The 144,179-nt window shown below is 37.2% G+C and overlaps 3 protein-coding genes across 12 annotated transcripts in view; 1 reads left to right on the top strand and 2 right to left on the bottom strand.

Annotated features, from left to right (window-relative positions):
- LOC129245266 (uncharacterized) overlaps nucleotides 1-9,318 on the bottom strand; it is a 20,657-nt gene extending 11,339 nt beyond the window's left edge. The window contains exons 1-4 of the mRNA XM_054883340.1: nucleotides 9,097-9,318; nucleotides 7,175-8,952; nucleotides 994-1,260; nucleotides 856-929 (exon numbers count right to left, since the gene is read on the bottom strand). Coding sequence (XP_054739315.1) covers nucleotides 856-929; nucleotides 994-1,260; nucleotides 7,175-8,881 — 2,048 coding nt within the window. The 5' untranslated portion in view covers nucleotides 8,882-8,952; nucleotides 9,097-9,318. The remainder of the gene's footprint in view (nucleotides 1-855; nucleotides 930-993; nucleotides 1,261-7,174; nucleotides 8,953-9,096) is intronic.
- A 29,953-nt stretch (nucleotides 9,319-39,271) lies between these two features.
- Nucleotides 39,272-63,341, bottom strand: LOC129243932 (zinc finger protein 835). 6 transcript variants are annotated; one of them, XM_054881409.1, is made up of 13 exons: nucleotides 62,499-63,341; nucleotides 56,932-57,065; nucleotides 56,728-56,810; nucleotides 56,418-56,645; nucleotides 52,322-52,482; nucleotides 52,146-52,248; nucleotides 51,756-52,080; nucleotides 51,515-51,679; nucleotides 51,332-51,458; nucleotides 49,013-49,179; nucleotides 48,778-48,920; nucleotides 48,012-48,699; nucleotides 39,272-40,317 (listed from the first exon to the last, which is right to left on the bottom strand). In XM_054881409.1, exons 1-12 carry the CDS (start codon nucleotides 62,622-62,624, stop codon nucleotides 48,257-48,259), a joined length of 2,205 nt encoding a protein of 734 aa, XP_054737384.1. In that variant the 5' UTR covers nucleotides 62,625-63,341; the 3' UTR covers nucleotides 39,272-40,317; nucleotides 48,012-48,256. The 6 variants fall into 6 exon arrangements, with proteins under 6 accessions (XP_054737384.1, XP_054737382.1, XP_054737383.1 ...); XM_054881407.1 differs by having other exon boundaries at nucleotides 48,012-48,920; nucleotides 62,499-62,842; nucleotides 63,118-63,340; XM_054881408.1 differs by having other exon boundaries at nucleotides 39,272-40,343; nucleotides 48,012-48,920; nucleotides 62,499-63,340.
- A 4,437-nt stretch (nucleotides 63,342-67,778) lies between these two features.
- LOC129245307 (ikaros family zinc finger protein) lies at nucleotides 67,779-125,265 on the top strand. 5 transcript variants are annotated; one of them, XM_054883392.1, is made up of 7 exons: nucleotides 87,235-87,593; nucleotides 113,540-114,211; nucleotides 114,279-114,497; nucleotides 114,575-114,875; nucleotides 114,954-115,217; nucleotides 115,350-115,496; nucleotides 123,163-125,265. In XM_054883392.1, exons 2-7 carry the CDS (start codon nucleotides 113,544-113,546, stop codon nucleotides 123,562-123,564), a joined length of 2,001 nt encoding a protein of 666 aa, XP_054739367.1. In that variant the 5' UTR covers nucleotides 87,235-87,593; nucleotides 113,540-113,543; the 3' UTR covers nucleotides 123,565-125,265. The 5 variants fall into 5 exon arrangements, with proteins under 5 accessions (XP_054739365.1, XP_054739364.1, XP_054739363.1 ...); XM_054883390.1 differs by lacking the exon at nucleotides 87,235-87,593 and adding an exon at nucleotides 67,779-67,852 and having other exon boundaries at nucleotides 114,575-115,217; XM_054883389.1 differs by lacking the exon at nucleotides 87,235-87,593 and adding an exon at nucleotides 67,825-67,920 and having other exon boundaries at nucleotides 114,575-115,217.
- The last annotated feature ends 18,914 nt before the right edge of the window (nucleotides 125,266-144,179 follow it).

The following is a 144,179-nucleotide window of genomic DNA, read 5'->3' as shown; positions in this document are numbered from 1 at the left end:
TCGTTTGGTATTTCGAAAACCCTTTGGCCCAAGTACAAAAAATGCAGGGCACAGGTAGTTCGGAGGACTCCTCGCCAATCGATTCCCAGACTCATAGCTGTGTTTACCGATCATTGAACAATCGGCACTCAAGCAGAAAAGCTGGGTTTACCCTTTAATCCCCATTGCTGAAGCTGTGGAGACCTTTCAGAAAAGGAGACTGTTGAGCACTTTCTCTGTAAATGTCCGGGCTTGGCAGCCAGGCGGTTAAGGACACTGGGTGCTCCGTTCTTCGACAGCCTGTGGCAGTGCGCTAACCTTAATCCTATCAATCTTCCCATTACATCACCAGCTCTGGCTGGTTGTAGATATCTGCCCGTTGGAGGTCTCATAATGGTATCAAAACGGCGCTTTAGTGCTACTTGGGGAATGCTAGACAAGTACTTTAACCATCTCACCTACCTACCTACCAAGCGTAGAAGGATTTGACTTCTTTTAATATTCCTATTTAGCGAAGGCTAACTGGAGTAAGAAGAAACTGGCGCTCTTTGTTTATTTTTATCCAAATTAAGGAGTATTAAATTTATGATCGACCAGAAGGACAATAGCTTTTGTCACATATATGTTTGTTGTTGCTTTTGTATATAAATAAATAAATATAAGTAGAACAACTAAGCATACGCCTGTGCATATAAATATTCGCGTTCTAAAAAAATTCTAACTCCTGAGTGAATGCATTTAATAGCCCCAGTTTGAAAGTAAATCATTTATAACACACAATTTCCGCCACAATTGGTTACGCTACTTGAATTAGTGAACTGAAGTACATATTTAGATACAAATGTATGCAGAAGAAAACTTAAGAACTTAACTTACCCGCAGGTGCAAATTTCGCAAATACACATTTCCGTATGCTTTGAACCAAACGATCCCTTTTGATCGACTCCACGCTGTTAAAATAAATGGTTAAGTGTTTGATATAGTTACTATAGTAGTTTTCTATGTAAGTCTTACGATTCTTGAGTCATTTGAAGTCAGCCTCTCTTTCCTAACCTCATCAACTTCGTCGTAAACATTTGTGACAACATCCTTCCTTTTTGATGTGTTAGTACGTTCATTGGTTATATTTTCACTGTCTTCTGTTATTTCCACATTCTTTTCGATTTCTACATATTCGTCTATAAATATTGTCTTTTTAGGCGCTTCAACTATTCGCTCAATAACATCAGTGTGGGTTTTTTCGTCTAGTACCCGCCAGTCATTCAGGCTAGCATCAAATATCTGAAAGAAGAAATCGAGAAAGGCTTAAGATTAGTATTTGGAGTAAATAAAGCAGAGTTAAAGAAGTTTAAGAAATTGGTAATAATAACCCGGATCCATTAATGCCTTTTTTATTGCTATAAGAAAAAATATTTTTTTATCGTTTTCCAAAGAACACTGGACCTCTAGATGCCCTCCCATTATATTAAACACTGCTTTCAACGGCTGACATGACATTTTATAAAAATCTGAGGTTACGAAAGAAAAATATCTGCCGTTCGGAGTCGGCTTGAAACTGTAGGTCCCTCCATTTGTGGAACAACATCAAGACGCACGCCACAAATAGGAGGAGATCGGCCAAACACCTAACGGAAATGTACGCGCCATTTAGTTAGTTATTTATTTTATTAGTTAAAAAGCTTTCCAAATGTTATCGATTTTTCAAACACAAATTCGTTCTATTGCTAAAGACGTATATTTTATAAACTACAGAGTGAAATTTGGTACGAATTCAATTTGAAATAAAGAAAAAAAAGGAAAAAAGGTCAATGGGTACAGATGAAATAAGATCAATATTAGGGACATTTTATAATTACTAGGATGTTCAATAAGTTATGCGGTTCGATAAGAGAGAGCGTTGCTCTTAGCCTATTTTTTTTTAGTTATGTTATTCAAATGAACGGTTGTGAAGTTTCATTTCAACCTGTCAATTCATTCTTTGTACAGGTTAATTTAGGTCAAGTTGGTAGTCGGTCTCTACGACCAACTCACTTAGACCTTGTAATACCACTGTGCGTCACCGAAACCTAATTTATTTTTCATTGTGGAACCATTTTATGGCCCTTCTGAAACGCGGATTGGTCCCATCCCCACGCCAGACGGTTCCGTAAGAGAATTGAAAAAATATTTACCTAGAAAACCTGCTCTGCTAAGGCTGGACAATTGCAAAGGAAGTGCTCAACTGTTACTTCCTTTTCCTCATCTCTACAACTTCTACAATATTCATGGAAGAAAACTCCTTATCTCAAACAATGTCTGCCAAATAGCCCATGACCGGTTATATGAATAAGCCACGACCTTCGAGATATCCTCTCTTGAAAGGCTAAGTCTTTTGTCTTTTTCTTATTTATTTGCAGCCAAGTAGCCTAGCTGTTACGCATGTATCTTCATTTCTCCATGCCCTATTGGCCTCTTGGATAACGTCATTCTTAATTATTAATTTGCTCGTGGCCACAGGCAAACGGAAAATTAGGTTTTTCGCAATTAGCCTAAAACAAATTGAGATGGACTAAAATTAATCTTGAATTCCTATACTCTTTAGGCCGTTGTACCACTAGTTACCCAAAGGGTGGTTCCTTTTTGGGTCATGCCGTAATTGAGTTTCTGTGGAAGCGCGGCTTCTTCCTCAAATAGTTCATAAGGCCTGTCTGATGTACAATTGGCTAAGATAGATCTGGCGGAGGGAGTAAACCCTGTTAAAAAATCTTCCTAATCCAAGGTGTCATGCGACCCGTGCCTGTTGGGTGGTTTGCAGTCAGGGCGTTTTTCCGACTGAACTTTATTCATGAAGCCTTAAAATGGTTAGAGATAAACAGAATATCATCATAAGATATCTGCATTCTATCAGACAGCCAAGCTGCCTTATGAGCCCTGGATGCATTCCAAATAACATTAAGGAGTGTCTTACATTGTCGCCAATCTCTTAATGAGATGGCTAAACAATATCGTATTATCTTATGCTGGTTTCCTTGCCACAGAGATATACCAGAGAACTGTAGGGCTGACCAACTTGCAAGAGAAGGTACCTGTATGCCAAAAATAAGCCATTTTATAGGGGTAGCTCTCGCAACTTGCCACTTGTTATTAAAGACGCATTAATCAGTTCTGTAAATCAAAGATGGATTAGTGCCAATACCTGTGAAATTGCTAGGCGAACATGGCCAAGGCTAAATCTACGTCTCTCCAAGAATATTATAAAATTGAGTAGACTTCAAATTGGGATCTTAGTAGGGGCCCTCACAGGACATTGTCTTATAGGAAATCATGCAAGGAGATTAGGCGTTTACACGCAAGATTTCTGTCGTAGCTGCAGAAATGAGGAGGAGTTGGAAACAATTCAACACCTTTTTTGCACAGGCTCAGCTCTAGCCAGAAGCAGGAACCGATATTTAAGATCCTACTTCTTAACGAATATAGATAATCTAAGATGGTCTAAGTCGCATCACTGTCTCTATGCGCCATGCGGTTGCCGAACCTAACCAACCTAACCTAACATGAGTTTAGGCCTTTCGCTTCGGCCTTATACAAGGTGGCGCAAAATTAATAATCGTTTTGTTTTTAAATACATACCTTATTTCAAAGAAAATGATTTTGTGTAATGGAAATCTTTATCTTGGCCTTTACCCGCTCCATTGCTTGTCTGTTTGTGTACTGCAGCTGTTTAGTTTACAAGTGTCAAATATTACTAACGTACGACGCCATTTCCAAATATTACTAATCTTCCGATAGAGGGACTAATTTTGCGCCACCTTGTATTAACGAATAGTATAAATTTAAGTAAAAGTATGTATGCACATACAAACTTACATACAAACATCTTTAATACTTCTCAAAATGCTCAAAAATTTTATCATTGCCGCTTCTGCATTCCAAAACAATTTTGTGACTCAAATGTATGACAACATAACGTACATATATATGTGTGTGCGTTTACTTGCCTGACATATGTATGTATGCATGTGTGTATGTATGTGCATGTGCCCTCCTGAATACATACATACATATGTTTAAGTATGCACGAGTATGTTACGAAAACATGTGAATATGCTTAAATACCGGTGGCTTCGGCCCCTCAAAGTGAGAGATAAGGCCCAAAACGGCATTCCTTATATAACATGGAATCAGTGCTGCCGAGACGGCTAGAAAAAATGTGCGATAGTATGTATCACTTAATTTGTTTATGCTAATCAAAATATGAATTTTGAAGAAAATTGTCAAAATTAAAAACAAAAAATAGTCCGATTGAATAAATATTTGTTTTTAGTATTGGGTGACGATTTCACATAGATTTTGCATAAATTTCGTAGGGGCAAGAATCATTACTCGTATACTTGCTCAAACTACTATTAATTCCTACCCCTACGATTTCTTCTAATACACACCGAGCTACAAAATTATAAACATAGAACTATGTTTCTACTAAATATTTTAAATGTTCATCAAAGCTTTCAACTTTCTATGCAGAATTTTTCTATAACAAAGTGAATTTTAGTATAACAAAGTGAACGTTTTAAGTGACTACAAAATACCGCTGATTTTTAGTAATTTTTTTTCGCAGATATGTAACTTGTTTTCTTCTACTTATATACAATATATTCAAAGTGTATGCTGTAATTTCGGTATACGAAAGATCAAGCTAAACTCGTTTTGTATACATTTTGAAAGCATTATATTCTCAACAGTTTCTAACGCAAGGTTTATTCATCTACTAATTAATTTTTAATTAATTTAAATTCGCAAATATTGGCTCTGCAGCCGCAAAGCTATGAGGGAAGCATAGTAAATTAAAAACGTATGCAATCTGCTCAAATGCATTTCTGTTAGACTTAGTTGACCCTAACCTGCTTCAAAATTTCGATGGATTAATGAATTGAATGTTTGCTTCAAATTTTCAAATCAAAATCAAATTATACGAATTTTCACTTTTTGTGCCTCTTTAAAATACATCAAAACTTATGCTACACCTAAAATTTAAACATCTAGCGAAATGAGCGAAAAATAAAGTACCATATCTTTTGCAAATTGGCAAAAATTCGCAAAAAACGTCTCACTTTTGAAGTACTCGTATACGGAGCAAAGCGGCAGCACTGCATGGAATGTGAAAATGTTTATACAATAACAATATTATATATATGTAAGTAAGTGCGCGTATTTGTATTTAGCTCTCTATTATTTAGCTTTTACTTGCTTCTTTATGAGAGCATAACCAAGTTGACGCTCACCTGCTCTGTGTACAGGTATGAAACAATTCTCTTGAAACAAGTAGTAGTAAGAATTTATTTTTCTCTGAGCCAAAAAGCTGCCTATTGATACATGCATACATAAGTACATTAGGGTGTCTTTTATTTTTTATGCACTCGTATATGCCTCCATTTGTGAGAATAAATTATGATTTACACCATGATTTGCGGTAGGAAGAATTAGGCCTAACGAAGCCAAATGTGTATGGTTATAATAATATTATTAAGGGATTATATTTTGCTGCCGTTGTGGCCTAGAGTATTTTTCCGTGACATATAGTTAGTTTGTTCAAAGCCATTCTTCCCAAGACATATTCATTTTTTTGTTTTGCATTTGCGTGTTTGTTACTGATTCAAAGCTACTAATTTGCCTTAGAAGCATGCTTATATTGAGCGAGTTTCTTAAAACTGTATGACAACAACAAACCGCATATGATTTTTTTTAAATTAATTTGTGTGTCATGCCTTGCCTTCTCCTTTATTTTGATGTTTTATTTGTTAACAGGGATCGATGGTACCTCACTAGATATTACTAGAAAGTGGATATTACTTGAAGAAGTAGATCAAGCTTAGTTGCATTTTTTAAAAAGAATTTTGAACTTGATTTTGAACTTCTTTTAGAAACTGGCTTTCTAATTTATCCTTTGAATTAATTACATATATATATATATATATATATATTTGAAAATATATATATATATAAAATTAAAAAAAAAAATATATATATATAATTCGCGCGTACACCCTTTTTTAGGTGTTTGATCGAGCTCTTCCTCCTATGTGTTGTGTGCGTCTTGATGTTATTCCACAAATGGAGGCACCTACAACTTCAAGACGACTCCAAACGGTAAATATTTTTTATGCTTTTTTATGACAGAAATACACTCGGCGGTTTGCTATAGCCTGACGAGGGGTGACCGCTATTCGAAAAAACTTTTTCTTCGTGTTGGTGTTTCCCCGAGACTCGAACCTACGTTCTCCCTGAATTCCGAATGGTAGTCACGCACCAATCCATTCGGCTACGGCGGCCGCCGTTACTTACAACTTCACCTAAAACATATTCATATGACCTTATTTGATTATGATGCTAATACTCGTAGATTGCCACATGAATTCTCAGAAATTATCCTACAAAGACAAATATTTTGAGCAAAAGCAGTTCACGACTTAGACAGAGAATTAAACTTAAATCTGACTTACGACATTTCAGATTGAAGGCTATGAAATACTAACATAGATGCAACTGTGTGCACGACGCACAAACAGAGATTGTGTGAAAGAGCGTTGAAAAGTACTTGCACATACAAGGACCTTGATCATCATATTGGTAAAAGCTATTTCAACGATGCGGTTCAAAATTATAAAATATCGTGGGTTTTGAAGACCAAATGCGGTCTTATTTACCTCGGAGGCCCCAAAAATTTAAACGGCTGTATTTGTAACTCAAACGAATTAGAATACATAGCACACTTCTTAGGTAGGTGCCCTATTTTGAAACAATCAGACAACATGTAGACCAAGAGGAAGTTAAAATACATTGAATGGAGTTGGTTCAGGCGGTTGGAATAATCTAGTTGAGTTTATCACTAGTGCTTTGAAACAAAAAAGATCGTGAACTGCATTGTAAACGAATATAATTCAGCTTTGCGCATTTTATTTGAAACAAATTTGGCTTTCAATGCCAATTGAATTGGCACCCACTTGGGTCGATGTCGATATTCGTTATAAATAGTTTTTAAGATATTTGTGTATATTACCATAATAAAGAAAATAATCTATCTAAAAAAATCTAGTAATAGATAGCCATACAATTTTTCCAAAAATCCAAATGTTTCTTATAAAAATCCAAAGGGTACCCTAATGAATGCGCAAATTGTATATACGGGCATACATATTTATACATAAGTAATAATTACCTTTGTTACTTCGGTCGTTGTTGTTATGTTCGCCACATCAGTATTGTCTTTTTCGATTTCGCGAACAATGTCGTTTGGCACGAAAGCTTTTGCGTCCACAAACGATTTCTCTTCAACAACTTTCCACTCCCCACTTGTGGTGTCATACACTTTGGTTGTGTATGTGGTCGTCGTTGTATTGATGACATCATCAACTATTTCAGGGTAGTGTGTATCATGAGCACTGTCCACCGTCTTCTCTTCGATGATTTTCCACTTGTTCGCACGCTGATCGAATATTTTTTTCTTATACGTAATTTTGTATGTCCCATCCGATTCACGACTAACGTAGCGCTCAATAGTTGGATGCTTTTTGTTCGTGGCGCTAATGCCGGTTTTTTCGTTCAACTCTGTCCATCTTTTAGTTTTCACATCGTACACCTCTTTCTTTGACGTGGACTTACTTTTCTTGAGCGAGCTTTGTTCGATTGTTTGCTCAGAGATATTTTGCTCAATTTCCGAAGACGTTTTCGTTGACTTTTTGGACGCTAATTGTTTGCTATTCACGACGTCACTCTTTATTTTCTTATCTATGCTACTCTGTGACGTATTAGCTTGTGTTGAGTAGCTCTGAATTGCAGCGGAGGTGGTGGAATAAGTGTCGTCATTGATTGCTTTCTGTGTGTCTTTTGCGTATACCGTTGAAGTTTTGTTTGGCGGCGCTATTGCTGGTGTTGTTGTACCACCATTAATAACATGACCATCAGTCGTCGAGTACGACGTATAGCTACTGCTGTTCACATCATTTGCTGAAAACTTGTTTGACGATGATGTCATTTCAACATTAGTTGATGTGACTTTGCCCGACTTTGCTGTTTTCGAGGTAGACAACGACGACTTTGAGTTTTCAGTGGACATGTTGGAAAACGTAATTCCTCCATCAATGACCTTACTGCTGCTGCTCATGGACTGCATTTGTGCAAAGTTGGAGCTGCTGATGCTGGTGATTGCACCGGTTTGTGACTGGGAGGATGAGGAATATGCTGTGTTGAAACTGCCAATGTTGGTGCTACTACCGCCTCCAACTACCTCAATGACATCGATCGGCACTGAGAAAACCGGCTCCTTTTTATCACTTTCAAGCAGATCGATGGATGATATAACTTTGGAATTCGAAAAATCGCCTGAGATCTCTTCATAGTATTCTGATTTCTGTTGAAATGAGGATGATGAGGATGATGCATTCGTCGATTTTAAGGTGTCCGTCATTATGGAAACAATTGGCGCAGTATCACCGCCGCCTGCGTTGCTGACTAACTCAAATAGCTGTTCCTGCTGCCCACCTTGCTGCAGTTGCTGTTGCTGCTCTGACCTCGATTCAATGTGGCTGCTGCTGCTGCTGCTGCTGCTCTTGAACAACTGTGTTTGCGATTGCGTACCTGCGTACGTTGTTGACAGCGTCGATTTGCCGCTTGTCGCCGATTCATGGTTTTTTACCTGCTGTGAAGTTTTCGTCCACGCAGGCAACTGTATCGACTGCGATGTTGTAGGAGTCGCCTCCAACACCGTCTTACTGTTTGACGCTGTCTCTGCGCCGGTGTCAGCCGTACGCACCACAGTGGTCGAGGAGGTAGAGGTGAAACTGCTGCTGCTGGCAGCATTTTTACTGTCTCTGCTGCTATGACCACTCACTTGCTGTTGCTTCTTTTTGCTGCCTTTCGAGACCATTTTATCAAGGTTTTAATTGGGAATTTATAACAAAATTAACTGAATGATTTATTAGAATGCAGTCGATATTTCTGAAAAAAAAAATTCGATTCAAGGATTTTCGCGCAAAACAATTCACCGAGCACGCCAATTTTGTTAGGATAAAACTTTTTTTTAATAAATAAAAAATAGCACAAAACACTAGTAAAAAACTTGTATTCCAAGCAAATTCATACCAAAACACACAAGCACAGAATCTGAAACTAACGCTATAAAAATATTCAATGTTTTTTTAGCTCTTCGTTTTTTGTATTTGCTCTATTCTTCTCTTTTTTTATATGGCTATTTTTTAATTGTTGGTTTGCTGGTTAATGCCTTGTTGAATGTGGTAGTGTGTCAGTCGTTTCGTTTTTCGTTTAGAAATCACAATTTTCCGAAGATCGCGTCCAACGCGTAGCAATGCTCAAAGCGAACTGATCATTCAATTTGTGGCTGGAACAACTTTCGACCTCGTCAACTCAACCAGCGCAAAGCGTCGGGTTTAGAAAGCATAGTGGGCTTCAAAATTGCATTCCCCTCCCCTACATGTGCTGCGTTACGAGCAACACTATGTCTAAAAGCACGATCGTTATGTCCCCTCACGTACATACGTACGTATGTAGGTAGAAAACAACAAGTGTAGGCAGCAGCTCAACTTGATTACACACCTAATACACACATGTGCATACAAACATATGTACATAAGAATATACCTATAAATGTATGAACGTTTGCATCTCTGCTGTGCGTCGAATTGCCAGAGCTTTGCCTACACACCTCAGTCTATTGTCGAATATCTTAAAACGCGTTTTATACTGCCGTCGCTGCTTTTTGCTCACTGTTCTCTGTTATGGTAATTTATATTACTTGACAATAAGTAACCAAAATCTTTAATTTTTAGCAAATAACATTTGCATCACCTACACTAAAAGTGTCCAATCTCAAGTTAACCCCAATAAATCATCCATGCAAATGATAAAAAATTTAATAATGCAAGAAATATTTTGGCAATCAGGCGCAGTGATGCCGTTTTTTGTAGGACTTTTCCCCCCTCTTGGTAGATGATTCGGTGGATTCGGCAATGTCAAAACGTAAAATTACTTTAATATTTTTATAACATATTGAATAATAAATATTTTCTTCGATTAATGTACTGCTTTTAATATATCTAAGTAGTAATACCTATCAAAATTAGGAATTAGGTTTTACACTAAATCACAAAAAAAGAATGTAAAACGGGAAAGCTTTCACAACTGATTATATTTTCAAAGTCCTACCAGCGGAAGGTCCAGTAGTTTGATTGTGTTCCCAACCCCATAGCGATATAATAAATTTTATTGACACTTACAAGGCTTGCTTAATTATAGGTCACACCGATTCAATATCCTAAAGAAATATTTTCTGAAAAATAATTTTGAAAGTTAAACATCTACAATAGAAGTGAATACAATTTGGTATAAGGGCGCTTTTAGTCTCATTTAACCATTTCACCGCCACTCTTCCGATGTCAATAACATCTATAATCTTTATTATCCCGCCATCGAATGGTCGCCATAGACAAGCGCGAGCTTCACCAGTCGGAGATGAACTTTGGTCTAAGTCTCTAATGCATGCGCCGCACTTTTATTATTACCTATTTAATGGGATTGATATTTTTGGAGAAATTACGTTTGGCGACTTTTTTTTGTAAATTATTAATTTTTTTAATGAAAATGGAGAAGTAAATTAAGCGGAAAAACATGTACATATGTACATATATATCTGCATGTTGAAACGATTTTATAAATGAGGCCAAGATCGGACCATTAACCGGCCCTCGGGGAATTTGAAAGAATCAACAGATTGGTAGACGGAACAGGGGTCATGACAGAGGTTTGTTTACGAAAAATTTAGAAACAAAATCGCTAATGTCCGACTAACGGTCTGAAAGGAATCAACTGATTTGCTGACCTAAGAAGGGATGTGACGATTTGTTTATGACAAAGCTGAGAGTGTGTTCGTGATGTAAAAAAAAATCTACACAACTCTTGTTCCGGTTATTTCGTTGCCGTTTGAACAACGACTGATTAGACAAGAATAATTGAAACTCGATTGCGCCCATCAGAAAGTGCCTCACGTCACATTGGAGGACCAAGACGGCAGGCAAGAGTAGTGAGGTCTAACGTCTTACTATCCTCGGGTGAGGCATTTAAGTACACTGCATATGTAAGAAGCGCTAACTCCGCTAACTAGCGCTTTTGTGCTCTTAGAGTCTGCTCTGCCTTGATAACAATCTCAGAAGATGCGGTGCTCATTATAGCTGGTCAATGTGCACTCGACCTGATAGCGCAGAAGATGTATGGAGTACGAACAATGAAATAAATCAAGCCTAAAGCTATCAGTTAGCACAAGGAAAAGCCAGGCAGGCACAATGGGACAATGCAAATAAAGACAGGTGAACCCACCGTCTCATCCCCAAAGTTGAAGCTTGGCTCCAGAGATAGCACGGGGAGATGGAGTCTCCCCCAAATCTTAAGCGGCCGCGACTGTTTTAAGGCTTACTTTTACCGCTTTGGATACGAAGAGACTCCATATTGTGAGCAGTGTACACCAGCAGTTGAGAAAGACGCGGAACATGTGCTTTTCGTTTATCTCGGCCTCAGAAGTCGGAAGACTAAACTCGAATATAGTCTCGGCTGCAGCGTCACGCACGAGAATCTAGTGCCACTGATGTTGATGAGCCAGGATACATGGAACAAAGTACCGCACATGGCTGCCGAAATAATGCAGCTCCGGCGGTACAGCGAGCAGACCAGGCGGCTGCGCGAACGCCAAGTATGTACATAAACCAGGAAGCCTACACAGAGGTGAAAATGTAGGTAAACTGACTATACCATTCTTAGAAACTGCCTTCTCTGTGGTATGGACAAAGACATAGTGGGACAGATCCGACAAGAATGGCTCTCTCCTTAAATGATTTTACAATGGGTGGTAACAGATAGATGCAACTTCTCACGTATTGCATCACGACAGTAATTGACGTTGAGTGTAATGCTCCAACCGCCTCCCAACGAAATACTTGACCGTAGTACCAGGGGATCGGTACTTTGACGGTAGGAGGTTTAGTTTGCATTAAAGTCCCACACCGACGGGGTCAGACTTTCAATGCTTACTCCTCGTAAAAAAACAACAACAAAAAGTACACAGCGATCAGGCGCGATTGCTGTGAAACTAAATACATAATTTTTTTCAGTATTCATTGAAATTTCATCATGGAAAGACTTACGTCTCCACAACGTTAACAAATCGTACAATTGGATTACGAAAATTGGCGCTCTGCGAAAAGTTTTCATTGCAGGCTCAGGCCAACTTAGCAATTTTCAGCGATGAGACCCATTTTTGACTTAACGGCTACGTCTATAAGCAAAATTGCCGTATTTGGACTGAAAAGCAACCCGAAGCCATTCAAGAACAGCCATTACATCGATTGCAAACAACTGTTTGGTGCGGCTTATGAGCTGGAGGAATCATCGGTCCATATTTTCTCAAAGACGAGGCTGGCGCCAAAGTAACCGTGAATGGCGAACGCTATCGCGCCATGATAAATGTTTTTTTGATGGTGTGATCTCCACATTTGGCTCCAACAAGACGGCGTTACTTGCCATACAACCAGTGAAATAACAGATTTACTGCGTCGTCGTTTCGGTGAGCGATTTATCTCTCGTCTCAGACCAGTGGATTGGCCGCTTGGCTACCAAGATCGTGTGATGTCTGAACTTAAGACTTTTATTTGTGTGGGTATGTAAAGTCTGAATGCTTTGTGGTTAAATCTAAATCTGTTACTAAAGTTATTCACGAGATACCGGCTGAAGTCCTCCAGCGAGTCATTCTAAATTGGTGTTTACGGCCGAATTGCGGCGCATTGGCGGCCAACATTTGAAAGGGATTATTTTTGAAAAATAAATGTCATGTATGGTTCTACACAAAAATAATACAAATTGCCCAATCAACTTGAATTTTCGTTATTTTATTTCAATTTAAAATCCGTTGCCTCTAAATTGATCACCCTTTATTTTCATAAATATTGTGTAAGAGATATCTTCAGTTCAAACTTTCTAGATATAAAATGCAATCCACCAGCAAACTTTGAGATTAGATGGAAGATGGTTTGTACGCTACAGCATATCGCTTATGATTTGGTTGGCCAGCTGCTGAACGAACTTTGAACGAAAGAAAAGATCAGTCGTACTGATCTTCAAAATTAGGGTTAAAGCGATTTAGAAACGTCAAATGAGACTTGCAAAATAATGCCTGACTGTGGGGCAACGCAATTATGGCTAAACTTGACGAATTTATTTCTTTCTACCCTCAGAACAGTATTTCATACAAATGTGGAAATTTAGTATATAAACGATTCAGATTCGTATTAAAAAGCAATCACACATTCGCTAAGCCAGCCAGGTAAAAAACATTAGCCAGAGTAGTCGATATAATAAATTATTTTATGCATATGGCACGGAAATGGAGTATACTCGTATGTCTGCGATGTGTCGCGCACCAACCTACAGAATTTTCAAAACCGGCTAAAACACGTATTTTCATTCGTTTTTGCAAATAGGAATATATGTGTGTGTGTATGTATGTATGTATGTACTTTCATATGTAAGCACCAGTCGTATTGAAGTTAAGCAAACATTCGAGTCAGTCATACGTACATACATACATACAGACATATGTATGTGTGTATGTATTGGTATGCACTGCGTTTTGCTTTACTTTCATTGAACCTACGTGGGTGTCCATGACGACATTTTTCTGTTTTACAAGCTTTTGTGCAACAACTTTGAAATTGCATACCTATTTTTGTTGTAATTTAATTTTTATATCCTTGATTTTATTCCTTCAATAAGGCATATCAGCTTTTTTATTGTCCATGAAGTTTCAATACTTTTTGAGAAAAAATATATGTATATGTACAATATATCGACGATGTTACGTACAAACACATACACATATTCGTATTTTTATGGATGTATGATATTTTTATATTTACGAACTGTGCCCTAAACAGCTTTTTCGCTTAAATAATTCGTTGCACTTGAATGCACAAACATTTTTTTAATAATTTTAATTTATATACTGGACGCGAACACTTAGACGCTTGTCCATTGCTGCCCGGCGAAGTGTCTCCCTTAAGGTGGAGCTCCTTGATATATACTTTATCATAGGCCACCTTATAACTCAGCCAAAAGGTCTGCACTAGGACTGAGAAAAGACTCGACAATTCTCACCAAGGCGTTTTGGTCACAGTCAGTTACAGGGCATAAACGGAAGGTCGGACTACATTATTCCACAAGTAAACTTTGGGACTCTTGCGAAAGCCTTGTAATAGAACAGAGTGGCTGGCAGAAGGGTTTAAAGGGCTGAATTAGTGCAAGAATTTACTCTCCTCGACACTCACGCAAACATCTCTATCGATAGTCAAGCTGCTACTAAAGCAATAATGGCTGTAATGCCTAGCCCTGAATGCATCCAACACTTTAGATCCAAAATGAGCGAACTTTGCGAGAATAGACGGATTACAAATTACTGGGTACCAGGGCACAAGGGAACAGAAGGAAATGAGAGAGTGGACGAGCTTGCTTATGATGAGTACGTCGAACATATATCCCCCACACTTTTTTTTATTCTTTTTGTGGAGGAGGGGAAGCATCAAAAGTCTATGGCCAGAGCCGTGGTGTGAGACTTTAACCCAACCAAACCCCCCTCATGTCCTACGGTATGTCCTCCTGGAACTAATGTGAGTATATTATTACTCAATCGTCTATTATTGTCATTCTGTTCTGTACATTGTGTTAAGGAGCTCTTTCTAGGGGCCTACGTGCATATTCCGCGTATTAAAGGTTCTTCATGATATTTGCGGCCACTACACGTGTAATTTTCCAGTTTTCTTCGTTTTCGCACATATGTGGGATAAGATTTGTCTCACTTATGTTTTCACCAAACGCTCCCTCAAGCATATTTCACTAATTAATGAACCGCGGGAATTGAAACAAGATATGCCTCGACGTTTCTTGTTCTTCGGGGCACTGCGGGCAGTGCGGGTCGTCCTCAAGATGGAACCTGTGTAGATATGCTCTGAAGCAACCGTGTCCAGTCAGCAACTGTGTGATACAAAAGTGTTTTTGCTCAATCCACCTCGCAATGTTCGGAATCAGTTCAAAGGTCCACCTACCTTTCTCGGATTGCTCCCATCGTATCTGCTATTCTTCAATTGTTCGCAGCTTTTCTTCTTTTATGCCACGTTCGACGGTTTCTGCCCAATGGAGTTATGTAACCTGTACATCTCAACCGCGAGATAGGCACCATTCCCGTTATCACATGGATTGCGTCATCTGAGACAGTGCGATAGGCACTGGCTACTCGCAGGGCGCCAAGTCTGTATGTGGCTCGTATGTGTTGGAGGTACGATGGCTTCGTATTTGCCCAGATTGGTGCTGCGTACAGAATCACTGAGCTTGTGACTGTTAACAGGAGTCTCCGTATACTTGCGTGAGGGCTGCCAATATTACGCATTAGTCTAGTAAACGCTTAATTTATTCTTACGGCTTTTTCACTCTGAGTTTTGAAGACAGAACCAGTCTATATGGGAAGCCTCGACCTCTCACAGGATTGCCAAAATAATGCCACGAACTTGGAACATGAAAGCAACCTACTTTATTCCACAACGCCCAAGGAAGGAATGTAAAATATTGACTGACGGGACATTGTTTTAGTCTGTGTCATACCGCTAAAATGGCATTGGTCCAGAACGACGCGTGCAACTTGTGCGAAGAAGAAACGGGTGCGTTCACCTTTGTCACTGCCCTGCTCAGCAGAACTCATTACAACTGTCTAGGGTCGGTGTACTTTTCATATCTAAAGGATATAGCAGTCAAAAGTATAAACTGTTTATTGAAACTCTCAACGCATGTATGTATCACGAACTAAGTTTAGCACGACTCCAACAATACTGGAAACACTACGGACCTTTGAGGTCTTTTTGGAGATCTATTCAGATCAGCCAGATATACCTAACCTAACCTTGCTGTTTACAAATAATTTTGGGCAGATGGTTACCTGGAAAGGGTCTTATAAAGTCCATTCGGCTGGTTCAATTTGGTACCAATTTTCCTAGCATAACTCGCTTTATCTCGTAAGGGGCTCTTCTAATATCAGTTTCTACCTAGCTCAGAAGAATCAAATAATTTTGTTATACTAAGAGCAGCCAAAACTTCTGAAGCGCTCACATTACAGTAACCAACAATAGGATTTCATCCTTGCTTTCTGTCAAATCGTTATTTACGTCATTCTCGTGCGTGCCTTGCCTTTACACCAATTTTGTGTATCATCAATTGAACAATAAAATTAAAATTCCTATATCCCCTCCATTCATTTCTTTAAGGCATACCATAAGTGCAATGGATGGATGCTCATACATTTCAGTTTCTATATAGTCATTTTACTTAGACCAGGAAAACCTACAATCGACCACATATTCACAATGCGTCTTGGAAAATACCCATGAAAGGAGAAACGGCGCACACCATATTTTTGTCGATTTTAAAGCAGCATTCGAGAGCTCGAAAAGGTGTCGCCAAGAGTTTGCCCCCGCAAAACGAATACAGCTATGCAAAATGACGTTGCTCAATACCAGAGTTAGGAAGGACCTCTCCGAGCCGCTTGATACCAAACGAGGTTTCAGACAGGGTGACTCGCTGTGGAATTACTTCTTTAACCTGATATTGGAAAGGATCATACGAGCCGCAGAACTTAATCGCTCAGGAACAATTTTTTATAAGAGCGTACAATTGCTGGCGTATGCCGATGATATTGACAACATCCGCCTCAACTGCTGCGCTATTGGTTCTGCCTTTTCCAAACTGGATAAAGAGGCAAAGCGAATGGGTTTGGTGGTGAACGAGGACAAAACGAAGTACCTCCTGTCTTCAAACAAACAGTCAGCGTACTCGCGTATCGGCACGCACGTCACTGTTGACAGTTATAATTTCGAGGTTGTAAGAAACTTTGTTTATCTATGAACCTACATCAACATCGATAACATTGTCAACCTGGAAATCCAACGAAGAATCTCTCTTGCGAACAAGTGCTACTTTGGTCTAAGTAGGCAACTGAGTAGTAAAGTCCTCTCTCGACGAACAAAAACTAACATTCTAAAGGCTCTCATCATGCGCGCTCTAACGTATGACGCAGAAGCTTGGACGATGACGATCCAATGAGGGGTTCTTTGGAGTATTTGAAAAAAAGATTCTGCGGAAGATTGTTGGATCTTTGCCCGTTGGTGACGGCGAGTATCGCAGGCGATGGAACAATGAGCTGTATGAGCTTTACGACGACACAGACATAGTGCAGCGAATAAAGAGACAGCTGCGTCGTTGGTTGGGTCATATCGTTCGAATGGATACAAACGCTCCGGCTCTGAAAGTAATCCATGCGGTACCAGCTGGTGGTAGCAGAGGAAGAAGAATCCCTCCTCTACGTTGATTGATGTAAGATTAGGTGGAGAAGGACATGGATTCACTTAGCGTGTCCAACTGGCGCCGGTTGGCACGAGAAAGAAACGACTAGTACGCTTTGTTAAACTTAAGAAGTTATCGCGTCAATCAAGAAGACGAAGTAGATACTCTACGCATTAAAAACTTTGCTGCTACACTCCCATTCTCTACAGGCAAGTTCTTCGGAAGCCGCGTAATTGAATAAATAAAACATAAAGCCATTTATAAATATAAAATTTTATTTAATCACCTATAAATAACAAAATACGCGGTATAAATCGTAAATATAAACTTTTTACCTAACGGAACGAGTTTCATTTGCAAATCAATTGCTGCGAGGTGTTCAAACCAAGTTGAAACCTCAACCTGGCTGAAAAAGACTCGTTATGATTCATGCCACGTCTGCCGATGCCATGATGCATTCGCATTGCCATATAAAGCTCAACAAACCGATACTCTAAACAAGATTTCCTTTCGAGCTCGAATATCGAAAGCTTGTGAGCAGACACTGTTGTGACATGTATTGGTCGCATGCTTGTATGTACGCATATGCAAATATAGCCAGTACATGTGTTTTTGTATTTAAAAAACACCAAACAAATGTACGTACATACATCTACATGTATGTACATATATACATACATACCCTGCAGTGAACAGCTGAACTGGGGATATAAATTTCTGGTTGAGAACTATTGCGGTTTCATTGCGAACCATTTCGCTACTCTTGCCACGACGAGTAGCGACATTTGCTTTCCGAGTGTGACAATGTCAATGCCGAAAAGTAGACACAAGTCAATTGCCTTTTCTCCATATTTGGCGTCGTGTGATAATACGGCTTCGAGAGCAGTAAATTATCAATTCGAATTGAATTCAATTGTCAATGAATTAACCTGCAGCTTAATAAATTTGGATTTCACAATGATGAGTTAATCTTCAAATGAAAACAAAAATGGTTTTTCAGCTGGTTTTTCTTTTAAGAAGCGACATCTACATATGTTTTTAACTCACCACATCTGCTATGAAATGTAAACCAAAAGTTACCGAAGCATCAAAGCAAAATTGCTAATAAAAAGCGCGCAACCATTTGTTTCATTTCACCGCACATTTACTGCACGAACTGCACTAGAATCGAATGCCTCATTCATAGCTGCAAATCTGGAAAACTTGAATGATTCACATTATTGAAAATACATGAAAAAATCAGCTGATTTCTGCACTCAGTTAAGTCACAGATTTTGTGCGGTTATTTTGAATTTTAATAATTTAATTTAATTGAACTTCGAATGGCTCCCACATATACCGAATTCGCCAGATTTGGCTCCCAGCGACAGCTAGTACTACATTTCACAGAAAATGCTCACCAGGAGAGAGAGAAAGAGAAATTTCGCTCGAATGAAGAGGTTATCGCTGGAACTGAGGCCTATTTTGAGGCGAAAGAAAAATCTTCTACAAAAGTGGTACTGAAATGTAAGAGCGGCGCTGGAATAATAGCGTTGTTCTTAATGGAAATTACTTTGATGAATAAAGCTAATTTTTAAGATAAAGAAAGGTGTTTTCTTTGTTAGGCCCGGGACTTTTCAATGTCAATGATGTTGTATGCACTTGAAAATTCATTGAAATTGAAATTTCAATTGGTAGAGTCAATGAGCACCAAGAGAATTTGGAGAAGCTCCTAAAATACTCAGGCTAAAAATGCCCATTGTATTTAGAGCTCTGGAAAGAGCGTAGATAGTCAAGGAGGGGAGAAGAAAAGTTTCAGAGAAAGAGATAAGAAAGAATAGAGACAGAGACAGAGGTAGTTAGTCCTATGAGAACTTATCAGATTCTTTGGTAAATCTGTAAATATCCTCCAGTTTTAGAGAACGAATATTACTCCTTCTCACGACATCGGAACCCTAAACTCGTAGCCTTGCTCAAGCAAAGGCAGGACAAATGAAAATGCTTGGAGAAGGCAGAAAAAATGCTCCTATCTGCCTTCTCCAAGCAAGACAGTCACATCGGGTCCTCAATGATTCCAATGGTGGACATGTGCTGACTCCATCAACCGAACATCTTTCCTTCCAAGTTTTTGTAGAAAGTTTGACAGTTTTCTGTTCGGACTTGTCACAAAACACTTTGCAGTTCTGCAGCGTTCCAGACCGGACCATCGCTCTTTATGTAAATTTCATACATAATCGTTTGGAAATTCATACTCATCATTTCAAGTTTTTATATTGTAAAATTTCATTCAAACACAATTTATCAATGGAAAGATTTTTCAAATTAGCTTTTCTCAACTTTAAATAAAACCGACACGTTTTTATACTCTAAAGATATTTCTTCAACAGCAAGATTGTATACTTTTTTTGTATTTTTTGCAATTTGTATTCGAACTTCTTGAAACTGGTGTTCAACTGCGCTAGAAAAAAGTATACATTTTCAATATTCCCACTTTTTGTTCGACAAATATTTAAAAATAATTTTTCCCGTTTAGCTATTCTTTTATTAAAAATTACCACAACGAAAAATTTCCCTCTTTTTCGCAAAACTGTTCAATGGTGGGGTCATTCGCACTCGAAAGAGACATTGTGATAAATTAACCAGAAGCATACCAGTTCACCGCTGATAAATTTCCCTACAGGGCATTTCAGCAGTTTATTATATTGCATGAGTAATGAAATATTTTTAAGGAATTACTGCTGCTCATTTTTGTATGTTTATAGGTAAGTACAAATATATTAATTTTTGTTGTATACTTGTATGCAGTTTATTGGCATTTTTTTATTAATTTATAACCATTTTGTTAGGTCTGTTTCGCGATCAACAAACTTCGATTCAATAAAAAAATGCGATTTCTTATCTACGAGAAACAACTTTCGATAGCAGGCAAACATATTTAGCTTTCCGAAATAAGTGTGTGTATGTATGTATGCGTATGTGTACGTGCATATGTATACATATGTGAATGTATAAATTGTTAGATACACACGAACTCGTATCCTCTTATCTCAGGCTTTGGAACATAACGACTTTAAATAATAAATGATAATGAATCCTTTCACAACGGAAACGATTTATCAATTAACACTAGAACTACCAATAGTTGTTTATTATACATATTTCTACCAAACCGGTCATTTTAACCGGTGCCATGTTTAGTTGGCGCTTTTGGTTGTTTGGCCCAGCTCCTCTTCCTATTTGTGGCGTACGTCTTGCTATTGTTTCACAAATGGAGGGGCCTACAGTGTCAAACCCACCCCGAACGGCAGATATTTTTTTTATGAGGAGCTTTTTCAAAGCATAAATACGAGGTGTGTTCAAAAAGTATCGTGAATTTTGTGTTTTTTTTTCAAAAATTATTTATTTATTCATTAATATCTATTTTTCCCCCTTCAAAGTAATCCCCATGAGGTATTATGCACTTGTGCCAAAGTTTTTTCCAAACTTCGAAGCACTTCAAAAACTCATTTTTTTATCTTGTTCAGCTCCTCCTTGAATGCCGTCTTTATCTTGTCAATCGTCCTTTCATGGGCCACTTCAGTTTCGGGAACAAGAAAAAGTCACAGGGGACCAGATCTGGGGAATACGGTGGCTGTGGCATCATTAGTGTGTTGTTTTTGGCCGAAAAGTCGGGCACAAGTAATGATCTGTCAGGAGGGGCGTTATCGTGATGCAAGAGCCAATTTTTGTTCTTCCACAAAACCGGGCGTTTCTGACGGATTGCTTCGCTCAATTTACGCATAACTTGCAGGTAATATTCCTTATTGGCCGTTTTACTCTGTGGCAAGAACTCATGATGCACAACGCCCCTGCGATCGAAGAAAACGGTAAGCAAAACTTTTACATTCGACCGAACTTGGCGCACTTTTTTCGGTCTTGGTTCGTACGGCAGCTTCCATTGAGATGATTGAGCTTTGGTTTCCACGTCATAACCATAAACCCACGATTCGTCACCAGTTACGACTCTCTGGAGCAAATTTGGGTCGCCGCGGACAGAGTCCAACATCTCATTAGCAATGTTCATGCGATGCTGCTTTTGGTCAAAATGGAGCAGTTTTGATACGAATTTTGCGGCGACCCGTCTCATGTCCTAATCATTGAAAAAAATCTAATGGCATGAGCCAATCGATATGTCTAGGTCCTCAACGGTGATTCAACGATTGGCTAATACCATTTTCTTCACTTCATCAATTTTATCATCTGTTGTTGAAGTTCACGTCTTCTCGGCCCTCTGAGAACATTTTGTACCACCGATAAACGTTGCTTTGGTCCAAAGTAGCTTCTCCGTGTGACACAGTCAATATTCGGAATGCATCCGCGCACTTAATTTCGTTTTTCACACAAAATTTGATACAGGTTTTTTGATCCATCTTTTTGAATAGGTAAAAATCGAAAAACTAAAGTAGTCCGTTTTTCTAATACATTTACCTAGTTTCTTTTTTTTATACCAAGAATTTGCTTGTATTAATTCAAATAATTTTGGGGCAACCAACTCTCTCAAAGGAAAGTCCTTTCTCAGATACAGGAATACATTTATAATATTATAAATTTACTTTGTAGATCAGATGTCAACCAAAATTTTCTTCCAAACTTCCCTTCTCTTGTTTGGTATGCAACTGCATCTCGATCGTTCAACTTTCGTGATGCTTTATCCCAGTGCTTAGTAATTGTGGCTATTTTCAATGTCTGAACCCCAAACATTTGATAATAAAGCAAATTTATCTGTTTGCAGTCTTACACTCCTTCGTTTCTTTTATCGAAGTGGATAAATTGTAAAATGTCCGTAAACTCTTTTCTGTGTGCATTTCGAATATACCATCTGCTCAAATATGAACGAGACGTTATCAATAAAACGGTCCGCGGATGACATATGGTAAAAATAATTTTTTTGTTTTTTGGTAGGACTGTTATAAGCTTACATGGCAAATTTCAGCGTGATATGTCAATATGTGAATTTCCATCGTTAAATTCGAAGAAAACACTCGAGCTTGACTTGTTTACAGTAGCGCAGAAAACAAACTATGTGACATATCACGCTGAAATTTGCCATGTAAGCTTATAACAGTCCTACCAAAAAACAAAAAATTTATTTTTGCCATATGTCATTCGCGGACCGTCTCGTTCATATTTGAGCAGAAGTTATATAAAAAAATCGCCAATAAGAAAATAAAAATGCATTACAAAAGGCGAAATTCTTAAAATTTGGGAAGAAACTATAATAACATTTTCCGGGAATTTTGATTCACCGTCGACGTACTGGTGGTTTGAAGTAGTTCCAGGAAAGTTTTCTTATTGAAGCCATTAAAAATAGTGACCGATAATTTTGGCCTGTCAGTATATACTCGTATATAAGTAGGTATGTCCCATCCGTAAATCATAAAAATGGAGGTGGGAAGTCAAAATATATTTTTTTCCTTGTTCATACCTCTCGGAAGCATAGGGCCTCGACAAGATTCTTCCGTCGTACACAGTTCAGTGCTGTTGTTTTTGCACCGGCCCATGAGATGTCGGCATCTGCTGGTTTGCGCAACATCGACCTTCTCAAAGTGTTTTTTGGTCGACCGCGACCTCTGTTCCCTTGCGGATTCCAGTCCAGTGCCTTTCTCGCGTGTGACCTATCCATCGCCCCTTTCTGCGTTTGATTTGCCTAAGGATGGGTTCCTCATTTGTTAATCACCACAGTGCGTCGTTACTGATGGTGTTTGGCCAGAATATTTAGCAGATGATGCGGAGGCATTTGTTGACGAAAGGTTGTAGCCTCTGTGTGATGATGTTAGAGACGAGCCATGTTTCGCTTCCGTACAACAATACGGACTTCACGCATGAACCAAATATTCGTTTAATTTAGTGCGCATGGAGATTTGCGAACTCCCCCATACCGTATCCATTTGTCCGAATGCCGCCCTTTTCGACAATTTCCACCGGGCATCTGTCAACCAATACCTGCCCTGCGTTATTGTGATTAACTCTCATAGCCTTGGTCTTGGCGATGTTGACTCCCCGTCCGAAAGTGCGTGCCAGCGCGACTAGTCTGTCCGTCTTCGCTTGCCTGTCAAAAAGTTTGTGAGAGAGGAGGCAAATGTCAACGGTGAAGTCCAGGTCCTCAAGATGTCTGGTGAAACTCCATACGATGCCTTTTTTGTGCAGCGTCAGTTGGCTCATGGCGAAGAGAAGGTGCGACAGAGGACAACCTTGCCTTACGTTGGCAGTGAATGGATCGCTGATATCGCCATTGTGAAGCACTGCCAGTTTGGAGTTCCCGTAGAGGGCTTTGATGAGGCGGATTATCTTGGCGAGAACTCCCTTTCTACTCAGTGCCAGCCATATTGCGTCAAAATATAGTAATCTAGAATATTATTAAATACTTGAAATTTGAAAAAGGAAAAATATTATCATAAAATATTAAATGAAATTTAAAGAGAAAATCTTGTTCGATACAACCGGTGATTTTGAGCGGCCGGTAGATCTAGTGTTAAAGAAACGTGTAGACGAAGACAGGGTTAATCAATTTTTAGTCTGTACCAGCCTCACAATAGCTTCTATATCTGTATATATGTATATTCTATAAGTAAATATCTATTAATCGATATTATTATTTTTTTTAGTTGTTTTGAAAAAATGGTGAGCAGTCTTCATATCAGCGTTATCGGAATAAATAATGTTAGGCCGGATTCGTCCAGCACTAGTAATTAGTAGCGAATAATTTTCAATTGAAAATTGTGGAGAAAGCTTTCTTATACTTCTTATAATTTAAGCACATTAAAAGTAGAATTATATACGAAAAGATAAAAGGCAGAGAACTGCTTCAGAAAATAGTATAAAATGTTGTTAATTTCGTATAAGCTAACCCAACTTAGCAAAGAAAAATTCGCAAAGCTCCCCTGCGTAAAACGTGCTGATAAATTTATGGCATAAATACCAAATTTCAAGTAGGCTAGAAGACGAATCGTGCAAATGCACGCGTAAAATTTTAAAACAAAATTTTGAGAGAATTGTAGCATAACCGAATAAATTGACGATTTTCACGGTGTGTGGTAGGGGTAAAAGTCTGATAGCTAATCTTTCATTAAATCTCTACAATTAAACAGCACCTCTTTGAACGCGGCTATGGAATGTAGGAGAACCCTGAAGGAACAAATAGCGTAAGGCACCATGAACGTTTTATGAGACTAGGAGACGTTGTAGTTTCAAGTGATAAAAGTATTCTTATACTGAAAAATTATATGAAATATTGACCCTTGCCCGGACCAATAAAATAATTTAGAAATATACAAATTTTGAATTTCCGAAAATTGCTAAAAATACAATATATAATATACAAGTAAAAATTTACTAATAAAAATTACTAGCATCGCCGTGGCCGAAAATTCCATCAGATTTAATTTGAGGTTTGCTCTTTGGCCCCATGGTCTTTTGATTCCTCTACTCATCGTAGTACCTCATTCAGACCCAGTTCTCTGATTACACTTAAGATGAAGCTGGGTTGGGCTAATCGTATGAGCATTTCTTCTGGCTGCAGTTGGACGAGATACCCCAGTTTCTTTATTAAACTTAAGATGTAGCTGGATTGGACTGAGCGAATGAACCTTTCTTCTGGAAGCAGTTGGTCGAGATATCCCAGTTCCTTTATTAAACTTAAGATTTAGCTGGATTGGACTGAGCGTATGAACCTTTCTTCTGGATGCAGTTGGTCGAGATATCCCAGTACCCTTATTAAACTTAAGATGTAGCTGGATTGGACTGAGCGTATGAACCTTTCTTCTGGCTGCAGTTGGTCCAGATTTTATTTTTTTTAGATGAGGTTAAAATCGAAAATGTCAGAAACATCATCGTCACACCAGTGGTATGTGGGGCATGGTCCCACAAACCCTATAACATTCCTCCCCTCTCGGCTGATTCCACTCTGGGACTGCTAAAAGCAATTTCATCAAGGTGGAGCCGTGTTTATGCCTTTTAGACACACCAGGTAACTGCGTTCAGGTTCCTCTCTTAATTGCGTATTGGGGTTATACGCTATCGCTAGCATCCATTGGCTTGTCACCAATGAGGCTTCGGAAAATTGCAATATCGTTACTCGATATCGACTTGTCGTCTGTTTGGGTTCATCTTGAGGATTTACTTCACGCGTTCGAGATATTTCAACATTCTCCGCGTTATAGTGCTGCATTCAAGCAGAAGGTGTATTGGAGTCTCCGCGTATATATCATAGAAACAACAAAAATCGGTGGACCATATCCCACAATCCTGTGTAGGTGACCGAGTAATCTGCAATGACCTGCGAGAATGCCCGTGAGCATTCTCAGTTTGTCCTTGGGGAGGGTTATGAGTTTTTTAAACCTCTTTTGGTTATACCGCCCTCCCCGATAAAAATTTCGCCTGCGGTAGCTCCATAGTTTGATTACAGTTAATCTTCCTTAGCCTTAGCTCTTCACTCCTAAGCTTCTCCTTGATGGTGTACGAGTATTATACCATAGCAAGGAAGGGCTCGAGTCCTATTAATAACGAGGCAGCAGGCTCTCTTGTCAGTGCATCCGCTACTTCGTTCCTAGTTATACTCCTGTATCCAGGGACCCAAATTAGCTGGATGTGATTGTGCGTTCCTAAAAGATTCAGTTTCTCGATACACTTACGGACTAATGAGGACTTAATCTCACAGGATAATAGAGCCTTGAGTGCCACCAGACGGTTGCTCAGAATGGCAATTCGCTCATTTCGGAAATTCCTGTCTAAGATGATCGAAAATTCGACCAATAACTATTCTCACTTTAAGCGGTAGACTTAGACAATTGAACTATATACATAAGTACAATGTAACCATACGAAGGCTTCAGTTTATATGGGAGGAGCCACTCCGCCTTCCTCAATACCCGTCACTATTCACCATGGTCAGACCTTTAACCGGCTCTCAGCGAATTGAAAAGAATCTGCTGTTGGGCGGACGCCACAAAGGTCACGACAACGGTTTTCTTACAAAAACAAAAAAAATGAGATTGTGTTGCTGATATACGAAACTAGTCAATGCTATCCTCTCTCGAGTTGCTTCGTTGCCGTCGAAACAACGACTGATTGCTCGAGTGTGTGAATACGTGATGAAATGAAGGAGACCCCAGTGATGTGGCAGCCGAAATTACTCTTACCATTTTGTTTCTCATCATATCTGATGGTCAAATCTGGTAATCTATATGTCAGATGCCATCGGGGTTAAAATTTCTGCTTTAAAGAAACCGGGGTATATTTAATTGAAATTGAGCGAACGAGTTGAACTATTTTAGTGTAATGTATTTATGATATATAATGATTTCGGAGGTGTTTAAAATAATAAGTGACTTATTTTTTTATTAAATTGTTTAATGCACAAATAAATCCCATATATAGAAATATATGTATAATACATAGCTACCAACGAGCAAGTAGTTATGAATCATTTGCATACGCTTCATGTTTACGGTCCGATCAGCGTGAAATGCAGGGCTAAGGTGCTTTAAAAGCATTTCATCGAAAATTTGTGAAAAATCGTTCACGCTTAAGTAAACTCGCAATGCAGAAAAATGAGTTATACAATTTTTTCATGGCATATACTCGTACAATAAATCCTTATATACCGCATAGTGAGTTATAGATGTACAGTTGCGAGCAAGAAAATAGCACTACACAAAATGTATTAGACTTTTCCAAAAAAATTTTCATCTGTGATGTGATTAGAAGGTTTTACTATTATTTTTATATTTTGAAATATTATTGTACTTTATGCTTTAACTGAACAAATATTGTATTTAAATTAATTTTAAACGAAAAATAAAACTGTTTATAACAAAAAATAAAAATATTAAAATAGTAGTGGTCATATAAGTAAAGCATTCTGAACAAGTTTATAAAAAAAAATTTCAGAAAAACTGCGTTGATAAAATTTTCAGATACAATAGTTGAATTTTCCGAATTTTTAGTTGAATTTCCAAATTTTTTATTAGTGCAGCGCAACGGTGGCGCATCGAGCCTTCCCTTGCACACATCGCTGCTTCGGCTTTCTCAGCCACGCATCTTTAACAATTTACCAAATTTGTTGACTATTACTTGGTTTAGTATCGTGTACAGCTCTTTTTAAGTGCGCTCACAGATTTCCTATAGGACTGAGGTAGAGGGACAGAGCTGATAATTCCATAACCTCAATTTTATTTGCGCGAAACCAATCCTTCGCCTTCCGATTCGTGTGTTTAGGATCAGTATCCTGCTGATATACCCAATTTATTGGCATTTCCTCTCTGCAATAAGACAACATGCATTATTTCCACAATAATATTGGTATCCATTATGCCATCAATTTTTTGTATGTTTCTCATATTATTGTTTTAGTGGCCACACCACACAACGCTGTAGAAGACAGTCGCTGTAAGTGCGAAGGCATTTTGAACCCCCCACAAAAAATTAGAAGCATCCCCATACCATTGTTTTTGAGCCCCATGTTTAATGGTTTTAAGAGTGTTTTGTGGCTGATTTCCGGCGCCAGGAGGATGTCTAACATATTCTCGTGAACACGTGCCACCATACAAAACTATTTTGGAAACGTCAGTACTTAAAATATTACGCCACATGTCAGCTGTTCAGTTCGAATGTTTTCTTGCAAATTTCAAACATTTTGCCTTTTGTTTTGGTATCAGGAGTTGCTTTTTTTGTGAGTTGCGAGCCACTTATCCAGCTTTCCGTAGACTTCTAGGTACAGTCGTGTGAGAAACATTTAAGTTCATCTATTTTTTAATTTGTAAGGTTGACTTCATGGAATTCTTTTTGGATCCCTTTGCAATTCTACGATCTTCTTGCAGAAAAGTTGTTCGGTTTCCTCCTCTTCTTTCCGGCTTTTCCACAAATCTGATTGCATTTGAAATCATTTTTGCTGAACATGAAAGAATATTTTGTATTTCTGTGTAAGATCATCAGCTTTGATTTTCAGAATCAGCTTCCTTTGTTCTGTGATGCAGTGCTTCACTCACCAAATTAAAAAAAATGTATTATAAAAGCGCACGTAAAATGTATTAACATTCCTTCTATAACCTTAAAAACGAAGTACCTCCTGTCATCAAACAAAAAGTTGGCGTACTAACGTAACTAGGAACCTGCCGAACACCGATAACAATGTCAGCCAAGAATCTCTCTTGCCAACAGATGCTACTTTGGACTAAGTAGGCAATTGAATAGTAAAGTCCTCCCTCGATGAACAAAACTCACACTTTATACGGCATCATGCCCGTCCTATCGTATGGCGCAAAAAGCTTTGTCGATGACAATATCCGATGCGGCGTCCTTGGTAGTGTTTGAGAGAAAAATTCCGCGAAAGGTTTTTGGACCTTTAAACATTGGCAACGGCGAGTATCGCAGACGATGGCACGATGAGCTGTATGAGCTTTACGACGACATAGACATAGCGCAGCGAATAAAGATCCAGCGGCTACGTTGGCTGGGTCATGTCGTCCGAATGGATACAAACGCTCCGGCTTTGAAAGTATTCGATGCGGTACCAGCTGGTGGTAGCAGAGGAAGAGGAAGGCCTCCTCTGCGTTGGAAATATCAGGTGGAGAAGGACTTGGCTTCACTTGGTGTGTCCAACTGGCGCCGGTTAGCAAGAGAAAGAAACAACTGACGCGCTTTGTTAGACTCGGCCAAAAGCACTTAAGGCGACAGATACCTGTAAAATTTCGAAACAAATTTTTTTTTTCATTAAATGTTAATATAATCCTTTAATAATATGTCAAAAAATTTTTAGAACGTAAATTTAAGCATTTCTTATATTATAGATAGTCAACCGTGAAGACTCTATTCTTTGCGTTCGAACGCTGGGAGAGGGATAGTTACGTTGTATTCAAACTTAAGACCCGTTTTTCTCAAAACTATATTTTTCGAATTGGCGTGCACGATAACTTGAAAAGTTATTGACCGATCTCCCTGAAATTTTGCACACATCTTTTTTATGATATTACTTTCTATGTAAGTTTACAAGTTTTCAAAAATTTTTCGCAAAAATAATTTTTTCGAAGCAAAAATAGTAGGAAAATTCGCCCTAAAATTCTTTTTTTTTAAGCATTTTATTCCGCGAACTTTTTTTCCATTTTTTTAATTCATATAGAAATTATGACATTAATAAACAAAAAAATGTTTGGTGTTTTGTATTCAGGTCAGTGACGCCGATGCTACAATGCCCGCCAATTGAGAAGCCCCGCTGCGACCTTCCTGGAAGAATTGAGTGTACATCCGCCATTTTAAATGATAAAAAAAAAATTATATTATTTTAATGTATAAATAATCTGTATGCCAATTTTAAATAATTTTAATGAAAATCAGGGAAAATATGGCCGTTTACCGGTATCTGTCCTCTTAAACGAATATCGCGCCAATGAAGAACAAGAGCCTTACAACACTGAAGACACTACTATTTCAATGTTGCGCTTAACAACGTAACAACGCCAATAAAGAACAGTTATTTACGTAGTTGCCACATTTATTTATTAGTGTTTACGCAGATATTTGGTAAATTTTCTTTTTTATGATTTATAGGGGAAAAAAATAAATGTCTTCAAAATAATTTTTTAAGGGCACTGCTATTTTCATATTCACAGCTGTATGTGCCTATATACCATATACTCGTACATATTTTTGTTTTTGTAGGTGAGGATGGTTCAAAATGCCTTCGCACTTATAGCGACTATCTTCTACTGCGTTGTGTGGTGCGGTCACTAAAACCATTCCTCTTCCTCTTTTGGGGAGAATGATGTACATACTATGTATGTGCAAGCATATGAATTAATTTTTTCGATATTTTCAGCGTATTTTGATTAAATTTGTTATAATTACCACTTGCATCAATTTAATATTTATGTGCATACCTACTTTATATTTTAAGTAAAAACATGCAAAACCAGTGCTATGAAAAATCTATAAAAATTAGTCAGCGCCTCCTCGAATCATCTCCGTACAGACCTGGGTGCAGAGTAATCAAATTCTTTGGAATTGTGGACTTTGCTTACTTTTTGCCTTATATAAGTAAATATTTTCATTTCATTACTTAGAAAAATAACCGCATATGGCTGGCATGCACACCTACAGCATACGCACGTTGACACATACGACGACGACGACGACGACGACGACATTCAAGTGTTGTCGAAATAAACAAATGTTACCTTGAAATCATATATGCGCGTATGTGTGCGTGTGTGTCTACATATTTAAATGCTGACTTCGTTTACTTTGCCACATTTGTATGTGTAATACAATACCCAAATTCTCACTGATATAATTAAGAAGCCAGCAACTGGCCTCAGCCACTTAAGTTTAATTTTCTACATTTTTATATAAACAAGCTTTTGTGTGCGAAACCGCCTCAGCGCCATGCAATAAAGGTGACGTCGTAAGCCGCATACCGAATTTCATTGATGTAGAACTCAGTACGGGCGCAAATACTCGTATATGTGCATATCTGTTTAGACACAAATACATACACATATATGTATCAAGCAATTTACTCAATTATATTTGATTAGACGAGAAGCAGTTTTCAAAATCTTAAAATAGATTTATGTTTATACATTTGTGTCAAACAAGCTAATGGATTTAGGCCAAGCTTCTGCTTTAATTTTAATTATGCGTCTTGATTTTGCTCATCATACAAAATTTGATATGCGTCTGGAGTTTGGCCGTTGCCTGCTGGCAGCGACTTTTTGCGCCATCTTTAAGGTTACAATAACCAGAACTTCTGATCAGGCTCGTAAATTACTTTTTTACTGCCGCACTCCGAGTCGCTTAACGAGTCACTTAAATCGTCGCTTAGGGAAGATTTGAAAAAATTTACTCTCGAAAGTCAATTAATAATTCGTTATCGCCTCTTAATTATACTTAACTTTAAGTGCGGAAAAGTCTCCATGTGAGGAATTCCAAGATCCGGGGGGAGATTTTCAACCAGTAAAGAAAAAGAAAGTAGTCCTATTTTTATTTTTAGTTTCAAATATGAAAAATATAAAAATTTTTCATTTATCTCTTCACACTGATTCACACACGATGACATAGTGCAGAGTGCTCTTGAAATGCAACTTCATAATATTCTCCGACAGGCATAGATGAAATAAGTTCATCCACAGAAATTGAAGAAGCAAGTACAGCAATGGATTTGGGGCAGCTTAACTGCGTTTACCGCTTACGTACATTGAATCTGCTTTGATCTGACCATAAGATATAATATTTCTCAATTGCTGTAGCAGGCCGATTTTCGCTCTTTTTTTGTGTTGACGCCTACCTATAACGCCAACTTCCTGGAACCTTCTGCATACCATTTCAATTTTATGCTGCTGCTCAAGGTATCTCCTGATATCCTCTTCAGTTTCGAACCGACCCTTAAGACACATGCGGTGTTGCTCCCACGACAAGTCGGTTCTACGTTGCCGGAATGACCTGGATTTATATCCGGCCAAGGACTGTCACTCCACCAGCATTCCCCGTATGTAAATATGGGGAATGTTTATGCTGCTACAACAACAACAACACGTGCGGTGGTGCTCCCACGACAATCGGTTCTACGTTGCCGGAACGACCCGGATTTATATCCTGCAACATTCCCCGTACATGTATGCGAAAGGTTTACGATTCTACAACAACAATAACACATACTGTGGATTAATTCTTTTAGTCTGAGATGTCGTCCTGCTTTTATTCGTCTTTGTACTGAGGACCTTTAACGATCTTTTCCGTTTTTCTTTTTTAATAAATTTACCATTGTTGGGTGGGTACCACTACCCTTTGCATTCTCTCGTTGGGGCTCATCTTCTTCCGCCAAAGTAAATATTTCTTTTAAATTCCCGAAACTCTAGCATCAGGAAACTTTGTTAATCTGCTGTGGGTGCCGGGACATAAGGGCACGAAGGGAATGCATTTTAAACTTAATTGCCGTATGAAAAAAATGGTGTAGCAGAAAATGATTATTGTATACTCTGTAGAGAGCCTAGAGCAGTTTTATTAAGGATTTATTAATAGCCTAAAACTGCATATGTCAGATGGAAAGGTTTACTGGTTGGTATCCTTCACAGCCTTCACATGCTTGGCCTATGTTGGGTATTTCGGAGTCAATTCTGGATAGGTAGGAGTTTAGTCTACTACAGTTTCCAGCATGTAATTTTGCCAAAGTTACGCGGGTCTTTCGGGTTAGCTGAAGCTCTTCATCTTCAAAGGTGGTGGTTGGACTCCGATGACGGCATTCAGAGGTCGGGAGTTTAGGAAGGCGGTAAGTTTCTCCCGATTGATGTCATTTAGGATCTGTTAAAATACTCCCCGGTCCAATAGTTGTAGGTTCGTTTTGTCCTGGACCTCGTCAGAATAGTTCAAGACGTGCCCAGGAGGCGGCTCAGGATCTAGCAGGTGAAACCTTCGGTAGCAGCCTAGCAGAAACTGTTTGCTAAGCATTTTATTGTGCTCCTTGACTGGAAGCATTAGTGCCTCAATATGTAGGCGTTGTAAGAGGGGCATTAGGAGGCATCCCGTCGTTGTTCTGATTGCATTAATTTGGCATGTCTGAAGCTTAGTCCACTGCCAATCACTAGTTACAGGCGACCAGACAGGTGCAACATTGCTCAGAACCGGCCGGCCAATTGCTTTATATGTCGATAGCAAAATTTCTTTGTCTTTGCCCCACCAAGTGCTGCCGGCTAGCGATTTAAGAACATTCTTGCGATTTTGGATTTTAGTAGCAATTGTGGTTGTGTGCGCAGAAAAGGAGAGCAAACTGTCGTAGGTTACACTTGGGACGGATAACAGTCGGAATTGGTGTGTCATCGACTTTGACCTTAACCTGTAGTTTGACCTCCTTTGTCCAGGTGGTAAAGAGGGTGGCCGTGGATTTAGTGGGAGAATTGAGAGTTGGAGACTCCTCGCTGTGAAAAAGCGTGAAAGACTGGTAAGGTAATCGTTTACTTTGGAGCACAGGCCATCGACGCCATTATCGAACAATCGTTAGCATAGGAGACCAGGGAGACTCTCTCTGGACAGTCGGTTCTACGTAACCGAAACGACCCGGATTTATATCCGACCAAGGACTGTCACTTCAGCAACGTTCCCCGTATATGTATGTAAAATGTTTATGCTGTTCAAACAGCAACAACAACTCCTTCTGGTGGCTGGGCGATATGTAGAAGTTGAAAAGCAGAGTATTTTCTTACGGAAAATGTACTGCTTTTACTTACTACTCAAAGCAACCAAAAGTCAAATCTGTTCCACGTACAAATACAGTATTTTTTCTAACAAAGCTTCACTAAAGGGGTTAATAAATCAATATTTTTAGGTGACATTTCGAGTTTTATGTGAATATCAAAACTTTCTTGACATCCTTTTCTTTAGCTTACTTCCAATGCCCCTCCTTCTGTTTTCAGTAATCGATATATTTCGGAGATGAGGGATTAACCAAGGTTTTTTAGTCCAATGGTAAGGCTGTACTAGCAAGGTAGTAAAGGGTTTTCCAATAACAGGTGTTATTTTGAATAGCCCGCTATTTCGGCAGATGTCACTTTTGAAGTCACCTTGTCGGACCGCAATACAGAAATTGGTGAAAAAATTCGAGCTGTTGGGACAAGTTAGTGATGTGAAGAATAAAATCCGTGCGCGTCGCTCAAGAACAGCCGAAAATATTTTTGTTATAGCCGAAAGTGTTGAAGAAAAGCCGGATTTGTACATTCCTCGTCGTTCTTTGGAATTAGGCATTCCATAAACGTCATTACAACGTATTTTGCATAAAGATTATGGTCTTAAGGCTTATAAAGCCCAGTTAATACAAGAACTCAAGCCTGCCGATCATCAACAACGTCGTGTCTTTGCTGATTGGGTCGTTGAAATGCATGAAAATGATCCGCACTTCCATCGAAAAATCATCTTGAGTGATGACCACCTCGGTGGCTTCGTCAACAAGCAAAATTGTTAGTTATTGTTGAAAAGCCTCAACGTGTGGCTGTTTGGTGCGATTTAGGGTCCGGCGGTGTCATTGGACCTTACTTTTTCGAAAATGACGCTGGAGCAACAGTTACGGTAAATGGATTGCGCTATAGAGAGATGATTAACGATTTTTTATGGCTGGAATTGGATGGTATTGATATGGACAACGTTTATTTTCAACAGGACGGCGCTACGGGTCACACAAGCAACGAAACCATTGATTTTTTACGGGAGGAACACCTCTTATTGGAAAACCCTTTACTTGGCGTATAGGCACGCCATTGATGCGCGTTTATATCGCGAGCCGCTTGATGCAAGAAAGACGCCCGCTGTAGTCGCCACCATCCTGTGGACTAACGCTATATTCTGCCTTGCGACTGGATTCTGTTATGTGGATTGTTCTTAGCTTCGGTGCTCACCCTCGACCTTACCGGCTTGGGAGGCATTATCGATAGCTACGCTACCGCCGGCATCGCTCTCGGGATCATTGCACTTACTGAGCCTCTCTCATAACGACGAGATGACAACCCTCTGGCCCTACGCTCCAACCAGAGTTAAAGGAAGTTATATATACAGTGAATCACAGCTTATTTGATGCAGGTAATACTTTTTTAGAAAAAAGAAAATGACTCGATGTTTATTAAATTTAATAACAAAAAAGTATACAACTTGTAATGAGATATGTATGTACTGTTTACCACTGCAGAAAGAACAATAACAAAAACAAAGCTTGCTGAAAAAAATATAGAAACAAATAGTTTTCTCATCAAAATATGCTCACACAGCTTAAATGATGCAGTTTATTTTATATTTTCTCTGAGCATGCAATAACGGTGAAATGTATTTTTTTCTGTTTAGCTTAGCGTCTTAAGTCATTCTCAAAAATTTTTTATAAAGAAAAGTTGAAAAAATGTAAATTTCTTAAAATGGGAAAACGGACCTCACTTGAAAAAAGGGAATACGTTATTCGTCATAAAGAGGGCAAACGCCAACGAAAATTTGCAGAAATTGTTGCTATTAGTTCCTCAACTGTCCAGCACATTACAGAAAGGTTTCGCTACGAAAACAGGATGGAAGATAAGAGCAGATCTGCGACAAATAAAATATTTAATGATTTATGTGCTCCAAAATTAACGAACGAAGTCGAAAAATAATTAGGCAAGATCTGTAACCCCGAAACTGTTCGTAGAGTTCTGCGCGAAGAAAATTTTCATGGAAGGACTGCCCGAAATAAGCCGTTGAATAATGCTCGTAATAGAAAACAAAGAATAGAGTTTTGCAGACAACATTTGACCAAAGACATTTCGTTGTGGAAGCCCGTTGTTTTTGCGGATGAAGGCAAATTTAACCTTTTCAGGTCTGATAGGAAGTCCTGCGTTTGGAGAAAACCAAACACCGCGCTTCAACCATGTAATTTGCGCTCTACAGTTAAACATGACGGGGGCAGTGTGATGGTATGGGGTTGCATGTCCTATTCAGGCGTCGAAAATTTAACATTTATCGAAGGGAACATAATAAAGAGATGTATCTGGATCTGCTAAAAGATAATTTAGTACAAAGTGCGGATAAAATGGGCATTAGGGATTCGTTTAGGTTCTACCAAGGCAACGATACCAAGCATACGTCTGGTATTGTTAAAACTTGGCTTATCTGGAACTGCCCACATGTAGTACAGACACCTGCAGAGAGTTCAGATCTCAACGTTATTGAGGATTTGTCGTCAGTGCTGGAAAATAAAATAAGAAACCATAATATTTCTAGTGCTTCTGATCTGAAACGGGCACTACAGGACGAAGGGGATAGAATTAGTTCCGATTCTACGGCAAAACTTGAGAATCTAAGAATTCCCGATTAAAAGCTGTTCTGAATCAAAGGCCCCTATTATGAGTTGCATTCGATCTTCGATATTCGTTGGTTGTCGAAGATCGAAAATCGAATGTCAATTTGGTATTATGAGCGGTGCAGCCCTGTCGAAATTTTCGTTGAATACCGAATTTAGAGTCGAATGCAATTTTGCTTTCGATTGTGTTGCGTATTGTGGGAAAACTTGTTAAAATGTAAGTTGTTTGCGATTATTTATGGTTTTATAGTAACCAAATAATAAATATATACTAATTTTGTTAATTTTATGCAGGTCGAAAGTCGTGAGTACCAAACAGCAATTAGAAAGGCTAGTTTCATTAATGGAAGAGAATCCACAATTCGCAAAAGGGATTTGCACCAAAGTTCAAGCTGCAAAAAAATTGGAGGAATTCACAACGGAGCTGAATTGCTTGGGACCTGGTGGTAAATGGCAGCAAAATGGATTAAGGTTAATAATGGTTTTTTTTTTGTGATGTTTATAGAAATACATTTTTATTTTCCCTTGGCAGGTATGGGCTGAAATACGTAGAGGAACTGAAATACATATTTTTTTCGAATGACGAATAATTGAATAAAGAAAATTTATAACAAAAATAAAACAGAAACTGTGGCGTAAAGGTTTCTATTTAATACTTTCTAGATTTTTCTATAATATTCTAAAAATTTCATTTCTTATGCTGTATTTGCAATAAAAATGTGCTTTTCTTTGTTGCAGATCAGCCTCTATACTACTAAATTGTATCCAGCTTTGGCAAATATGATTTTCTAGGACATCTATTATTTCCGATAGCACAACAGACACAGTGGGTTGAGCAAGTCCTAGCATACCTTCATTACCAATACTCAATTGATACGATCCCTGAGCATAAAATCGCAGAACTGTGGCTAGCTTTAAAATATTTGGAATGGATTTGGCTCGGGTGCACTGCTGCAACTAGTTTTCTGTACTGGACAGTAGGTTCATAAACGCCTCTTTAGGTGATCTAAAGTTCTTTAAAAATCTGTAAGGAAATTTCTGTAATATTAAGTACTCCAACACTTTTTGAAAGTTCTAAATGTACTCAGTGGAAGCCATTTCTAGGGGGTTGGATGCGGCCCTCAACTGTTTTCTACTTCTAGCTAGTTCCGCTAATCTTTCATCGTCCGATAAATCGTCGAACCACAACTCCGTTGTACTCATTTTCACAAAAAATACTTTTTTTAACTTTTAAAAATGTTATTAGCAAAGAATTTCAGTACAATCGGTTTTTCTTTTATTTTGATTTGCTGTATCAGCTGAGAAAAAATTATCTATTGTAAATACGTCGAGCGATCGAAATTCACAATAGTCCTATTCTTCAACGAATCAGCACCATAATACCAAATGAAAATACGTTCGATCAGCACTTTCGACTCCAGTCGAAGATCGAATGTTGCTCATAATAGGGGCCAAAATGCATCCACACACATAAGGGTTAGCCGTAATCATGAAATCGAAATATTAATGTGTTTATGTTTTTTTAACACTTTTAATTTAGTGCATCATTTAAGCTTTGACCTCAAAACTGTAACTGAATTATCAGGCCAGTCCATAAGTTGGTGCCTTTTTTAAGATGTTTAAAGTTTTTATTAATCAATAATATATTTTCCTTCATTATTTACAATGTCTTCCCAACGTTTAGGCAAATTTTTATTTCCCTGCTCAAAAAATTGTTTGTCCTTGGAGCCAAAATAAGCTTCGATATCCCTTTTTATAGCTTCTTTTGAGGAGTAGTTCTTGTTACTCATATGGGATTGAAGTCCACGGAAAAGGTGATAATCACAAGGTGCAATATCCGGAGAGTATGGTGGATGCGGCATTAGCTCCCATCCGAGCTTGTTCAGCTTGCCTAATGTTTGCTTTGTGTTGTCGTGGTGAAACAAAACTTTGCGTCTACTCACTAAAGACGGCCGATTTTTGTTAAGTGCCTCATTCAGGTTTGATAGCTGATGGGAATAATAATCAGCAGTTATCGTCTGGTTTGGTTCTAGAAGTTCATAATAAACAATACCGGCCATATCCCACCAAATAGACAGGAGAATCTTCTTGGGGTGAAGGCCATCTCTAGGGGTCGGTTCTGGTGTTTCACCTCTATCTAACCACTGGCGTTTGCGAACAGGATTATTGTAAACGACCAATTTTTCATCACCAGCAACGATACGGTTAAAAAAACTTTCATTTTCAAGCCGTTGCAGCAGCTGAGAACACACATTCACTCTCTGCTGAAGGTTGGTGACGGAAAGTCTATGCGGAGCCCATTTCCCCAGCTTTGAAACCTTTCCCATCTGAACCAGGTACCAGTGAACTGTTCCATGCGATGAATTTAACCTCTGAGCTATCATATCGACTGTCAAATTTGGTTCAGCTTCCCCGAGATCGAGCAAGGCATCGGAGTTAAAGACTTCAGGACGACCAGCGCGCGGGGCATCCTCCACGCCGCAGTTACCACTTCGGAATTTTGAAAACCACTTTTGCGCAGTCCTGACATTCGCGGTATCCTCTCCATGAACAGTGTTTATTTCTGCAGCAGCAGTTGTTGCATTTTTACCACTTTTATAAAAAAAATACAAATATGCCTCTTATACGCGTTCGAAGATTCCATTTTATTTTTTAACAGTACGTACTTCTATCCACGATTAAAATCACTTGATGAATGCACAATATATCAAAGAAAATATAAATAGTTCCGTTATATCCCGCGAATAATTTTTTGTATGCAAAAATCGTACAAAAGTGAAATTATGGGTAAAATGCGCACGAAATTATGGACTGACCAGATATTTTAATTTGCCATATCTTTCTTATGAGAACACATTTCTTGTTATTTTTTATTAAATAAAACATATTATTTAACAATAAAAAAATATACGATTTTTTTCTGTAATGGAAATTCCATAAAACATATTTGATATTTTAATAATTTGTTTTTTGGCTGCATCAAAAAAGCTGTGAGTCACTGAATATACATTTATTGTCCTCCAATTCACAATTTTATGAGTCTTCAAAGAAAAATCTAGATTTAAATCGTTTTGTGTTTTTTATTGTATTCTTATTTTTTCATTTATTTTTATACTTATTATATATATTAAAATATATATTTAGTTATTACTATTCATTCATTTCTTATGCTCGTAAGTCTAATATTATACAATTATGTTTTGTCATGCCAGCACATTTTTATGTATGTTTTTGTTTTTGTTTTTGCATGTAATCGTATAGATATTTACATACATATGCACTGTATATACTAAGTATTAATCAGACATTTCAATTTATAATAAAATGTCGGCATGAAGGTGAAATTCTTTTCTGATTTACAATCTAAGCACTCTTATCGGTATACATATATATTTTGTGTATGGATGTATATATGTGAAGGGCAAAGGTGACGAGTAAGGGAACTCGGAACATGATTAACGCAAACTGAAGACCCCTGCACGTGCGTGACTTAATGTGTACAACTCAGGACCAGCTACGAATGAATTTACCAAAACCAATTGCCACGCAATTCAAAAAAAATATACTAATTATATCTCTGCTCTATGATTCACTTAATAAAACAAATTTGTTGTTAATTAAATGTTGTCTTGAGGACTTAAAAACTACAATTTTTATAGTTATGTTGTAGTGAACAAATTATTTACACAAATAGAAACAATAAGTAATTCTTACTGCAAGTGCAAAATGTGTGCACACAAAAAAGAGCCAAACAATAAAGCTTAAAGACTACAAAAAGGTAATAAACTTAAACAAATGAAAACAAGCACAGTACCAAGGACCGTACAAATGAGCCCCCGCTTTATTTATCCCAGGCGCCATTCGCGTGTATGCGTGTTTGTCCTTTTTAGTTGTGTTAGTGTGAAATATTGAACGATTCTACCCCATCAATTAATTGCTCAACAACTGTGATTATCCTGCGGTATATTAATTTCGTATTTGATTACTTGAGCCGCATTGGTACCTTGCAGCACTTGCAGATGCACCGCCTGATGATTGCCAATCAACATAGCCGATTGTGGTTGTTGCTGTTTGCGAGCACGGCTGTGCTGTAGTTGTGTTAAATCCTAAGTGGAAAAAAGAAAAACTGTTTCTATTTTGAATTCAAATTAAACACATAACTGCATAATGGATATAAATCGATATAAATAAATAAATAAAGAGTTGAAAAGTAGTAGTTCATTTGCGGTCTATGGCTCAAGTGGGCGCCAAGTATGCGTTTCGGTTTAATCAATTAGCTGCTTCTACTTGTTCACAAAAATCAACTTGTTCCAGATATGCACAGTGACTCACACGCCTAAGCGGATGTATGCAACGTCGACTTTCAAACCATTCAATCATAGTAAAGAAGGTGCATTCACTAAAGGTGGTGGCATTAGACCAACAACAACAATGTTTTCTACGTCTGATTGTCAAAGCAAAGTATTGGCAAAGTAGAAAACAAAGAATGAATTCACCTTGTTTCGTTCTGGGCTGAAAGTCATATGGGCAGGGCAAAAGAAAAAACAAAACAACAAAAAAAAAAGAAAAAAATGCAAATCAGCTGATTTACCGATACCGCCTTGATCATAATAGAAATCTGTTAAAACTATACACACAGAACATCAAATTAAAGAAAATACTTTCTACTTTATTTTTGTAAACAAAAAATAACAATAAATCAATTCAAAAAGCAAAAATTAAAAAAAAAAAATCAAAACATACAAAATTCGTTTCACACAACTGGATGTGTTTTTAGTTAATATGTATTGCCATTTTTTAGCGTATCCTTTGGTAAAAATAACAGCTTCTAGTCGCTTTGGACTGAAATAGACAAGATTTTCGCAAAATTCGGGAGAAACTGCATTCCACTCTTCCAAAATAGGTGTTTTGAGCTCCTCAGTATTGGAACATTGCCTTTGGTGCACTTTTCGTCCCTCCTTATGTCACACGTGCTCAATTATGTTGAGATCTGGGGATTGGGAAGGCGTATCCAATACATGAGGACAATTATTTATCAACCAAGCTCGGGCGATCTCCGAATTGTGCTTAGAATTATTATCTTAGGATTAGGATCTCATCTGGCACATGACAGGACTGCTGTACATTTTGCTTTAATATGTCAACATATTGAAAGCGATCCATAATACCACGTCACCAACGGGTCGGGAGACCCTTACCACCTTCTTAAGCTCCCGACCCCCGAATGCCGTTATCGGAGTCCAACCACCACCTATCGCAGACGAAGAGCTCCAGCTTCCCCGAGAGTCCCGCGTAACTTTGGCACAATTACGTTCTGGATACTGTAGCAGGTTAAACTCCTACCTATCCAGAATCGACCCCGACATACCAAACATATGTCCGGCATGTGAAGGCACCCCGCACGACACTAACCACCTTTTCACATGCCCTATAAAACCCACTCATCTAACACCTCTCTACCTCTGGACCCAACCCGTCGAAACAGCTAGTTTCCTGGGCCTACCGTTAGATGAGCTAGACGAAGACGACCGGTAACTATGTACACTACACTGACAGGGCGAAGATACTGCTACAACAACCACGACACCAACCACCTTTCACATGTCCACCACTAACCACCTTTCACATGCCCCTTCAAACCTACTCATCTAACACCCCTCTCCCTCTGGACCCAACCTGTCGAAACAGCATGTTTTCTGCGCCTACCTTTAGATGAGCCTGACGAAAATGCGCGGTCATATACCCTACACTGACGGGCTTGTATTACTGCTACAACAACAACAACCTTGCAAAAATGAGGATTGCCCATTCCTTTAGCCGATACACATTCCCAACCCACTTCCGGTCCACCACCATGCTTAAGTGTTCCTCTGGTATGTTTTTACAAATGAGCTTTGATCCTTGCAAGCTACATTTGCTTTCGTCAGTGAAAAAAAACATGGAATGTGTGCAAAATATGCATTAGAATGACTGCTAGTTAAAAAATTTTGACACTCACTCTTTCCCAAAACTCCTTAGGCTTATTTAAATGGGATTTTGCATATTCTAGCCTTTTTTCTATTCCTTTCGGATGTGTATGTTTCCTTTACGTCTGCTCTACCATCTACATAAATCGAAGCTTCTAAGGGTTCGACGAATCCTTTCTGCGGAAACCTTCTTCCCCCTTTCTTTCTTAATATATTTTTTAAGCTTTCCGGTAAAGGGACAATTCGTCGCATAAACTTCTCCTCGTCTTGTGTACGCCTCTTTCCTTGACCATGCCCACTAATATTATTTAATATTATTTATTCTCCTCCTCAAACTTTTTGATAACATCGTGAACCGTTGAAAGTACTCCTTTTAACAATATCTGAAATTTGTTTTATTGTTTTTGTGTCTTCTCGCAACTGAATAATTTTAGCTTTCGAATTTCAACAGAAATATGAGTTGGTAAGGGCGTCCAATTTATGCTGATACTCTCTCAAAGACTGATCGATAGCTATAGATGTTCAAAACAGGATAGACAACCGTAATTTCACAACAACAACAATCGGAAGTACCTTTGCTTGTGTGTAACGAATTTTGTATGTTTTGATTTTTTTTTAATTTTTGCTCTGTGAATTGATTTATTGTTACTTTTTTGTTTACAAGAATAAAGTAGCAAGTATTTTCTTTAAGGGGGGAAGCTGGTCTAGAATTTTGAAAAAATCGAAAAAATTTTTTTTGTCTTAAAAGGTGCTTTAGGGTCTTAGAAATAATATACCAAATGAGGGATGCCAGCAAAAATGTCTAAATGCCCAAATTTTTCATTCGACAGCAGTGCCTCGCAGGTATGATTTTACAATACTTACAACTTTAAACGCGTTTTTCTCGAAATCACTTTTTTTAAACTGGCCGAAGACATAACTCGAACAAATCTTTACCGATTCTTACGAAATTTTGACAATACATTCGAACATTACATAGTTTTTTTTTAATCAACAATTTTATGTCGTTCTTTATAGTGAAAATTGTAACTTTTTGTTCAAACGTGCAACATTTCGCGAAAAAACAAAATATCGAAAAAATCCTACGTACGTCTCTTTCTGTTGTTATATAGAAACTAAAAAAATTTTATTTTTTGATCCAGGACAAAATTTAAGGAGTTTACGTCTTCGGCAATGGACCCACTAGAAAAAAAGGCGCCTTAGGAGAACTGCTGGACAGCGGCCATTTTGAAATTCATTCAGACGAAAAATTTTGTATTTGTACCATGAAAGCTATATTATTAAACCTATTTCACAGATTTTCGATTGATTCCTTTGTTGAGTCAAAATAAATTCATAAAATATGCCCATTTTTTGCGCTCTAGACCAGCTTCCCCCCTTAATTTGAAGTTTTATGTGCATTCCTTTTTAAAAGTTTCTATTATGTTTGAATGGTTTCATAGTCGACGTTGCATATATCCACTTAGACGTGCGAGTCACTGTATGTGCGTACCGTACGAGTATCTAATAGTTTTTGGTTTACATTTTTGCTCAGGAATAAAGATTAATTTTTGAACGTATACTAAGAAAATCAAATAAAACTAACTAAAAAAATATCTAAAAAATAATAATAAAATTTTGATTATTATTTCTTATTATCATCTCTGATGCATTATTTGTTCTACTTCCGGAAGTCAAAAATTCAATATTGTTTACATATACACGCGTTAAATAACTATATCACTAGGCCTTATTGACAATTTATTTTTGTCTTACTTAATTCTAAGTTTTTTTTTTATAAAAATATAGCTCATTCCTCTACAAAACCCATATAAATCCAAGTTTAAAACTTTGTGCAATTCTAAAAAATTTCAGTAAAAGTCCACTTTTTAATCAGAATTTCTAGAATAATTTCGGGCAAGCAGTTTTATACCCCATTGAAATTTTTATATAATAAAGTAAAAGTTTTAGTCTAAGGCGAAAACGAAGGCGACCGCCGCAACCGAATGGATTGGTGCGTGACTACCATTCGGAAGCGCCGAGGTTCGAATCGCCGGGCATGATGGAAAAGTTCCTTCCATTAGCGGTCGCCCCATGGCAGGTAATTCTCCGAGACACGGCAGGTAATTCCTCCTTTTAACAATTCAAATTTCAAATTTCAGCAATAAATGTTGCAACGTCAGACTTGCGAAACAAATGCTACTTCAGACTGAGTGGGCAATTAAATAGTAGTATTCTCTAGAAAAACCAAACCCGCAGTTAATACTGAAGTTCCTCAGCACAAACTTCTTCCGCGCTGGAAGGATCAAATGGACGTTGTAGCTTCATTTATTATCTCTGAATTGTGTGGGAGAGCATGAAGCGGCTAAGTGAGCAATAAAGTATTTCGCATATAACAACCGCATTTATTTATTCTGCCGACGTTGGAATGATGCACAGATATGCCACGCACAGTTTTTTCTAAAACTCTTCTACTTCAGAAAGACGAGTACAAACATTTCAAAATTTCTAATTGTAAATATCAACTGAATTATTATTTATAGAAATGTATGCGTTTATCAAATAATCTAATTTTTGGTTTTTGATTTACAATTGTAAATATGTAATAGTGTGCACTTTGAAATTTGACGATCCCTACTTTTCCATCTACTTCTTTGTGTTCCAAAGTATGCTACTCTTATTTGTACGACATCCTCATTCAAATATGTATTTTATGGGTCCGTACATATGTAAGTATTTGAATTTGGCAGGTTTTACTTTGACCTGTTAAAAGTTGTGTTCAAATTATTCCACTTTTATTGTCGTTCGGTGCAATAAAGATTTTTTATAACAATTAATATGCTTACCATTCAGAACTTTCAAGAGAAACAAAAACAAATATTAAATATTTTAGTGGATTATTAACGAATTTCGCTTATGAAAAAGTAGTTTGCCACCTTTACCCTTGAAGTCAAAAGATGGGAAGAAGAGCTGGAAACCAAATGTTTGTTGGTCAATGAAATTTAAAATTTAATTAAATACTTTTTTATTATTGATTATTTTAGATTTTTTTTTTATTATTTTAGAATGTACACCGCCTATATCTCCAATTCATTATTCAATGAAAACATGTGGAAACTTGAACTTTTTACTTAATTTATTAAGGTGCCATAAAAATGTCGTGTATCGAATAGTGTCCAATACTTATCTAACATCAATAGCGATATACACATATGTTCATTAAAATAAGTACGCTGCCCTTATCTATTGATTTCCTTGTGCCGCTCGGAAAAATTAAAAGCTATTATTGAAATTTCGCTTCCTTTACAAAAGGCATCACTGCTTCGTTGTGAATTTATAAGACCCGTTATATTAAGTTGCATTTGTTTACACAGATGCCGTTATTTTCATAAATTGCAATTTCGCGTGGCCAGAAATAGATAATTTTTGGATAGCTTTTGCGTTGTAAGTAATTAAGTGAAAATAGTGAATGTAGCGAAATTAAAAATAAAAAAGTAGCGAATAAGATATTTCATTCAATAACTAGTAATTAATATGAATTTCCTTCTGAGATGGGTCGTGCGCAGCATTGCACAGTTGAGGAGCGGAGATTTTTTGTCAATCTTCGAAAAAAAAACAATTCGAAAAACAAAAACAATTCGAAAAACAAAATAAAACCAATTCGAAAACAAAAAAAAAACAATTAATATAGAATAACAAAGAAACAATAATTCGAAAAACAAAAACAAAAGTCGAAAAACAAAAAAAAAAAAACAATTCGAAAAACAAAAAATAAAAAAACAATTAAAAAAACAAAAAAAAAAACAATTAAAAAAAATCGAAAACAAAAACCAAATTTCGAAAATAAATAAATAAAGATAAATGAAAACAAGAAAAATCGTACAAAATTATCATTGAGTACCTTTGACGGTCCACAAATTTTGTTATTAAGCCCAGAAAATGCACAGAACGGCGAGGTGACAAAACAAAAAATGATTTACACTACAGATAATTTAATTGTGACGCTTGCAAATAGGGAACCTTTGAAGTTATCAAAGGTCATTGCAGCTGAAATCAACAACGTAGTATCAGCAAGAACTGTACGGCGTCGATTGTACAACAGGAACCTACTACGCAGAAAGATCGCAAAGTTCCGCTGTTGAAACTAGCAAATTTAAAGAGGAAACGTTTGACTCAAGAGTACAAATCATGGATGGGGGCCAGAGGGTATGAAAAAATGGTATTTGGTACGTTTAAACAAAAAAAAAAAAATTATTTGGAAATCATAATCATGCTGGACTAAATGCCAGATGTTCTAAAGGACAAGAGTTCTCACCGCATTTCACGAAACAAACAAACAATCAAGCACGATGGCGACAACATAATGGTTTGGGGATGCTCCTATTGATATGCAGTAGGACCTAAATTTATTTACAAGGACATACTTTAAGAAGTGATGCTACTATTTGCTGAGGAAAATATGCCACTTCGCTGGCTTTTTATGCAAGATAATTACCCAAAAAATTATTCAGTGTTAATGCGTGAATGGTTTTTATGAAATAATGTTAAAGTTATGGATTGTCACCCGACGTAAACCTCGTTGAAAACCTTTGGGGAGTTTTAAAGAAGCGAATCGGGAAGAGAACATTCAAAAATAAAAATTATTTATGGCAAAATATCAAAGAACTTTGGTATTCTACTCCCACAGAAATCTGCCGTATGATTATCAATTAACAATAATGGTGGACCAGGGATTATTGATTAAACTTCGATCACTTAAACAGCATTCTAAATAAAATCACATAGCTCTTTTCCCACTGCATCTATTTCGTACCTATTTTAATGGCCACATAAACATCTCCTTTTTGTTCCTATTGTCACCAGTTTAAATTTTAAAAGACCCTTGAATTGTTATATTAATCTATGAAATAAAAACCACACACAATTACAATAATTCATAAAAATTTGCATTTTCTGAAGAACCCTTGAGGTGTACCTATTTTAATGACCATATGTGTATATATTTTTAAACATTGAGTTAGCGAAATACTGCCGTTCAACCGAACTTTTGTATTTGAAAAAACTGAAATTTTTATTTTTGTATAATATAAAAAGCGAACATTTTTTTAATTTTTAACACCCTTATTGGACTTCGATATAAACTTGGCAGAATTAAATTAAAAAAAAATCCCCTTAATTAATCAACCCATATATTTCACTTACATAAACAATTTAAATAAACAAATACAAATATAAATTTCCTCAACACAACAATAAGCGTTTAAAAACTGAAAAATGGCAAAAATGGCGTTGTGATGTTGTGGTGATTTCAGATATACAGATGTAACAAAAATTGGCAAATAGTTTGTTGGCCCCTTTCAAATATTAATTCATATTATTGTGGGTAATAAAATTTAAATAAAGTTTTCGATGGCGCCCTAAGGATATTACAATTTAATGTTTGGGTAAGTACAATCTGTATTTTACCTAATTACATTAAAGAAAGTGTGCAAAAATGTTTAAAAATGAAATTGTATTGCATTATCACTAGTAAAATGTACAAAATATTTTTTTTTTTACTTTTTCATTATCCACCGCACAAGTATTAGGAAATTGTGCATAGAAACGCCTTTGGTTCAATTTTGCAGCCCAAAAACTCGCAATATGGCTGGAAACCCAGTTTTCGATACCCAATTCTATTCATTCCAGCCTAGATTTTCGCCAATTTCCGTGTGTTTTACGTATTAAATTAAATTTTTTGTTGTTGTAATATTTTGTTATCTTTTGAAATGTGCTCTTTATAATTGTGTACGTAAGTAGGTATGTATACCATCTATAAGTAATCTATTACTATTGCTATTTTTTGACTTTCTTACCATTATGTTAGTATTTTGCATTTGCAGTTTTATTTTGCGGTTGTTTGATATGAGGATTCTGGCTTGATGTTAAGCGTTGGTTATGTGACTCAGCGTAACGTCACGCGCGAGCTCGTGTAAAAAATTATAATGGAAGCGTTGCAAAGCCGACTTGCGTATTTTGCAGGTTTGCTGTTTTGCGGGTATTTGCGTGCTACACAGCGCTGAGCAGCATTTTTTTTTTGTTTTTTTTTTTAGCAATGCAATCAACGCACCTGTTGTTGCTGCTGCTGCTGTTGTTGTTGTTGCTGTTGTTGCTGCTGCTGCTGCTGCTGTTGCGCTACAGCAGATGGAGGTTTCGTTTCCAAATGTTGGCGCTGATGTAACATCAAATGATTCTTCTGGAAGAATGCCTTGCCACACTCGCAGACATGTGTGCGCACGGTGCAACCACCATTGGGATGTCGGCGATTATGCTGCATGAGTCCATGCTTAGCCGCGAAACCTTTGCCGCAACTGGCGCAAAAGTGTGACTTTGGTTTGGGCGGCGTTGGCTGCTGCTGTTGTGGATGATGTTGCTGTGGCGCTGTGTTTGTCAACTGTTGTTGCGGCTGCTGGTGGTGCATCACGCCAGGTACACTGGTAACAACACCCTGGGGATGTGTTGCGGCAGCGGCCTGCACTAGTGTTGTTTGGGTCATAACTTGACCTGTTGATGAAATTATCTGCACTGGTACAGTGTTTTGAGCCACTATATTTGGATTGGTGGCCACCACAGTGGCTGTACCTGGATTAAGGCCAGTGTTGAGGAAGTGACCAGGCAATGCCGCGGTTAAAGCGCACAAATCAGTCATAAGGCTCTTGTCACCCGTGTGCAATCGCAAATGAAGCGCTAACGCTTCTCTGCTATTAAAGGCACTTCCACATTCACTACAAAAAACGGGAAACATTCTAATTGGTACATTGCAATATTAAAATTGAGTGCATTTTCATCATTCACAACATTGGCAAATCATACATACCGACATCCATATTGGGGACGAGCAACATTATCATTGCCTGCTACGGTTAATAATGCCGGGTTCGCTGAATTACCGACAACAGTAATGGTTTGTGAATGTGGCGCTTGTGTCTGTTGCTGTGGCTGCTGCTGTTGTTGCGTATGATGCTGCTGCTGCGAAGAATGTATCTGAAAAGCAAAACGAAACAAGTCATTTTAAAACAAACCCAAAAACAATTTCCGAAACGTATGTATATGACAGACCTCATTCAAGCAAACTAAGATGTAAAATACAATTTTAACAATGAGGGGTCAGCAGTAAATACCAATTCTGTTTCCTGATATTTATCATCTAATTTTATGACGCATCCTTTCCAATTTTGAAAACAAGTGAAAAGTTTTTAAATAACAAAATAAATAATGGCGCTTACACCCTTTTTGGGTGTTTAGCCGAGCTCCGTACACTAAACAAGGCTAGTTTACTGGGGCGGCAGCCCTTGGTAGGGCAAAACCCGAGTCATTCCGGTAACGTAGAACCGGCTGACATGATATGTGGCGTTTGCCTTGATGTGTCATTCTATAAGTGTTTGAAAGAGATTGAATTTGCGAAATTTTGCTCTGATTTGTACCATTTATGCCCTAAATTACGGGGAAAAAGTGTTTTAAGGCAGCCAGTTCAAATGATTTTGTTTTGTTTTTATAAATACAATAAATTATTTACTGATTCGTTTGAGTAAACTTTTAGCCCAACTGTAAAGTTTTTGAAATCTAATTTAAATGGTTGTTAGCTCATTGAATAGGCTTTTATCTACATATCTGCATCTTACGCGGGGATATCTCTTCGTTCTACACTTGATAACACATAGATGGCTAACAACGACTACTGACTGTTCGCAGAATTAAAAAAAATGGTCGCAGGTAAGAAATTTCGCTCGAATGAAGAGGTTATCGCTAAAACTGAGGTCTATCTTGAGGCAAATGATAAATCGTTCCACAGAAGTAGTATTGAAAAATTAGAGCGGCACTGGAATGATTGCGTTGTTCTTGATGGAACATGTTTTGACGTGATAACGTCTTATAATTCGATTTAGCCTGCTGCACGCACGAAAAAATGTGTCGTTATCTTGCTCATTCGTCGTTATCTTGCTCATTCGTCGTTATCTTGCTCATGCGTCGTTACCTTGCTTAAAGTGCAAGCGAGAGCGCGGAACGAACGACAAGAGCACAATCGGCCCCCGCGTTCGGCAACGTTTGACATCTGAGCATATATATGTATGTATATGCGCATTTGTATATGAATTCACATATTTGTATTTGCATATGCCTTCTTCCTGTGTGCATGGTAATGAACCATTTCTCTGTTGGGAATAGGACGATGATAGGAAAAGTAGGAAATGAAGGGTGATGTTTCGAGTGTAATATGTCTTGAAAAAGGCAATCGAAATTGAACATATCTTTCATGAATTTGATAAATGTTTCGTCATTTTTCACGTTTGTGTAAATGTAACTTGATCAATTCCATTGGGATTCCATTTACCCCCTTCTCTATATCCATACAAAATATCTATCAAACAAATAAAATTAAAATTTTCTTTTGAAAAATGCAACCATTCCATCAGTATTTTCTTATGACGTTGTCACGTTAAACTATCGTCAGTAAATGACTTTACAGACAACCTCTTTTTTTTGTTAGACCCGGGACTTTTCAGGCCATGTGTTAAGTTAGAGGTTATCCAATTTATTTGTACTTCTGTGGGGAGAATTTATCTTTACCAGGTAAGACGTAATTTCTTGTCAAATGCTTCCATAACCAACCACTCATATTTATGAAAATCTTGACAATATAATTTTCATGCACGTGTTTTCACCCTTATTTTATTTATCATTACGATTGGGTAAAATAATATTTATATATGATCGTAAACCTTCACTTTTGTGCACTTTTTGGACATAACCTTTCAACATATGGACCTGTCTTGCAGCATATCGAAGTGAAAGGCAAGGTTTCTTTCGAAATAATGACACCACTCCTTTGGCTTTAGTTTTGTTTCTGCCTTGGTCACATGAAATTAAGACGGTTTTGCCTGAATCAATACATATGTTTTATTTTCCAATACTAAATCAGAAATCATCTTTTCTTTCTTCTTAATTTCTGTCACCCTGGTGGGACACGGGGCTTCACGTTTCAAGTGAAATACAGATAATTGACAATTAATTCATCATAAAATCCAATCAATGCTGAAATAAATTTGTCCAATTTCTTTCATAATATTATTATTACCCTATTATCTGACATTCAGAAATGCATAACTATAATTTTATGAATAGTTTCTAGCCTTACCGCAGTGTTCGAAGAGTTTGGATTAACGCCTCCGTGCGTATTGCGTACATGCTGATTGAGCTCGGCTTTTGACATAAATCCTTCCCCACAACTAATGCAAGGATATGGCTGGTCGCCAGTATGAATCCTGTAATGTTACAAACTTTAGATTATTCATTTAAGCCAAATTTATTTTCAAATTACCTCATGTGCGATACCAGGGTACGCTTTTGCAAGAACTCTTTGCCACACAAAGCACAAGAGTGTGGTACCTTACCGTGTATACGGCCATGATTCACCAACTGGAATTTGCGTGGAAACGTAGCACCACAATCCGGACATACAAACGGATTCAAGGATCCATGAAAACTGAAAATCGCAATTTCGGTCAATATAAACCGCATACTTTTCAGTGATTTTGGATTTGGATTCTCTGCGCACTTACCGTGAATGCATTATTAAGTGATTCTCCTGAGCAAAACTTTCGCCGCATTCTTCACAAACGTATGGTCGTTCACCGGCATGAAATTTGCTATGTGTTACTAAATGCCGCTTCAAAGGGAACGTGCGCCCACATTCAGGGCATACAAATGGCCGATCACGACTATGAACACGTGAATGTGTCAAGAGGTGGTGTTTCAAAGTAAAACTTTTCTTGCATTCGGTGCATTGAAAGGGTCGATCAGTTGAATGCAAAAGCAGATGCGTGTTGAGGCAGTGCTTATGAGCAAAGCTCTTGCTGCAATGCACACACACATGCGGCCGTTCACCTGCAACAAAACGTTTTTGCAATAACAACATTGTAGATAAATTTAGTTCTTAAAAGTTGGTTTACCTGTATGTACCCTCGCATGTGTCGTTAAATGATGTTTCAGCAGAAACGATTTGCCGCATTCATCGCAACTGTATGGGCGCTCCTTCTTTACTGTGGCATCACTCTGACAAATTAAAAAAAATCAGATTTTGTATTCCGCGTTCTGAATGAACTCATCAGGAACAGTTCATATTTACCTCGTTATAGTTCATATTATCCTGCAGCTCTGTTTTGGGAGAAAGTTCTAATGTACCAGGCTCTAACTTTAAATTGGGCGCATCTCCTTGCGAATCTTCTGTTTCTTCTAAGCCTTGTATAACTTTTTGAACTTGTACCGAAATGCCCGGCAAAATGTCACCTGAGAGTGCATTCAAATCGAGAGAAAAAGATCAGAAAAAATAAGCACGAGTAGAAATTAATACGTTATACATTTTAACGGTTAGTTTTTCAAACATAAAAGTTAATGTCATGATTTTATTTGTGTTAGTCTTAGTATCGTGTTTGATGGCTCAGTAGTAACCCAATTGCAAAAACCGATTCGGACGTCCGCATTTTTGTTATTAAAAGTCCAGCTTTTAACTGATCGAATACATTTTAATGTGTTGCTGGGATGTTTGCATACCACAAATTTGTTTTTACACAAAATAATCAACATTTGCCAAAGACGAACTGATATTTATAAATAATATGAACATAAATTTGTTATTAAAAAATTAGAATAAAACATAATTCTTATTAATAACTTTGATATTAGCGATGATCGTAAAATATTTGATATGGAATACTATTTAGGTTATGTAGTGCTGGCTGATCTATAAAAAGATCTCACTTAGACCTCTAGGGTTTATTGGATATTATTTCAGTTTTCCTGAAGTTTAAAGCAATTGCAAAAGCTAATCGTTGATACATAAATTGAAACTGGTAGGAATTATTATGATTTAATGAGTAGACGAACCCAGCCTAAAATTTATTACTTTATTGTAAATTGTAACAAATACCGGAATGGATATGAATGCTCGCTAAAATGTTTCATCTTAAAGGGGATACATTAAACATAATTCAGTTAATTTTGTATGCCGCGCTAATTTTTATCGTGAAAATGAACATTTGCAAAAAAATAACTAACCTTAATTGAAAAAAAAAAAAAAAAAAAAAAAAAAAAAAAAAAAAACAAAACACAGCACCTATCAACACCCCACTCATAAAAAACTTCCTATTTGGAAACACATGAAAATAGATGCATTTGTGGTAATACAGATAGCCTTGCGCAAAAGTTTAGGCCCCCATTATCTTGAGTTCTTAACTGTTTTATTATCATATACTATATTTAAAATTGTTAGCGAGTTCTCTTTACAAGAAGCATTTTACGTAAAGAATGGACACGAAAAATATTGGTCGGGCGAAAATCGTTATAACATCAAATTTTATTTTCTTCTTTATTAAGCGTACTATGTTTAACAAAAACTCATAAATAGATAGATAATTTGAGGTTTGCGCTTCGACCTCATTGTCTTTTGTGCCCTCTACTCAAGACAGTACCTCATTCAGACCCAGTTCCCTGATTAAACTCAGGATAGAGCTGGGTTGGATTCAGCGTATGTGCCCTTCTTCTGTCTGCAGTTGGCCGAGATGTTTCAACCTTCTACGCGCTATAGCGCTGCATTCAAGAAGAATGTGCATTGGAGTCTCCTGAGTTTGGTCGCAGAAACGACACGAGTCCGTAGACCAAGTCCCGATCATGTGCAGATGACTACGCAGTCTGCAGTGGCCTGTGAGAATGCCCGTGAGCATTCTCAGTTTATTCTCGGGGAGGGTTGTACCCTCCCAGTAAGGATTTCGCCTCGCGTATGCCCATAGTTTTTTGCCAGCAAACCTCCCTTAACCCTAGCTCTTCACTCCTAAGCTTCTCCTTGATAGTGCGTTGTCCCAAGGAAGGGCGCGGGTCTTATTAAAGGCCAGGCAGCAGCCTCTCTTGCGTCCGCCATTTCTTTGCCAGTTATACCCCTGTGTCCTGGGGCACAAATTAGCCAGGTGCGATTATGCATTCCCAGTAGGTTTAGTTTCATGATACGCTCAGGTACCAGTGACGACTTGATCTGTCGCTGAGAAGGATAATTCGCTCATTTCGGAAATTTCTTTCTAAGTTTATCTCGGCTTTGAAAACTACCCATCGGCACAGAGCGCTTGGTTCTGGGCCGTAGATTCCACCGCCTATGCCTTCGAGCTATATGTGTACCACTGCAGGGTACACTCCTAGAGTATATTTACAAATTCAAGTTTCGTATCAATTCCCTTTCCTGTAAGCAAAATGGCGCGATTTAGATTTGATTTCTTTCATTAGGCGATAGTCATCAGTTTTTGTTACGGTATCTTCTGTTCTCTGCCAATTCAGTTTAAGCTGCTGCTCATTTTTAATTTATTTTTTTCGTTTTTAGCATTTCTCATTTAACAATTGCCCAATATTTGCCATTGGGTCGCAATGGTGGACAGTTTGGTGGATTGTGGTTCTTTTGAACACTATTTACCCCGTGATTTTCATACCAGTTCATAGCATGGCGACTATAATGACTAAATCGGAACAGAACAGAACTGAGTCTGTATTTTGTTTTATAAATGATTTTCATACCACACTTCCAGATGGTTTGCCAAATCAAATAGTTTTTAAGGAACTTTTCCAACATTTTTAGCTTAATGCCTCCTGGGACTTTTCTCTGCGTTGCAGTATAAAACTCAGCGCCCCGAATCTGCTTAAGGTCTATTTTGACGTTTGTTTCATCGCCCATAACAACACAGCCATATTTATGATTATCTTGACTGTATAATTTGCGCGCACGTGTTTTATCACTCGTTAGTCATTTCGATTGGGTGCTACAATCTTTTACTTTTGCGCACTTCTTGGACGTAACCTTTCGACACATGTACATATGTATCTGTTTTGCAGCATCTCGAAGTGAAAGGTTAAGTTTTTTCGAAATAATGACACCATTATTGACTGTGACACAAATCCCTTTTTTCCACTTTCATGTCTTCTTTCCACCGACAAGGTTTTATTGAACTTTTTTAACACATAAGTTACCCTACCTTCCGCACTATTTGAAGTTTTTGCTAGGCCATTGTGCGATAAATCACCATTTCCTCGCTTTTTGCGTACAATTTTCACCGAAAGCTCAACCGTACACATTTTGAAGAATACGCAGAAGTTACGAAAAGTGAATACGTCAATTAATAATGACAACAAACACTATGAATATGTGTTGTACTAATTTTTTATTTACACTTAGTTAGTTAGTTTAAGCAAGTGACGAGTAAACAAAATCGACTAGTTATTTCTTGTTCATTCTTTAGTCCCGAAATTTAGAAATGAAATTATCTCTTCACCTATCATAAAGCCAATGGTTGCCTATTTTTATCTTGAATATAGTAATTTGTTCTTATTTCTCAAAATTTCATTCACAACTCCGCAGGAAGGAATGTTTTCGTCATCTAATTAGAGATGCTCTAAAAGGCATGTTTGGTTTATGCTTTCCAAAAACTAGTTCAAGGGCATACCTGTGCATAAATACATATACTAATAACAATAATAATACAATAACAATAAAAATAATAATAGTAATAATAATGAAATCAAAATGAAATAAATTAACGCATTGAACTAAAGTGAAAAGACAAAAAAAATGTACGAATGGGTTTTTTTTAAATAAAATACTAGAATAATTTATACGTAAACACACAAAAACCTTATGCACCAACACCAAGCCACATTAACACCAACATATGTATAATTTAATTTTCCTAAGCGATCAGAAATTAAGGGAATAAAAAAGTAAATTTAAAAATTGAACACAAACTTTTGGAATAATTTTTTTTTTTTAATTTTTAAATTTGAGTTTTAATGGCGATATTGCAAGCTTTACTGGAAAGCAAACAACTATAAAACGAATAATTTTCTTTAAAGTGGTGCGTTTTTTTCGAAAATTGTAAAACCAATCACATTTTAGCGCAAAAATTGTAATGCAGTTTACGATGACAACGAATGTCAATACATTTTTGTATAAAAATAAAATGAAATGTGAGTATTAAATGCTTCCTAACTAGGAATTAAAAAAAAAAAACAATCTTCTGAACTAACGACCTTGACGATCCGTACATATGTTAGCATTTGTAATGTCTTCACTCTTAATGTATCTTTAAATGCCTAAACAACATTAGTAGAAATAGTAGTAGATCGTCACACGATGTTTAAAGGTACGGACGAGGGAGTTTAGAATTTCTTTGAATTTTTTGCAGTCTTACTTGTCGTCCCATGTCCGTCTGGAGTAGTGATCGTGTGAGTCTGTTGAGATGCGGCAAGCGCTCGTTTCATTAATATCTCGTTGCATTCCTCTGCAGTGAGATGGATCGGCCCGATGGGACTGAAATGCGTTTTAGCGCCAGCTGTTGTCGTTAGTATGGTTTGTGACTTCGTGTCGACGATACCATTAGTCAGAGAGTGTGACTGATCTGATTGATCTACAAGTAGGTCTAAATCAAAAGCAAATAGTTTGTTTTGTTTTGAAACACTATTAAATATACTCGATTGGTGTGCATGGACTTGGATGCTTACAATTTTTGTCGCAGTTAATACTGAGCACTTGTTGGTCTTGTTTCTTCACCACCGATGGTGTAGTAGTACCTGCAGTTATGACTCTGAAATAGAAAAAAAAAACAATCACAATGTTATTTATAGCAATATTCAATTTTTTAATTTATAAATCAAATACGTAGATATGCTAGCAATAAATTGAGCGTATCGAAACACTTATCTTACCGTTGTGCTCCTGGTGCAAATGGTTCATTCACGACAAACATTCGACGAACAACACCCCCTTTCTGGGCCGCCAGTCCACCTTTTACATCCTTCTGTACAGTTAATGACCCATCTGTAGATAATAAATATGGCATCTGCAAAGTAAATTTGATTTGTATTAATAGATACTCGGTAGAAGTTCATATTAAAATTTTATTGGAAGATTTAAAAATTTGCATTTTTTTGTTGTGCTACAAAAAGAAAAATAATCTTGTAATCTAGTTGTTATTTTCTTTGGTGATTCTTCGCATAAAAGCACGAGCTTGGCCCCGCTTCAAAATCGAATGTGGAACTCAATACCGAGCTCAATACGCTGCCAGTTCTTTGCCATGAGATTTTTGTTTACGGAAATATTAAATGCAAAACTTTCAACAAACAACTATGAAATCATATTTTTCACGACAGTCGTACCTACGCTTAAGAAACGGAAATGGTGGCAGCAGCACTCCCCGTAGTAATATGAGAAATGTTTTTGCTGTTGCAACAACATGGTGCATATACATATATTTGGAATCCAGTTTAATTCAATTATAATTTCATTAGTTATTGTATTTCTGCCCTTGTTTTAAAAAAGGATAGATTCTATAATACAACATCAGGAAGTAATGCAACAAGTTAAAAGCAGTTCATGATTTTGGAGCCTTGGTGGGTGTACTTTCTGTAACTTTTTCATAGTAATACATACCGGAACAGGCGATCTACAATCTTAGATGCGAGTTTGATCGAATAGAATTTGAGCTGCAATTAGTGATGCCGTACCATATCCATGATCAAACATATGGGCATCACTGTGAACGAATATAGGTGCCGCACCATAACCGTAGCCCTATGTATCTATTGAATTTTGATTTTTCCCCGATAATCGTAAGCAGCTGTGAAATCCTTTACATTTGTTTTGATATTTGCGATAAAAATTTGAATGTTAGAAATGAACGACGCGAAATTAATCGACTTAGTGGAAAATGATCAGTGTTTTTATGACAAAATGCAAATGTTGTCATTAATTCTACTTCAATATCAGTTGTTTATGGTTAAGGCATGGCTAATCGCGATATGCTCTTATGTTGCGGTTATGGTTACGTCTATGACGTAATGGCTACTACGCCACTAATTGCAGCTTTAAACGGAAAAAATGTCTCGAGCAAAACTGAAAACAAAAAATATAACAAAAACGAACTACAAATCTATTATGACAGCTTCTAGAAAGCTTTTTAAGCTCATTTCTATTTGATGGTTTTCAAATCACCGATACATAAGGGAAATGAAGACTTTATTATGATGACAGAAAAGGGCCAACAGATAGAAACATTTGCCAAGGAAACTACACCTTTTCATCCGTTCTTACGGTTCTCGCCTTCTCAGGCGCCAATCGATACAGATACTGTGCTGATCGTAATCTCGCCCATTCCGGGAGCATCAGTAATACGATACTTTTATACACAAAAAATATTTTTAAAACAGATTAGGCGAATTTTTTACAAAAAATTTAAGCATTTAGCATCTGCAGAAGTATTAATTTGGTATGTTACACGTAATAAATAAAGAAATACTCAGTACCCATGAGATACTGTGATGAGTACAGGGCACAAAAGACCATGAGGTCGAAGTGTAAGCCTCCAATAAATGTAATCTAAATCTCGATACAGTTAGGAGAGTATAAAGCAAGCTTGGCCCAGAATAAAAAAATAAACAAATAAAAATAAAATAAATAAATAAAATGATGAAGCAACAGAAGCATTATTACTTTAGTACTTAAGCTTCAAACGGACCGTGCTTAGGTTCACAATGCCCTAGATTACTAAAGGGCATAATACTGTTAGCCAAGAATAAAGATGCCCTTCCCTACGTTCCCACGACAGTCGGCACTGCATTACCGAAACGAACCGGATTTATATCCGCCCAAGGACTGTCCCTCCAACAGCATTCCCCAAACATTTATGGAAAGTTTATGCTGTTACAACACCAATAACGCTTCCTACTATCTCCGAACAATGCAGAGGGACCATGAATTGGGTAGTTTTACTTGTAGACCGTTCGTATTGTAGTAGCCTGAATCCTACTTAGGATGGTGATTCACTAAGTATTGTCACCAAGGTTATATAATTGATGGTAGAGTTAATCTGGATTAACGACTCACTTCGTAATATCTCCGGAAACTACTAGACTTAATTCTCATAATTTAAACAGATTAGGGGAAGTTTCGATGGCAACGCTGCCGAGAAATATCAGTTAATATCTATTGTGAATGAAAAATAATCAAACTTTTAATAAGAACAAGAAAGATTGAATGTAATCCTAGTTTGCACTAACAAGTTCGAAAGTACTTTAATTGTCGAGCCGCATTAAATCGGAGCAGTTTGAAAAATGAAATTTAATTTTTTTTTAAATAATTATTTTTTAGCATCAGGATAGCTAATACACATATTTGTTGCCTGCGATCAATGTTTTATCACAAAACTATCCAATCCAAATATCAGCTGTTCACTAATCCAGGTAACAACTGTCAGTCACACTAAAATTTTAATCAACTAACTGCACCGGTAATCCGAATTAACACCGTCGTCTGTCAATCTTATGACGAGGCCGAGGAAACGTACCGTTTCGACGGGGTCAGGTCGAAGAGAACTGATTTGGATTCGTAGGGGTGAGTTGACTTGTGTAGAGGTGGTTAGTATTGTGCGGGACGGATTTCTTCACATTTTGGGCGTACGTTTGGTGTGTCCCAGTATATTCTGAATAAGTAGCGAAATTGCGAAAAAACGGTTGTAAACAAATGTTGCTGTAGCAGCACAAAATATTCTTCTTAAATGCTTGGGGAATGCTAATAGAGTGATAACCCTTGTCCAGATATTTATTTATTTATTAAAGACATTTTAAACAAAAACATATTTAGTAAGTTACGCTTACAGTAGTGACACAACGATTTTTAGAATTATTTAAGGGGTAACACCACTGTAGAAATTTCAAAAAATTGATTTTTTTTTTTATAAGCTTAAAAAATTCTTTGAACCTTTTAAAATACAGAACAAAAAGTTTTATACGTTACCGAAGTCTATTTCATAAATATTTTAAGCGTTTAACCAAGCGTTAGTGACTGCTACCTAACGATTTCTCCAAATTTCCAAACTTTAAACGCGTTTTTCTCAAAACACGTTTTCTGAAATTGGCACGCAGCATAACTCAAACAATTTTAAATATTTTTAATCAGGTTTTTCACTACGTCTGTATAATAACCTTCTTAAGAGAAGAGCGTAGGGGATTTTCGATAGATTAATTTAAACGATTGTTATAATTATTTAAGTGCCGTTTTTTTAGTCCAAAATAGAGTTTTTTCCTTCAAATGCTTGCTAATTCCACAAAAATAAATATTTTTTAAATCCCCTACGTGTTTCTCTAGCTATTCTTATCTAGATTAAGAAAAAAAATGTTTCTTTGTTCCAGATTAAAATTTGCACCCTCTGTGCTGCGTGCCGCGGAGCTCCTTCAAGAGAAACCACATTACAAAAATGTCTCCAATGCCGCCATTTTGTAAAATTTTTCGATCAAACTTTGTAGTTTTGTATTTTAGTATATAAGTAATAACTTCCCAAATCAGTGATTGTTTCCTCTTTCCTTCTATACAAAAAAATTCTTTAAAAATCGTGTTTATTTTACGCGTGTACAGTGGAGTTACCCCTTAAGCTGCTACAGTTTCTTATATCTACCGGAGTTTACAGTTTTAAACCTTCATAGCAAAACCCGTTTGTCAAAACGGACACTTAAAATTTTTCCTATCTCTTGTTAACCTATCCTCCTATCCTATCCTATCTCTGGCTTTTTTCGTCCTGTTCGATGATCCTTTTTAAAAGGTTATATCTATAAATCGATAGAAAATTAAATTTTAGGAAGCTACCTGGAACCTTAAGTGGTTAGCTATAATAAGTTAAATTGACGTCCAAAGACGTCAAAGCCATTCTGGTAAGACCCGAGTATCCAACGTAGGGTTAACTAAGTGTGCGTGTCGCTGCTATAACTAAAATAATCACTCAAATATTTCGCAAGAATCCGTTCTTAATATTAAAATAAACTTCATTGTATGGAAAAAGCATAAATCCGGCCGTTCTGCTAACGTAAAGCCAACTGTCGTATCAAAGGCTGTCTAGTGCAAGGCTAGATTAGATTTATCAGAGGTTGGCACTTTGACCTCCGACCTTAGTGCAAGGCTATAAGAAGATTATACAAATTGCTTAAGAACATCTTCCCATTTGTAAAAAAAAAAAAGTATTTACAAATTACCATTAAAGGTCGAATTACATATTTTTTAATTTATTGAAATTTTTATTTTTGGCGGTTATTTACCTATTACGTTAATTTACTCCTAAAGCCCTAGACTGCTATTATTAAAACTGTATTACACCTGCATCATTGTAAATAGAAATGAAATCTGGTGCTACAAGGCATAGCAGTGTTATGAACTTTCCATCAATAGCAACAGCTTACAAATCAAACATGATAATCAAACCAACTTACAACAGAAAAATGTAAACAAACAAATACAAATCTCCTTTTACACACACAAAGCCACACTAGAGAACGTGTATCTTTGCCACACTTGGACTTTTGACAGTATATTTTTGCGCCAAAAACTCGACAATACAAAATACACAACACATCCAACCATGCGTTTCATTGTGTGTATTCAGCACGAAACATGCGGCGGTGTGTGTACTCGTCATTGATATCTATATACAGTGTTGCCTTTTTTGCCACCGCATAAATTTAGCTACTACACAACAACATTGAATGGAATCCAGTACAAGTAAATTCACGAACAGTAGAGACTTCTGCTATTCGCTTCCGTTTGCAGTAAAGTTACGACGGAATAATGCAACTCTGCGTTCAAATTTTCGCCTTCGCCAATGTACCATACTATTTGCCTAAAACGAGGCGAATTTATGTAGTCGCCATTTTAAAATAAGTATACGATTCAAACCATAAAATAATATATGAGAGAATATGTATATTTATAGAATCATAATTTATTCTTCAATTCACTGTCTCATTCATTATCAAATGAAACAAACTCATTTTGAATACAATACAAATGCCAATGTCCAATCGGTCGCCACTACTCATGCATGTGACAAAGTGTGACCGTAGCCGATAACGACAATGGTGGCGTTACATAAAACATCGTATACGTATAGTCGCACACAATCATCTTTACGTATAGGCACACAAGGTACACACATGTGCAACTTATATACGTACATACATATTGTATGTATAGTTATATGTATGTACATATATGCACTTCTGTCAAAAGGTACACGCACTACGTGTACGTGTATGCATGAATATGAGAAATTAGGGGGCGAGAGTTAAGGTGGGCTCCTATACAGACACCAATTGAGACAGTGGGGTTTTGAAAACATTACATTGGTGGTAGCGAGGCAAAAACGCGTCTCGATGCTATTTGGCGTTGCACGAATCAGTAAAGGAAATAAACAAATCATATCTTAAAAATTTAATTCTTTCTGCTCACTTACGGACTCGCTGCTGACTGTGTAATTTATATTTGCCGGAATTTCCAACACCGACTCCGTACGGGTATTGTCTGCGAAGCCCCAAGTGTAGCCGAAGCCCTGCTGTGGGTTACTGTGTGCTGCACACATTTTGGCGATAATAATTTGATTTTGATTTAGCCGCCTTTTTCACTTTATCAACTTTATCATAAGCAATTTCGACACTCGTCTTTTGCGACGTTTTTATAATTTTTCAGTAATTAACACACAATATATAAATTTTCCGTATGTTCCCACGCTGGCAATAAAAGGCGATATATGCCGCGTTCCACCTCGTTCGGACTGTACCACTTGCCACTTGTCACACACTGCAATAAGGAGTGCAAGTTTAAACATTCAATAACGCGTCGCAAGTCTTTTCACTAGATAAGCATGAACTAAACTCCAACATAAATTGAACACTTGTGAAAAAAGAAAGTTATATCGCTTGCTTTGATACATGCGCCATTTTTACGCGAATTATCACTAATGGAAAATTCAAAGGCACATCTGCTTGCCGTAATCTATTTCCTTTTATCAATCGTGTTTGCCACTTTCGAATTTTTCTTCTTCACAATTTTTAATTTTTTGCCTAGGCAATTACCGCGTAAATCTCACTAAACAGACACCAAAATTCCACCAAAAATCACTGACGCCATTTTGAAATAGCTATTTGGAATAAGAGCTCCTCGTACTCGTTTTTCGTCATGCTTCGTGTTGGCGATTTTCATTCAGCACAAACGCGACTAATTCAGCAGCCTGTAGTCTTTTATGAAAACAATTTAAAGATTACTAAAATATAGTATTGAGTTTACAGTTTATTTAATATTTTTACTGACACAAATCAAATTTTTTAATTACGAATCAAGAGCGGAAAAGCCAAAAAACAATTTGGCAGACATATCGAATGTGACGGTTTAAATTTCACACACAGGTGGCGGGCTTTGACGGAGACATTCAGCACCATGTAGGGTTGCATGTGCTATGGTTAATTGCTTACAACACCTTTACCGAAGCGTGGTGTAATAAAAGGGCTGAAGTCAAGCACATGAAAATTCAAAATCTCATCATTCAATTATTAATTGTTTAATAACTGTCAAATTTGATTAAATGCGTTAACAATATATTAAGTGAGGGGGTTGCCATGTAAGTTAACGTAATTTCAAAAATGTCGTCAAGTATGCCAGTACGTTGGGATCGCACTCTTGATTGTTTGATTTATGCGATGACAAAGAAAGAAGCACGCCGAGATTCTAGGTGACTCGATTTGTGCAAAGAAGGAAAATGCACAGTTTGGGAAAATGAAATTATCAAAGACATTGTTAATGTGAGTGTCACATTACTTTGCAGATATTGGTAATGTATGACTTAAAATACGATATAAATGGTGAACTTCGTTCAATTTGCTCTCTCGATTGGCAATTCTATTGAAATTGACCATTAAAACTCATTAAAAATTTAGAGTCGAGATGTAAAAAAAATAAAGTAGCAGTAGTAGTAGAGCAGCTGATTTTACTCTTTTTCTTAGTTTCAAATTATATGGTCAAATATTTGTATATTTACGTTCCCACGACAGTCTATTCTATGTAACCGGAACGACCCGGACTTATATCCGGCTAAGGACGTTCGCTTCAGCATCTTTCCACGTATACTTGTATGTATGAAGAATGTTTATGCTGCTACAAACCCCACAAAAACAACACCAACTATTTTTCTTGATTTTTTCTGTTCTCTAAACTGTCAATCTTTATTTAAGCAGAAAAGTGCAGTTCCCGGCCGATTTCGGTAACAACTCTCGGCTAAGAAATTCGCTACCCAAAATGGAACTAATTGAAATCATTTCAGATCAAATTTAATCAATTCTCATTATTATAGCTGTATTCATCTAAATGTCTAGACTTACTTAACGCTGAAATTTAAGTGTTTATACACACTGTTACATGAACACACTTAGAGAAATATTTGTTTAATTCCATTAGACACGGTTTCTTTCGCTCTGAAATCGTCACATATGCGCATGTCCTAAATGCACCCTGTATATTATACCGTATAATTATTAAAAATGATTGAAAATATTAAAAAATGATAGTGATGAGCAAATTAAAATTGGTTTTCCAATAAAAACTTGAAATAAAGGAAAATTGCATTTGCTATGAAATTTAAAGTTAAGCAAAAAACGAAAATCTCCCTGTTATTTTGACATTATAAAGTAAGCATGAACACTGAATTTCCTGATAATCGTTATCATAATCGTTCAGCCAACGCGCACGGCGAATCCAATATTTGGCTGAAAACCGGTTTTGCTTCCCGGTCTTCGCTTGAAATTAATTCAGCACAGTAAATCGAGCTGTCAAAGAAAAACTAATCGCTTAACAGGTTAGTGGTACGATATTAGATAAATGAGTGGCAAGTGATTTTACCTGCTTTCGCAAGAAAAAGTTGGAATATTAGAAAAAATCGAAAATCTACAAAATCTTACTAAACATTTTCAACCAGCCGTACCGTACAAGCTTAAGCTACGGCGACACGCTCTTGTATTTGCTGTCCAGCAGCTCATATATGTGTGTGTCGAGTGCATGACGCCTGCCCGCGAAAAAATCTAAAATTTTTGATTCTCATCATGCAAAAGCCGACAACAAGTATGTGTGCCACGAAACTAGTACGTGTGTCACCCGACACGCACACATATAAGCTGCTGGACAGCAAATGCATGAGCGTGTCCCCGTAGCTTTAGACTTGGTGATAAAATCTACCACTTAGGCTTTGTATCTCTTGTAAAGTTATAAAGTCTCTAACTTAACAATCACCCATAGAGTAGAGCATTCGCGTACCATTTATTAAGTCATAGGCTCAATTCTTCAGACAGGCTATTTTAAAAGTAACATAGTAACTTAGATTGATAGAGCTTAAAAAATTACGACTCGAAACAAACACATTACAAACCACAAAAAAAGTTTTCATTTTTCAGTTCATTTTTTTTTTCTGTTTCGGTTTTTAATTTCAGAGGATCCAGTTCAGAGATATAGTGGTCACCGTAAAACGTCTTTTTTGAGAGGAGCTCCCGGAGATCAGCTGTAGCTCCTTTCCAAATAAATATTTTCAAATACTAAGTCTTAAAATACATTTAAAAGATAACATAATTCGTGTAAAACTTTTTAGATTAATAAATTTAAAAGTTTTCTCAGAAAAAATTCTGGAAAATTCGCTTTTTTTGGCCTTCTAACTGTATATAACCCCTTAATAATGTAGATATAAAGTATGTAATAATGTAGATATATAAGTATGTCGGAGAACAGTGATTGGTTTCCAGTATAGATTCGCCTTGGTATCGAATAATTTTTCCCCTGAAAGCTCACAATAAATTGCGTAGCCAACGTTTCCAATGATTGAAAAAGCAGAAGAGTGTCAGAGAGAACTAAGAGAAAAGAGAGAGAAGAACTATTACCCTGTCCACGTAGGTGATGATTGCTGAAGAATATGGATGTTGTGAAATGCACAACTAACAGATGAAAGTCATAAGCATCGTGATCGTTTCAACTCCTTATATTCACGGTGCTAGGAAGTGGTGTTGAGTACTTCTGAGCTGGAGAAAAATGAGTACATATACATACGAGGTGTGTTCAATAAGTATCGCGAATTTTGAATTTTCGCAGGTTACGTATATTCGAAATTCGATTTTTTCGTACCAAAACTGCTCAATTTCGACCAAAAGCAGCATCGCGTGAACATTGCTAATTAGATGTTGGACTCTATCCGCGACGACCCAAATTTGCTCCAGAGGGTCGTAACTGGTGACGAATCGTGGGTTTATGGTTATGACGTGGAAACCAAAGCTCAATCATCTCAATGGAAGCTGCCGTACGAACCAAGACCGAAAAAAGCGCGCCAAGTTCGGTCGAATGTAAAAGTTTTGCTTACCGTTTTCTTCGATCGCAGGGGCGTCATGAGTTCTTGCCACAGAGTAAAACGGCCAATAAGGAATATTACCAGCAAGTAATGCGCAAATTGAGCGAAGCAATCCGCCAGAAACGCCCGGTTTTGTGGAAGAACAAAAATTGGCTCTTGCATCACGATAACGCCCCTCCTGACAGATCATTACTTGTGCCCGACTTTTCGGCCAAAAACAACACACTAATGATGCCACAGCCACCGTATTCCCCAGATCTGCCCCCTTCTGACTTTTTCTTATTCCCGAAACTTAAGAGGCCCATGAAAGGTCGATACTACGCTACGATTGACGAGATAAAGACGGCATCGGAAGAGGAGCTGAACAAGATAAAAAAAAATGATTTTTTGAAGTGCTTCGAAGATTGGAAAAAACGTTGGCACAAGTGCATAATATCTCATGGGGATTACTTTGAAGGGGACAAAATAGATATTAATGAATAAATAAATAATTTTGGAAAAAATACAAAATTCGCCATACTTTTTGAACACACCTCATATGTATGTATGTATCTTCTCTTATTTCAATTTCCAAATTGATGAACAAAATTTGACAAACGAAAAAGAAAAAAATTCAGCGAATTGTCAAAAGGAATATGTAATGACAACCAAGATAGAACGGGATAAATTTTGAGTTATTAAAATTTAAAATAAAAATAAAATAAAATAAAATAAAATAAAATGAAATAAAATAAAATAAAATTAAAATAAAATAAAATAAAATAAAATAAAACAAAATAAAATAAAATAAAATAAAATAAAATAAAATAAAATAAAATAAAATAAAATAAAATAAAATAAAATAAAATAAAATAAAATAAAATAAAATAAAATAAAATAAAATAAAATAAAATAAAATTTTAATAACTGAAAATTTTTCATGTTCTGTCTTGGTTGGGATCGCCATTACGAACGCGTTCTAGTTTTCAAATTAAAAATTCGCATTGCCTGCATCAATTTCATCAAATAAATCATTTACTAGGCCTCCACATACGGGCCATTTCAACACGCAAGATTATCGGTCTGAAAAAAGGACGTTGTCCATACTTACACACATATTTTTAGAACTACTCGGAAATTACCCTCGCACATAGAAATCTGTTTTATCTCATTTTAGAATTCTAGTGTGGCAATGAGGATGCCGAAATTTCTGAAATTTTTATATTCGATGTTTCTCGTAGTTTCCGTTTGAAATGTTTGTATTAAAATAAAAATCACCAAAAATGGATATCCTTAAAAATATGGTAGCACTGTGTGGCAATCCTTTTTACCACATTGAAGTATTGTCAGTGTTTTTTTTTTCAGTGACGAGGAAAGGATAATAAATATTGCACACAGTATTTGCATTTGTGGCAGTGCCGTTAAACACCAGGCAAATGGAAATAGCATTTGAGGTTATTAAAAAAGTGTAAATATATATTAAAAAAGCAAAGAAGGCATAAAACGAATACAAATGTTACTGGTAAATAATTTGTTTGGGCTAAAATGGGCATCTGTCGTGCAGAAATAAGCAGACTGCAGCAAGTGACGGAATTTATCCTTTAGAGTTACCAGATTCTGTATGACAAATGTTTGTTTGTCAAGCAAACAAAATTGTTTTTACAGATGTTTATTTCCTAAATGAAGTCAAAAATTGCAAATACATTTGCTTACAGAGGATTCTGGGCTAAACTTATGGCATGGACAAAGTAAAAATGAAAATTAGACTCAATGACGCATTTGGCGCTGATATAAGCCGTACTAAAATTATTTGGCCGAAGTGAAGAGAAAAAAGTTCAAATTTTCAGTGCCAAAAAATCCGGTATGAAAAACGGAAAGATGACTTAAAACTTTCTGAGAAAATATTAGTTTTATATAAAACTATGGGGTTGGCTTTCCATTGCTATCACGAGCAATTTGCTTATAAAGTCTAAGTGTGTGGAGCGAATTTAAAAATTATAACACACAAATGTAGTCATTATACTAGCCTTTCGATTTATAGTACTTTTTATAAATTACCATTAAGAATTAATAGCAATATTTAACGTTAAAAATGCTTAATTTTTGCATAAGCTTGAAAAAATGCCCTTTACAGACGCTTATTTTACTTAAATACAAACACAGAAAAGTAACTACATTCACTTATAAACACTCTTTATTAATTCAAGATTTCATTTAAAACTATTTTTACTCAATAATACTATGAATTTTATTAAAATTCTATTATTGCAAATGTTGTTCTAAACGTTTGTAATACCGTGCAGACTAAATGTGCGGGACGAAGTGGCAAAGGAACGATATTGAGAAAAGAAAACGGAAAAATCCCAGTCAACCAGCAATGTGGTTTGAGAGAACTTTTTGTAGTTTTTAAAAGAGTTAAATTAGCTTTTGGCCTTCGATAAATCATTATTTTCAAAATTAGTGAAAATTTGGACTAAAAAACGGGATAAAATAATATTTGCATAAAAAGTGAAAATATGGAATAAACAATGACGCGCTTTGGAAACATACATAGATATAGGGTTTTTTAATAAGAGGTGTTATTTTGATATTCAAAGAAAAACGCTATTTTTTAATATAAAAGGTTCATTTCATTTTAAAGAGTAAGGTAAGCCGTTAATAGTGGAAAATAAATGACCACCACGACCACGTTTACAGGACAATATCCTTTTCCTTAAATTTTCCATAAACGAATTGCAAAGTGGTTGCCCTATGTCCTCGATAGCCTCACGAATTCCATCTTTGAGGTCTTGAATCGACCCTGGGCTGTTGGCGTAGATCTTCTCTTTCATATGGTCCCAAAGAAAAAAGTCATAAGGTGTTAAATCATAAGATCTCAGTGGCCAATTGTGATCACCTCTTCGAGAGATAACACGGTTCGGAAACTTTTCCTTGCTTGTGTGTCACTTAGCGCCGTCTTGTTGAAAATAAATGTTGTCCAGATCAATACCATTCAATTACGGCCATAAAAATCGTTAATCATCTCTCGATAGCGCAATCCATTCACCTGTAACATCTGTTATTGGAAAACCATTTATATGTTGCAAAAAAAAAAAAAAAATTTATAAATAAATCGCGCTATTTTTATTCCAGATTTTCGCCTGCAGCGCTTATTTGTTTGAAAATGTACGTACATATATACATGTTACAAAAAAACAAAAAAATTTTTGTAAATATAATAAATTTTTCGCCAGGGTCATTTATAAATTTTACGATAATACAACATTTTCATAAATAGTATGAATTATAAAACCTAAGTTAAATGCTTGCTGGCATTCTCTTCAAGCATTTTCTAGTGCGCCATGCCCTTCCAGGCCCACCAAACACATACCATGATCTTCTTTGGATGAGGATCCGGCTTGACTCTCGGCTTTGGTGTATCTCCTGGAGCCACCCACTCGTTTCTTTGCTTCATATTAGCCATTTCTTATTTCCCATGACGATTCAATATAAAAAGCGCTGTTTATGGCCGAGTGTTGCTCGTTGGCGGGCGAGATGCTGAGAATCAATTTGAAGACGGCTTTGTTTGTTTTTTTTTTTTGTTGAGTTCGTAAGGCTCCCATGCTCCCAATTTCGCGGTAAATCCCATTGAATGCAGGTGATTGATTGCAGTTCATTTTTTCCGCCAATTCAGGTCTGGTTTGGCGACCGTTCCCTTCAGAAATTATTTGACACCTTCTGCATCGAATTCAGAAGGCCTTCCCCTACGGGACGTGCCATCGACGTGAAAGTCGCCATTTCTGAACTTTGTAAACCGTTTCCGTGCTGTAGACTCGCCAATGACACCTTCTTCATACAAATCTTCTTCGCAAATGTCTTGGGCTGCTTCAGCAACTTTCTAACCTTGATGAAAAGCAAAGAAGAGCAGGTGTTGAAAATGTTGATTTTTGCCTCCTGGTTATTCCATTTTAAGCCTCAAAACTAATGAAAAATTAAATAACTCAAAAATGCAATTAACATAGTTTTATAGAGCAGAAAGAGTTCTATCGAAAATAAAAGAAAATATAAAAACGCTATGAACTTATTCCCCAACCTACTAGGTTTTTTTAACGCTAATTTTTTGCTTATGCAGATGATTTAAATTTTTTTCTTTCATAAAATATGTGGAGGGCATGCACAAAGTTCAATCTGATATTAATAATTTGCATCTATGGTATACTAAGAATTACCTCTCTTTAATATTTTGTTGACTCGGTACAGTATATCTAGTATTTTGTTAGAATCTGTTGATGAAACAAAAGATCTTGGCATCATTTTTTCATAGAATTTCACATTTAATAGTCATGCTGACCATATTGTTAGGAAATCTTATTTAGCACCAGGCTTTGTTAGGCGGAACTGTGAACAGTTCTCTGATCCATATACACTTAAACTGCTGAACATGTCTTTCGTACGTTCCAATCTGGCATATATTGGGTGGGCCATGTAAAATTTGCTTTTTGAATCGGCTATAAAAAAAAAAAACTAATCAATATTTTTTCAAACTTTTTTTTTTATTTTGAAGATTAAACATTGTCATTTATGAATGAAAAATAATATCGTTCAAATGACTGCCACGACTGGCTTTACAGTAGGCCATTCGATCAACCCAATTTTTAAGCACATTTTCGATTGTTTGGGCTCCAATTTCATGAATGGCAACTTCGATTTCGTATTTTAAAGCATCAATTGTCTCTGGATGGTTCGCATAGCATTTGTCCTTAACGGCTCCCCACACAAAATAGTTCAACGGCTCCAAGGCGGCCAATTGATATCGGAATTTCGACTGATTATTGGGTTTTCAAAAACGGTAGCCAAAAGTTCGAGTGTAACTTTGGCAGTGTGACAAGTTGCACCGTCCTGTTGAAACCAAATGTCGTCCAAGTCATCCTCTTCAATTTTTGGAAACAACTCGTTGAGCATGTCACGGTAACGCTCGCCATTTACTGTAACCGCGGCTCCTCGCTCATTTTCGAAAAAAAAAAATGGCCCGATGATGCCGCCAGACCAAAAACCGCACCAAACAGTGACTCGTTGTGGATGCATTTGCTTCTCTACAGTAACGTGTGGATTTTTTGAGCCCCAAATCCGACAATTTTGCTCGTTGACGTAGCCACCGATGTGAAAATGAGCTTCATCAGAAAAGATGATTTTTCGGTAAAAATGCTCATCTTCGGTCAAACGATTTTCTGCCCAATAGGTTTTCAATATTTCCCAATTTTGTTCAAGCGTATAGCGTCCCATTTCGTAAATGTCAAACCATTAAGTAAATTATGAACACATTTGACATGTCATTTGTGTTACCATTCTCAAAAAAATAGGTGGTTCAAAAAGCAAACGCTGTATGGCCCACCCTCTATAAGTAAAATACATTTTTTTGACAAAATGGCGGCTTCTCAAAACAAAAAAACATCGATTTTTTACCAAAATTTCGGCCTTAAACTGTTTATAAAAAAATATTTATCGGTGAGAAAAAATCTTCGATTAATTACTAAAAAATATATTTAAGAAGCTCTTGTTAAAATTTGAGAAAACGCGTTTAAAGTTTGAAAACCACTTTCAAGCACTCTGAAACGCCTTTTAAAATTTGCGTGTAACTTCGAAAATATTCACCGGAACGATATTAAGTTTTCTGTGAGTATTCTTAAATATATGGACATTAAGAAAAGGTATCGAGACCCCTTAAAGTATCGAGAACTAATTCTAAATGAATTTTCTAAGTTTAAATTGAAGTGCTTAGCAGACATACAACATCAAATGTAAAATGCCTATGATTTTCTTTGTCCTACCCTATTTTTATATGAATTTTCAATATTATTAATTATATTTTTTTATTAATGTTTTGAATAAATAAACATATTTATACCAATACTACTACTATATTTCCATATATGGCATCCAGGTTCTATTAGATTGACGCAAATACCCATTATGTGAGCACAATTATGATGCTATGATGCCCTATTGCACCATTAGAGAATTGCTTAGGAATATTGCAAAAGTCTTGCAAAGTGTTATAATCTCAGATGAGGTGCGTTGATGAGTGCATCCGAGATTCCGCTCAACCGCAATGAAGTAAATATTATATGCTACATACATATGTATGTACGTAGCAGTGGTTATTGTTAGTTTTTACGTGCATTTGTATTAGTGTCAGCACATTTGATTACAAGTTAGAATTGTATTTATGAATCGTAATTATGTATTTATTAACTATGCCACTAGAAGCAGTAGGCGATTGTGTATGTAAGTATGTTTGTAGCTCCCACATATGTACATATGTATGTTTCCTAGCTCCCGCTTGTTTGTCCAAAATACATACAGATATACATACATATGCACATGTATGCTTCAAGGCACACACACGACATTACAAACAAACCTAAACACAAAGAGCGCAAGTGAATGTTTGTAGCCTTTCATTGCTACGAGTCGAGTATTGCTCCCCTTTATTGACTTCATAATATTGTGGGTCGACTGAGAGCGTCGGCTGTACAGCCAACGTCTTCTGCAAGTTGATTTCTTAAGCCAATGTTATTGCCGCTGTAGTTTTTGACGGTGACGTTGACGTTGCTGTTGCTGTTGATGTCAGCGTTACAATTCAGTTTCTCAATACCAACTCCAGCAGAGTGTTGAGAAACTTTGCTTACCGACGTACATACATACATACATATGTATGTGTACACCACACATGCATTCGTACCAACATGTCTGTCCGCGTATGCTTATAGTTTTGTTTGGCTGCGTTGCTATACGCTTGTAAGCTGTATGCCTTACGAGTATCTTGGAATTGGCTTGAATCACTTCGGCATTTTTATGGCCTAAATCCATGTAGGCCTTGAGGAGTCGTAGTGTTCGCAGTTTAGTTCATCGCTCGAAATGAAGCGCGCGCGCAACTGAACGGAAAGGTAACGAGCGTAAAGTAAGCTGTGCGGTGTGCGGTGTACGGCGTACGGTGTGCAGTGGCACGCAAGCGGTGCACCATTACGATTTCCCGACTTTGTGAGATGCTCGTAAGGTAGCAGGGCGGTCGGTCGGCGTTGCTGGTGGGCCGATGGATGGTGTGCGGCATGGTGAAGTGGGCAGCATGGTTTGGCGTCGTCGCTGCAGCAAGCAACCCAGCAACCCAGCAACGCTTGTCACTACACCAGCTATGGAGCCGCTTGCCGCTACCAGTGTGTTTTCGGATGCGGACGTTTTTGCACGTTCGCTCGCTCGCTCGCTCGGTCACTTGTTTGTCTGTCCGGTTATTCGTTTCGTTTTTGTATTAATTTTTTGTGTTCATATCGTTCGTAGTTCTTCTTCGTTAGCAAAAGATTCCTATAGTTTCTTATTTGTTGTTTTATTTACGTATAGTTGCTGTTGCTGTTGTTGTTACTTAGTTACCAATTGCATTTACTTTTGCGTGCTTTGTTTTTGTTATTATTGCTTCCGATTTGTATACTTGCATTTGCATTGTTCATTCATTTCGGCAAACGGACTGCGACGGAACTCGTTGCGGGGTACGTGGGAAGCGCGCGTTACGGGTTCTGTCGAATAAGCAATTGATTCCGTCGTCACATCGCCTTCACTGGCAGGAGCTGCTGCTGCTGCTGCTGCACTATACGTTTTGATCGGTAATTGCTACGACCTACTGTCACAAAAAAAAAAAAAATAGAGAAAAAAATAAAATAAAAACTAGCAACCAGTAGAACAATCATAGAGTATAGCAAGAGAAGCAAAGACCAATCTGCCGACCGACCAATTTAACCGAAACTCATTTAATGCACTGCTAGTGCAGTTCGGTGCAATGGAGCACAGCGTTGCTGCAGTGTGTGCTGGGTGTGGGCGGGGAGCGGAAAGCGCTTATCATAGTGCACTACGCAGAGTGTGCGGCGGTGCCAGAGTGCACCTTGCCATATTACAAAATCTACTTGGAATTGCGAAACAAACACAAAATAAGCAAAAACAAAACAGAAGAAGTTTTTCATGAAATAACGAAACTAAACATCGAATCACTTTGGACTATCCCAATAGCATACGAACTTACTACATATATACATATGTACGTTCGTGTATGCATGTGTGTGTGTGTGTTTAGCATTCATGTTTACCTATGAACATTTTATGGAATAGAATTGAAGGTATCGCAACCAATTGAGTAAGTCTGAAGAGATGCGTATCTGTACATTGTGCATATGTACATACATTTGTATGTATGTGTGTGTGTGTGTGTGCACATACACGTGTAATTAAGGTGTATACTCAGCATACAATTAATTGACAATACTTTTTGTTGTATTTATGTACTTTGCAATACAAAGGTTTACAGCTCTTGCACTTCTCCAAAAACTTGTCTAACCATTTTGTGCTGCTCGCTGGTTGGCTTTGTGCGCTTGAAATGCGGGATTTACTTGTTCAATTAGAATAGCAGCCTGACCTACTTAGATCTAATGTGGCAAGGGGGAGTGTATGGTGCAAATGACGTTCGGGATTTGGGTCCCAGAATTATGAAACACAACTTTTTAGATCGTTTTCTAACAAACGCCAGGTATTTGGCAGTTTTATTTATATTAAAAGTTTTAATATTGCAGTTTGCAGTAAATCGAATTTATGCAAATGAAGTTCTGAAATATCCAAACGAGTAATCGTTTTAGTACTCTACAATTTTTCGCGTTGGACTTAGTCTGGAATTTTCTGTTGAAACTCTTAGTCGAACTTCATTAAAAATGCATTAATCTGAAAATTCCTTAGTTTTTTTTCCAATTTATTTTTAATTTAACCCAGTTCAAAGTAAAGAAAATTTAGTATCGTTTTTAAAATAAGCAGTTTTATTTATAGAAAGGGGAGTGAGATAGCATATTTTAATCGTGCGAGTGTTTAATGTGTAGGCGCCCATTTATTGTCATAGGTCGTTTCAAAATTCTTAAATCTACAAATGGTAATTCATACATACATATATATCCACCTATACACTTGCAACTGTATTGTGTTTGCGCAACGCGCGTTCGCTCAGCCCATGTATGTATGAATATATAGGACCTGTAGGAAAATGTTGGCACAAAGATAGCACAAGCGAACCAGTCTGGTAGTGACTATGTTCTTAACTATTAAAACGAAATAAAAGTTGACTAAATAAATGTATAGTCAGTATTTTTCAACAATTTTTAGTTTTATGCTTATCTAAGCAGATTTTTTTCGGTAGCGGAAAATTGGAATCCTTATAATATATATTTGTACACTTGGGCTATTTTTTGTTTACAATTTTCAGCTGGTAATTGTAGATTTTAATGAATGAAATAAAAGATTGTAAGAATTCAATACTTAAATAAAAAACAAATACGCCTAATAATCTTTTTACCCGAACTGAAAAGAAAAACATTTTTTTTTACACGAATTGTTTTGTTTTAACACGATTTTCCATATTCTATTGAGTGAATTTTTCTTAAATCTCATAGAGCAAATAGAGTGAAATTTTTCTACGCCTGGACGAAGCGTTTAAATTAGTCTTAGGAAAAATCTCTGAGACTCGATAAATTTTGCTCTCGCCATTTAATAATTTATTTCTTATAACCAAAGCGCATTCATTAAAGGTGACCAACAACAGCATTTTGTATGTTTGATTGTCAAAGCATTGTCAAAGTAGGAAACAAAGAATGGATTCGCCTTGTTTCATTCTGGGCTGAAATCCACATGAACCCGGCGAAAGAAAAAAAAATCAGCTGATTTACCGATACCACCTTTAAGGGGGTATTCTGGTCTAGACGCCTTAATTTTAGGTATTTTTAGAACTTAGATAAAAAAATGAAAAACATTTTTACTATCCATTTTTATGGTTTTTATTAATATTGGAAAGGTATAAAAAAAAATTAATAAAAAAAAATTGTCGAATTACAGGCCGGCGTAGTGGGGGTTACATTAGAAAAGGGTGCTCCATGGTTGACATGATTCCAATCCTTGTAGTGATCTAAAACAAACAAAGTGAAAAAAATCTTCATTAGTTAGGATGTCGGTATCGGACATCAAAATTCACAAAATGGCGTCAACTTGAAAAAAAATTTTTTTTTTAATCTCTGTTTTTTACCTTTTCAAATTTTTTAAAAATACTTCAAACTTAAATTTTTCAAAATCCGTGGAAGGCGCAATAGACAGATGTATAATAAAAAATTCTTATCAAACTTCAAAACGATCGTTCAAGTAAACAGAAAAAAACAAATTCACAAAATGGCGTCAACTTGAAAAAAAAACTTTTTTAATCTCTGTGTTTTACCTTTTCAAATTTTTTAAAAATACTTCAAACTTAAATTTTTCAAAATCCGAGGCAGGCGCGATAGACAGATGTATAATAAAAAATTCTTATCAAACTTCAAAGCGATCGTTCAAGTAGAACTTGAGATATCATGACGACCATCTCAAAAAAGCAGTTTTGAGAAAATCGCGTTTGAAGTTTGAGCAACACTTCCAATAGAATAACTTAGATCATAATATTTACTACTTACTCTGGATTAATCGGCGATATATTTCCAGGTATATATTATATAATAGTAGTATAAAGTATATATTATATATGTATGTATATGCTTAGAATAAATAAAGGTTGTGTGGGATACAAAAGATTTTTGGAAAGAACCAGTTCTCAAGTCGTCCGGTAATATCTGCCGTTCATTGTGCGATTCGCTCCACTCGGCTGGCTTAGACGCCATGGCACAAAATCCGCTGTATCTCCGAAAATAATTCGAATTTTGAAAAATCCGTTGAAGGGCATATGTTTGAAGGTCTAAACTTTGAAAATATGAAAAAAATCGATATTTTCAAATTTCTAGACCAGAGTATCCCCTTAATAGATTCGCCTTGCTCGTAATATATTTAATGAATTATAAACACGAAATAAATTCTTAAGGGGGGGGTAGGGTCACAAAATCGAAATTTTTTTCTTCACTCATCTTATAGTAAATCATTTCAAGAATGTTGTGTCAAAATTTTAAGTGGATCGGAGCAGAACTCTCAAAGTTATAGCCTTTGTAGGCACTCTACCTCGAATGCGGAGCATAGATAATTTTTCAGAGTCATTTTTTCAAACGCGTTTTTCCCGAAACGACTTCTTAAAAGTCGGTGCCAATCACAACTCCGAAACTATTCATCCGATTCTTTTCAAATTTGGCACACGTTTTCTAAATCAAAAATACCTCCCCCCCACACTGTTTTTTTTATTTTTTTTTATTTTTTTTTTTTTAAGGTTGTTTTTCACTTACAAATATGGCGAAATTTTTCGCCAAAAATGCTCGTTTACGTTTTTTTGCCACCAAAACTACAAAAATGAAAAAAAAAATTTTATTCATGTGGGGGGGAGCATTACGTCATACTTTAACTGAAAAATTCGACTTTTTTGGTTTCAGATGATTCTACGACGAATGCCGATTGGCACCGCAGAGCACCTCTCGAAAACATATCTCCAAAAAAACTCTGCCATGGGCTTATTTGTCAATATTTTATTTTTAATATTTTTTAAAAACTTATTGAAAAGATGTACAATAACATGCAACTGATTTTATTAAAGTATCTTAAGCCATATTTCTGTAAAAAATTCAAAAAAAAGTGTTTTTTTTTTCCCCCAAAACCTACCACCCCCTTAAGTGAACTCTAAAAATAATTTTTAATATTGTTTTTACCTAATTCTCTTTTTACACGAATTTTTTGGAAACGTGGAAGAGAGAATTAGGTATAGAATGAAAGCGGTGTAATAACAAATATTAATCAATTCTTACATAATTTAAGTTTTTGTTACTCAAAGTATCCCAAATCCTATTTAAGGCAAGGGAGTTATCTTTGCAAACACTTTGTCATTTTGCTGTTTTTCTGTTGATATTTCGAAAGCATTTGTATGTGGAATTTCGCCTACTCTAATGCTGCTCTTAGCAAAAATTACTATCTCACCCGCATTTTTAATTAATTAAACCAATTTAAAAGATCTTAACCTATCAAATATCCTAACCAATAACCAAGAACTTGAATAGGATCATAAATTAAGCTTTCTTGCTGAGTAGAAACGTAGAAACAAATAATTATAGATGATATAAAAATAAGTAACTTCCTTCATTTCTGAATGATTGCTATTGTACGGGAATAACTAACTATTCAATCACTTAAATTCCAGCGTTAGTATGTGACTAAAAAGAAATTTTCTCGATAGATGGCTGTAGTGATCGATATCTCGTAAAGTATCGATCTAGCAATTTTAAGTTTATGCTCGTTGTCAAGGTGACATTGTACACTAAACAATTATTTTGCTGTTTGTTATTTTTATTCCATTGAGTTGAGAGTTACAAGGTGCCATCAATGGAAGTCAACAAAGAGAAAATTTCGTACCTTTCACATTTTTTCTTTGATAAAGGCGAAAATGCAAGCCAGGTCGCTGAAATTGTGAATGCTGTTTATAGTGCCGATTATGCAGCAGGTAATTTCGGCTAATTGCGTGCAATTTTGCTTTGTCGATTCCGTTCAGACATTTTTGATGTTAAAGAAAATGTCGATAATATCACAGAAATAATCGAAGTTGACCGCCATACTAGTAGTCGTAGCTAAAGATCGGCCATAAAACAATTTTAAACTATTTGCGCAAAACAACAGGCAAAGACAATGGATTTCTTTTTCCTCAAAATAATACTTTAAGAAAAAGTTTTCTTCTAATAGCGGTCGCCCCTCAGCAGGCAATGGCAAACCTCCGAGTGTACTTCTACCATGAAAAAGCTCTTCATAAAAATATCTGACATTCGGAGTCGGCTTGAAACTGTAGGTCCCTCCATTTGTGGAACAACATCAAGACGCACACTACAAATAGGAGGAGGAGCTCGGCCAAACACTCAAAAAGGGTGTACGCGCCAATTATATATATATATGTATATACATATATAATATTTGAAAAGATACCAAATTTTACTAAGCAACAAACGTTGATTACGTTTCTCGCAATACCTCTATGTAGTTACGTTTAACACGTATCAGTCCTCTGTGTCAATTTGACCACAACAGTAGAATATATGTTTTTATTCTGTATTTATTTTTCCATGCATTTTGATTTGTTCTCCATAGATATACAGACATCCATTGTACAGAAAGACAAGTAAAAACAGTGTTATTCTTTCTATTTTTTTGACAGGCGTGTGAGGTGTGAGTTTGACAGGCACCTAGGAGTGTTGTAGTGTGAGTGCTTGAGCATATTGACGGGGTTGCTATGGCAAATTAGAATTAAAAACTCATTAACATTGGCAACATTAAAAATATTAGAATATTGACAAAAAAAAAAATTTTGAAAATAATTTCTTTGAATTGGAAAATTCACAATAATAAATATTTTTAATACATTTCTTAGTTATAATAATGTTTTTTTATTGAAAAACATCTAAATTTATACATACATTTTTAGACTTTTTGATACCGTGTACAAATTTATACATACTTTTTTAGACTTTTTGATACACCATGTAACGTATGTACATAAAAACACGGTTTAGAATCAGATGATCTCAGCTGTGGGCATTTATTGACGACCAGCTGAGTGTGTTTTTACCTATATATATAACTATGCAATGCGAGAATCTCTTGCTTTTCCGTTTTTTATTGCTTAAATTTGAAATTTTTGATGTTGTGGTAAATTTAGATTTTTTGCCAGGTACTACTTTCCTTTAACCTATTTAAAATATAACCTGCTGAATGTTTGGGTTTTCTGAAAGTAGTACAAAATCAAGAAATGCGTGAAGGAACAACTGACGCTTCCCCACTTGAACTCACCTTTTACGCTATGTACAAAATAAATAACACCGAGTTCACTACAGGGATAACAGTTCGTCACCAGTGGATTTTCCTATACGGCACTTACCTACACAAACTTAACTTCATCTGTGTATGTTTCGTTACACACTCGTAGACACATCGTAATCAGATGGTAATAATAACAGAACGTGTGCTTTCGATACGAATAGTTTTCGGTGTTTTTATGTCATGTTGCATGAGATTGAGACCACAAAAAAACAGAAAAAAAACAAAAAAGATACGCGAAAAGACCAAGACCAAGTGGAATTAGCTGCGCCAAACAATCAAACAAACACCAACATTAACGGAGAGCATTGCGGTGGTGGCGAAGCAATATTTGGGAAAATTTCGAAAAATATGGGTTTTACTTCACAAATTCAATAATTAAAAACATATCGATGCTATGTCTATGTATGCTATGTAGAGCAACAACGTGTTATGTGCTTAAGTTTTCTGAAACAGTGGTATACAAAATCTATTTAATTAAATTTATTAATTTTTGCTAATTGTTTGGCAGGAGGATAAAAATATATTTTATAAATAAAATAAATATTTGGCGTGAAGTGTTTTGTTAGGTGTTTGGCCGCGCTCGTCCACCTATTTGAGGCGTGCGCCTTGATGGACACATGGGCCGATAGTTTTGAGCCGACTCCGAACGGCAAAGGTTTTTTTATGAGAGGTTTTTTCATGGCAGAAATACAGTCAGAGCTTTGCCATAGTCTGCCGAGAGGCGACCGCTATTAGAAAAAACTTTTTCTATATTTTTGCTATTTCATGCACTGAGATGCGAACCTATGCACTCCCCAATGGTAGTTACACCTCGACCACATTCGGGTACGGTGGCCGATTTTCTCTTTAAAAATAAGACTGATTTTCTGAGAAGTTTTCAAATCATTTATTGATTTAGCAATTCTAACGCTAAAAAATCACAGTACTTGATCAAGCAAATATTTTGAGACAGTCATTCGACTAAAGAATTTCTGGTGGTATGTTAGGTGGCTCGCTTTGCTGAAACCTTGCTAGCTGATTTATTTATTACAAGTTGCAGTTTACAAAATATGTTTTATTAAAATTGAGGAGCATAAGAGTTATTACCGTAGCTGGAATATATTTTCAAGACGAAATAGAATTTGCAAATATGGCAACTTTTTTCAAAGAAAAAGGTATACCGGCATCGGATTAGAGTGATTCTTGCAACAAGTTTCGGTTGGCAAATCTAAAGGAAATGTTGTACATTATATTTATTTATTTATTAGGCCAGATTCTTATATGACTTGGCTGGCTGAAATCTATCTACTAGAGTCTAGATTTTTCCACCGCCTATCTATCGTATTTTCATTCTCGCAATGATATTATTGTAGATCGTTTTTAAGGGTCTTAAACCTTTGGGGACGAGTGTCGGCATATAGCCACCCAAGCAGTTTTACCGTTCCGGATGGGTGTCGGCATATAGTCGCCCAAATTAGTTCGTTGCTGCAAGGCTCGCGAAGTCTGTCGTTGAGAGCGATAAGATACACATTGGTATAGTAAAAGAGTCACGTTTTCATTCAAAGACATTAGGAGCCATTAGCGATGAAGTCTTATCATCCATATAATGTAAACTTACGATGTGAGGCGACGGTAGATTCAGATCGAATTTCAGTTCTTCGATTCAGTCTCTCGGTGTTACTGCTAGAGGAATCAGCAGGCTTTTTATATACTACTGTGGGCAAAAAGTAAGGGGAATTTGGTTGTAAAATGAAAAATCTTTATTTATTCTTGTAAATCAATTTCATCCCCTTCAAAATAATCCGCTCTCGATGAAATACACCTATGCCAACGATTTTTCCAATCCCCGAAATATGCCAAATAGTCCATTTCCGGTATAGCCATCAGCACCTTCTTCGATTCAGCTTTTATCTCCTCAATCGACTCGAAACGCGTTCTCCGGAGTGGTCTCTTGAGTTTTGGGAATAGCCAGAAGTCACACGGAGCCAAATCAGGCGAATACGGTGGTTGCGCAACGATATGCGTGGAATTTTTGCGAAATGGTCACGAAGAACGAGTGCAGTGTGAGACGGTGCATTATCGTGATGCAAAAACCAAGAGTTGTTGGCCCATAATTCTGGTCTTTTTAGACGAATTGCTTCACGTAAACGTCGCATAACGCTCAAATAATATTCCTTATTAGCATTTTGGCCAGGTGGAAGGAATTCATAGTGCATCACAGCACGAAAATCGAAAAAAAACTGTCATCATGACCTTTATTTTTGAACGACTTTGAAGTGCTCTTTTCGGACTTTGATTGGTCGGTTGTTTCAGGGTCGTAAGCATAAATCCAAGTCTCATTTCCCGTAATGATGCATTTGAGCTTGTCCTGATAGTTTGAAAGCATTGTTTCACACACATCAACGCGACGACTTTTTTCCAAGAAATTGAGAGTTTTCGGTACCAAACGAAATTTGACTTTTCGTAGGCCCAAATGGTCTTTAAAAATGGTTTTCACAGATCTTTCTGATATTCCGATCATATCAGTAAGGTCTTTAACAGTCAACCGACGATTTTTGAGCACTAACTCCTTCACTTTATTGATGTGTTGGTCATCTGTTGACGTCGATGGCCGTCCGGAGCGCTCCAAGTTATCAACACGTTCTCGACCCTCTTTGAAGTCTTTGTACCACTTATAAAAATTTTTCTGCGACATGGTCGAATCACCAAATGCCTTCTGCAACATGCTAAACGTTTCCGCAGCCGAAATTTCATTCCGGAAACAAAATTTGATGGCACTTCTCTGCTCAATCAAATCAGACATTGTAAAAATCGAAAAATGCACTCTTGGTCGCTTGGTAAACACAAGCGTAAATATATTACTGATAATGACATTCACATGAAAGTTGGTCCAGATGTTATTAACAGTGCTGCCAACTCATGAAAAAAATAACTCGAGCGAAATTTTAATCCCGCGAAGTTTGACAAATAAATTCACCTTACTTTTTGCCCACACATTTTATCCTACGCATGAAGGCTAAACGATCTAGAGATGATACGTCCTGAAGAGTATTACTTTGAATCTGATAAGACGAAAGATGACGGCATTACTTCGTCAAGTGGAAGTGAAATCCGTGCGTTAAGAAATCCACTCAGGCATTTCAACATTAGCAGTGATAGCAGTTTTTTTATAATTATTTTTTGATTTTATGAAATTTTTTTCTTGTGTTAAATAAAGCCTTAGTTTTTATAATGTTCAACGTATTTATTTTCTTCACTGCGCACGCCAATACCTCTCGTCCTCAGCGACGCTCGTCCGTGGAGCGGTTCCGTCCCCAAAGGGTTAATATGTCGTTTTCTTGCCGAAATGACAGATAAACTGCGCTCTTGGTAATCTCATCTAGAATTTTAAGGTTAATAGGCATGAAGAAAGAAAGTACAATTCAACCATTTATAATAAATATTCAAAAATTTCAATAGGCGATCTTTTTAAAACGAAAACTCTAATTCAACAAATTAAGAGACTTTTTTAAATGGAATTAGGGGTCTGGTAATAGGAGCATTTTGAACATAAAAAGATTTTGAGAGACCAACATAGAAAAACTCCGGACTACGAGAAGCTCTTTCAGGGAGCACCGAACAGTCAACAGCACTACGGATTAAATCAATAATGAAAGGCAAAGATAAAATTATTCTCCTGTTCTATTCTAAGTTAATCAATAAGCAACGCTTGAGGCTTAGCAAAACAAAATACTTTGGCTATGCGCTTAATTTGTTTCCATTTTTTTTAATAAGTAAATATAAGAAATTGTTTCACAAGAGTCAATACAAAATAGATTTTTATCTTTAATGAAAGGAAAGGTTCTAATTCATATTTTTAACAAATGTCGTTTGCGGATCTTCTTGTATAACCTCTAAAAACATCTTTACTAAAATTTTTATTATTGCACTACTTTAGAAACTAAAAATTTTAGGGCCTTAATTACATATACTTAACTCTCTGCTGGTTGAATTTGCATTTATATTTTTTCCTTCTGCTTTAAAGCAACAAAAATGTTATTTAGGGGTTTTCAATATTTATAGCTTAGACAGATGGACGCGTTAATCGGGATTAACGACTTAATTTGGAATTATCTCCGGAATTCAGTGCAACTAATGCGGGTTAACAATTAGACTTAATTCTTATAATTTAAGCGCATTAGGAGAATTTTCGATGGCTACACGGCAGTTAATATCTATTGTGAATAAAATATAATGAAACTCTTAAAGAGAAGCACAAGAAAGACTGTAAGCAATGCTAGTTTTCACCAACCCGTTCGAAATTATTGTATATTAATTGTTTTGAATTTCGGAGCTGTTGGAGAAATTGCAATTTAAGATTTTCTTAAATAAATAATAATTTCTTAGTATCAGGGCAGCTAATACCTGTATTTATTGCCTGCGGCCCATTTTTAATTGGCAAAACTCTTCAATAAGCAAATCACCTGTTCACTAATCCGCCTAACAACCGTCTGTCACGCTATAATTTTAATCAGAATCAACTGCGCCGGCAATCCCGATCAACGCCGCCATCTGTCTAGGCTATAAGGTAACGATTTATCATAACAATTTCCACGTCTTTAATTTTTAATGGAGTTTGAAGTTTTTCTGAATTAAGTTTTTTCTATAATAAATTAACTCTTAAAGCTGTTAGTTTAAACTGATATTTTTTTTTTTTTTTTTTTTAAAGCTTAAATATCAATAAAATTGTCAAATACACAAAAAGAAACGCAGCGCTAGCAACGGGGGCTTTTAGCTGGATGGTGAAGAATTGCTGGTTTATTTACGTCGTAGAAGATCGGAATACTTCAGAAATTTATAGATTTTGGAAATGTTAGAATCGGAAGGCTTAATTACCGTTAAAATGCTAATGCCCTTACCAATCTAGTCCAGGGCAAAAGGCTACTTAGTGCAGTAAACTGACTGGAGTATTACAAAAAGTGGACACAGGCTTGGTTGCCTCCCTTGTAGTAGATGTGAATTATGTAGTGATTCCACTGGGACCATTTACCTATATTAATTTTGTCGATAGTATTTAAATTTGTGTTGTAAATGGATTAGGATAATTTAGTATTTGGCTGAGCATCTCCTTTCGATTTGCTAACTCAGATCATCGGCTAGGTTCTGTAATACATTCGCAAGTGAATTTCATTGAAATTTTAAGGCAACTGCATTGAAATTCACGCGGTAATCTGTGCGTATTTTTCCTTAGTGTACATAAGTTTCGTATGCGTAAAAGTTGCCCCCAGGGGTTACGTATGCCATGAATTTGTTACGCATAGTACATTTGTATAGACTTACTTCATACAAATGAGTTCAAATATGTGCATGTGGAGGTGCATGTATATAATATTTACGTAGAATATTGCTAGCGGATTGTAAAGGCGAATGTGACGAAAATGTGTGCGAAAGGTATTTTGGTCAAGACTCCACAGATTCCAAGTTTAACCCATATGGAGAGTCCTACAGTTTTATGCAGCCTCCGAGCGGGTGATGAGTTTTTAAGAGACTTTTTGTGACATAAAAACACACAGAAGTTTGCTGTGACCGCCGAAAGTTAACTCCTGCAAGAAAAACTTTTTGTTCCTAATATTCAAAGAGGGTATCGAGCACAGGAACAAGATTAATTTTTGAAGTTGATTATAGAACCTGTAGTCATTAACCTACCAGCGAGATTTTGAACCCACTAACGAATATGTATGTATGTATGTAAATACAGAAGTACAAACAATTGTACAAGCACATTTTATGGTTTGCAATCCAACATTGCACATGCCATTCCATCCAGCACCACAAACGCTTGTCTGCACATTTGGGACACACACACACACACTACAGCCAACAAATAACTAGCATACTAACGCCTTCTAAGTACCAACTATAGTACATTTGGCAGTTTGTACGGCTGATCGTAGCTACTCATAGGCTCATGACTATACTGGTTTTAAGGCAGCGCTGCCAAGCAAGAGTATCGAATGCGACAAGTTAAAATGTTTTGCATTGTAGGGAGCTGTGCTGGAGCAGCGACTGCGGCGACTGAGGCTATTGCAATGATGGCAGTGGCAGCCGCTCCGACCAGATTAGCTCCATCATTCTCACTAACCTGTTACGGCAAACTTCTACCAATACGCGCCAACAAGCTGCCAAAAGACATATACTTGGATTTAAAAATTTTCAGAATTTGCCGTTGTGCTGCTGTTCTGACAAGAAAAAAATAATTAAAAACACCACCAACATTGAAAGTGTAATTAAAGGTGCTCCGCTGCTCTAGCCGACTGCATGCAGTAGTCAACGTAAGTGAACATTAAAATAATAACAACAACCAGTCTGCTAGTCAACTGAACTAGCTGTGGCAGTGGTAGTGGTGCAAGAAACGCATTGCGTCGGTGGTGTGGCCGACTTACTGTTGCTGCCCGCGCAAGCTAATGAGTGCGGAACGAATAGGAAGGAAGGGAAGAAACGGAAGCGGCCAACGGTGAGCGGTGAGCGATGAAGCAATGGGAGCAGAAGTCGAGTATGAAGGTGCGCTCGTTGCTCGTTGTTCGCGATGAGCGATATACAATCACAGAACGAATATCAAGTGCCGAGCTTTGCACTGCATTCTGTAATGCTGCGGTGTGGCGGCGCATTGTGGTACAATCAACCAACACACGAAAAGGCCCACTCCAAACCTGTTGACCTAATTTTCAATCGTGCGTCGTCTCGCGTCAAACATTTGCGCGTCGCCGCTTCCAATGAGTTTACGATTAGCACATCGTCGCCATCGCTCTCTATCGCTATAGCACCATTCGAACGATTCGACTGAGCAAGTGCCGTGGTGAGCAGTGGTGAAATTCGAGCTGAGCACGCATATGTATGTATGGGGGGGCTCTTTTGCTTCGACAGCGGCATACTGCCAGCGGCTTTAGCTATAGCGCGGCTGACACTGACGTTTACGCTGCCGTCGTTTGTTTCAGCTTCTACCAAAGTGGTATTCCCTGACACACTACCGCCTGTGATTGCATTGTGCGATATTTTGGATTCAGTCTATGTTGTTGTGTTGTGCCGAAAAGCAAAACATTAGAATTAAAGACGCGGAACGCGCGTGCCAACGCTCACCAAAATCCTCGTCACATGTAGTCACTCATCGAACGCATTCGTCCCATCGTTGATTCGGTTGTGTGTCGCACGCATCAAGCGCATCTGTGAAGAACGGTCGTGAAGAAACAAACGCATATACACTACCACATACATATCTATGTATATAATTACAAGTAGATGAGTGCATGGATTATTTTGTGGATTGTGCAATAAAGTTATGAAAAGAATTGCTGAAGATACCAGTAACTACCGAGCAATGCAAAATTACAAGCTTCTGCTGGCCTGACATCAGTATTTCGTAAGGTGATTGGCGTCAAGTTGCATTGCAAAGAAGAACAAAATCTAATGAAATAAAAATGGAAAGTAGGTTGGGAGCACGAACAACATAGACTTATTGATGTGTGCCTATTATACACATATACATATAGACATACACTCACATAAGTTTGTACGTGGGACATATATATGCACATTTTTGTGGCATACAATAGCTAACAACATTTGGGGGTGCGGGGGCGGAAAATCTATTCTCACCATTAGGTGAAATCGCAAGAATCCGGTCGCCGCCACGGAAACGATGACGATGCAACGATAGCAGCCATATGCTCTATGCCAATATATTGTTGCAGTGCGTCAACGTAAATATACTTAGTTGAAGAAATTATTATTATATTTATACTTGACACTATTATGTGTTTGTGTGAACTGCAAGTAAGTCAATAATAGAATAACTCCTGGTTGAATTTCGATTTGAGTTCTTGCTGGTCGTCTCGCTTGAAAATATGTTTTGCTAAGGTATTCACCTACTTATTTGTGGGCTTCAATGTACTTATGAATGCCTATGCACATATGTAATTATGTACATACGTACATATGTACCTACACACATTCGTACTGTACCGTGTATCGTGTTGTCGTTGTTTTTGGTGCTGCTGCAGCTGGTTTTCTAGTTCATATCTACAAAGCATCACGGCCGCAAACCAAGACTGACTAGTCGCTCCACTACTTCGCCACAGTTGAATGCTGACGAAATATGAGCACAACGGCCAGCGACTACGCTGTTGGACTGTTGGCCAGATGGCCAGATCGCCAAACAATCGTTTGGTCAGCTAGACAGTCGCACACTAGCTGCCATTGCGTGAGAAGAACATTACAAAGAAAACGTAACGAAATGAGTAAAAATGAGGAAAATGCAAAATAAAAAGATAATAATAAGTCAAAGTGGGCACACGACTGTAACAAGCGAGAGGAAAATTAGGTCAACAAAACAACATGCTCTGCTTTCGAGCTCAAGCACCAACCAGCGCCACCACGTTAGCGCTCATAACGAGAGTCGTCAGAGAGAAGGAATATGTAGTTAACAAAGCACGTTGTGTCACTAGCAAACGTTTGCACGGCGCTGAAGAGAACCACCGCACAAATGAGACTGTGGAAATTCATTATAAATTCTGCAAGCATTGTAGCCTCTAAAAAAATAAATGGTTTTAATGTGTAGAAATAATATTTGTAATATAAAAATCACTATTTATTTACCATGAAATAAGTGAAGAGAATGTGTTCAGAGAAATCTGGTTTAATATAATATTTGCCAAACCACTGCCTCGGTTCTCCTACTTTTCCAATGGGAACTCGAAATGAGGTTGTGCTCAGTTGCTTTCTCTCGTTCGTTCGCGCTCTCGGCCAAAAGTCATACAAAAAGAAATAACAACACTGTGAATAAACTCATAGTAAAACTAGCTGAGAAGCAAAACGACCAAACATTAAAAAAACGACAACAATAACTACAATGTTTACCCTCATTAGGTTGAAACGACCGTGCAGCTTGAGCAACGTCCCAACTATAAAAAGTGAAGCAAACAACTACAACACACTGTGAATAGGCTTTTACGGGTGCTTCGAACCGCGGAATGAGGAGAGCGGCAATAAAATGTTCCGAAGCGAAGAGTTGCGAATGATAGTGGAAGTTGTAATAATAGAAGTTACAACAACGACAATAACGAATTTAGTGACACAGTGAAGCCGCATATTTACTCAAACACGCTCACACAAACACAAACGCTTTTTGGCTAGTTGGACGTTTCGTCGGTTCATAGTCTGACTAAAAGTCTAACTGACTGGCTGGCTGGCTGGTTGGTTGGCTCATTGGCGCACTGACTGGTTGTTTGGCTTTTGTGGACCCCCGACTTACGACTGCCGATTGATGTTTGTGCTGCTATTGCGGCTGCTGACTGTCGTCATTGATATTGTTGTTGTTGTTGTTAATGCCGTTGTTGTTATTGTTGTGCTAGTGTCCCACATGTGTGCTATGGTGAACTATTTTTGCTCCACTTGCTCTTGCTGTTGGCCATGGCAAGTGTTTCGCAATGCGCTGCTGCAGTGCCTACATAAATGAAATCATTGCGTCGCATTCGGAGCAACGCCACGCTATACATACATACATATAGCAGAGTAGAGCGCGAAACTGCCGAACGAACTACCGCGCTGACAATAGCATTAATTTCTCTCTGCGCTGCTCCGTTTTACGCTGCCTTACCTTAATGAGGCAAATTCCTGTTCCACTTTCTAACTTGGGAGTATGGCGCGAAAAGCGCGAAACTATAGTGTATTACAGTTAAAACTGATTCTCATTCACCTTTCATTTGTATTTATGCACATTGTTGTTGTTGTTCTTACTCGCTGAGCAACCAATTCTCATTGTCGAGTTGTGTTTGTTACATACGAATGGGATTACATTGCTTGCTGACGATGAGTAACAGGAACAATGTCACCCACTTTCAAAAATCTGAAACGACAAAATTTATGTCAAGTTCCGATAACGTCACATGTTCATACATACAAATGTATGTATGCATATACATATATACAATATATACAGTAATTTTGTATGCACAATCGCTTGTAGCTCTTGCACGTGCACGATGTAATTAATTTGTTTTCTCTTGTAAAGCTGTTCAAGTACATAAATAAGAGCATTTAAAATTCTAGTTTTCTCTGTTTGCAAATGCAGCCAAATTAAAACTATTGCGCTAAGTATTTAAGGGGGTGGTAGGGCTTAGCGCTAAAAAAAAACACTTTTTTTTTTGAATTTTTTACAGAAATATGGCTTAAGATACTTTAATAAAATCAGTTGCATGTTATTGTACATCTTTTTAATAAGTTTTTAAAAAATATTAATAATAAAATATTGACAAATAAGCCCATGACAGAGTTTTTTTGGAGATATGTTTTTCGAGAGGTGCTCTGCGGTGCCAATCGGCATTCGTCGTAGAATCATCTGAAACTAAAAAAGTCGAATTTTTCAGTTAAAGTATGACGTAATGCGGACAGGTGCTGTAATTCACTTCCGAGTGAATTTCAATGCAATTGCCAGAAAATTCTATTCAAGTTCACTCGCAAGCACTTTACAGAACTTTCCCGATTGACTTTTAGAACGTTTTGCCTGTGGCAAAAATCTAGGTGGGTTCATGAACTTGTTTCACCGCAAAAACCGAAAAAGACCCACAGAATTTTTGTGATAAAACAAACATCTCAGAAGAACTATCTGCCGTTGGGAAGTGGCGTTGAAAATGTACGAGTATACCTCGCGACAAAATGCAAGCATATCAACATTTAGAGCAGTTTTGACAATTTTTTTTTTGAATATTCATTATTTTTGTATAAAAGTATAGGTAATTGTATAAGAAAAACCATAAAAATTCAATTTTAAAATTTTATATGAAAATTTTAAAAACTCTGCAAACCTTACAACCCAATTCCACGGTTTTTAATTCGAGTTTCTAGAAAAACTTTGCAGATATGCAGTTCTAAAGCTTATTAAAACTTAGTTTAATAAGTTTTAGTTCAATAAAATTGAAGTTTAAAGTTGCTAAAAAACTCCGTTGCCTTTGTATAACTGTTTTCCTTGATGTGCTATCTTTTGTTGCGAGCTGTGTTTTACGAATCACAAGAGAAGCCCGGTTGTTGTTGTTGTAGCAGCATAAACATTCTCCTTACATATAAGGGGAATGCTGCTGAAGTCACAGTCCTTGGCCGGATATATAGTAAGTCCGGGTCGTTCCGGTTTCATAGAACCGACTGTCGTGGGAACGGTCTTAAGATCTGCTAAGGAACGATTGGTTAATAAAACTCCACCGGACTGCCTATCGCTAGATTTAACACTCATTACACCATACAACATAAAATAATTGTGGAGAAGAAAAATACAAAAATGATATTCATGACGTAACTGAAATATTTGTACGCATTTATTAAGTGAGAGGTTGTTATTGAAAGGGATGTAATAATTGGAAAATTTTAAATGAGGACTTCGGAATTTCGATCCCAGTTTTTGTTTTTTTTTCAAAAACAACCATCTCTGAAATTTAAACCGAAAACGTTGCTTACATATTCAGCCTTTATGCGCTCGTGAAGTCTTCACCAAATTCTTGAAAAAGAGCATCAACTTATTGAGGCCCGTCAACAAGATGGTAATAAAAAATCGGTAATAAAATCTATAAACGTCGGTGCATTGAAAGAAAAATTTTGTTAAATCGTCTCCTCGTCAGAGTATTATACAAACATACATACATACCCTATGATCAGAAAGTACCGGGAATGTTTAAATAAAACAAAACAGAGTTAAATTTCAGGCGAATTAATTTTGTCTCCTTCAAAATATGACCCGTCTGAAGCAACACACATGTGCCAACGTTTAACCCAGTCCTCCATGCACCCCTGCTAGGACGACGAAGGGATGGCCTTCAACTCCTTCGTCGCATTCTCTTTGATCTCCTCTATCGACTGAAATCTCCTTCAACGAAGTGGTAACTTCAACTTGGAAAACAAAAAGAAGTCGCACGGGGCCATATCAGGTGAATACGGTGCTTGCACGATGGAATTTACTTGGTGTTTGGTCAAATAATCCAGCACAATTTGTGCTCGGTGCGATAGCGCGTTTTCATCATGCAAAATCCAAGAATTGCTTGCACACTAGGGCGGGTCGATTTAAAAATCGCTCATTGCTCTGCAAAAATCGTATTCTAGGAATCAAAATAAGAAACTTTGCGGAAGGAACCATACCTCTAAAACGAATTCTGATGTCCCCCAATTTCAAAATATCACCATTTTTGGCCTTTACATTAAAAAATCAGCTAAATGGCTATGTTTTTTCTTTATTTTTATTTATTTATAATATTATCTATTTTTTCTCTTAAGAAATTTATTTAGTCAGAACATATGTAAATGAAAAAATTAATTTAAGTGAGTTATAGAAAAGAAACTAAAAAGTTCGACCCAAATTGGGGAACATCAGAATTCGTTTTAGAGGAATGGTTCCTTCGGCAAAGTTTCTAATTTTTATCCCTAGAATATGATTTTCACAGAGCAATGGGCGATTTTTTGCCTCCCCACAAATCGACCCGGCCTATTGCACACATTTTCGGCCGTTTGCGACGTACAGCATCTCTTAAACACTTCAAAACTGATAAATAATATTCTTTATTGACTGTCTGGCCCGATGGAAGGTACTCATGGTGCACTACGCCTTGGCAATCGAAGAAAACAGTCCATTAAACATTCCCGGTACTTTTTGATCATAGGGTACATACATACATACATATACACATACGTTATAATGCGTTGGTGCTGATAATTCTTCTTTAATGTGGAGATGTTTGTTGTTCAATTTATAGCTTCCATAAAATCTAAAGCTATTCGTCTTGCATTTTATTCCCAATAGTGAGTAAAATTATTTCTAGTAGGAACTTCTGCCTTACATGTCAGAAGGGAAATTATGGAAAATTAATGAAAAAATTATGCACAAACGTATTTATATCCATCAGCTATTCCTACTTAATTTTTATTTTCTATCATTTTGTTTTATCAAATAACTCAACCACCCACCCAACCAACTCAACCCACCCATGTCAACTTTGGAATTTTATATTTATTAATTTCCTTGAATGTATTAGGTTGTTCAATAAGTTTTGCGGTTCGATAAGAGAGGGCGTCGCTACTAGCCTACATTTTTTTTGTTATGTTGGTTCACATGTGAACGTACGTGAAGTCACATTGCAAGCTGTCAGTTCATTCTTTGTTTACAAGCCATTTAGTATCGACGTGTCAGAGTATTTTCTACAATGGAAAAAAATCTAGTAACGGCAGAATTTTTATTTTTGGAAGGTTTAACAGCAAAGGAAATTTATAAACGAAAGTTGAAACTGTATAACGACTTTTCACTTTTCGCCATCAATTAGTACAGTAGAAAGATGGGTTGCTGACGGACGATCCACGTCAAGGACGTCCCAAAAACCGCAACAGCACCAGAAATCGTAGAAAAAATACAGGATATCGTATTGGAAAGTCGTCAAGTGACTGAAAGAGATTTAGAAGAAAGAGATAGTAGAAGCCCTAGGCATCTCATTGGGCAGTATAAGCAATAATTTGGCCGAAGGGTGGATTTCAAAAAGCTGTGTGCACAGTGGGCCGCATTCGCTAGCAATTCGAATGCGATTTTCTCAGCAACATTTAGAGCGTTTTCGAGAAGATGCAATGTATTTTGTGCGTCGATTCATCACTATTGATGAGACTTGGGTCTAACACCATGATCCTAAATCAAAAGAAGAGGCTAAAGATTTGTGCAAACCTAATTCTTCGGCTCCGAAACGAGTTCGTATGCACAAATCGGCCAAGAAAGTGTTAACATCAGTTTTTTGGGATGCGAAAGAAATTTTGTTTGTGGATTACTTGCAAACTAGTGAAACAATAAATTCTAAGTATTATTTTAGATCAGCTGAAGGAAAAAATTCGTGCAAAAGGACCCAGTTTTCAAAAGAAAAAAATTATTTTTCATCTAGTCAATTAACCGTATCACAAGCCCATCTTGACAATGACTAAAATCAATGAATTAAAGTTCGAATTGTTGGAGCATCCACTATATTCACCAGATTTGGCCTCTAGCGAATTCATACATAAAAAAAGCATGTGAGGAAAGCGTTTTTCTTTAAATGAGGGGGTCATAACAGCTGTGGAAGCGTATTTTGCAGCGCTTCTAGATTCTCACTTCAGGGATGGAATTCATAAATTGGAATCTCGTTGGTGCAAGTGTTGTTGTGATATTCAGGGAGACTGTACTGAATAATAAAATGCATTTCAAACCATAAAATAGTGTTTTTCTTATCGAACCGCAAAACTTATTGAGCAACCTAGTATGTGACTACTTGCTTTCGCATATGTAATCATATTTTTAAACCCATATATATAACCCCAATGGTTGTTATTATTATTATAATAATAATTATAATTTTTATTTTGTGATTATTATTTTTAATATTATTACATTAATTATTATACCATAATTAATAAAAAAAAATAAAAGTTCTCTGCATCGGGGGAAGAATTATTCCAAATAAATTTTCACATTTTTTTAGTAACTCTTAGCTCAGGGCCAAATAAGAATTGAAAAGAAAAATAATAGTACTTATTTTACAAGGTTACAAAATATACTCAATTTACGTTTTTCATAGTTCATAGCGTTGCCCACCAAAACGATTGTCTCTAAATAGATTCGATTGCTTCAAACTGTAATACAGAGTAACTGTGATTTTTTTGTTTGTTTGTCTCTCGCTTTAAACATCAATGAATTATTTGGAAAAATCTCGCATATGATAAATAGCTTTGTAAAGTAAGAACACACATGCGTACATACACACATATGTAAATGTGTATGTGTGTATGTCGGCCTATGCGCGTTGGATTGGCAAGAAAGTAGCTTCGAGTTTGTAATGTGAAATAAAACTTAATTTGTTGTTGTAAACATACAAAGAATGAACTTTGATCAATTATATTTTTTTTTCTTCACGGCCTTTTGCTGTCTGTTTCTGTTTGGCTGTGTAACACCTGACTTAACTGGACAATGTTCGATAGAAATCCATTCGTTATTAGGGTATTCGCGATCTACTGCATGAGCAAAATGTGCACCTTATCGATAAAGGTGTTGCGAATAGAGGAACATGGATTTGAGTATATTTCTAAAGTTTGCTTTAAGGGGTTACATGGGTTACAATTTCTGAAATTTTCAAAAAAAAAAATTAAAACTCCTCCATTGTGACGTCATTTCCGGTGACCTCTCGAAAAAAGGTGCGTCCGCATTGTCAGCATAACTCCTGACAGGCTCATCAAAAATCAAAAAACAAAAATAAGAGTTTTAGTTAAGACCATAAACTCGTGCTTGAAAGAAGGAAAGAAAAAAAAGCAAAAATTGGAAATTTGGCAGACATTTTTCCAAAAAAGTGAAAATTTCGGTCAAATCTGCTTGACATTTTGTTTTTTTTTTTAATAGTTGTAATTGAAAAAAAAAAAAAATAAAATCCTTCGTTCAAACACGAGTAATTTGTATAGGGTTTTTCGCTTCAACTTTTGAACTTTTTTGAATAAAACACAAACGGTTTGACTTTTTTAACTAATTTTTTTTTATTATCGAGTTTGAACATATACATTTAAGTATGAAATTCGATTTCTTTTGCATGACCACCGCGTGCACGTTTTACGAAGTCCAATCGTTGAACCCAATTTTCGACCACTCTTTTGCATAAATCGGCCGAAATTCCAGCAATTTCGCGTTCAATAATGGCTCTGAGCTCACAAATCGTCGCCGGCTTGTTGCTGTAGACCAATGATTTCACATAACCCCAAAACGGGACGGCTTGTTAAATGCACCGTAAAATGGCCGTAGTGCTCTTAAAGTAGCAGCAACAGAACGATTATTTTCATAAAAAATTTGCACGATTTGCAATCGTTGCTCAAGTGTGTAGCGTCCCATGATGAAATGTATACTAATGAAGTTTACAAATGACAAGCGAAAAATAAAAAATATTGCGTCGTTCGCCCTCCCTATCGGAAAAAAACTTGAAGCGCATTTATTGAATAACCCTTTATTTGGAACACCTGTGTAAAATTTCATCAAGATCGGTAGAGTAGTTTTCGAGAACATTTGACAACCGACTTTGAAAACATGGTTCCAAGAAAAACGCGTTTAAAGTTTTGAATAGCAATAAAAGTGGCTTGCAGGGCACACCTTCCAAAGGCTGTATCTCCGAAACTATTATTCGGATCGGCTTGAAAATTTAGGATAATATTCCTGAGATGTTGTAGAAATTAACAAGCCAAAAAAAAAATCGATTTTTTGAACCAACGAAACCCATGTAACCCCTTAAACCAGACCGGTTGCCGGACCGAACCTCATATACCCCGCTGTTAATTTTTGGAATTACATATACATATATATACATTCTGTCGAAAAAGTACCGGGAATTGTTGAATAAAACGCAAAATAATTGTTCAATCATCAAAATTTATTTTGTCGCCATCAAAATAGGCTCCATTCGAAGCAATGCACATATGCCAACGATTAGTCCAGTTATCAGAGCACCTTTTAAGCGCGTTTGAAGAGATCTTCTTCAGCTCCTTCAACGAATTCTCCTTAATGTCCTCGATCGATTCAAAGCGGCGTCCGCGGATTGGCAATTTAAGTTTTGGGAAAATGGGAAAAGAAAAAAGCCACAGGGGGCTAAATCCGGCGAATACGGTGGTTGTTCGATGATATTTGTCGAGCTTTTGATAAAAAAAATGTTCACAATATGAGCCTTGTGAGACGGTGCGCTATCAGGGTGCAAGATCCATGAGTTTTCTTTCCACAAATTGGGCCGTTTGCTACGCACATTCTCTCCCAAACATCGCATAACTTCCAAATAATATTCTTTATTTACCATAGAACTGTTTGGAACCGAATTCCGAGTGCACAACACCATGATAATCAAAGAAAACGAGTAGCATGACTTTCACTTTTGACCGACTTTGACGTGGTTTTTTGGGTTTCGGCTCATGTGGATAGCGCCATTCAGCCGCTTGTTGACTGGTTTGCATGTCAAACTCATATACCCACGTTTCGTCACCTGTTATGATGCGCTGTATCAACGTTGAGTCCGAATTCACTTGCCCAACCATGTCTTCAGCCTCCTTCTTCCGATGAATTTTTTGGAAGAAATTCAACTCTCTTGGAACGAGTCGAGCAGCCACGCGTCTCATGACCAATTGATGGTGTAAAATGTTGTGAATTGATTTGTGCGCCACGTTAAAATTACGAGCTACCTCCCTCAAACTTACATAAATGATGGTTCATTTGGCATCACTTTCTTCACTTTGCCGACGTTTTCATCCGTTGAAGACGTTGACGTTGATGGGCGACCAGATCAGGGCGAATCTTCCACGATTTCTAGGCCCTCTGCAAAAGCCTTATACCACTTGTAAATCCGTGTTTTTGATAAAGAACACTCGCCAGAGGCTTTCTGCAACATATTCAACGATTCGCCACACGAAATCCCGTTCAAAACACAAAATTTAAGACAAATTCTTTGTTCGATATTTTTATCCATGGTGAAAATCGCAGAGCACACCTGCACCTAATTAAATGCCAAAAACCAGCTAATTTATAGATCACGCTCAAACTCGGCGACATTATAGAGGACAGTTGTGCCAACATTCCAGCAAAAAAATTGAGACATACATATGTGTAAAGCGCGCTTTTTAATGAGCAATTCCCGATATTTTTTGGACAGAATGTGCAATTGGCGCTTGGCCGATACCCTCCTCCTATTTGTGGCCTGCGTCTACCGGGAGAGTTTCAATAAGTTGTTATCGAGCTACGCGCATTTACCAAAAAGTGGTCGTGGCAATGCCTATTTTTTAATTTTTTTTTCGCCCTATTTCTTTTTTTGGGGTCATCATTTGTACCGAGAAATTTAACTTAATTTATAGCAGAGATATCACGTTACTTACTTTCGCGAAAATTACCGCTATATGGTAAGTGGGCGTGGCTATTGGCCGATTTAATTTCTTTTCAATACTAAACTACCTTGACCAAAGAGTAATGCGCGTACCAGGTTTCATTGAAATATATACATACATAAATTTTTGCTTGAGTTATCGCGCACACGGACGGAACGGCAGAATCAACTCCTCTCATTATTCTGGGCATTTTGGTATATATGTATGTGTGTCTCGGTTCCTTTATATAACCGTGAATAAAATATATATTTTTTTCCTTGTTCACTCCATTCGGGAACATAAGGCCTCGACAAGACTTGTCTTGCGTTGGTTTCGTTAATCTATTTGATTTCTGGCAGAGCAGGTGATTAGCCTGCCACTACCAGTCCTAAGTGGTAGGAACAACGCCTTTTTTACTGCTTGGAGCGCCATCTGTGTTTCACATTTTTCTGCAGAAGGATTGCACAAATGGTTGAGGACTTGGCTGAAGGGTTTTTAATAGACGGGTCGAAATTGAAAGGCTGTGTTTGCTAATGTATATCTCCGTTGCAAGTTACACAATTGCGTAGCAGGTGCACATGGTAACACTTTATCATTGAAATTGATCCGCATGGATTCAAGCCACGGTGCGATGCCGCGACGAACATTTGAATGGTTTTATATTTCTTTCGAACAAAAAAGAATTTCATTATTTGCTTACTATTATTAATTAACTATTAAATAAAAAAATACTCGACAGTTACAAATATATAGTATGGCGCAAAATTAGTCACCCAATTTTTTTTTTGATTATTTTTATGGCAATGTTCTAGAAATATGGTAACGCCAAAAATGGGAAATGACGCAGAGTGCTAAAGCCACTGCTCTAGAAGATGAGTTGCTATGCTTAACCTCATTGGCCAACCCATTTAAAAGCTGCAGCGCTATCCAGAGTGAAATGTCATTAACTTATGATTGAATGATGGATGCATACCGCAATGGAAGCCACTTATTACAAAAAATATTCAAAAATCCAGACGAACAAAACGCCAAAGGACACCAATTCAAATTTTTGGAGAACATTTTGTATGTTGATGAATCGAAGTTCTGTCGTTTCGGATTCGATGGAAAGGGTATACTTGGCGTCCACCGATGTTATAGTATGAGCATCTTTTTTCTAGCCTAGCGTATCTCCAATTCATAAAACAAACACCCGTATGAGCCAACACCTTTATAAATCCATCATAAGAGACGTAATCATAAAGGGTTTTCCAATAACAGGTGTTATTTAAATATATGAAACCGAGATCTTGTGATTTAAAACCTTGTGACTTTTTTCTTTGGGGCCACGGGAAAGAGAAGGTCTACGCCAATAGCCCTGGGTCGATTCAAGACCTCAAAGATGGAATTCGTGAGGCTATCGAGGACATAGGGCAGCCACTTTGCAATTCGTTTATGGAAAATTTAAGGAAAAGGATATTGTCCTATAAACGTGGTCGTGGTGGTCATTTGCCTGATGTTATTTTCTACGGCATACCTTCCTCTTTATAGTGAAATAAACATCCGAACATTTATATTCAAAAATAGCATTTTTTTTTGAATATCAAAATAAGACCTCTTATCGGAAAACCCTTTACGATATGAAGAAGAAAATTTGCTTTTACGATGACCTTTCATGCATGAAAATGATCGAAAGCTCACTTCACACTTATTCAACTGGAATCTCATAATGTTGATGTTTTAAAGGGACTTCTCAATCACCGGACTCCAATTCCGTTGAGAGCCTTTGGTGTAATATTGAGCAGCCAATTGAATGACTGGTGGACACAAATAGAAAATTAATAGAACGCAATAACTCGGGAGAGAGTGCGGTTCTTGAGAAAAATTTGTCACGGCAATGTGATGCTGTCATGGAAAGCAAGGATTCTCGACTAAATATTAAGGGCTTTCCTCTGTAGCAGCTGATTAGCTTATTGAATAGTTTTGTCAGTAAAAGATGACAAATACGGGTACGAGTATTAGCTGCCCTGATACTAAAAATTATTATTTACCTATTTAAGAAAGTCTTAAATCCGATTTCCCAAACTGCTCCGCAATATCAAAACAATTGAAATAATTTCGAACGTTTTAGTGCAAACTAGCATTGCGTTTATGAAACCTCAGGAAAGAGAACGAGAAATCTGGGATCAGTGTTCATCGCAGTACTGTCCACAACCTTAGAAAAGTGCCTCCAAGTTGAAGGGCTTCCGCCTGATGAACCCGTTTTGCCTTGCTCTTCTCTGCAAAAATTAGCGGCGTCAGCGACCTGAATACAAAAAATCAAAAATTTGTTTGTTTATTAATGTCATAATTTCTATATGAATTAAACGAAAATGGGAAAAAAATTCGCGGAATAAAATGCTTAAAAAAAATGAATTATGGGGCGAATTTTCCTACTATTTTTGCTTCGAAAAAATTATTTTTGTGAAAAATTTTCAAATTGTAAATTCACATAGAAAGTAATATCATAAAAAAGATGTGTACAATATTTCAGGGAGATCGGTCAATAACTTTTCGAGTTATCGTGCACGCCAATTCGAAAAATATAGTTTTGAGAAAAACGCGTCTTAAGTTTGAATACAACGTAACTATACCTTTCCCAGCGCTCGAACGCAAAGAATAGAGTCGTCACGGTTGACGATCTATAATAAAGGGTGGTTAAGTTGCAAGGGCCGGTGTTGATTTTGAATAAAATAAAATTTTTTTAGGAAATTATTGTCATTTCTCTTTATTATGATAATGTTGGTATGACTCAATTACGTATGAACCAAAATATCGGCCAAATGGCACACCTCCATCCGATGATCCAAATTTTCGATGACGCTGAGGCATAATCGAGGTTCTATGCCGTTAATGTGCCGAATTATCTCATCCTTTAGCTCTTGAATTGTTGCTGGCTTAACGACGTACACCTTTTCTTTCAAATAACCCCAAAGAAAGAAGTCCAACGGTGTCGTTGACGTTTAGGTGTGGTTCACATTCAACATCGGCCCTTGAAATTTAACCACCCTTTATAAGAAATACTTAAATTTACGTTCTAAACATTTTTTGACACATACTTAAATGATTATATTAACATTTTATGAAAATTTTTTTTTTTTTGTTTTGTGCCCTTAATGATAATTTTGTCGTCTCCTGATAAGAGCTATGATAAAGCAGCAGGTATCCCTCAATTTAAATTTTTAGTTTTGTAACTTAGACTTTTTGAAGTTCATTTGAACTTTTAATGCTTCTGTTTTCATTCGAATAATTCATTAATTTTATCTTTAAGTGATATATTTTTTATTATTGAAATAAATTTTGTTTATTAATAACCAATAAAAATATATATTTTCTAAAGAACCTACACGCAACGTTTGACTTTTAGTCATAATTGCGTCTTCTATGCTACTCTCCGGCTCTCTCGAAAACTAGACTGTGCTACGTGGGTGCTTACAGCTTTGAAAGGCTATAATCTATCCCTGAACTGGAGCTTGAGCGACTCCTAAAATTCGCGTACAGTACGCGCATCTTGAGTGATGCATATTTTCGCTAAATAAGACTCTGATCTGGCATCGCTATCGACCACAAGGGTCTCTGCGTGGCTTCGGCCAGCGAAATGAACCTAACCTAACCTGCCCAATTTTGCAGGCAGAAACATTTTACTCCGCTTATGTCGAGTATACTCGTCCTCGCTGGAAGCCAATTAAGCAGGCAGAAAAAGTTTTGCGAAACAAAAGTAAACAGTTAAAGGGTTAATGGATAATTTTACTTGATTTTATGAGACGCCTTCATATTTCATATTTTCATATACTATTAGTTTAAAGTAAATTATATACCAAGCAAAATAGTATACGTAGCAGTTATGTGTGGCTATGTGTAGGTCATCTGCTTTCGGTACATCATCTGCATATGAACAAATATTTTCCTGGTAGGTTAACTTTTTAGTCGCCCGACTTTTGTGCTGCGACATAAGCCAACATGAAAAATGTAAAGCAGATATGTCACTGACATACTGACATGAATAACTTCAAAGAGGTAAAGCAGAGAAGAAAAAAGAAAACAAAATGCGCTCGCTCATGCCTATTCGTATACTAACACGCCGTGAATGTGGGCTATCAGTTAGACTGTTGGAAGTAACTGCATACATATGTATGTAAGTATATATGTATTATGTGTGCGCTTATACCTTTTCAACGAGATATTTATGAATTTGGGATGTGAGCTAGTTCGGTTTCAAAACTTGACCTAATGGCTTGGTTGTAATGCAGCTAAGGAGTACACAAACGTATGTATGGGTAGTCTCATATATGGGTAGTCACACACACACACACACACACTTATGTTTATCCATGCATATGCGTGCGACTGTTTGCAGTAAACCAAAATGAATATAGGCCAAATAGAAAAACGATTAAGGGTTTAAAAAAAAGTGTATATAAGTATGTACGTGTGAATGCCGCTTAAAAGTGTATGATAAGTTGCTTGAATTTATATTTAAATCATTTTTATAGTAGTGCGAATATTTATTAACTTCTTTATTTATTTTGAAATGAAAATAATAACTTGCAAGTTAGGGCCATTGGCTGTTTCACACGCGCGTGATATTTGTTGTTGCTCTAATTTGGCTATCTAAAAGAGGTGTCTTTACATTTAAAATCATTATACAGACGGTGGCTTTAATCGGGATTAACGACTTAATTCGGAATTATCTCAGGAATTAAGTGCAACTAATGCGGAGACTTAATTCTCATAGTTTAAGCGGATTAGGGGAATTTTCTATGGCAACATTGCCGAAAAATAACAATTAATGAATGAAAGGGAATGAAAAATGATGAAACTTTTAAAGAGAAGACCAAGAAGACTGAATGTAATGCTGGTTTGCGATCAGACTACACAGTCCCCGACCTTAATTTCAAGAAAGTCTTTGCGGTACGTTCTCCACCGAGAGCCGAATGGAGCAAAGGGAAGGTGATTGGAAGATATGATATCGAAATCTATGTATACCGATGGTTCTAAGCTGAACTATGCTGTGGGAGCTGGCTTCCATTCGGAGCCAATCAACCTATCTCAGTCAATTCGTCTTCCTGACTATGCCAGCGTGTTCCAGGCAGAACTTTTAGCGATCAGAGAAGCATGCAAGTCACTAAAGCTCTATCAGGAAGTTGATGCAAGAATAGCTATCTTCTCAGACAGTCAAGCAGCTATAAAGGCCTTAGACTCCAACTCCATTTCAACCAAACTGGTCTTACAGTGCAGAGAGGAGCTGAAATTGCTTAGTCATTGGCTTGAAATCACTCTGATATGGGTTCTCGGTCATAGGAACATACGAGGTAATGAGATAGCGGATGAGCTAGTAAGAAAAGGTTCGACACTAGACTTAGCAGAGGCGGTGGCAGTCTCCATCACACTGAACACATTAAAAGTATCCATTGCTTCAAACTATCTTTAGACTAAGCTTTAGACGAAAGAAGATGGAAGCAAATAACTACATGTATTACAACAAAAAACACTTGGCCGTCATACAAAATCCAAAGCACGAATCATCTGTTAGGATGTTCTCGACCAAACATCTCACGCATCACTGCCATCCTTACAGGTCATTGAATAGTAGCCGGACTCAACCTCGCCTTCAATCCCATCTACAGAAGCTGTCAAGCGGAAGAGGCGAAGGAAAGTCTTTTTCACTACTTATGCCAATGTCCAGGCCTAGCTAGGCCACGACTCCGCTCCTTTGGTTAGCTTTTCTTGCAGCAAATTAAGGAGGTCTCAGACATCGAGATAAAGGATTTGCTGTTTTACGTGGACCTCACTAAATGGATCTGACTTGGAAACAAAAAAAAGACATCATCACACGAGACAGTGGTAGTAAACCGGTGCTGGTCACTAGTTAGGATTATTTCAGTGGAAATATTCAACCACTTCAACAACAACAATGCTAGTTTGCAATACCACATTCGAAATTTCATTAATAATTTTGATATTTCGGAGCAGTTTGTGAAATTGCAATTTAAGGTGGGCAGCTCCTCCAGACAACAAGTTTTTCAATAAATTGAGAGTATTTATTATCTTAAAATAAATTAATATACATATTAATATTTATGCTTAAATGAATATACAAAAAACATTTTGAAATTAAAAAAATGGTGGCGCTACATCTGCTCAAACGTGGCTTCTTTAGTTTGCGCCGCAGAATCTACAGCCTCTTGTACTCAACTGAAATCAACCAGACAAAAATGTTTCCTTAAAATAAGTTATTCCGCTTTGCTCTTACCTATTTTTAACGAAAAAAAATTAAAGTGAAAAAAATACACTTTTTTATAAACAAATTGATTAGAACAATATTTTTAGTGATCACTAATATAAAACTTGAAGTACATGCAAAGGCCAATACGTTAAAGAATATCCCCGTAAAATCTTATGTTAATGTCTTGATTACTTTTTGAGTTATATTCGATAGCGCGGAAAAAAACGTATTTCGATAAAAACGCGATTAAAGTTTTCGTTCCGACTCATCTTTCGTTCTACACTCATCACTTCACTGACTTTATAGGGACTTTTTAGACTTTCTATTAAGCTTAAAACATTGAAAATATATTCTTTAGATAAAAAATGAATTTTTAAAGCAAAAAAAAAAAAAACAAAAAATGGAAAATTTCGAAATAAACAATTATTTCTTAGTATCAGGGCAGCTAACACCCATATTTGTACTTAGACGAAGACACTAAGTACTCCTATGCTACAGGACAGATGGCACGGCATTCCTTACGGAAGTCTATGCCATCTTGAATGTGGCGCACTGACTAATTGAGAAAAAGTGGCGGGGCAACAGTATTGGAATTTGTAGTGACAGTCCAGCTGCACTGAAAGCCCTTGCTAACTCACGCTGCTCTTCGAAGTTAGTCGGTGAATGTAAGACAATACTGAACAGTGTTGCAAAACACAACAAAGTTAGTCTTATTTGGGTGCCTGTACATTGTAGTATTACAGGGAACGAGTTAGCTGATAAATTGCCAAATGAAGGCTCTGCAAGTATGCCACTAGGCCCTGAACCATTTCTAGGTGTCAATCCCGCAACGATTCAACTATGGATTGACGACCTCATGAGATCTATCCACAGAGGTCGTGCAGAGTAGCCAAGTGCTTTGTGAAAGAACCAAACCGGAAAACAGCGACCTTTCTCCTAAAACTTAGCAGAAAGAACCTGAGAGTACTGGTGGGTGTAAAAACAGGGCACAACGTCAGCCTATGGCTACCATGGGAGTCGTAGACCGCCCCATATGCCTATCTTACCTTGAGAATGACGACACTACAGAGCAGTTTCTCTGTAGCTGTTCTGCATTTTCCAGAATCAGATTTAGGATATTGGGTTGCGATATACTGAGTAAGGTCAAAGTTCATACTCTGCGTCCTCAGGATCTCCTAAAATTCATAAATGAATCCAAGAGATTTGTGGAAGAGTGACCTCAAACTAATTTATCCGTCTTACCACCCACTTTTTATCTTTCCTATATCTATTCTTTCTACTGATATCTATCCGGGTGTAGTACAATGGTCCAATGCTTGGACTTGTCCAACCCCCCACAAATCTAATCCAACCCATATTTGTTGCCTGCGATCCATCTTTAACTTGCAAAACTATGCAATAAACAAATCAGCTGTTCACTTATCCGCGTAACAAACATCTGTCTCAATACAATTTTTAACAGATTTAACTGCGCCGGCAATTCCGATTAATGCAGCTGTCTGTCTAGTCTCTTACCCTGAATTAAAGCTGAACTACCAATGAAAATATTGGTTTATTCTTTCTGCTACATCCGAGATCCCTCCTTATAGAATTGGGTGGCTCGATAAATTCCTGGAAGCTGCAATAAGAAACACTCCTTTGCACGAAAATCATTTTTAATTTCCATAATCTCTTTTTAGGTCGCCACAACATTTTGTTGCCACTCATTATACGATTTCTCGAAGTTCTAAAAATAATAAAATTTCTTCATAGGTGAAAAGAGGAATTAGTGGGAATGGCTAAATTTGCAGACTGTTTTCTGTGAGAGAGTAATTCGTAACCTTATTTGTATTCTTGCAATATTTACATTGCTAAGGCGGACTTGTGTCTATATGTAGGTGCATTGTTCTGGTTGAAGAAAACTTATCAACTGGATTGAATTTTTTGTTTGGTTTTTGCTTCAAATCGGCGTAGAACCAATTAATCAGTTCTGCATAATACTCGCAGGTGATCGATAAGAAGAACTCCACGCAAACCTTTGTCTTCACTGACGGCTTCGAGATGGAATCTGGAGTCGGAGCCGAATACTGCTAGTGTTTTTAAGGCAGAAGTCTTTGCGATCTTGTTGGAACGCAGAATGGTTAGGGGACGTAGGAGCGAGTGAGATATTACAATTTTTCGCGATAGTCAAGTCGCGATGAAGGCTCTGACGACGCCATGGACCAAATCAGTAAAATCTTGTTAAATCTCTTGTGCAGGTAATAATTTTCTGATCCAGGTTCCAGATCATAGGAGGAGAGAGGGATCAACTGAATTGGTCTCAGAAATCTTCTACCCGATTATTAGCATCCCTCCCGACTGTTGTTAAGAGGGGATTGCACAACTTATTTTCCTGAAAAGTGCAGGACAGATGGAGCTCTATTTTTTCATGGGCGCTTTAGAAAAACTTTTAGGCCCAATGCAATAGACGGAGGATTCAGAAAGTCCTGGGAATTTCAAGCCATTCAATTTCCGGAAAAGCTAGGTTTACCATTTAATCCGCATTGCAGAAGCTGTGTGAACCTTTCAGAGAAGGATACTGTTGAGCTCTTTCTCTGTAAATGTCCGGATTTGGCAGCTATACGACCCATCCTAACCTAAAACCCATCAATCTTCTCGATTACATCAAGAGCTCTGGCTGGTTATAAATATCTGCCTGTTGTAGGTCTAATAATGGTATCAAAACAGCGCTTTAGTGCTACTTGGGAGTGCTAGTCTGGTACTTCAACCATTTCACTAACCCAACTCCGCGACGACCTTCTTGGCCGATATATCCATCTTTGATTTCTTGGGTTTCGATTCTCCGGTGACTGTTTATTGGTCTCTGATTTGTATTGTCATGAAGTTGTCGCGCTTAAGAGACTAAGCAGAAACTCGCTTAAAAGTTTCTAGCTTAGCAGAGATTCTGTGCGCTTAGCAATGAGAGTCGGACACAATTGTCTGGCGATTCTGCTGGCGGTTTCATCTCGCCATATTTCATTCGCTGCTCTTACGATTTCCTCAAAGATAAGTAGCTTACATGTTTGTAAGCGTCATGGACTGTGTACTCATCGGTCAATTCAGTGCTGAGTTTCGCTAGCTTATCGCCTCTGCAGTTACCCTCAATGTCGCAATGGCCAGGAGCTCATGTTACCTTTAGGCGAAATGACTCAGCCATCTCGTCAAGAGATGTGCGACATTTCATGGCTACCTTGGATGTTGTCAACTGCTTTGTGAGAGATTTTATCGCTTCCTGGCTGTCAGGGAAAATGCAGATAACATCTCCAGGATCGCATCACACTGTACCAAGGTCGCAGCTTTCATTACAGGCATCAGTTTAGCCTGAAAGACGCTACAGTAGTCGATGAGCTGAAAACTGAAAGAGATCCCCAGATGTTGGGCGTATACACCTCGGCCCAACTATATACCGGGGAAGGTTCCAATTGACGGTGAGGAAATGGTACTTTTCAAGTTTTCGTTTGATTTGCGCGAAGGTTTTTTACGAAGAAATGGTGTTTAAAAAGCAAGCGAATTGAACTTTTTTCATTTTTACATTTTTAATTTTTTTAAAAGAAGTATTACGAACACTCTTTAAAAATTCATTTGATATACAAAAAAAAGACACCTGCTGTGTAGTAGCTACTGAAAGACCCTATAAACTACATCCCAGAGATTTGCAAATGATTGTGGATACTGAAATAAGTTATTACAAACGCATTTAGCCCCGCCAGATGACATTTATTTATGCGGCCTACATAAAATATGTGCATAGATTAGTTTTGGATTAACTGAATGGCCTTCAACTTACCAAAGGGAAGGAAAATATTACATTTATTAGTCTTTTGCTAGACTTTGCTTACACACACACCTACATGTTTACATCTTTTCATTGTTTTTTAACAAACCAGTTTTTGCTAAATGCAGACTTTTCAAACATTAAACCTTTAACTAGCCACAGAGTGAACGTATGAGTGTATGCGTGTCTGTGCAGGCGAGCGCATAAGCGTAATTATGTATTTGAAGATGAGCTGTTTTCAACCTTGAATCCGAAGCTGAAGATCGCTTGTACTATATACACAAACCTGTATGCACAAGTAGGCTTGCACACCTATACATACACATACAGATATATTATTAACTCTTATTTAACTGTTTGATCGGAGTGAATGATGGGGCTGTTGAGCATCTAAAAATGCTAAAGGTGGGTTTCCAGCCAAACTAATCCGTTCATATTTTATATCTATGCATGTATGTATGTGTAAATATGCACACATGCATAAATTTAAATTTTTAAATCAAAATGAAAAATGAAGTCACATTCGTATGCAGGAAGGTCACTTCTCTGGAAGTTTTATTTTAATTACAATCGGAAATTTTTTCATTTTAGCACCGGTTGTCTGCATCTACATTCTACGAGCCCTTAGTCGTCCAACCATGTCAAATCTGTTATAAAAATCTTTTAATTATTTTAACAAAGTAGCAGTAGTAGATATAAAGGGTGATCAATTTAGAGGCATTCTTTGTTATTTTTGTGTAGATCCATTAATCACATTTATTTTTTAAAGATAATTCCTTTCAAATGTTGGCATCAACTGTGTCGTAATTCGACCATCCGTAAACACCCATTTTGAATAACTGGCTACTCGCGGGAGGACTTCGGTCGGTATGTCGTGAATAACTTTAGTAATGTTGGGTTCCAAACCCTCAATCGAAGTTCGTTTATCCACAAAGCATTTAGACTTTACATATCCCCACAAATAAAAGTCCAAAGCTGTGATATTACACAATCTTGGTGGCCAATCCACGGGTCCGAGACGAGAGATAAATTGCTAAAATGACGACGTATCAAATCCATTGCTTTGCGGGAAGTATTGTGGCAAGTAGCGCCGTCTTGTTGGAACGAATGGAATCAGATATTGTTGAGATCATGGGCTTCCATGTCCGCAATCAAAAAGTCGTTTATCATGACCCGATAGAGTTCGCTATTCACTGTTACATTGCCGCCAGCCTCGACTTTGAAGAAATAATGGCCGATGATTCCTCCGGCCCATCTCTTCCTTCAGCTGCACCAAACGGTTTGGCTTCGGTTTGTTCTTCAGCCCAAATACTGCAATTTGGCTTATTGACGTAGCCATTAAGACAAAAATGGGCACATCATTGAAGAAAATGCGGATATTCGCGAGTTTTTTTAAGAGTCCAACGACTAAATTTATGACGCTTTGGAAGATCAGCCGGCTTCAAATCTAGGACTAGCTGTATTTTATACGCTTTCGAACCAAGATCTTTGCCTGGAATCGCCCCAGTTGTGATATAAGATAGGCCAAGTTGTGGAGATCAGCGTCGAACTGATCCTTTCAAGTGTTTGACAAAACTCTCATTTACAGCCGCAAAATTTCTTCACTTCGGGCTGTACGGTGTCTAATCGGTCGAGTATCATCCAATAATGTCAAACCCTATTGAAAAAAGTACCTCCAATCTGGCGCGTATCGAGGATATGTTTAGTTAGTAGCATTACTTGGAAGAACACACGCCGAGTTTCAGCCAGATCGGTCTATTTCTTTGTGTTTGGCATTCACTTAAATCAAGGAAGTCGAGTGATTTTCCTTTTTCATCACGACAACACACCAGTTGACACCTCAGCAGTGTAGCGGCAAAATTAATGGAAATAGTGTTTCAACTCGTTTTACGTCCCCCCTATTCTCCAGATTTGACTTCCTCGGATCCCTCATAGTACTATTTTTTTTTCCAAAATGGTTGGCGGGAAAAAGATTTTATTCGAACGAGGAGGTGATTGCTGTAACGAAAGGCTAATTTTCAGTATTTCATTAAGTAGTTTTTATTTTTGATTTTCATTGGGGAGGTTTTTTATGTGGCGGGTTCCAAAACCAGCGCACAACCAGATATCCTGGGTTGCTTCAACTTCTCACATTAGCTGGCTCTTAAACGGATGTTCGTGAGGTAGCCAGAGGATAGGTGAAGCTCGTAAGAGTATGCAAAAAAATCGTTTTGTTCATTTCCAAGTGAATGACAATCAGGGTCTTTCGCCGCTTGTGTGAACTTCTACATACAGAACATTGTCCTTCTTCGATTCTTCCGATTTTTGGACCTTTGCATGTTAGCGATGACGAGTATCTTAGACGATGGAACAATGAGTTTTATGAGCTTTATGGTGACATAGACATAGTGTATAAAGATCCAGCGGCTTCGCTGGCTGGGTCATGTCACCCGAATGGATACAAACGCCCCGGCTCTGAAAGTATTCGAAGTGGTACTAGCTGGTGGTACCAGAAGAAGTAGAAGGGTCTCTTCTGCTTTGGAAAGATCAGGTGGAGAAAGACTTGACTTAATTTGATGTGTCCAATTATAGTTAATGATTGGAACTTCCTTGGGTATTGCCATGAAGAGTATACAAAAAATACTACACACAAAATTAGCTGGCAGAGTTGCTCCAATTTGATTCCTTGCTGCTTGTCTAATGCTAAAGAGATGGATCGCGTTCAAGCAGATTGCAGAAAACTAAAATCAAGGCAGTGAATAATATCTGCATAGGTTTGTGCCTGACACAAAACTGAAAAATTGCGTATGATTTGTTTAATTCAAACCAATCATCGCAAAAGTTTCTCGCGCAAAGAACCAGTGTGAGACAAATTTTTGTTTGTTTCTGACAGTTTTAGAATGGCTAGTGCCAAGAAGGGCTTATTCTTCTCTCACACACCAAATCAATCAACCGCTAAAGTACTGAGTTAAACCACAATCATGATCAACAGATTGAGATGGGCAGGTCACATATTGGGGGCTAACAACCTAACAAATACTTTTCGGTAAATGCCAAAGACAGAGGAGAAGGGACCGCCGGCCGCTTAGATGGATTGACGGTGTAGAAGAAGACGCAGGCTTATTGGGATTTCGGGCATGGACGACACAGGCACGAAACCGAGACAACTGGAGGCATATGCTGCAGCAGGCGAAGACCCGACCAGGGTTGCCCAGCCAACAATGATGATGATGAGAGATATAAAATATTAGATTTTTTTTTGCTATTTTCTTAGGATCGACCTTTCATTTATGTACTAATGGGCTTAATTATTTATGTTTGTGTAATAGTCCTTTTTTCTATCGCCGTAGCCGAATGGGTTTGTGCATGACCCCTTTCTTGGAAAAGTTACACCGAGGAAAGTAGGAAGAAAGCTTGCATTGCCTTATTTATCTGCAAGAGGACACTTGGCCAAAAATGGGGTCTGAAACCGTTTATAAACCACTGGGGGTGCAATATGATCATCAGGCCCATTTTGACTTATGGAGCTTTCCTTGTGATTGGAGGCGGTGTAGGCACAATCCTGCCTAAAGAATCTCATTAAAGTCCAACGATTAGCTTGTGTGGAAATAACAGGTGCGCTCCGATCGACGAATCAGGCGACGCTGGAAGTAAACCTACATAACATATTCCACTCATTGATGAATATGTTGAAGGGATAGCGACGAAATCTACTTCCAGGATTAAAGCAGCAGGCATGCCAGAAAACACTCATGGTCCTGCATCAGTTCTGCTATCTGTGCAACACTTGCAAGACGCATCGAAAACAGACTATCTGGTTCCCAGGATAGATATGAACAGAAAGTGTAAAATACGAAGGAAGGACAGGAAGGATTGGCAGACCAGCGTCAAATCAGATGTAGTGGTCAGCATATTTATACTGACGGCTAAAAGATTGACAATGGCACTGGATCGGGAGTGTACTCGGAACAATCAACCTTAAATTGCTCCTTTAGACTCCCAAACCGGTGTAGCGTCTTCCAAGCTGAGATCTGAAACAGCAAAAACAGTAAGACTAATGGGTTTCCCTCCGGCAAACTTTACCATTTTTGTTGACAGACAAGCACCGATCAAGGAATTGGCCTCAGCGCGTATCAATTCAAGATGTGTTAAGGAACGCAGCAGGCCGCTTTCGCTTATTGAACAACACACCACCACACTTTTTTGGGTCCCCGGCCACTCTGTAGTGAAGGGAAATGAAAGAGCGGATGAGTGTGCAGGAAAGGCTCTGAGCTTGACCTTCAGCGAGTGGTGGAGTACATAAGCATTGCTCCAAATGAACTCTAGACTGCGATTGACTTCAGCGTAATCGCGGAGACCAATTGAAGCTGGTCTCTGACTACTAACTGCAGGGCCTCCAAGGCGTTTGGGCCAACATTGAATCTTAAACAGACAAAATATTTGCTTGGATTCGGCAGATCAACTACCAGCATCCTCACAGGTGTTACAACGGGTCACTGCGCTATTGGCACCCTAGCCAGTGAATGGGTGCGCCTCAAAATGGCGTTTGCGGAAGTTGTGGAGATGAAGAAGAAATTGAGTCGGTACAGCACCTCCTCGGTGATTGTCCAGCACTTCACAGAAGCCGTGCCGAATATCTTGGTGATTATTTCTTTGAAGACCTGGGTAATTTGCAAAATGTCTCGCTGGAGGGACTAAATAGTTACCTTCTTAAAAGGTTCTAAGTGGCTCAAGCAACTTTGTTAGAATGAGATAGAAATCAAATACAGGTATTACAGTGGGCCTTAGGGCCACCGAGTGTCTTGTTTTATAGGAGCAACCTGGCTCATCTAACCTAACCTACAATAACCCTACCCTATCGTTCTCTATTTTTAAGCTTCTTCCCTCTTTAGAAGCTGCTTTTTGTTATCTTTTTTATTTTCATTAAGTTCAAGCCGAAATTAAGCTTCGCTACTTGAAAAATATGTATACATATATGGCGCAAAATTAAGCATCCTTTAGGAAGATTTTAATAATTTTCCAAATGGCGGTGTACATCAATCATATTTGACGCTTTTCAACTGCAGTATACAAACAGACAAGCAACGGAGCGTTCCCACGGCAGTCGGTTCTACATAGCCGGAACGACCCGGATTTATATCCGTCCAAGGACTGTCACTTCAGCAGCATTCCCCGTATGTGTATGGGGAATGTTTATGCTGCTACAATAACAACAACAACAAGTAATAGAGATCATAAAGGTCAAAATAGGGATTTCTATCACTCAAAATCATTTTCTTATTTAGTCAAAAAGTTATTCAAAAACCGAATTGGTTGATTAATTTTGCACAGGTTGTTTGGTTGGTTGTTCGTCAAATTTTTTCTCTAGTAAAATGTCACCCTAATGCGCAGTATGGAAATTTTTAACATTTTAAAACTTATGTTTACTTGCAGGTAAATGGCTGAAACTATAAGTGCCGCCGGCGCTATGGAGATGACATTAAAGGATAGCGGGATCATCGATATGACTCCCGCTAGTTTGTTGCAGCACAATGCGTTGGTCAAGCACTCGCATGCGCTGCGTAGCTTAAAAGAATGCAGCCCCGATGAGCAGCCAGTCGCATTAGATTCTACAGCGCGCGCAAATAGTACTCCGCCAACTAATTACTCCACATCCACACCTACTCCGACTCCGCCCGCCATGGCGACGTTTCGCTGCGATCGTTGTGATAATTTTGAAACAACTTCAAGGGCATCGCTGCTACTGCATGTCGTTCAATGTTTGTCCAATCACACGCGCCTCAAAACCGAAGAGCCGGAATTGGAGAATCTGTGCGTCGGCGGTGCGGTGTCTCACGCAGACCACAATTCGGGCAACAGCAGCGACGCATCCAAATTGGTTCCAGATACGGCAACACCAAACAATGTGCCTACAAATATGTCGGTGATCGCTACCAACGGCAATGCTAGCAGTCCAACGGCGTCGTCGTCCTCGTCGTCGTCATCTCGCAAAGTCTTCGAATGTGACGTTTGCAATATGAAATTTTCAAATGGCGCCAATATGCGACGACACAAGATGCGTCACACTGGCGTCAAACCATACGAATGCCGTGTTTGCCAAAAGAGGTTTGTACCTGCTAATTGCGGGTTGGGCTGGAATTGTAAGGTGACGTATTTTATTTTGTACTTATAGATTTTTCCGCAAAGACCATTTGGCGGAGCACTTTACGACGCACACGAAAACACTTCCATACCACTGTCCCATATGTAACCGTGGCTTCCAGCGACAAATCGCTATGCGCGCTCATTTCCAGAACGAACATGTAGGCCAACACGACCTCGTTAAAACCTGTCCATTGTGCAGCTATAGAGCAGGATCGATGAAATCTTTGAGAATTCATTTCTTTAACAGGTGCGCCTGAAGCTCTTCTGCAAATTGTTTTTTTTTGTATAAAATGGTCGATTACACTTTTTGCGCTGTATTTGTAGACATGGCATAGATCTTGACAACCCCGGACCAGGTGGCTCCTCATCATTGCTGCTTGCTTTGGAATCGCAGGCATCACAAGTAGCAGCTGCAGCAGCCGCTGCCAGTTTCGTGCCGGGCTTGAATGCGGTAGCTGCTGCTGCTGCTGCGGCCAGCCAGAATGCCAACTCGAGCATGACGACCCATCAAAGTGATAGCGGTGAATCGATGCGTTCGCTGGAGAATACCACACCGCCAATGCATTTTTTGACGCCGCATGTGGAAATTTCAACCCTTTCAGAAAACGGCACCGATTTGTTCAATGTAACATGGAATGCGTTGCTAAATTGCAAATTTGGGAAATCAACTGATGCGGCGTTTTTGTGTGCATTTGATTTGCAGGGGAATGCCAATGCGTCAACCGGAGTGGAACCGATGGAGACGAAGAGTAGCGGTCGAGGGGGAGAGCGGGACACAATCACCGGAAGCAAGTCACCAGCGCTACAACCACCTCAGGAACATCCGATCGATTGTAATACCAAATCGTTGCCTTCGAGCACCAGTCATGTCGGTGTGCAGTTGAATGCTTGCGCTTCACCAAAAACCCATCATCACGAGAATCACATCACGCCATCCATCAGTTTGATACCAATCAAGCAGGCGAGTGTAATGCAAAAACTCAATAATGACATTCATACGACTCCCATTGTATTCACATAAACAAACATTTGTACATTTCTTCCCATTTTTGTGTTTGTTCGTCTTTTTCGTTTTTTGGTTAATGTTGCTCCACTATAGGAACCACTAGGTGAGGATTTGTCAACCGATGCAAATAAGAGTGGCCACAAAATCGGTCCATCAACACATACCGAGCAAATGAATGGCGGCGACAACAGTGAATCGGAATTCTCATCGCCGAATAGCAGATTAACTTCACTAATTAAGGTTTGTTTTATGACATAATTGCGATCTGGTTAAAAAAAATAGTTTTTATATAAAATGTGCCTTATGTGATGCGAAAAGGAACAACAATTGTTCAACTAATTACAAAAACAGTCTATGAGATGAGCAGATGAAAGCAAATTTGAATACAATTAAAAACATTTTCATCGAAATTTAAAATACAGGGTGGCTGATGAATTTTGCTACATTAAGAAACTCAAATAACTTTTTTTTAGTGCATGGAATTCATTTATTTTTTTTCAAGTTGAAGGTCATTAAATTTTATTAATATAAATGTAGCTTAACTAGTTTTAAAAATAATTGAATTTAAATGCCCCCCATGCTCGTTGACACAAGTGCGGCATCTTAGTAAAAAGTTGTTCATTGCTGCTTTGAGAGTTGCGACAGGAATAGCCGCAATTGTTGCCCGAATGGATTGTTTTAGTTCATCCAAATTTGTTGGCTTTGTTTTATAAACTTCTTGTTTACATAAACCCCACAAGAAAAAGTCAGGTGCAGTAAGGTCAGGCGACTTGGGGGGCCAACGAAATTCGGAGTTGCTTGAAATCAGTTTATTGGGAAATTTTCGTCGCAACTCTGTCATAACAGTCTGGGCTATGTGAGACGTTGCCCCATCTTGTTGAAACCACACAGAGTTGAAAGGAATTCTCTTTGGGCGTAGTTCTGGATAGAAAAATTCTTTCAGCATTTTCAAATAACGGTCTCCAGTAACCGTAACGGTGTGACCATTTTCTTCAAAAAAATAAGGCCCGACAATACAGCGTGAAGAAACCGCACACCACACTGTCACGCGAAGAGGATGCAATTCCGTCTCGTGGAGTATCTGTGGGTTAGAAGTACTCCATATTCAACAATTTTGTTTGTTCACATTGCCGTTTAAATCGAAATGGGCCTCATCAGACATGAAAAGGCAGTTTAACATGTTTTGGTCTTCTTCCACCATTTGCAGGATCTTCTGGCAAAATTCCAAGCGAATCGGCAAGTCTGCTGCATTCAGCTTGTTAACCATTTGAATTTTGTAGGGAAATATAGTAAGTCTAAATCTTTGTGCATTATTGTTTGCAAAGACTGTCGGCTGACACCAAGTTGAGCAGATAAGCTTCTTGTTGAAACCCTTGGATTGCTTTGTACGGCTGCAGCTACAGCAGCGATCGTTTCCTCCGTCCGAACTGGTGGGTTTCGATGATAAGGCCTTCTTGCGACTGTTCCTTGCTCACCAAAATTATTCACCAGTCTCATTATGGTCCATCTGCTCGGGGGATCGCTGCCAAACATCCGCCTGTACTCTCTCTGTACCAAAACTACGGACTCCAGTGCGTGATAGCGGCGGACTATCCAAATTCTTGTTTGCGTGTCCCAGTTATCCATTTTAATAAATTTTAAAACAAAAATGGAACAGATAACTTAAAAGGAAAAAAAAAAGTTATTCAATTATTATTTTAACCGGAATTTTTAGGAAAATTTCAAGTATGGACTTTAATTTTTTCCCCCCTTTGTTCACTTTTCTCGGGAGCAGAGGGCCTCGACAAGACTTGTCTTGCGTTGGTTTCGTTAATTCATTTGATTTTTGGCAGGGTAGGTGATTAGCCTGCCGCTACATGGACTTTTATACCCCATAGAATTTTGGTGCAATAAAATGCAAGTTTTAAGTGGCTCAGAAATTGCTTTGATTTTTGACAATTTTTTTTCACTCATGGTTTGGTTTTCTCTGAACTTTGGACAGATCTCTCAATCCGTAAACTGGAGTTTGAGGGTCGAGCCAAGATAAGTAGGAAGGATTGGAGCGAGGGGCAAATCTGCCTCGAAGCGGGTACCTCTGTCTTCACTGACGTCTCCAAGATGGAATTGCGAGTCGGAACAGGGGTTTTCTCTAAATCAATCAATTTATCTTTTACCTCAAAATTGCCGAGTACCGCTGGTGTCTTTCAGGTAGAAGATTTGTGAGCCTGCAGGCATGCAAAATACTTAGGGAACGTGGAAGTGACGGAAATATTAAAGTTTTCTCCGATGAGATCAAGGCTCTGACGACGCCATGGTGCAGATCCAAAGTAGCTAACTCTTGTAAGGAGGAGATCAAATCTCTTAGGTATGCAGGTAACATTTCTCTGATGTGGGTTCCAGGACATAGGAGCATAGAAGGAAATTAAATTGCTGATGAACTTGCCAGGAAGGGGACTGACATCTATCCAAACATCGGCATTTCTTTGACTGTTGTTAAAGGAGAATTACATAACTTATTTTTCAGAAAAGCGCAGGCCAGACGGAGCTCAACAATAGATGTGGACTCAGAAAGTACAGGGGACTCCACGCCGTTCAATTTTCAAACTCGTAGCTGTGCTTTACAGCCATCGGACGATCGGCAAACATGCGGAAAAGCTAGGTTTACCATTTAATCCGCATTGCAAAAAACGGTGGCGACCTTTCAGGGAAGGAGACTGTTGAGTATTTCCACTGTAAATGTCCTAGTTTGGCAGCTAGACGATCAAGGTCACTGGGTGCTCCTTTCTTCGAAAGCCTCTGGCCGTGCGCCAACCATAATTCCATAAATCAGCTCAATAACATCAAAAGCTCTGGTTGGCTGTAGATATCTGCCCGTTGGAGGTTACAAAATGATATCAAAACAGCGCTTTAGTGCTACTTAAGGAGTGCCAGACTGGTTTTCTTCACAGGCGCATGGCCCATTGTGTTGCCGCGTGGGGAACTAGTCCTTATACCTCCTAAAACCAATGTGTAGATTTAAGTTACTTTGAATTTTTTTTTTTTTTTTTTTTTTTTTTTATTACAAACATAGATACAATATAAAATACATAACAATGTTTGTTGGCACTGCAACTAGTTACAGATAAACTAACGAGCAGTACAATTTTGGTAACATAAATAAAATTTTGTGAAGAGATTTTCATAGTCCCTTCCTTAAATTAACAGCCATCATGCCAGATCATGTGGTTTAATTCGATGCAGTCGTCTAGTTAGGCCTGAGGTGTTGAGCAGATTGCTAGCTTCCTCGTTCACGTGCCTTTGAAGCCTATGGGAGTGGGCTTCTGCTTGTTTTTTAATTTCTTCAGCGACCGTAGGGATATTGAGGTCACGGTGAATATCCTTATTGCGAACGAACCAAGGTGCGTTGAGAATATCTCGAAGGATTTTATTCTGGAGTCGTTGAAGTATATTTATATTACTTTGACTGGCGCAACCCCATAATTGCGCGCCATAGAACCACACTGGTTTTATAATTTGTTTATATATCGCTATTTTGTTATATATGGATAGCTTTGATCTTCGTCCAATTAGCCATTTAATTTGTATTACCTTCAGATGGATTTCATGCCGTTTAAGTTTTATATGCTCCTTCCATCGAAGCTTAGCATCAAGCGTCATGCCAAGGTATTTTGCAGTGTTTGCATGTGGTATTGCGGCACCTAGCAGCATTATTGGATAATGATTCACTTTTTTGTTGGTGAAGTTTACATGTATTGACTTGGTATTGTTCAATTTTATGCGCCAAGTCTTCGTCCATTCTTCAATAGCGTTTGTTGCAATTTGAAGTTTGGTTGCAGCTTCTTCAGCACTTTTTCCAATTGCTAGGATGGCAGTGTCGTCGGCGAAAGTGGCGATCAAGCTATTCGAGGGTATCGGCAAGTCTCTGGTGTATAAAAGGTATAAGAGCGGACCAAGAATGCTTCCTTGCGGCACACCAGCATTTATTTCTTCAAGGTCAGAGTATTCATTTCCTTGTTTAACGCGAAAGTAGCGTTCACTCAGATACGACTTTAGGAGGGCGCAAAAACCGCTTGGAAGGCAGGTATTTAGTTTGTTATTTAAACCGTCATGCCAAACCTTGTCGAAAGCTTGTGCGACGTCCAAGAATACTGCTGAACACACGTTATTCTGTTCAAAAGAGTTTTCAATTTCGGCTGTGATTCTATGCACCTGATCGATGGTTGAGTGCTTACACCGAAAGCCAAATTGATGCGAAGGTAACAAATCTTTAGAGTCGATAATTGGCGTCAACCGATTGAGGATGAGCTTTTCAAATAGCTTACCAATTTGAGGCAGCAACGAGATTGGTCTGTACGAGGAAACAAGATGTAGATCTTTTCCCGGTTTCGGAATCATTATCATTTCCGCAACTTTCCACAGGGTTGGAACATAGTGAAGCTGAATTGAATGATTAAATAACTTTACTAATTTAACCAAACTTATGTAGGGTAACTTTTTTAAAACCTCAGCTGTAATTAAATCGAATCCGGGCGCTTTTTTATCTTTTAGTTGTTTTATTTCCCTTTTGAGTTCTTTTATAGTAATGAATGAAATAGGAGTGTTTTCATCTACAGTATGAGTATACAAATTGTCAGATTGATTTTCGTTGGGTTGGAAAGTTTCTGTTAAGTGTTTTGCAAAAGCTACTGCCTTGTCTTTGTCACTTTTTGCCCATGTATTATTATCTCTTTTGATTGGAGGAACATGACAATTTGGTCTTTTCAAATATTTAGTACACTTCCAAAGTGAGTAGTCACCTTTTTTATCAGATCTCAAGCTTGAAAGGTATTGATTTATTGATTCATTTTTAATACAATTTATTTCATTATTTAATTCTTGTGATGCTTTGTTGAGCTTGGTTTTGTCACTAGGGGAACGAGTATGTTGCCATTTTCGCCGTAATTTTCTTTTGTTTATTATGAGCTGCTTAATTTCTTTGGGGTAGTTAGCTCCATTTGTTACCCTTTTGAAATTGGGTGTACTCATCCAGGCAGCTTTCTGGATTTCTTGGACAAACCTTTGAACTTCTTCTTCTAGTTGATCTTTGGTGGTTACTAAGAAGTCATTTTGTTGAATGTTTTGAAGAATTTTTGCAAAGGATTTCCAGTCAGTATTTTTATTATTGAGCGTCGGTTTACTTTCTTTCTCGATTATTGTTTCACTGATAGTTAAGAATATTGGTGAATGATCAGAATTGAGATCAGAACCTTCGGCTATTTGAATAAAATTCGTTGACAGTTTTTTTACAATGAAAAAGTCGATCAGGTCCGGAGTTTTATTGACATCAGTTGGCCAATATGTTGGTTTCGCCGTAGAAATGAAGTCACATCCAGTTTCTCGCGCTGCTTTGTACAACTCACGTCCTTTCACTGTGGTTAAACGTGATCCCCAATAAACATTTTTTGCGTTAAAATCTCCACCAATTACGAACTTAAATTTGTGCATGTTGATGAGTTTCTTGTATTCTTCTGAAGATATATTGTATCTTGGTGGACAATATATGGCAGTGATTGAAAGTGGTTGGTTTTTTGTTTGGATTGTTACCGTTGTGGCTTGGAATATTTCTGTACTTAAATTGAAATCTTCGTACTGCTCAATATTTTTCTTAATAATTACGGCACTACCACCCCTTGGACAGTTGCTTGGGTGTGTAGTGTGGTAGATATTATAATGCTTGAATTCAATGTGCGATTGTTTGGTAAAGTGCGTTTCAGAAATAAGACAGACGTCAATATGTTCTAATTCTAATAAAATTTGTAATTCATTTTTGTGATTTTTTAAGCCGTTCGCATTCCATGCCATAATTCTCAGCATATCAGTCATTGTGTTTGTTACCTTTGGACAGTATTTGTTTTTCAAGATCATTTAACCGTTTATGGAGGCTTTTGTTGAAATCTTCTTGATTATTCAATTTGAGAAGTATTTGGGCAAGAATCTGGTCATTGTTTGTTATTTTGTTTGATATCGCAATCTTCTTATCTTCTTTGAGAATTTCAGCAAAAGATGGTTTTTTTGTTTTCACAGCATTTATTTTAGTAACTTTATTTATAGTATCGATAACTTTATTACTATGATTTGACATTTGTTGTTTATTCCTGTTCTTATCACGGATTTTTTGCAATTCTTTCGCGACTATACATCCCCTGTAATTAGCGGGATGGTTTTCCCCGCAGTGTCAACACTTTGGGTTTTGGTCTGACGGTTTTTTACATTCAAATGTACTATGTTTTCCACTGCACTTTACACATCTTGGAGTTTTGTTACAGTAGTTCTTGGTATGACCAAATGCTTGACAACTTTTGCATTGGGGAATCAGATTTGATGCTTTGACAGGTTCAATAACAACGATTGAGTGGAGGACATGGTTTATTTTGTAAATCTTGTTGATATCTTCACTGGGATCAAAAGTAACCATAAACATATTTAAAGGTTACTTTAATTGTCACAAAATTGATTGGGCTACAAAACTGGATAACCAGAATTCTGCGAAAACTTCTGGTTTAAAAAGTTCGAAATTTTGATAAAATATTTTTTTTGTTTTTTTAAATTTTGTACAAAGATTGAAACTAAAACTCAAAGTTAGGTGCGCAACTCAGTGTGTGCTAGTCGATTCTAACATAACCTAAACGTCATAAATCAAGCTTAGACATATAGTAAGCAAAGTGTTTCGACACATTAGTGATTTTGTTTTGGTATCATATACTTCTGGTTTTGTGAAAATATTCGAAAAAACGGCGGCTGAAGTGCATCGAGAGTTACAAAAAGGTTATGGAGGTGCTGCTTTAAATGAAACAACGTGCTGTGATTTTAATGTAGACGACCGTCCGCGTGAAGGAAGGCCAAAAACCTTCGAAGACGCTGAATAGCAGGCATTGCTCAATGAGGATCCGTGTCAAACGCAAGAAGAGCTTGCTTCAGTATTAGGAGTTACCCGCCAATCCATTTCCAAGCGATCGCATGCTTTGGGAATGGTTCAGAAACAGTTGTCGTTTCGTTGAATGTCGTTTTTTTACCTGTGAACAACTGCTGCAGCAGCAGAAAAAAGAAGGGTTTTCTTCATCGCATCGTGACGGGTGATGAAAATGTATTCATTACAGCAATCCAAAGAAAAGAAAGTCATGGGGACTGCTCAGTCATGCTTCTACGTCGTCGTCTCGGTCGAATATTCATGCTGCGAAGGTTATGCAATGTATTTGGTGCTATTTATTGTGAACTGTTAAAACCACGCGAAACCATCAATGGGGATCGGTATCGACTTCAATTGATATGACTGAGCCGAGCACTGTGCGAGAAGCGACCGCAATACGCGGAGAGGCATGAAAAAGTGATTCTACACCATGACAACGTTCGTGCCAAACCCGTTAAAACCCAACTGGAAACACTGAAATGGGTAATCTTACCCCACCCGCCATATTCTCCAGGTATTGCGCCGTCCGATTATCATCTGTTGCGATCGATGGCTCATGGTCTAGCTGACCATCAGTTCCATTCATATGAAGACATCAAAAAATGGCTTGATCCGTGGATAGCCTCAAAAGATGAACAGTTTTACCGCGACGGTATAGAGATCTACCAGAAAGATGGGAAAAAGTAGTAGGCAGCGATGGGCAATACTTTCAATAGTTCACTTGTAACCATTTTTTCAGAATAAAATTGTGTTTTCATAAAAAACAACGAGAACTTAGTTGCGCACCTATAGATATTTTTTTTTTTTGTAACATCAACTACATTTTTATAAAAGAGTAATATGCAACATGTTGCGCTGCTATTATTTTGAACACAAGTGTATATAAATACATGGGCACGAAAAACCATCAGGTCGAAGTGCAAACCTCCAATAAAACTAAATCTTTATAAATTCATATGTTTTATTTCTGACCAATTGCAGGTCTCGCCACTGAAATCCTTGCTAAGGGAGGACCTCAAACGACGAATTTGCGCCAAGGCCAACAATCGCATCACTCGCAATGCGGCTGTGTTGGACAACAACAATGTTGTGCAAGTTAGTGGAGTTGGCGCCACCGCAAACAGCAACTCATCCTGCAATTCCACTCCCATTTGCAATGGCACGATCACCTCTACCGGCCAAGAAACCGAATCGAATCTGCTTAATCGAAAGCAAATACTCACTTGTTTATTCTGCGGCATCGAGTTCCCGGACGAAACGCTATACTTCCTGCACAAGGGCTGTCACTGCGAAAGCAATCCGTGGAAGTGCAATATTTGTGGCGAACAGTGCAACAACGTCTATGAATTTAATTCGCATCTATTGAGCAAAAGCCATCAATAGCAACCAATGAGCCTTAGAACCACGAGCAATATCAACAATCAAAAATAGATAACGGCAAACGTTTCAGGGATGTTTGTGTACGCACGAAGGGCAGGCTACAGCATGGGGGACATGCATTTTAAAGCGATGCAAATAACCTACATTTTAAAGCAATTATTGGAAGGAGCAGAACTTCGGGCATATGTACAAATGTATATACACACGCATGCGCACATGCATATGTATGTGTGAAGTGAGTTCGTTTTGTTTTATTTTTTAAATGAAAATCAAGTGAAGCCGCTGTGTAACAGTGGTTGTAACAACCAAGAAACGAAGTCGGTAGCGGAAACGGAAACAGAGAGGGAAATGGAAGGTGAAAGATCGAAACGTAAAAGTGTGTGATAGTTGATTGTAACCGAAAGCAAGAACAAATCAAGCAAAAAAATAGTATAGTTAGTAAAATACTTACGCAAATTATCGTATATAACGTACAACTTTCTTAATTCATAAAAATAAGTAACTTAGATACGACGAGTACTCGTTAAAGCAAGCCGTTAATCCCTTGCGCACGCGTAGAAGGAGCGAATACAATAAATAAAATGCTGTGAAATGCAGAAAAATAAGCAAATCGGTAATAGGAAATGCGAAAGCGAAATTTGAAAAAGACCAAAAGGCAACAGAAAATTATCAATAAATAAGACACTTTTTTAGAAATGCATTTAGAGCTTTATCCGCCCCAAATCAAGAAAATAATACAATATTAAGCTATAGAAAACGGTAAACCAACAAAATATTAAAGGAGAGCATTGAGTAGAGCCAATGGTAGCATTTGATAAACAGACAGCAATTTTTTGTAGCACTTGGCCACAAGAAAGTTGCTTAAATTGCAACAAAAGCAAAGTTGCAGCAGAATACAAAATTTGTTTCGGGGAAAAAGAAATCCATTAAAATTAAAATTTTTGCGTAAATGGCTTGAAACTATTTTACGGTCGATCTTTAGCGCCTGGTCGATGCTACGACTACTCAAAAGCCGGTCAACTTCGATTATTTCGGTGATTTTAACGACATTTTCGGCTTCAACGGCATTTTCTTTAGCATCAGAAATGCCTCAACGGAAGCGAGGAAACCAAAATTGCACGCAATTAGCCGAAATTAGCTGCTGCAGAATCGGCACCGTAGCCAAAAGGGATGGTGCGTGACTACCATTCGGAATCCACAGGAAGAACGTAGGTTCGAATCTCGGTAGAATAGCGGTCGCTCCTCGGCAGGCAATGCCAAACCTCAGAGTGTATTTCTGCCATGAAAAAGCTCCTTATAAAAAATATCTGCCGTTCGGAGTCGGCTTGAAACTGTAGGTCCCTCTATTTGTGGAACAACATCAAGACGCACACCACAAATAGGAGGAGGAGCTCGGCCAAACACCTAACAGAAGTGTACGCGCCAATTATTTATTTTTTTATATGTAGAATCGGCACCATAAACCCAATTCACAATTTCCGCGGCCGGGCTTGCATTTTCGCGATTATCAAAGAAAAAATTTAAAATATACCGAATTTTCTCTTTGTTGACATCTATACTTAACACCCTGTAATTCACTACCAAATGGAATAAAAATAAAAAACAGCGAAAGATTTAGATTTAGTGTGAAATGTCACCTTCACAACGAGCCTAAACCTTAAAATGTTTGATCGTTACTTTACGAGACATCGATCACTACAGCCCTCTACCGAGGAAGTAATGGATTTATTTTTCCCCAAACTAATATTTATATATGCACAAGGTGGTGCAAAATGAATCACCCTATCAGAAGATTTAACATTTTTGCAAATGGCGTCATTCGTCAAACATCTTTGACACTTGTCAACTGCAGCATACAAAGTGATAAACAAGGAGCTTGAAGATAAAAATAATGAGTAAAAGTAATGGAGTAAAAGTGAAAATAATGATTTCCATCACCCAACATCATTTTCTTTTATTCATTGAAAAATTGTGCAAAAATCGAATTCGATGAGAAATTTTGTGCTACCAAATTGGATGATTAATTTTGCGCCACCTTGCATGCACGCGCCATGTGCTACAATTGATTTGTGTCTGCTTGTGTGGAGTCACTGAATAATTTAACTATTAGTGCTGGTCAAATTTTGCAATGTACCTTCAACCTATTTATGTAATTTTAAACAAAAACTGTTATAAAACGTATATCATAAGGAATCGAAAATTATACACATACTATGAATAGATATTATATACTCGTATAATTAAATATAAAAATCAACTAAAGTTGATTTAAAAATTTATATAATTAGAAAATATATTTTCGACCAAAAATTGCAAACCTCTTTAAGAGAATTCATAAAGGCAAATGTATTTTTATTTTTTTATTCATTGTATATTTAAAAGAAAAAAAAACGCAATATGTTGAATGTGGAAAACAAAATGTTTAATGTGCAGGTATGTAAGTGAATTTGTGTGTATGTAGGGCTGCTCACTGCGAAGTAGCAGAAACGCAGCAGAAAAAAAAGTGCGCACATTGAAGGTGGTAGAGTTTGATTTTTCTTGCATTAGCGTTGCCACTTTGCATGAAATTGTAATTGCATTTATAGTTTTTCCTAAACATGCTTAACTGTTATTTAGGCAGCACAAATTTTGTGCCGCAAGTTGGCGCATTTATTGTTAAAAAATACTGTTTGTATTTTAAATTTTAGTAAATCGTATAAGACACAAATTTTTACCGTGTAAGCCTTTAGTTTTGTTTTGCCCTAAAGTTTTTAAATGTGCTTCATTTAATATCTTCGGCACATCGCAATTACAGGCCACGAACTGAAAATGAAATTAAATTAGAGCGTTCCAAGTTCTATATTACTCTCGGACAGTTCAGAATGTAAGAGCAGGACAATAACAAGAAAACAGCCTAAGAAAGCTGCATATTCGCACGTTTTGCAATATTAAATGCATCTGACTAAATTCCTAAATGAGTGCCTGGCCACTGCGACATTGAGGTTAACTGCAGAGCCGATGAACTAGCGAGTCTCGGCACTAAATTGACCATTCGGTACATAGACAATGCCACAGGCATACCCTTACAAACATGTAAGTCGCTTACCTTTGAGGAAATTGTAAGAGCAGCGAATGAAAGATAGCGTAATGAAACCACCTGCAGAATCGCTCGACGATTGTGGCCGACTCTCAATGCTAAACGCACCGAATCTCTGCTAAGCTGAAATAAGCAGCACAATCTTAGCGCACTAATTTCAGTTATAATGGCGCATTGCCAAATACACGACAGACACGCCCACAGGATGGGTGTGCAAACACTTGACTTCTGCAGATGCTGCCTAGATGAGGCAAAGCAAGAGGCGATTGCGGACCTCGCACGACACTCACTACCTTTTCACATGCTCCATCAAACCCACTCATCTAACACTCCTCTCCCTCTGGACCCAACCTGTCGAAACAGCAAGTTTCCTAGGCCTACATTGGGCGTTAGATGAGCTAGACGAAGACGACTGCTGATTTACACTACACTGACAGGGCAAAGTTACTAATACAACAACAACAGCAATGATTGCGCATATTTTGTGCCACTGTGCTGCACTATTCAGACGTATATTTACCATACAATTCTTGAATGAATTGGAATATCTGAGTTCTGTGGACATCAGGGATCTTCTGAAATTTTTGAAAAATACGCCCTGGCTTTAGGAGAGATAAGGACAAGTTTCTCATGCAGCATCACAATGGGCTATGCGGATGAGTGCGTCCCACAGTGGGCAACCGCTTCAACCTAACCTAACTAAATTCCTCAATTGATTTATTTACTGCTGTGCATTGCATAATATGCTTTACATAATATTTCTGTTCATGCCAAAAATTATACAGTAACTTGTCATTAACTTAATTTCTGAGACTTCTCACTGAAAGCAGAAAATTAAAAAAAAAAAAAACTACGAGAACGCAAACCCAGTAACAATTTGAAAGTTTTACGAACAGCTGATTAAATTGTTGGCGGAAAAAATCACAAATTTTAAATACTTATTCATTTGAGCTACCTCGCACTAAATTACAAAAAAAATAATAATAATGCATGATTTTATTTTGCCCACAATAGTTTGTTCCATTTCATCACCGCTGTCAGATGAAGATAAATTCCATTAGCATTTTTTTAGTATTTTTGTGGCAATACCTATCACAGCTCTCTTCATATTTTCCTTGCTTTCGTTTCTGCAGATCAATTAATAACCAAGCAGTATAAGCATAAAACACAAAAGATGCCTTCAATGCTTTCGATTTGTATTTCGCAAACTGCAGCAACGGTGACTGGGGGCTGTGGTTCAGAAGTGCTTACCTTTATATCATTGGCCGATTTCTATTTTGACTTCAAATAAACTTTATAAATTTTATCTAAAATATGTTTACTTACATTCTCCGCGTTATTCACCACTTTTATTTAAATTTAGAACTTTAATTTTAATTCGTGTTTAATTTTACTTTGCGATCAGCTGTTTTCCCCACTTGCAAATGCTTACAAGTAAAAATGTATGCAGTTAAGACTTGCAACTTCCCCTCAAAATAAACTGTCATTTTGCTCTCTCACTTTCCCCTACTTTGCAATTGTTTTGCATACATGAACACCAAAACTTGAAAGTTTGTTACAAATTATTTGCTTCATGCTTCTGTCATAGCACGGATAGAATTAACCAATTGCCCTATTGGTGGAGTCGACCGACTCTGCTTTGTCTAGCTGCTGTAAGCCATTTGCGCAGGATCTTGAAATGCCTTGAAATTTGTATTAACTTACATAAATTTTATTCCAACTTTTGGTTTGAAAACAGCGCAATGTCAAAGACACTAGATTTATCACTTAAAAATAAATTTTTGTTTTTTTATTTGCTTCCTTAAAAACTTAAACTTAAAAACTAATACAAAAAAAACGACTTTTACTTTTTAAATATCAATGCTTTTGGTGGACTCCTTACATTTTTCGTAAGCATAGAATTGGTTAATGCTTTGTGCGGAATTTTTTTTTATACGACACCATCAATGTGGAAACGCAATTACATATGCATACATACATACATACACGTATATGTACATTAAGGTGGAGCGAAAGTGTATGGATTTTTTTTTTTTTTGAATTGGCATAACAATCAAAAATTGCTTTTATAAGAGTTTAAGAAAATCATAAAAAATTACCTTTCTAGAATTACATTTTGAGGTGCCCCCAGTATAATCAAAACATTACACAGCTCTTAAAGGGTTGCATACGTCCAGCAGCACCAAAAATGCGCTAAAAGAAAAACTGTTTTTAGAAGGGATAACAGGAGAAATAAATACAATATAAAAAAATTGTACACATTGTTTATTAGTATTTAAACTTTATAAAAAAATTTATTTTAATTTTTCTTTACAAAAATTAGTATATAAAAAATCACGCGACCCAAAGTACAATGAAAAAAAGTTGTTCCACGGTCTGCAACATTTCTCTTTGAAATGTTGATGGATCTGTAAAAAGTAAAAAAATTCTTGTAAAATAAAGTTGTAGTTATAGTTGTCGTGCCGGACTTTTGAATTTCGAATTTTCGAGAATTTTGCAATTTACGGAATTTAAAAAAAATTATGCCATTTACGTCATAAATGTCACACTTTAATTATGTTTATAAAATTTTTTAATAAAAATATCAAAACTCCGGCGTGAGAACTGTAGGAAAAACACTTTTGAATATTGAAAAAAACTACCGCATCAAAAAATATTAAAAACTGCGTGAGTTATCATTCAAACCATGCCGGAAAAAGTAGCTTCGAGAAAAACGAGTTTAAACTTTCAAGTGCATTTCGCTCGAGGCCAGCTGCCTCAAACGAAGGACAGCTACCTGTGCGCATCAAACTCTCGTCGGGCAGTTGCATTTTCTACCATAACTTTGTATCTATGTGGAATTTTTACAATCGACTTCCACAGAAATACGCCAAAAACTATAAAGAATAATAATCTGTAAAAAAATCGATTTTTTTAATTCTGGATGTATGTAACCCCTTAATAAATGTTATGTACCAAACATTTTAAGTTTTATGTTCATAACTTGTTTTTAACTGCACTAAAATACTAAAAATAAAAAAAAATTTAAAAAGAAAAAATCACTCCGCCCTAATGTGCATATACACATACATACATATTAAACATTTTGACTATGCAAGAAATTGCAACTGTTATCTATAATTAGTGAATTCGATTTCAAAGTGTAAATCCAAAAAATATGTAAGCAATATTTTTATATTCGAAGCTACGTAGATACCTACCTTCCTCTTTGATTAAGTACACACGTAAGCACATACGAGTAAATGTGTCTAAACTTATTAAAAAAGCAGCTAAACACTCTTAAGCTCACGAGATAAAAACAAAAAAAAAATTATATAATAATAATAATAATAACAACACTAAACTGAAAAGTTTTGGCAAAGTAGCAGAAATCCAAGTACAATTTTTTTTACCTTATTAGCGTGCGTTTCTTATTTAATGCAATTTTTTTAATTTCTGTTCCACATTTCTCGGCAGTTGAAATTTTAAAAAGAAGTTAAAGTCAATAAAGAAATGTGAGTAAAAATCAAAAACTCAGTGCAACAAGAAATATTGATGACGAAAGAAAAAATTATTGAAGGTGGTGGCACTAGACCAACAACAATGTTTTGTACGTTTGATTGTCACGGCAAGGTATTGGCGAAGTAGAAAACAAAAAATTAATTCGCCTTGTTTTATTGCGTGCTGACAGCTACATGGGCACAGCCAAAGAAAAAAAAAACAAATCAGCTGATTTTAACAACACCACCACGCCTTAGAAGCAACTAACAATATTTCTGAAGCTTAATTTGCTATCAAATTTGAAACGCAAAGCTTGCAACAAAGCGAATCTATCAAAGGTGGTAGCAGTAGGCCGGCTGATTTTTTTTTGTTCTCTTTCGCTTGATAGCCATGGGGGGGGAAAAAAAACAAAATGTGAGGGGAACTTTGGCTGCTACGTCACTTGAGAGAGGCGAATAAAATGACAACAAAATGCATAGCAAAAAGTGTAAAATGTGATTAGTTGAATACAAAAAAAAAAAAAAAAAACGTGGTTAGCAAATTGTGAAACTGTCAAAAGTTGTGTGTTTTAAATTAAATTAAATTAATTTAAATTTGAATTATATTAAATTAAATTTAAGAATTCGAAAATCAGAAACAGCATAATTCATAATATTTTGCAGCTATATTTGAGGTACACGCAAATGCTAAATGTGAGTTTGTTACCACTGGCCCTTATATTGCTAGAATCAAGATTGCCTTAATTTAAAGATTGGTTGCCTTCGGTTTTTATTAACCGAAAATCGGCACTTCATTCAGTTAAAAATATTGATTTTAATACACCGTTGAAAAACTCACTTTAAACAACGCACAATAAATGTACGCACTTTCGCACATTTCTATTCACCGCATTCGTAAATAAATCGTTGCTTGGTTGTTTTGATATTTTTCGTATATCACTAACGCAAGCTAAATTTTGCTGAACATATCCCAAGTGACGTCAGGTCATCAGCTGATGCTGTCGAATTCGCTGAGAGCCGAATAACGATAAATTCAAAAGTTATTATGGACATTTTAAAATAATTTCAGCGCGGCACATACATTGAGTCTTTTCCCTATTTTGCCTACATAAATAAATTACATCTTCGCTTGCTACTTTGACGTGGTATTATAATGTAAAAAATGTTGTTCTTGGCCTAGTGCCACCACTTTTAATGAATTCGCCTTGGCTTGGCAAGAAAAAATTTCATAAAATGAAACGGTTGAGTGAAAAATAAAAATAAGTATGTATTTTGCCAGTAAAATAATTTTTTTAATATAACATTTCGTTGTTAAAAAAATTCAATGTTCTCTCCTAAATTTTATACTGGAAGCTGAAAGTTATAATTATTTCTACTAAATTAACTTGACTCACCTTCTTATTTTTCAAATTTATTGCTTTTGTTTTTTTTGACAGCGCTTTTTTATATAATTAGAAGCGGATCCATTGCAATATAACCTATAAACTTGATTTAATTAAATGTTTTCGATAGTTTCCCCTTGTATACGGTTTCTTAACAACATGAAATAGAAAGACTACAGAGAGGAAGATGCAGCTGCCGGGCCGTTCCGCTAACAAAATTCGGCTAAAAATTCCCTACCAATTAAGGATGATTGTTTAGAAGGTCTGGCCAACCGAAGCAAAATTGTTAAAGTAACTCGGCTGCCGCATTCATTGTACAGATTCATAATTAAAAACACTCTCAGCTGGTTGCCAAAATATGCGCATAGCTGAGATCACCTGGAATCAGGAAAGGCCCTTTTTTACATAAAAATTATTAAATTTCATACAGAATCGTACCAAAAAATCCTAAAAATTTCATAGAAATTCATATATTTCTCAATAAAATCATTATTATCAGCTAAAAAATATATCAAAAATATTTGCTATTGTAAATTTTCCAAGTCAAAGATACAAAATAATGTCTTTGTCGATATAATAGTTTTTTGTCGACATTCTAAAAATTCAATTTTTCTATAGCAACCCCGCCAATACGCTCAAGCAAAAATACCAAGCGCTCACACCATCCCACACTTGGATGTCTGTCCAAAAATAGTTGTTTTTACTTGTATTTCTGTATAATGGCCACGTCATAGGGGCTGCGGCAACAGAAGTCTGCCCGCTAATTTCTCACGTATTCTTACGCTCTTCCCAATCATGAATGTATTCTGTACACGGCAACAAAGTATTCTTCTGAATTCTTTACACCACCCAAAAACCAATTGGCACTCAATGAAAATGACTACGTGGGCAATATCCAAGCCGTGTTTTGTTAACGGAACGGCACCGAGAACTGCACCTTTTTGTTTTTGTATATTCTATCTATGCATGCGAAAAAATTGTCTCAACTTGGCGCTCAGGCACAATAGTAACAACACCAATTACCGATATGAGTAAAATGAGTGAAAGAAAATGCGTTTTAAAGTAACTTCTCTTACTTAAAAAAATATAGAAAAATGTATGCACGTACATGCATACATACGTACATGCAGTTATGTGAGAGAACATTGAGCAATGTTCTCGGGTTATATGAGAGTGTAGTGTTACTCTATGTAGTAGTGTGCAAGAAAGCCCGTATATTTACCCCAAAAAACACTTAAAAATTACATGGAAAATGTGAACTAAAAAAAGTAAGAAAGTAAAAAGGAAAAGAAACTTACACTAATTATTACAATATTATTAAATCGTATAGGCAAATTCGTAAATTGTGAGCGGGTAATCTTAGGTATTTTATTAGCAACATTGCACCATTGAATGGCCTTAGAGAAAGGCTTTAAATTGTTATGTTTTCAGAGTTTAACAAAACAAAGAAAAATGTATGAAGTAGATTATATATTATAACAGATTATATATTATTATTAAAAATATGCATAGTATACTTACAATAAAAATAGGTGAAATGTAGTAAAACAAAAAAACAAAACAAAAAACAAAAATGTACATTTAATTATAAAATGCTAAATAACTGCAAACGATCCAAAATATTATGTACTATTTGAACGTGTTACAGCGCAACGTTAAAGCAAAAAAATATTTAGCTTAAAAATATAAAAGCAAATCAAAACTAAAACCAATGCAAAACTTAACAGAAAAAAACCAAGATAAAAGTAAAATCAAATAAAAGAAAATCAATGATATAAAAGAGAAAATGTAGAAAGCGGATGCTCAGTAAATCGTTAAAATGATTAAAATGAAAGAAAAATAGAAGAAAGAAATAAATACGAGCATAGAAAACATTGAGCAATATGAGATCGTGATAATGTAATTAACACGAGTTAAGTTCGGCATTACATCCGTCCAAGGGTTCTTTGCTTTGCGCTATGGACCCATAGTCCACGACGTCGACGCAACCGGTAGAACCGGAACCGTTAAGCGGGACCAACTACCCGTCGAACCCCAAAAATGCGAGCTTGCTTTTCTCATCAAATTGCTCACACACACACACGTGCACACTTATATGCATACATACATACATACATACATACATACATTCATATGTACCTTATGTGCGTTTTATTTAGTTAATATTTCTTTGTTGTTAATTAAATTGTATTGTTGTGTTTGTTGAGGCGCCTAGCATAAATGTTATAGTAATAAATATTCGATCTGTGGAATTAATATACGACGAACAAAGAATTGCATATTAAGAACTTTTTTGTTCACATTTTTTCGCTACACAATACACACACACACATTTACATAGAGTGAAATTAATCTGCACACAAGCAAACTATGCATGCACATGCATACACGCATACATGCATACATGCATACATACATATGTAAGTACATAGTCAAACCATGTAACTCAGAAATTAATATTTTTCATATTTTTTACAAGCATTATTTAGCGAATTGTAAAATAAATTGTTGTGTTCAATTATTCTTTAATTACTTATTATTACATATATTCAATAAATACTTACCATAAACATACATATGTACATGCATATATACATACATACGGTGGCGTAACGGCGAGCGTATATCAATAACAAAGTACGAAAAAAGAGCAAATAAAAAACGAGTGTAAGCGCGTAATAATGAAATGTTCGACATGCATACATACATACATACATACATGAGAAAATTAATAGCAATAGTAAGAATATTTTGTAAGAAAGTGTAAGTCATTGTTGCACATTTCGTTACATTGTTTGAAAAATTAATACAGTTGTTGAATTTTAAATACAATAATAATGACATAATTATACAAAGTAATGGGACTTGTTAGTTTTTTTAGCAATAAAATTAGAAAAAGAAAAACCAAGAACGTTTTGCATTACCAGCTGTCGAAATTTATTTGCTTATAGGTAAGCAGATTAATGAGAAGGGAAGTTGCACCCAAGTAGCATTAAAGAATATGGATTTCAATGCGAAACCGATGAAGTCCATCGAAATATTACAATGCGGCGAGAATCGAACTTAATCCTAAGAAGTTTCTCACAAAATTTTTCAAAACTCAATTTTAAAAACAAAAAAAAAAAAGTGCGTGTAGCATAGTACACATAACAGAAGTAAAACTTTCAAGGCAGACAAAGAAAACGGAGAGACCCGAGAGAGAATGACAGAGAGACAGAGAGAAACAGAGAGAGAGAATATATAACTAAATAAATTCACAACATTTGCAGAGAATACAAATAGACAAAATTTACAAAAAACGAAGAAGGGTCGACCGTTGTAGGTAAACGCCGGACACAAACCGTGGACACAAACCCCGCACAAACGCAGCGGTTCCAGGACCGCAGCAACGGTACAAATTACCGCAAGGCAATACCAACAAATTCGACGCCAGAATGGATAGCACACTGTACGCACAAGCACTAGCCAGGAAACAGAAATAAGCGCCAAAAAGTAGGCACCACCTTTTCCTCTACGTTATATTTTTTTCTCTCTCGCGGAACGAAAATGCCCAAAACGTTGCATGGCCTTGAAAAAGATACTAGGTTGTTCAATAAGTTTTGCGGTTCGATAAGAAAAAAAAATAATTCGAACTTTAATTCACTGATTTTAGTCATTGTCAAGATGAGCTTTATTCTTTATTGTTGCTCTTCTTTGCTTTTCATCGAGGTCAAAAAGCTGTATGGAGAAGGTGTCATAGGCGAGTCTACATCACGGAAATGGTTTGCAAAGTTCAGAAATGGCGACTTTGACGTCGATGACACGTTCCGCAGCGGAAGGCCTTCTGAAATCGATGGAAAACATCTCAAATCACTTCTGAAGGAGCGGAGGAATGGTCGCCAAACCAGTCGAGAATTGGCGGAAAAACTGAACTGATATCATAAAACGATTCTCGATCACTTTCATTCAATGGGATATACCGAAAGATTGGGAGAAAAGAACAAACAAAGTCGTCTTCAAATTGCTTCTCGGCATCTCGCGCGCCATCGAGCAACACGCGGTCATAAACAGCGCTTTTTGTACCGAATTGTCACGGAAGATGAGAAATGGAAAAGTAAAGAAAGGAGTGGTTGGTTCCAGGATATTCGCCAAAGCCCAGAGTCAAGTCGGATCTTTATCCAAAGAAGATCATGATATGTGTTTGGTATGACAGAGAGGACATGGGGCACTGGGAAATGCTCGAAAAGAATGCCACGGTCAGCAATGAGCTCTACATTGCTCAACTACACCTCGTGAATGAAATGTAGGAAATGCTCAGAAAATTTGCACCCTTTGTATATAAAAGAAGAAGTTAAATGGTCTTCACATGGGTACGGGACACAGATATAGAACCGATTTTGATGAAATAAAATTTAAATGACGTAATAAATTTGATGTCAAATCCAAAGTTATCCAGAGTGCATTCAAAGACGTTTGAGGAACATTTTTTTTACCGAGATTTTACCAAGATTGAAATATGTTTTGGATCCGGATGGTATGATATGTAGCTCCTGGTGACGCTCAAGCATGCACGACACGCACACATATAAGCTGCAGGACATGCATGCTTGAGCGTCACCAGGAGCTAATAATGACCATCATTGGAATTATTAGGACCAGATTGGCCCGTCGTGCTTAGAGGAGGCGGATAGCACTGAATATTTTCTATGTGATTGTCCCGTTTTTGCTAGATCAAAGCTCCGAATTTTGGCTTCCGAAGTAATGAGAATGAGCCTAATTCGTGCTCTCAAACTGAAATCTGTAAAATTCTCACAGGACTAGCTATCTCTATCTCTGTCTCTATTTTATTCTATGTCTTTCTCTCTGCCACTTTTCTCCTTTCCTCCTTGCCTATCAACCGTTTTACTTAACACAGCTTCGAATACAAAGGGCTATTTAGCCTGAGTGTTTTAGGAGTTACCATCTCTCGGCGCTTCTTGGCCTTTTCAAATTTCAATTTCAATTGCTTTTAAACGCGTAAGAGAGACAATGCGGGTTTAATAAATACAAAATAAAAATATACACTTTAAAATTTTGCATTGATATATTAAATACTATTGAATGATGTTAAAGGCAGACTAAAAACTCTTTTATGATTTTGAATTGCGAATGTCTAATTAGCGAAGATTTTTTTGAAACATTTGATTTTGCTATCAACCGACAGGTGGCGCCCAAGCAAGATGGTTTGAAACATGAAGACTTTCCCAAGGTTCGGGTATTCGCTTAAGCTTGCACAAACTAGTACTGTCTGCGACTTACAAGTAGCTTGCGCAAACTGATATACGCAAATTATACAAACAGTATTTATGAACCAATTTTTATGAAGCTCAGGTGTTTGCAATGGCTACAAAAAGAAAAAAAAACAGTACTCTTTTATACATTTTTTTAATTATGTGCAAAACTGATTCTAAAGAGATAGAAAACGCGATTGAATTTTTTTAAGGCTGTTCTCTACTAATATTATCGCCTAACTTTCAGGTAATTAAGAAATGAGTGGGCTATTTCGTAGTCCTAAGGTAGATACATAGCAGTTAACCGCTTCAAGCATTCCCAAAATCACCTAATCCAAAAACAGTAAAATAAAAGATGGCGCCGATTGTAGTGATAAAATGAGCGTAACTTTGCCGCAAAGTAAATGTCGATGAGGTGAGGTGTGTGAGTGAACTGAGAAGAGAGTGTCGAAATAGTCAGCGTAGTAAAATGGCATGAAAAGTTAGACTTGGCTAACGTAAGCAAGGAAGATAGTAGAAAAGGGAATGGAAAGAAAAATGTTAACAAACTTCTGCAAATACGTCAGATAAATATCTGCAGCCCGTTTCTGTATTTTTTTTTTTTTTTCGGGACAACTAGCAGGTGCAGCACTCAGACATTAATTAAGCCCATTGTACTACACTTGGATTCCCTTTTAATTTTCTTTAAATCTACCCGATATCCGAAGAAATCTGAGTAGATCTTGTGGTGCCAAGGAGCCCAGATGGTCGCTTCTTAGCACATCAGTGCCAAAGACCTCAAACCTGATTCGAACGAAGGCGGGGCAGACACACAGGATGGTCCGCCGTCTCATCCTCCTCTTCACAGGCTGGGCAGAGTACCTGTCTGAGATGCCCAACCTTTCCATGTGCTTTGCCCACAGAAAGTGGCCCGTCATCAGTCCAACAGCCGTCTGCACTCCCTTCTGCTAAATGACAGAAGGGTTTGCGACAGTCGATCGGACATCCATTTCTGTAAGGAATCAACAAAATTGTCGATTATTATCACTACACATCAATTCGATCCAAATTGCTCGATTGGTCGAGAAGAAGTGCTTCTGTAAGCATAAATCAATTAAATGTGGAACAGTGAGCGAAATGGTAAGCCAATTGGAAAGGAATGTGGAAATCGAAGCAAACATGATTTGGCGCAACATTAAGAAAAGGAAGCCGTCGGGAGAGCTTGTAACTTCTAGAGGGCGCGTCTCCAGGTGGCGGATAGGGTATGTCTTTCAGAAATGGGTGGTACGGGTGAAAAAAATAGCCTCTGTGAACCAAAAAGGTAGACCAGAAAATTTCGATAAACAATTCTTCTAGACAAGATTTTAATACTCAACGTTTAGTGGATGCAAAATACCGCCTAACACTTCCTAAATTAAAAAAAAAAAAGAAAAAAAAGTAAGCAAGAAAAAAATGTGTATGCGAAAATTTTAGCATTGATTAACAATAATTTATTTTTTTTAGTTAAGTTAAATTCTGTAATTAATTATTTTTTGTTATAATTTTTTATTTATTTTATTATTTGTTATTAATCATTTTTATTATTATTAATTATTTTTAATTCATATTTAAAATTTAATAGATTTGGTTGATAATTATTGGTTATAATTTTTTTGTTGAAAATTTTCTATTAATAATATTATAATTTAAATATCAAAATTTTTTCCATTGTCATGTTTTTTTCATTTATTTAAATATTTGTATATATTCATATAATTTATGTATGTTAGGTAGGTAGGTGAGATGGCAAGAGTACCCAGGTACGCTACAAGTACCACTTACGTGCCGTTTTGATACCATAAAGTGGACCACTACCTGTGAAAGGATTAAGGGAGGAGATAAAACCGTCTACAGCCATCCAGTGCTGTTGATGTAGCGGAGGAGAGAAAAGGGATCTAGGCTGGAGAATTTCATCCCCAAAGGGGACGCCGAGGAATCTCAAGCGCCTAGCCGTCAAAGCAGGACATCTGCAGAGAAAGTGTTCCACAGTCTCTTTCTCTGTAGGATCCCCACAGCTTCTGCAATGGGGGTTGTACGGAATTCCAAGCTTCTCCGCGTGAGTGCCGATCACCCAGTGGCCAGTAATCACCGCAATGAGTTTGGAAATTGAATGGCGGAGGATTCCCATCACCTTAAGCGTTCTGTTTATATCGTATTGAGGCCATAGTGCTTTTGAAAAGGCACACGATGAGACAGACCTGCATCTGTCTTGCGCTTTTCTTAGAAAGAAATTGTGTAGTTTCTCTTTAACGACGGCCAAGGGGATACCGATGTCTGAGGAGAGGGCAGCTGGATCCGGTTCTGCCGCCCCCTTCCTGGCAAGCTCATCGGCAATTTCATTTCCCTCTATATTCCTGTGCCCAGGAACCCAGATGAGGGAAATGTTTCCTGCACGTTCAAGGCGTTTAAGTTCCTCCTTACAGGAGTTCACGAGAAGAGAGCTGCAATACGGCGACGACAGTGCCTTGATTGCAGCTTGGCTATCGGAAAAAATATTAATGACTCCCTCCCAACAGCGATCCCGAAGCATTTTACATTCCTGCAGGATCGCGAAGACCTCTGCTTGAAAGACGCTGCTTGTCTCCGGCAGTTTATAGGAGACCGAAATGCTGGCTGATTTAGAGTAGACCCCCGCTCCTACTCCAGACTCCATTTTGGATCCGTCAGTGAAAACAGAGGCATTTATGTATGTTAGTGATAATTCAATAATACACGACAAGATGTACGATATGGACAGGTGAAGAATATTCAGATGATTTTGAAAAGCTCTCCGAGGCAAAGCAAGGGTGTCCTTTACTTTTTGCGCTATATATAAATTACTTGCGTGAAGATTTGGTTGGTGGTTTGGAGGTTGACGATCTGAATATAAGGCTGCTTTCTATGCCGATGATATAGACATTTTGACGGATGAAAAAAATACAATTCAAAAATGATAAATAATATAACCTCTATACTGTGAAAAATAGAACTGGAGGTTAACTTAGCCAAAGCGGCTATAATGGGATTTCGTTGCGCGGGCAAACTATCGAAAACAGAAAAATGGCAATATAAACCAAGGAGTATTATTATTATAACAATTTAACACGTTCCCACGACAGTCGGTTCTACGTAACCGGAACGACCCGGATTTATATCCGGCCAAGGACTGTCACTTCAGCAGCATTCCTAGTATATGCACCGGGAATGTTTATGTTGCTGCAACAACAACAACAACAGCATTATAACAAACACGTACTGCTAACTGGGGGTGGTTCTTACACCCGAAATGGTTTTCCGGAAACATCTAGAAAAAAGAAATAGCGTCGCAATGTCAGTTTAAACTTCACAAGGAAAACTTTTTAGGAAATAAGAAAATCAAAATTTGGTGTCAAATGGAAAATGTTTCAATCAGTCTGGCGAGCTGTCCAGAGTTATGCGGCGTAGGTATGGTCGGTATACAACCGAAATTCATAAAGAAAATTTTTAAGCTTCCAAGCTCTTCGCCTACTTATGCTACTTACTTGAAATAGGTATCGGGTGTTGTCACATTTACAGGCGCATTACATTCCCATTATAGCCTTGAAGCTTCCACGCCTCTTAGCAAAAATAGTTGTAAAAAGAAATGTTTTCTGTTCCAGGGTTTTGGATTGGCTTACAATTCGCAATGGGACGAAACGGTGTTAGACAAAAGCAAATGAGCAGAAGAAAACGAAATATTTCTATTTAACACTAACTTTTTTTTTTAACACAAACAAAAGGTAAACAATGCGGAATAGAGAACTAAACAGTACAGACAAAATATATGAAGAACTGGACGATAGTGTAGGACTGGACCAAAGTTATTTTAAAGATGGCATCGAAAAAATTTCAAATTTCATGGATTTTGAAGCCTTTTGTGCTTAATGGCCTTTACAATAAAAACTGCTCTTTATGTAACTTAAATGAGAAGGAAACAATCCAACATTTTCTTGAACGATGCCCGATATTAAAGCAATGCCGCTGTACTTTCTTTGCACCGACCCTCCTTTGGTACTACCAAAATAGTTCATGTTCCAAGAGGGTAAATGATTTTCAATGGAAATAATTAATCAATTTTTTTACAGGTACTTTAAAGTTTAGACAATGTATTATAGGTGAATAGTTTTGTAAATAAAAATCTGTCTAATTTTCTATTTTGTAAAATTTACTTTTTAATTTTTTTTTATTTTGTTTTACTTTTTTTTTTGAGGTTAGAACCATATCAAAGTTCGACATTTTTTGATTTCTTCACCTGGATAAACGTAGATAGTAATAAAGAATAAAGATTGTTCTTAATTAAAAAATAGAAGCTAGCAGGGAAACGTTAAATCATTAAAAAAAAATTAAAATTATTTCAATTTTATTCAGAATTACAATTATTTGAAAATCTCCATGGCCATTGCTCTTCGCAGTACAAATTTTCTTTGAAAAAATAAATAAAGGAATCGAAATAGATATAGACCTTTACATATGTATGTATGTATGTATATCAAAATGCTCGAAATTATGAGAATTAGCCATTTATATCTGTCCGTCAGTCCGTGCACATGAAAGCTCGAGCAAAAATTAATATATTTCAATGAAGCTTAGTAAAATATTTCTCTTCATTTAAGGTAGGTTGGTCGAAATCGGCCAATAACCACGTCCCTTTCGCTTAAAACGGCAATTTTCAAAAAAGCATAAACTCTGTTATTAATGATGAAGGTAAAATTACTCAAATTCGGGACAAATGACTAACTTAAAAAAAAAAACGAAAACAATTAAAAAAGATATGAGTAGGCCAAATTTTGGAAAATGGGCGGTCATTTTCAAAAAAGCAAAAAACTTAGTATCTCTATTGTAAATTAAGCCAAATTATTGAAATTCGATCACAGTGATTAACTTCTTCTTCTTGATTGGCGTGATTACGCGATTTTGGCCGAGTTTAACAGAGTCGTTTCTTTCCGCTGCTAACCGGCGCCAGTTGGACCACCAAGTGAAGCTAAGTCCTTCTCCACCTGGCCTTCCCAATCAGAGGAGACCTTCCTTTTCCTCTTCTACCACCAACGTGCAAAGGTCCAAAAATCGTCCGCAGAATATTTGTCTCAAACACTCCTAAGGGACGCCTCAACGGATAGTGTCAACGTCCAAGCTTCTGCGCCAAATGTTAGGACGGGTACGATTAGTGATAAACCCAGAAAGTAGAATACAATGAAAGATACATTTTGGGAAATCCCGCACCAATTTTGGGTGAATGCGTGTACCTCGATAACAAATTAATAATATTTGCCCAAACCTGGCACGCGTATTGCTGCCCACCTCATTTACATCCGACATAAATATTATTGAGTTTGGACAAAAACTCTGCCCAATTTTTGTATGCTAAGACTTAATTTGCGTTAGTTTGTTTGATATTACAACCTTGAACTCTCTTTGTCTCTGAGTTTGTTTGATTCTAAAAAACCGCTCAATTTAAATTTTTACCATCAATAAAAAATCCGATTTCTTTAAGGGGGTATTCAGAATTTTCAAAAAATAGGCTTTTTATTTTTTTGCATTTTCTTGAAGTTAATACAATATCTTGTGGGAAAATTTGAAGTGAATCCGACAAATACCTTTCCAGTTATTCAACAATTAACAAAAGGCGCTCGGGCGCTCCGGAGCAGAAAAAAAACTTTAAATGCGATTTTCTCAAAACTATGTTTTTTGAACTGGTGATCACCGTAACTTATAAGCCACTTGGTAGATTTCAATAAAATTTATACTGCTTTTGAAAAATATAGGTCTATGAATAAGTTCGTGCGGTTTTTTTCGAAATTTGAATTTCGGATCATTCCCATGGCTTTTAAACGTTTGGAAATGGTTGATTGATCAACTCCCAAAGTTTTTGCAACCTCTTCTTGCGTTTGAGCCGGATCTTGATCGAGCAATTCCTCCAATTCGGTATCCATGAACTTTGGCGGCGCGGCCAAAATCACCACTTTTAAAGCGTGCAAACCACTTCTGGCACGTTCGCTCAGCTAGAGCATGCTCACCATAAACTTCCACCAAGATACGATGACTTTCGGCTGCTTTTTTCTTCATATTAAAGAATTCCCCGCAAAAACACATTATTTGGCACGAAATTCGACATTTTCAAGTGTGGTAAAAATATTGTTGTTTACGCTTCAAATAAAAAACTTATACTGACGTTTGTGCCTTACGACAGTAGCTCTCCAATGAATGTTTGGAAATGTGGATCGATGGAATAATAATCAAGTTACGCCATCTGTGGTAAAACCGCACGAACTTATCCATAGACCATTATAAAAAACTCGTGACTGATCGAAGGATTTTTTTCCAAAAATTTCGATTTTTTTTAAACAGTTAATTGTCGGGTTTTTTCTCGAAAATTTGAAAAATATTTACTGAGGCCGCCATGTTTTTAATTTTGAAAAAATAAAAAGCTTCTATCAGGCACAAGATTATCTATTAATACAACTAATTTCTCTTGTCCGATTGATTTTAGATGAATCACCAAGGACTTGTGATGATCACCGCAAGGGACTTCTGGAGAAACGGACTCCACACAAACAGCGATAACTTTTACAATTATAAATTTTTTTTTTTGAAATTTTGCTAAAGTTAAGTCGAAAAATGATGTATTAATGCTAAGTTTTTATTTTTGAAAAATAAAGCAATTGACTAGCAAAACAAAATTATTGAAAATCACTATTTTTTCGGGCCTCTGACTAACCCTTAACCCCTTAATTTTTTGCTGAAGTTACTACCGTTCCAATAAAAAGTTGCATGGGAGAAAATGAAATTAAGCTAGAACTTTAAAAACGTCAATTTCAAGGATGAAAAAAATACCTTTCTTTCAAAAAACAGTCCAAAAAGTAATTACTATAGGTATTTTTGCAAAACCCAATATTCGACCAAATCGGCTTACCCGACTTGAAATGTAATATATTTTTCCATATACTATACACATATACGTATGTAAGTATATGTACTAAAGCACCAACATCAGTTAATGCTATTCCTTGAATTTATAAATCGCAGCGTATAAATTTAAATGTTCCCAAACGAAAAAGTGTTAAATAAATCGGTAAATGCGAAATGATGAGCTGATAGCTAAGCTGCGTTTCGCCCGAAATCAACCAACCAACGAACAAAGACCCGACAATATTCCAGACAACCATTTAGTTATTCATCCACCCACCCATATATCTAGGCAGACAAATCAATGGCAGCGACACAAAGCAACATTTGTGTTATGCAACCTACCGCACAACAGAGTTGTCTCTTTCACTCGCACTGTGTGCGTGGCTCACCAGTGCATATACATATGCCTGCATGTAGAAAAAGAGTATATACTCTGTGATATAAATGACGCTCATACAGGCAGGCATTTATGTACATATATATTTACGCATATTGCTACATACATACATAT

Source organism: Anastrepha obliqua, chromosome 4 (genome assembly GCF_027943255.1).
Source record: "Anastrepha obliqua isolate idAnaObli1 chromosome 4, idAnaObli1_1.0, whole genome shotgun sequence".
Classification (NCBI taxonomy): Eukaryota; Metazoa; Arthropoda; class Insecta; order Diptera; family Tephritidae; genus Anastrepha; species Anastrepha obliqua.
This window is presented reverse-complemented; position numbering and strand designations above follow the sequence as displayed.

Coding starts and splice junctions, on each gene's coding strand:
- LOC129243932 (XM_054881408.1), bottom strand. CDS start 62,624: ATGTGTGCAGCACACAGTAACCCACAGCAGGGCTTCGGCTACACTTGG. Junction 52,483..56,417: donor AGACGGACATGGGACGACAA/GTAAGACTGCAA, acceptor ATGCACTCTCAG/GTGACATTTTGCCGGGCATT. Junction 49,180..51,331: donor CAAACTCTTCGAACACTGCG/GTAAGGCTAGAA, acceptor TTTGCTTTTCAG/ATACATTCTTCGCAGCAGCA.
- LOC129245307 (XM_054883390.1), top strand. CDS start 113,544: ATGGCTGAAACTATAAGTGCCGCCGGCGCTATGGAGATGACATTAAAG. Junction 115,218..115,349: donor TACCAATCAAGCAGGCGAGT/GTAATGCAAAAA, acceptor GCTCCACTATAG/GAACCACTAGGTGAGGATTT. Junction 115,497..123,162: donor GATTAACTTCACTAATTAAG/GTTTGTTTTATG, acceptor GACCAATTGCAG/GTCTCGCCACTGAAATCCTT.